At 38.2% G+C, this 144,179-nt stretch overlaps 2 protein-coding genes and 1 pseudogene across 6 annotated transcripts; 2 read left to right on the top strand and 1 right to left on the bottom strand.

The window, feature by feature from the left end:
* Positions 1 to 72,033: 72,033 nt before the first annotated feature.
* Positions 72,034 to 118,186, bottom strand: OSTF1 (osteoclast stimulating factor 1). The gene is made up of 10 exons (XM_019736664.2): positions 117,948 to 118,186; positions 97,067 to 97,113; positions 89,894 to 89,944; positions 87,150 to 87,213; positions 85,536 to 85,589; positions 84,005 to 84,112; positions 82,980 to 83,029; positions 80,315 to 80,393; positions 77,285 to 77,383; positions 72,034 to 72,629 (listed from the first exon to the last, which is right to left on the bottom strand). Exons 1-10 carry the CDS (start codon positions 117,979 to 117,981, stop codon positions 72,571 to 72,573), a joined length of 645 nt encoding a protein of 214 aa, XP_019592223.1. The 5' UTR covers positions 117,982 to 118,186; the 3' UTR covers positions 72,034 to 72,570.
* A 245-nt stretch (positions 118,187 to 118,431) lies between these two features.
* Positions 118,432 to 138,505, top strand: NMRK1 (nicotinamide riboside kinase 1). Of its 5 annotated transcripts, XR_012495806.1 has the most exons (12): positions 118,460 to 118,642; positions 121,573 to 121,670; positions 123,003 to 123,056; positions 123,309 to 123,399; positions 123,684 to 123,732; positions 128,611 to 128,758; positions 128,835 to 128,906; positions 129,489 to 129,595; positions 131,786 to 131,869; positions 135,432 to 135,593; positions 137,306 to 137,399; positions 137,719 to 138,505. XR_012495806.1 is itself a non-coding variant. In XM_019736670.2 (10 exons), the coding sequence occupies exons 3-10, from the start codon at positions 123,028 to 123,030 to the stop codon at positions 135,449 to 135,451; spliced, it is 600 nt and encodes a 199-aa protein (XP_019592229.1). In that variant the 5' UTR covers positions 118,460 to 118,642; positions 121,573 to 121,670; positions 123,003 to 123,027; the 3' UTR covers positions 135,452 to 136,455. The 5 variants fall into 5 exon arrangements, 3 of the variants coding, with proteins under 3 accessions (XP_074186672.1, XP_019592229.1, XP_019592232.2); XR_012495807.1 differs by lacking the exon at positions 137,306 to 137,399; XM_019736670.2 differs by lacking the exons at positions 137,306 to 137,399; positions 137,719 to 138,505 and having other exon boundaries at positions 135,432 to 136,455.
* Positions 138,506 to 138,614: 109 nt separating this feature from the next.
* On the top strand, positions 138,615 to 142,622 carry LOC141571132 (deoxyuridine 5'-triphosphate nucleotidohydrolase pseudogene; annotated as a pseudogene).
* The last annotated feature ends 1,557 nt before the right edge of the window (positions 142,623 to 144,179 follow it).

Genomic DNA, 144,179 nt, shown 5'->3' with positions numbered 1-144,179 from the left:
TTTCACATAGTAAGTGTATTCTAAATGATTGTTCAATTGTTGACCACATTTCTCCATGGTGACTCACAAAATGCATGTTTCCAACTGCCCAGATGGTGGTCTGGAAATGCAATATATATTAAACACTAAAGTTGGAAGAGTAGAAAAGTGATTTAATAAAATCATATGCATAATAGCCATGCCTTTAATATACAAGCTAATCAAAAGACAATTATAAAACATGTTTTAGGAAATGAAATGACCTTTTCTGACTTACTTCATTTCAAAATGAAAATACATGCTCCCTCACTTAGAAATAAAGTCCAGAAAACTTGTAAAGTTTTTGTGAACTTTTGTTTCCTATCTGTCTTGGTTTCGATTGTCCAAAGGCAGACCCTGAGGCAAGGTTTTAAGTGCAACTGGTTTATTGAGGGAGTAACAAGAAAACAGTAAGGAAGTTGGGAAGTATAGCCAGGAAGGAATGGAGAGCAGCTAATAAAGAGTGCAGAGTTGAGGCAGTTAGCTCATTGAGTGACTGATGTTTAATTCTGCTTCGGCAACAAGAAGAGGCAATGTGAAAATGCTTCAGAATCATCTCACCCAAGAAACAAGGGAGCTAGGGTACCTATACACCAACTCCAACCGGTCGGCGATGGAGGGCTGCTCCCAGGGATATGTTCATTTTCAGATAACTGCATGCAGGTACTAGCAGTTGAAGAGAGTTGGTGTGCCCTGCAGTGGCATGGCGAGGAAATATGAGCAGAGCATCAACATCATCTACTAATCTAACTTTGAGTATTTCATAAACACTCACTCATTCATTCATTCAACAACTAACTACTTTGGCCTCTGTTTGTGTCTCAGTCACAGGGTTGGATGCTGGGCAAGAGTGGTGAGCAAAAGCAGACTCATAGCCACGCTGATACAGCCTACATTCTACTGGAGAAAGCAGATAATAAACACATAAACTAACAAATAAGATAATTACAGACAGGGATGGATAATTTAACGGAAATAAACATATAATGAAGAATAACAAGGTAAGAACAAAGGTAGTATGGTCAGAAAAGACAGATTCCAAACTAAGGAGGTGATAATAAACTAAGTAAGGACTAATCTCCTTGTTCAAAAGAAAACTGGTGCAGATCCTTTCTCTTTGGATAAACAGGAGTTTACTGAGCATCAAACTCCCTGGCTGTTATCAGAAATGAGTCATGATGTCTTATCCATTAACAAAAAAATACCATACATTGGGTGGCTTGAACAACAAACATTTATTTCTTAAGTTATGGAGATTAGGAAGTCCAAGGTTAAGGCACTGGCAGATTCAGTGTCTGGTAAAAACCTGCTTCCTGGTTCATAGATGGCCATCTTCTCACTGTGTCCTCACATGGCAGAACGAGCAAGGGAGCTCTCTGGAGACTCTTTTATAAGGGCACTAATCCCATTGATGAGGGTTCAGTCCTCATGATCTAATTATCTCCCAAAGGCCCTGCCTCCAAATATCATTACATCAGGGATTAGGTTTCAACAAATGAATTATGGGGGAAGACAAACATTCAGTCTACACCCCTCTCATTTCTCTAACACCCAGTGAGGAGGAAAAACAGTCCCAATCAAAGATGAGAGCAGTAACACGGACACAGAAAAAGGAGATATTAAATGGCAAGATAACTCCAAAAAGCTCCAGTAAAAAGATACCATTATCTGTCCAGCACAAACAGTTTCCCAGTTTCCAACATCATATCTCTTCAAAAATCTTTTGAGCATCTCAGGAAAGATGGTGGAGTAAGTAAATGCTGTGCTCACCTCCTCTTAGGACCACATCGATTACAACAAAACTATAGAACAACCATCATTGAAAATCACCTGAAGTCTAGCTGAACCAAAGCCCTATAACTACAGACATACAGAAGAAGCCACCTCGAGACTGGTAGCAGGGGCAGAGATGCAGAACAGGCTGGTCTCACACTTGCATGTGACCATTAAAAATTGAGAAGGATATCTCAACTGCAGAGGTACCCCTTGGAGGAGTGACGGGTCCCAGCCCCCCAACCAGCTCCCCAACCCAAGATTCCAGTGCCGGGGAGAGAAGTCCACATAAATTCTGGTTGTGAAAACCAATGGAGATTGTGCCTGAGTGAGATGGACAGCGGATGGTGTCCCGGGCACTCCTTTTAAAGGGACCACATACAACTTACTCGGTAACAGACTCACTCACTCTGAGCTCCAGTACTGGGGCAGTGACTCGAAAAGTGACAGAGACATAAAAGGAGCAACTGAGTTGTCCCAAACAAGATGAACCCAAACAGGCCCACACCAAGACATCATAATTAAAATGCCAAAGGTTAAAGACAAAGAAAGAATCTTAAAAGCAGCAAGAGAAAAGCAGTTAATTACCTGCAAGGGAGCTCCTATAAGACTGTCAGCAGATTTCTCAACAGAAACTTTGCAGGCCAGAAGTGATCAGCACGAAATATTCAAAATGAGGGCTGCCGCGGGCTACTGTGTGCTGCCATGAGCAGCCAGTGGCCAGAGTGAGTGGCCGGCAGCCAGCGAGAGCCACCGTGAGCAGCTGTGAGCAGCTATGAGTGGCCGACCAACTGGCAACCAACTGCCTCAGCCAGAGGGGGTGCGGGGGGGCGGGGGGGCAGGGAGCTGTGTCCTACACAACTAGACTGAGAAACAACGGCTTGAACCGGAACGGGGTTGGGAGGCAGAAGAAGAGGGGGAGGAAGAAATTTAATATAAAGAATTGTTAACTTGGTATAAAGTTGTTAATTAGATGACTGAAAGGTTAAGAAGCACAAATGTATCAGAGGGCAGTAACTGCAGGAAGGAGTTTCCTCCTTTACGGCAAGGAGAATAATGAGAAGATGTTGGAATTACTAAGATTTAGAAATTATTAAAATGTGTTAAGGGCTCTGCTGAGCTGGAAGTCAGACCTTTGACATGGGGTCACTACTGAGGTCGTGCTGGGGTCTTTGAGTGCAAAAAAGGGCCCATGGGCTGGACCTCTGGGGGAAGCTGGTTCTGCAAGTATTTGAAAAACTGCAAACTGGATTCAACTGCTTCTAAAGGGAGGAACTTATGCTGCAGGGTTGAAAATGTATGGCTAGGGTGATATGCACAGGAAGAATAAGCAAACAGCTTTACAAGGGAAAAGAAAGAAAGAGCAAGCAAGCAAGTTCTTTCTTCCTCTTCCAGTCTTTCAATCTCTATCACCCCTTTCAGAAGATCACAGCAGGGAACAAGCTGGAAGAACAGAAATGTGGTATACAGAGTTTCACCCCCAGCATTACAAAACACGGTACAGAAGGCTAAGAGACAATAGCTTAACAACTGGACGCATCATGTAAATGTTTTATATATTTGAAAATTAAATTAAATCAAAAGAGAAAGGCAAACCGTAAAATTGAACACCAACAGAAATAAACGAACCTAACTATATAAAATCAATAACACCACAGAGAAAAGAATTGTTTCAAGTACAAGAAAGTGGCTGTTTATTCTTACTGTGATATATCACAAGGACAAAAAGAGCTGAAAAGATATAGAGACTTCACTCAGTATGTTTATTGTTTGTAGTAATATACTTTAGAAATTATTTTATGCATAGTACAAAATAGAGCACATAACTACATGAATGGTATTAAAAACTCAGTGTTATTGAAAGATATTCCAATATAAAATAATTTTTTAAACCCTATGTTAAATTTGTACTAGAAATAGTATGAATTTTTTAAAAGATTTTTCCTAGTTCTACTTATAGGAAGGGCCTAGAACCAATGATACCTAATAGCAATGAACAAACCTAGCACCCAGATATTAGTTTCTAAATACTAAAAGGAACCAGGGCTCCTTTGAGAAGTGGTTGGTTCCATACTTGGGACACAGAAGGTACTAGACAATATGGGACATGTTGTGTCAAAAAGTAAGAACGTGACCAAAGACCAATTGAGTCATGAGAAAAGGACACAGAGAGCTAGCTTGAATCAGCTGCCAGTGGTCAGATTCAGGACAATCTGGCTTTTGAAAAGAATAGAAATTATAATTGATTATAAATTTTAAATAAAAATTCCTTGAGTCTACAGTGAAACTCAAAATGAACAAGAAAGGAGATTTTTTTTTTAAGTTCTTCTTTGTAAAAGAATGTCTATTAATTAATGTACAAGGAATTACAGAAGTAGAAAAATCACCATTTTGCAACTTCAAATATACTAACTGGCTTAGATAAATATAATCTATCAATGCTAAAAACATCAGGTAGACTGAATGCCTTGCAGGAGTCAGTCAGCTAGAGTCAGGAAGCAAAGAGAGTAAAGGGTGGAAGCAGGAAAGGGAAGATGTGGAGGGACAATGGGAAGTGGATCATTGGGAAATGAAGGCAAGTGGTTGAAGACTTTGCTGGTCTGAGGAGTTGAAGCTTTTGGTAAGTAACGGGGAGCAACTGAAAGTATGTAAGAAGGACATCATAGGAATGGTGGCAGCGAGGAGGTCTTCTTGAGTTCTTCTCCAGAACTTACCACAAATGGAACATCTATAACCCATCAAAGGACTCTCTTCTCATCACACAGAACAGCTAAGACACTCATACAAGGATTACTTGAAGGTGGGCAAAACGGGTGAGCAGGGGAAGAGGGAAGAGAGCTGGGTGGAGACGCGGCCCGCATCTGCGGCTGCATCCCCAGCTGCTGAGACTCAGGGGCACAGAGATCACAAGAGCCAGGAGGTGGGCTCTTTCCCTGTGTCACACAGCTGATCTCTCCTGCCGAGAAAGCAGCATATCCAGTGTTTGAGACAATAATCTCAGCTGAGACCTCCAGCTGGACCCTAGGTCAGACAAAGAAGTAAACATCTCCAGCTGGACCCTAGGTCAGACAAAGAATTAAACACCAGAGCTTGCCCCCCCCCCCCAACTTTCCCAATTTTACTCCCACCCTTCCAGAGACTCAAAGTGGCCCCTGAACTGAGGATAGTATCAGATTACAGAGGAGCGGTAGAGCTCAGGATCTGGGAAGACCCAGTTTACAGCTGTGACCCAGGGAAGAGGCTGGGAAGAGTGTGACACTATTGAGCTGGAAGACAGAAGACCCCTCCATCCCCACTCCCCACCTTTTCTGGCCTGTCTAGGGCATGGCAATTACCACTGTGGAGACACAAGCAGGGGTCAGTAGCAGGTGGCAGAGGCAGCTCTGGGCTTTCAGCAGCTCAGAAATCTCACGCCTTCCACACGCCCCCTCCCCCCACCAACGGAAGAAGTGCCCTAACACTCAGGAGACCTGGGCACAGGGCTGGCTATGGTACTCTCAGCATGCGTCTATTCAAGTGAAAGCAGAAACTGCACTGACTTTGTAAAAACTACCATCCATACCCCATAGCCCCACTCATCTAGAACTGCAGTGATAGAGCTACTCTGGGCACCAGGTGGCCAGCTCTGCCTGCACAAGACACAGAGGACTCTTTGTACAGCAGAGGACAACCTGGAGATTGCTTGGTGGGCTTAAGCCAAGAGTGGTGTCAATTTTTTTATTTGTATTTTTCATATTTTTGCCTGTGTTGATTGTGGGTTATTGGTTGTTTTTACATGTGAATATATTGGGATTTTTCTTTGTTGCTGTTGTTGTTGTTGTTGTTGTTGTTGTGCTTGGTGATTCACTTTGTTCTGAAATTGCCCTACACCAGGGCCCAGCCCAAGAGGTACAAGATTCAATACACCCAGAGGCCAACTCCAGACCAAACCAGAATATTACCAGGTTTGACCTACAAATGAAACACCCAGAGGGAATTCTCTACAGGCACAAGAGCCCATAGGGGCCAAGCCTCATCTGAGTGGTCAACCCTCACATAGCAGATCATCCACAGTGGTCATAGCCAAGTCTCACAACTAGTCAGCCTAGGAGTCAATCCCACCTATGACAAGCCAAAAGCAATTAAAGCTCAACTTTAACAGGACAATATACACAACACAAGGGCCATCTTTGGAGCACACACACAGGAGTATAGGGAGGTGGTACAAGTCAAATATAAAGGACACATACTATGTATGATCACCCAGCCAAGATCAAGAACCCTAGGGGATCTACCTAATACATTGAAGAAAATGCAGAGAGTCAGCCAGAATGGGGAAACAAAGAAACATGTCCCAAATAAAAGAACAGAAGACACCTCCAGAATTGGAACCAAATGAAATAGAGGTAACCAACCTATCAGACAGAATTCAGAACACTGATGGTAAGAATGTTTAAGGAGCTTAGTGATGACATAGAGAAGGATAGAGAAATCATAATGAACAACCAGTTAGAAGAATACAATAACTGAAATAAAGAACACGCTTGAAGGAATTACCAGTAGGTTAAATGAGGCAGAAGATCGAATCTTCAACTTAGAAGACAAGTTAGCAAAGATCACCCAAGTGGAACAACAAAAAGAAAAAATAATAATAAAAACAATGAAGATGGTTTAAGAGACCTCAGGGATAACATCAAGCACAACAACATGCACATCATGGGAATACCAGAAGGTGAAGAGAGGGAGCAAGGGATCGAGAACATATTTGAAGTAATAATGACCAAAAACTTCCCTAACTGGTAAAGGAAACCGACCTACAAGCCCAGGAAGTGCAGAGAGTTCCAACCAGGATGAACCCAAACAGGTCCACACCAAGACCCATTATAGTTAAAATGGCAAAAGTTAAAGACAAAGAGAGAATCCTAAAAGCAGCAAGAGAAAGACAGCGGGTTACATACAAGTGAACTCCTATAAGACTATCAAATGACTTTTCTACAGAAACTTTGCAGGCCAGAAGGGAGTGGCAGGAGGTATTCAAAGTGATGTAAAACAAAGGCCTACAACCTAGATTGCTTTATCCAGGAAGGCTATCATTTAATATTGAAGGCGATATAAAGAGCTTCCCAGAAAAGAATAAGCTAAAGGAATTCATTACCACCAAGCCAGCACTGCAGGAAATATTAAAAGGGCTTCTGTAAGCAGAAGAAAGATGAAAACAATCTAACTACAAATAACAAAATGGCAATAACTATTTACCTATCAATAATCACTTTAAATGTAAATGGATTAAATGCTCCAATCAAAAGACAGAGGATGGCTGAGTAGATAAGTAAACAAGATCCTTGCATATGCTGTGTACAAGAGACTCACTTCAGATCAAAAGACACACACAGGCAGAAAGTGAAGGGTTGGAATAAGATATTTCATGCAAATGGAAATGAGAAAAAAAATCTGGAGTAGCAATACTTATATCTGACAAAATAGACTTTGAAATGAAGAATATATTAAAAGACAAAAATGGGCACCACATAATAATAAAGGGATCGATCCAACAAGAGCACATACCCTAGTAAACATCTATGCACCCAACATAGGAGCACCTAAATATATAAAACAGATATTGACTGACATAAAGACAGAGATCAACAATAACACTATCATAGTAGGGGACTTCAACACACATCTGACAACAAGGGACAGGTCTTCAAGGTGGAAAATAAATATGGAAACAGCAGCTTTAAATGACACATTGGACCAGTTGGATTTAATCAATATTTTCAAAGCATTTCACCCCAAAGCTGCAGAATACACATTCTTCTCAAACACACATGGAACATTTTCCAAGATAGACCACATGTTATGCCACAAAACAAGACTCAATAAATTTAAGAAAACTGAAATCATACCAATTGTCTTCTCTGACCACAGTGCTATGAAATTAGAAATCAACTTCAGGAAAAAAAAACTGGAAGACACACAAATACATGGAGGCTGAATAGCGTGTTACTAAATAATGGATGGGTCAACAATGAGATCAAGGAAGAAATCAAAAGATATCTTGAGACAAACGAAAATGAAAGCACAATGACCCAAAATCTATGGGATGCAATGAAAGCAGTCCTAAGAGGGAAATTCATAGCAATGCAGGCATACCTAAAGAAACAAGAAAAATCACAAATCAACTGCTTATCCTTACACTTAAGGGATCTGGAAAAAGAACAGCAAAATAAGCCTAAAGGGAGTACAAGGAAGGAGATAATAAAGATCAGAGTGGAAATAAATGAAATAAAGACCAAAAACACAATACAAAAGACCAATGAATTCAAGACCTAGTTTTTCGAGAAGATAAACAAAATCAACAAACCTTTAGCCAGACTCATCAAAAAAAAGAGAGGACAGAAATTAATAAAATCAGAAATGAAAGAGGAGAAGTGACAAAAGACACCACAGAAATATGAAAAAAATTTAAGAAATTACTATGAGCAACTATATGCCAACAAATTAGACAATCTGGAAGAAATGGACAATTTTCTAGAAGCATATAACCTTCCAAGGCTAACTCAAGAAGAAACAGAAAATCTGAATGGACTGATTACTACCAGGGAAATTGAATTTTTAATCAACAAGTTCCCAACAAATAAAAGCCCTGGACCAGATGGCTTTACAGGTGAATTTTACAAAACATTCAAAAAAGAATTATCACCTATTCTCCTCAAACTATTCCAAAAAATCCAGAAGGTGGGAAGACTCCCAAACACTTTTTACGAGGCCACTATCACCCTGATCCCAAAATCAGACAAACACATTACAAAAAAAAGAAAACTAAAGGCTGATATCCCTAATGAACATAGATGCAAAAATCCTCAACAAAATATTAGCGAACAGAATTCAGCAATATATTAAAAAGATCATACACCATGATCAAGTGGGATTCATTCCTGGTTTGCAAGTTTGGTTCAACATCTGCAAATCAATTAATGTGATACATCGCATTAACAAAATGAAAAATAAAAATCATACGATCATAGCAATAGATTCAGAAAAGCATGTGACAAAATCCAGCAGCCATTTATGATAAAAACTCTTAGCAAACTGGGAATAGGGGGACCATATCTCAACATAAAGGCCATATATGATAAACCTACAGCTAACATCATACTAAATGGGAAAAGCTAAAACCATTCCCCTTAAGATCAGGAACAAGGTAAGGTTGCCCACTTTCTCCACTTCTACTCAACATAGTTCTGGAAATTCTAGCCACAGCAATCAGACAAGAAAAAGCAATAAAAGGCATCCAAATTGGTAAGAAGGAAGTAAAATTGTCATTATATGCAGATGACTTGATACTCCACCAAAAAACTACTAGAACTGATAAATGAATTTAGTAAAGTAGCAGAATAAAAAATTAATATTCAGAAATCAATTGCATTTGTATATACCAATAATAAAATATCAGAAGGAGAAATTAAGAAAACAGTCCCATTTACAATTGCTTCAAAGACTATAAAATACTTAGGAATAAATTTAACCAAAGAAGTAAAAGAAAATTATAAGACACTGAAGAGAGAAATTAAAGAAGATACAAACAAATGGAAACACATACCATGCTCATGGATAAGAAGAATTAATATCATTAAAACTTCCATACTTCCTAAGGCAATATACAGATTCAACACAATTCCTATCAAACTACCAAAGACATTTTTCACAGAAATAGAACATATAATCCTAAAATTTATATGGAACCATAAAAAACCCCAGATAGCCTCAGCAATCTTGAGAAATAAGAACAAAGTAGGAGGAATCAAGATACCTGACATCAAACAATACTACAAGGCTACAGTAATAATCAAACCAGCACGGTACTGGCATAAAAACAGACACAGATCAATGGAGCGGAATATAGAGCCCAGAAATAAATCCATGCTTATATGGTCATTTAATCTATGACAATGGAAGCAAGAATTTACAGTGGGGGTAAAGACAGTCTATTCAATAAATGTTGCTAGGAAACCTGGACAGACACATGCAAAAAAAACGAAGTTGGACCACCTCCTTATACCATATACAAGAATAATTCAAAATGGATTAAAGACTTAAATGTAAGATCAGAAACCATAAAACTCCTAGAAAAAAAATATAGGTAGAAAGTTTACAGACATTACCCAGAGTAATATTTTTACTGATATATCCCCTTGGGAAAGAGAAGTAAGGGAAAAAATAAACATGGAATTACGTCAAACTAAAAAGTTTTTTCACAGCAGAGGAAACCATCAATAAAACAAAAAGGGATCCTACTGAATGGGAGAAGATATTTGTCAATGATATATCTGATAAGGGGTTCATATCCAAAATTCATAAAAAAACTCACTCAACTCCAAAAAAACAAACCCAATTAAAAAATGGGCAGAAGACATGAAGAGACATTTTTCTGAAGAGGACATACAGATGGCAAACAGACATGAAAAAATGCTCAACCTCACTATTCTTTAGAGAAATGCAAATAAAAAACACAATGAGATACCACCTCACCACAGTCAAAATGGCTATCATCAATAAATCAACAAACAACAAGTGCTGGCGAGGATGTGGAGAAAAGCGAACCCTTGTGTACTGTTGGTGGGATTGCAGATTGGTGCAGCCACTATGGAAATCAGTATGAAGGTATCTCAATAAACTGAAAATGGAACCACCTTATGACCCAGCAATTCCACTCCTGGATATCTATCCAGAGAAATCCAAAACTCTAATTTGAAAAAAATGTATGCACCCCTATGTTTATTGTGGCACTATACACAATAGCCAAGACATGGAAACAACAAAAATGTCCATCGGTAGACGACTGGATTAAGAAATTGTGGTATATTTATACAATGGGGTATTACACAGCCATAAACAAGAATGAAATCTTACCATTTGCAATGATATGGATGGACCTAGAGAATATTATGCTAAGTGAAATAAGTCAGACAGAAAAAGAAAAATACCATATGATGTCACTTATATGTGGAATCTAAAGAAAAGAATAAATGAACGAACTAATCAGAACAGTCTCAGTGATATAGAGGAAATTGTTTTGTACACCTGAAACTAATAACAAAATTTAAAAAAAAAAAACATCAGGTAAAAGATCTATGGAAAATCTAATCACTCAAAAATAACTTACTGATTGCAACGGGGAAAATGTACCATTTCGAAAGCGAGATCTGAACGGCATCACCTTAACAAAATTAGCAGATTTAGTAACACAATTACTGAAATAACCTGATATACTGTGCTTTCTTATTTGACACAATATGAAGTACACAACTAAACAAAATTTCCGTGGCAAAATATTTAATCTGAATGTAATCAATTCTCTGGATTCAATTTAGAGGGAATACAGAGATTGGGAAGCATGTTAAATGATAGCATGAGGATACAATCAGACAAATCCAGAATATGGGACACTCCACAAGAAAAAAAGTTGGTAGCAGTGTGGGGGTGGGGAAGTCAATATACTGTTGTAGGTTAAAAAGAGTCAATCATAACAACTAAGTGAAATGCAGGAATCTAGATTTTTTTTTAATGTGCAAAAGATTATTTAGACAATTGAGGAAATTGAATATGGGCTGAACATTATATGATGCTATTGAATAATTGTTAATTTTCTTAGTTGTGATAATGGTATTGTGATATTAGAAACAAATGTCTGTATTTTTAGGAGATGCATTCTAAAATATTTAGAGGTATTAATAAATGCGTATTATATCTTCAATTTACTTTCAAATGGTCCACAGCAAAAATATACATGTATTTATAAAGAGAGAGGGAAATGTGGCAAAAAGTTAACATTTTTTGAAAATAGGTAAAGGTTATTTGAATATTTATTAAATTATTCTTTCAACTTTTTTAAATGTTTAAAATTTTTTTAAACAAAATGTTAGAGTGGGCAAATGTATTATTACAGAAAAGAAACAGAGTTGCAAACAATTAAAAATACTGAAGTGTAAAAAGAATCCAGAAAATTAAAGGGGAATAAAGAAGGAAAATATAAAGACCAAGAGAATAGCATCTAACAAACACATACAGCAGAAATATAGAAATGAAAATTGTTGAGTAATAAATTATCAAAGAAATAATGGGAAATTTTTCACAAAGTTGAAAAATATATCTTCAAATTGAATGCTTCCAATCATTGCTAAGGAAGAAATGAAAAGAGACTAACATCTAGACTTATCCTGGTGGCGTTTCAGGCCTCCAAGGACCAACAGAAAAACCTAAAAGCTTCTGTATAAAGAAACAACAATCAGGGGAGGCTGGTTAGCTCAGTTACTTAGAGTGCAGTGCTCTTAACAACAAGGTTGCCAGTTCGATCCCCACATGGGCCACTGTGAGCTGCACCCTCCACAACTAGATTGAAATAACTACTTGACTTGGAGCTAATGGGTCCTGGAAAAACACACCTAAAAAAAAATTTAAAAAAAAACTAAAATCAGGATTTAAAGAAAAAAAGAAACAACAATCAGACTATCATCAGTCTTATCATGTGCAACAATGAGTGGAACATGTCTTCTAAGTCCAAAAAGAAAATAATTTTGAGTATTAAATTCCATAGCCCACCAAATTATCAATTTAAGTAATAATGCAAAGTAAAATCATTTTCAGATGTGCAACTATAACATTTATTGCCCATATCATCTTTCTTAGGAATTACTTGAAGATGTTCAACAGTAAAATAAGAATAATATCAAAACAAGAGGAAGATGTAGATATAAGAAATAGGGGGGACAGCCAGATAGCTCAGTTGGTTAGAGCACAAGCTCTTACCAACAAGGTTGCCGGTTTGATTCCCACATGGGCCAGTGAACTGCGCCCTCTACAACTAGATTGAAAACAATGGCTTGAGCTTGTAACTGAGCTGCCAGTGGGCAGCCGGTTGGTTCAGTGGTTAGCGCTCAGTGCTCATAACACCAAGATTGCCAGTTCTATTCCCACATTGGCCAGTGAGCTGTGCCCTCCACAACTAGATTGAAAACAACTTGACTTGGAGCTGAGCTGAGCCCCCCAGAACTAGATTGAAAAAAAAAGGGGAAAAGGGAAATCTCAGGTTGATTGCCATGAATTAAGCCCAGAAAGCAATCAGAAAACTAAAACAGGAAGTTATAGACATCCAAGATAATAAATGTATTTAAAAAGATGAATATAATAATTTTAAGCAATAAATAAATTAGTAAAAGATGGGAAGAGATATACAAAGATTAGTAAAAGAGAAAGGGATATGATAAGGACTGTATAGAACTTTTCTCCCACATAGAACAACCAAAAAATGAAATTGAGAATGTAATTTCTTTCACAATATCATCAAAAAGAACAAAGGATATAGAAATACTTTAAAAGTATAATATCTATACACTGAGAGCTATAAAACATTACTAATATATAAATGGAAAGATATTCCATGTTCATGGATTATAAGACACAATATTAAGATGGCAATTCTCCCCTAATTGATTTATAGATCAAAATCCCAGCAGGCTTCTTTGTAGAAATTGACAAGCTGATCCTAAAATTTATATGGTAATGCAAAGGCCCAAAACAGTTTTGAAAAAGAACAATGTTGGAGGAATTATAATACTTAATTTCAAAATGTACCATAAAGCTATAAAAATCAAAACAGCGTGGTATTGATATGGTAATAACTATGTATAGTGCCAAGTGGGTACTAGACTAGTCAGGGGAATCACTCCTTAAATTATATAAATGTCTAATCACGATGCTGTACATCTGAAATTAACATAAAATAATATTGAATGTCAAAATAAATAAAATGTAAAAATAACTGTGTGGTATTGGCATAAGAATAAACACATAGATCAATTGAACTGAACAGAAACTTCAGAAATAAACTCTTATATTTGTGGTCGACTGATATTTACAAAGGTACCAATACAATTCAATTGGAAAAAGATAATCTATTTTTAACAATCTATGCTGGTACAACTGGTATCTGGGGAGTAAAGGATTAACTCAGCAGACTTGGGTTTCCCATACCCTACATAGTCCAAAGGTCTTAAGACTGGCCCTTGACGAAGTGCTGCGAAATAAAATTTTAGGAAGTTCTTGGAATACCTTGCCTGAAGAGTATCTTTGTCTATCTGAAACCTTGGGCCATACCGGACATTTTCGGCTAACAGTGTGGTGTGGGGTGAACATCCGTTTTTGTATACCTAAGGCTTTGGGTTATGTGTGCCAGCTGACCTCTAGGGGACTGGAGACTGAGAACCTAAGTAAGATCAGTCATGGAGGTGGTCCATGCCTGTGTGAACTAACTCCCAGTAAAAACTCTGAACTTGGTAAGCTTCCCTGGTTGGCAACACTCCACATGTGCTGTCACACGTTGTTCCTGGGAGAATTAAGCACTATCCATGCAAAAGCAGGAGAGAACAACTGAAAGCTTCCACTTGGTTTGTCCTAAAATCTGTTCTAAGCATACTTTTTCCTTTGCTGATTTTAATTTATAATAAACCTTTCTATAATAAACTATAACCATGAGTATAACAACTTTTCTGAGTCCAATGTCTCCTTGAGCAAATCATTACAACTGAGGGTGGCCTTGAGGACATTTGAAAGGAAAAAGAATAAAAAAGACTTTAGACTGTGCCTTATACTCACAAAAAAATTAACTCAAAATTGATCATAAACTTAAATATAAAAGGTGAAAGTGTAAAACTTGTAGATGAACATTGGAGAAAATCTTAGTGACCCTGGTTTAGGCAAAGATTTCTTAAATGTAACACTAAAATAATGATCCAAAGTAGAAAAAAATTGATAAGTTGAACTTCATCAAATTTAAAAACTTCAGCTCTTCAAACATCACCATTAAGAAAATAGAAAACAATCTGTAGGTTGTTTTATATGAAGATATGAAAAAATATGAAAATATCTTCAAATCTAACAAAACAACTTGTTTCTAGAATATATATAAAAAAGAACCCTTACAGTTTAATAAGAAATCAAACCCAATTTAAAAGTGGGCAAAAGATTTGAATAGATATTTCACCAAAGAAGGTACACAAATGGCTAATAAGATGAAAAGATGCTCAACATCTTTTAGGCATATGCAAATTAAAACCATAACATGATACTAATCCATACCCACTAGAATGGCTTTAATCTAAAAGGACGACAATACCAAGTCTTGGTAAGAATATTGGGAAATAACAACTGTCATATATTGCTGATGGGAATATAAAATGTTACTACCACTTTTTGAAAACAGTTTGGCTGTTTCTTTCAAATGTTAAATATATACTTATCATATGACCTCATGATTCTACTTTCTGTTTCTACCAAAAGAAATGAAAACATATGTCTACACAAAGATTTGCATGCAACTATTACAGCAGTGTTACTCATGATAACCAAAAACTGGAAGTAATTTAAATGCCGCTCAACTAGTGATGAATGGATAAACAAAATACCGTATACCTATACAACAGAATACCACTCAGCAATAAAAAGGTTAAAACTACAATATGGATGAACATACTAAGTGAAAGAAGCCAGACACAAAAGACTACATATAATGTGATTCCATTTATACAAAGTATATAGAGAAGGCAAATCTACAGAAACAGAAAGCAGATTAGTCTTTGCTTGGAGCTGTGGGTGGGAACAATGATTGGGAAGAACCACAGGGGAACTTTTAGGGATAATGGAAATATTCTAAATCTAGACATGGTGATAGCATACAACTCTATAAATTTGCTTTAAAAATCATTGAATGTATGCTTACAATGGGTGAATTTTATGCTATGTAAGTGAGATCCCAATAAGGCTGTTTAAAACAAAACAAAACAAAAACTCCAGGGAAAACAAAATTCCATATGAGGATGTCATGGATCACATGTGAAGTAATTAAAATAAGGCATGAGGGGTGTTCATGGGCTCATCTTTAAAGAAAGGGATGTTGGGAGTTTGCAGATACAGTTGAAAGGTAACAGAGCCAGAAATAGTGGTTTAATACTAATATTGGAAATTACAGATATAACTAGTAAACTAAAAATAGTGAGTTTACCACCAAAAATTAGGAGAAATGTGTATGCTGGGATGATGTATGTAAACTATACCTTCATGTATCATTAGGAGATCCCAGAGAGTAACCAGTGCCTGGAGTTGCCTTAATTCCTGCCCTTTGTGAGCTAAAAGAGTGGGGTTCTTCTGGATTTCTGTGGACTCTTCTACTTCTTTACTATAACTGTCCTCTCTGTCACTGTTTAGCTTATACTAGTTTTTAAATCTTGTATTTCATTCAATCAAAGGGAAGCACAGTAAAACACTATGTAAGATGGACATGTTATGTCAAGTGATCTAATTAATTACATAAAGTCTATCTAATAATACACATAAGTCTCAGTGTTAGGAAGTCCCCCTGATGGCAGCCATAAACCACCCTCCAATCTTAGCAGTTTATCAGTAATTGATGTGATAGTTTGACCTCCGTTTGCATTAAACCTTTGTTGCTAATTCTCAATCAATTAAAAAATGGTGGGGAGGAGGGGTGTTATTTATTTAGTTCCCATAAAGTTACATACTGCCTATATTATGCTCCCACTTTTGAAAAATATGTGTGTATGACAGCACACACACACACACACGCATACGCATACAGACACACACAAAGACTGGAAACAGACATGTTAACATGCAATCAGTAATTATTGCTGAGTGATAGCATAGTAGGCGAGATTTATTTCCTTCTTTTACTCTCATGGGTTTCTTGAGTTATTTTCCAAAACAAAAATCTGCATTAATGAGAAATGAGAAAATAATATTTTTATTTCCATTTTGGAAATTCAAAAAGCGTGGGCTTCATATCAGGGAAAAGCATAATGGCCAAAGGAAGGACAGAGAGGAGGGGCATTTGCTCACCAGCAGCCAACTAAATTACAACTCTAAAGCATTCTTGTAAGTATTAGGTAAGACCTCATCGTGGGGCTGGCCAAAACCATCGTATATGCTCAACGTCCTCGTACCCAGCAACCCCTATGTCTGGATTAGTTTCACATACTTGTCTAGTGATGGTCAGAAACTTTCTGGTAACATTTTACTAGTAAAATCTTGAAAAACTTTAGAGAGGATTGTCATGCTTCAATTCATTATTTGGAGATCAATAAAGAGAGCTAGGAATAGAACATAATGTAATCCTAGTGTAGGCTACCCTGCTGCTAAGTAAAGTTGCTTTCTCTGACCAACAGTATGGCTTGCACCCAAACAGTCACTGTTTGGGGCTAGAGTTAGGAAATATTCTCTTCTTCATTTATGTTGCATTGACTTTTTATGGTGGTAGGCATTGATCTTGCTTTGTGCCATCCGATCAGATGCTGCGACCCAATTCAGGGCCAGGATCATGACTGCAGGTGATCAGCCTTTAATGTGCAGGAGAAACAGAGGTAGAAAAATGGTTTATTTTGCTTTTGTAGAGTCTTTTTTTTTTACAGACACAGATGTTGGAGGTTTTCCCAGCTAGAATCAGCCATAGAGTGGAGCAGGTGAGCTGCCCTGCTTTCCCGGAGTGCCACAACCATAAAACAAACCAAACATTCCAGGAATGACTCATTTCATTAAAGGAGCCAAAAACAGCACAGAGAGCAAAAGAAGAAAAGAACAAGATCATTTTTCAATAGGGTTACTGATGAACTCTAAGCATGGACCAAAAAATGGGGGCGGGATGGAGAAATGAGTCTCTGCTTGTTATATAAAATTAGATAAACTAAAAAATTATTAATATCTTTGTTCCAGAGCTGATAGCAAGAGTGGCTTGACTTGGCTTGGCTTTTGGCAATGTCCTTCTGTTATATATAATCTTTTATTGTTTTCCCCGAGTATTTTCTAAAGAGACTGACTTCATTGTTAGAGCAGAACCGTATACGTTATGTCAGATCCTACACACTGAGTTCCAAGACACTGACATTATTCTGTTGGGCTGGAATTCTGTTGCATCAGCTACACTGGCTATAGAAAGTATGTATATGCCACCTGAGCCCTGGAGGTCTTATAGTAACAGATAAGTTCTTGTCGTATTGGGATTTCTAGAACTCTCATTGTCTTGTTACACACATGTGGAAGCCAAAAGAAAGAACACGACATTTTAGTAACTGTATCCCTGAAGAACAGGAGTAATAAAGGAAACTTAAGTTTCTTTGATTTAATTTGTAACACGAGAAAGACAAATATGGAGAACACCAGTAATATTGGGTTAGGAATGTATGTGTCTTCATGTGCCTTAAAAGCTTTAAATGACTCTTTAAGTGATTCCATCGTGCAGCCAAAGCCGACAACCATGCAACCATGGCTCTAGGTCCATCCCTTCCAAGTGCTGTGAATTGTATAGAGCTGATGCTTCAAAGACAATGGTCATTAACATGTCAAACATTTAAATAGAAATATTTTGTTTCCCTAGAAAGAAAATAAGTTCTTGGAGAGCAAGGCCTGTTTTATCTTTCCTTCGGATAATTTATCAGCACCTGGTTAAATAAATAATAGGTCCTCCAGAAATATTTGTTGAAATAAATCACTAGTCTTTGAGAATGGGGTCACTCTGTGACTTACAATGTAAACAAGATTTTCTTAAATCACCGGTCCACATACTATGGAAGGTCCACTGCCTTTAGTAATATTTGTATAAATGTCCAGGAGCATCACATTCCCAAAATCACCCCTAATGTTAATTTCATGGCCCTGTTGAATTTTTATTTCCCCAACCCCAAAGCATCAAAGTACATAAGACCTTCAGCAGGAAGGGAGTCCAGTCTACATCACACAATGAACATAAAATTCCGTATTAGACTTCCCTGTTCTACAAGTCCCTTCTGTCATCCTGACACCAGAGTTTTCTCACTTGTTTTGCCACCCCAGGTAACTTGTCTTATCATCTCAACTGCTGATGGTTCTTCCCTCCACTTGTCCCCCCAATTTACCTCCTCAGCACTCACCTACTCCCAACTCCCAGGTCTTTTCACTCATAAGACAGAGCTGCTTTTCCACCGACTTCTAAATAGCCTCAAGCCCAACTTTACACCTACCCATTTACGTGATCTGCTTGACGTGATGCGTATCTGAAACCTTTTAGCAATACAAACTGGAAGAGATCCTGAGATTATCATTTTGAACAGTTCTCAATGGGGGGTAATGCTGCCCCCTTGCGGGAGGAGGCGGAAGTCTGGAGATGTATAGTGGAACTTCGGTTTCCCCATATATTACTCCTTCAGGTGTTAAATGCTATATCTAAAATACCTGAGACCCCAAACTTGGTTGGAAACTCCAGTACTATTCCACCTTTAATTCGGGACTTTACATGGATTGCTTCTAAACTTTGAGGCTAGCCCATTACACAAAAAGGAAACATTGGTCATGTGCTAATACTGATTATGTGGTAATTTACTTTCAAACAGACTGCGTGACATCAATTATAAAATAGACTGACTGTGTGATGACTAAATAGGCATCTGTTTAGTGTCTGAAATACACTTGTTGGGAATATCACCTTCCAGAAGATTTTAGTAAGAACTTCAAATATGGTTATTGGAATCAACACCAAACGGTTGGTTTATTAGCATAAGGACTGCTAGAAATTATTTTTCTCTGGTAAAATTAAGTCGAAATAAGTGTAATTCAGGATATAGCATGGGCTAGAAAGATTGTTTAGGCCTCACTAACCTTTCTTGAACCAGGAGAATAAAATCAACAACCCCAGTATCCTAATCCTTAGGGCAATCTAGAGCTCGGTCCCTCCCGATTCATAGAGAACTGCCATCTAACACAGAGTTAGCGTCTGGTCACCACAGTGTGTTGCATCAGCCTCACAGAGAACCTGTCATTTAAGAGTCTTGCAGAAATGCCAAAAGTCAGAGAACTACAGACCTTTCTGTGTTTACAAGAATAGGTAGTATGACCATGTTGGTATCTCCTTGCTAATAAAAATGAGAAGATTTGGCTGAATTTGGTCTAAGTCTGTTTTCAACATAAAATACCACCTAGTAGAAATATTGTGGGTGGGGGTGATGGACATATAAGGAATTTTGTGGAATTTGAACAAATGGACCTGAATATGGCTGAACAGTCAAATTAGTTAAGATCAGTTCACAATCTAGAGCTCTCCTGTCTCTAAACAGAGAAACTTGAGCAGCATTTTACAGGACAGAAGTGGCTCCCAATTTAAGAATCATTGACTGTTTGTGCCAACTCCACAACCTTCAGTGGGTTCAGAAACTTGTCCAGGCTCATACAACCAACTAGGGGTTTAGCTAGGCTGATAGCCTATGACATTCTAAACCTCAGGTTCCTGAAATTTGTAAGATCTTGGGCACTTCTTTTTCACCACTCCCCAGTGATTGTTTTGTTTTGTTTTGTTTTGGAGAAGGATACAGTTCTACATTCTTATAGCAGCTCATCTTGTAAGCTGTGAGCCTCAGTCTTTAGTATGCAGAAGAAGCAGTTTAAGAGCTTTATAAAAATGCACGTTCCATTCTCATACTTCACTGTATTTAAGGTAGAATCCACAAGCCTGCATTTTTTAAACTCCATTTTCAGACAACTTGGGTGTAAATGGTCTGGAACTGAGGCTGAGTAAATATCTTCCAGAATGTTCACTTGGGCTTCCATCGGGGTAAGAGGGTCATTCCAGTAGAGAAGTCTAATGAGTAAATGTCTAATGAGAATGCTTCTGTGCACCTACCCCTGAAAGGAGATTAGGTTTTAATTTTCAGAGAATGAAGTGACCATTCAATGCATGAAGCCCTTACAAGCATTTGTTAAATCTGGGATACATTACTTATTGAATATTATTTGTATCTGTTCTCCTCTTAGTATCTTATCTATTTACTGTTACATCGTCATTCTGCTTAGGATGTTGCTTTTCAAAATCTAAATACTAAAATCTATATATTCCTTCCTTATAGGCATTTGGTTCAGAGATTTTATAAAGGTTTAAATCGAATTGTGTCATTCCTTTCAAGAAGTGGTTCTCAAGTATTAGCTTACAAAGAAGTCATATAGGAAAAAGAGTGATACTTCCAGAATTGATGCCTAATCTGTGACAGCCACCAAAAAAAAAAAAAAATTGGGTAAGAAAATTGTGAGTGCAATTGTGCCCCAGGACAGCCAGTGGGAGTCAACATAACCCGATGCGGATCACAGGGTACTGGGCCCTGACCACACAGCGCCATATCCCACCCAAGGAGCCATTACATGACACCCTACAGCAGGAATGTTCTCTTGAATCAGAATCACCTAGGACTGTTGACAGATTCCTGGGAGACACCCAGTTCTACTGAATCAAAATCCCCAGAGCACAGGCACTTAATTAGTGTTTTAACAAACAAAACATATTTGGTGATTTTTATTAACACTAAAGTTTGAATACAATCCCTGAAGGAGACTTTTGCAATTACATTCATGCCATTCAAAAAAATCTCTCAACTGAGGGCTTGCAATTGTACCTAAATGCATTTTTTTTTTTAAGGGTTTCGGTACAGAGAAGTGACACTTAAGTGGAAAGAAATGAAACAAGAGTAAATAGATGTGATATTGTGGAGAAATGCAGATATACTACAGGAGGCTCTGAGTCAGGAAGATTTAAAGATAAACAAGTGATGTATCTAAGACAAGGTACTGTGGATAGAAGCACTACATTCTAACTAGCTATTTTTAAAAGATAACGATGGTGTTATCTTTTGTGCCAATGCAGTTCATTTTATTTATCATAATGTATATTTTTGAACATATAAATGATGCAATAAAAATATAGATCCATGACAAGTAAAAGGAGTCAATAAGGTGTCTGATGTGCAGAATCTAACTATGGGCTATTTAACAGAAACACAGTTGCTAATCGCCAAGTATAAAAAACAGAAAGATAAACACTCTGTTCTGCTGAGGACCATGAACAAGAGCATAGAAACCCTCTTTTCAATAATGCAAGATTTCCCATGAGGGAGGAGTTTGCAAGCACAGTTCAGGCTGGCACGACTGGAGAAAGAATATACTGATGAAAACCGGGAGTGCAGGAGCACGAATCACAGGCTGGTCTCTCCAGCTGAGTTCACCCACATGTATCATAAGCAGTAGTAAAATAGAAAAACACCATAGATCACAGATGCTTGTGGAATGCTCCAGTTGAAAGGGACCTTAGATCATTGAGTTGAACCTCCTCATTTTATAGATAGGAAACCCAGGCAAATAATTTAGCCTCTCTGGGCTTTGATGTCATACCAACTCATTTGTACCAAGTCAAGACTGCAGCCCAGATGATAAGACTTCTCTTTCAGTGTCTTCTCCTCTATACAATTTCCCGAAATGTGACTGCTCTGCTAAGTCATGATAGACATTTAATTTTATATACTGTTTGCCTCAAAATCTTAAAATCAGAATGTTATATAAATTATTCTTAATTTAAGCCTCAATTATTTGTTGAATAACTTCTATGTGTGAAATACTGTTAGATGTTGGAATTAATAATTTCCTAAAAAAAAAAAAAAACTAGCAAAAGCAGTAATCCATTGAGAAAACCAAAAAAAGAAAAGACATAAAAAAATTAAAAACCTAGTAAAGATGCCTCACGAAAGCATGGTTATTATGCAGTATCTTCTGTTTTGCATGTGTTGAACTATTATTGCATCTTAGAATGATAACAGATTCTGATACCACTACATTTATACTTTATACCTGTTGTCTACTGAGTTTGTCACAAGAACTGGAAACACATTTCTTAAGGATCTCCCCTTACCTACAATGCTAAAGATTAAACTAATGAAATGGTCACTTGAAACATATACAATTTTACTAACCAATGTCACCCCAGTTCATTTAATAAATTTTTCTTTAAAGATTTTACAAATAAAATGTTTTAAAATCAGGCTGATCTATCAACTATTACCACTGCTATGAAATAAAGAGAGTTCAGGGACCAAAGAGATGACTGAAAGTTTGCCTAGGTGTCTTTTCAGGGAAGACACAGGGTCCATTTTCACTCCCGACAATTCTTCTGTAAACTCTACTCAATAGTGAAATAGTTTTCAAACTATGTAGAGTGTAAGGTTTCCAGAAAGGTGCTTCTGCATGGATGGTATGTGGGGATAGAGACCTACAAAGTGGGAGAGTGGGAAGAGTAAACTCTGGACCAACTGAAAACAATTCTTCTTTTATGTACCTTATATATTGGGGTCACATATAAGGTTTCATTCTTCCCCTCCAAAAAAAATGTTTCTGCTGCAGCTAAAAATAAATAAATAAATCTGAAGACATCATACTAAGTCATCATATACACCAAAATTCTAATTTATTAGAATGGTGTATATATAACACCTGGCAACAATCAAAACGCTTGGTTTACAACTATATTTATTTCATAAATATTTGCCTTCCTTCTCTATATATGAATGTATCTTAGATCAGAAGAATTTATAGAACTCTTTCAAGAAACTCAAAATAAAAATAACACTCTTTAAATAATTGGTTTCTGTGGGGTATATATGTAAACATGAAAGTTCTAGATACCTGTCAGTCATCTCTTATTTCTCTTCTAAAGGAAAAAAAATCTCAATTTCCAGTGTCTTTTGACACTTATCTTAATTATACCCTCACTTGCAAGTTTTCTACACAATATTAATCACAAATGTCTATAATACTTATCTAGTGAAAATGTCAAAAGAAATTGTGTGATATCTATTAGCACCACATAATTAAAGGTCCTGATATATTCTGGGAGGGTCTCTGTGAGGATTTTAACCAGGGGCTCGCTGGGCATGCAGCTAGCTGAATAGATTGGCCCTTGCTAAAACTGAATACAACAACTTCATTACCGTTGGATGGATTAGGGAACGATAATCAGCAATAAAATGCTACTGGGGAATCCGAGAAGTTAAATACATAGTTAATAATCATCCCAATAAAACTGTTCTGACAATGACTAATGAATCACCGCAACTTAATAGGGTCTCCATCATGCTAGGAAAGCAACAGACATGTAGCCAATCTGCATATTAGAAGCTACTTGAAGCCTTTGTGAACTGGTGCCTTCTTAAGTTATATTAGGTAAATTCATCCAACAAATATTTACTGCATGTCTGCCAAGCGCCAGTCACTGAGGGAGGTGAGGCCCTCTCTCTGGCTCTGAAATGGTGAGTTTTATTTCTTTGCTTTGCTGCAATTAGTTCCCTCACCTTGCAGCTGATATTTGAGATCTTTCAAGGATCACTGAGGTCAGTCAAGGGATAGAGCTTGGCTCCAGAGTTCTCTCAACTCTCCAGCACTACTAACCACTTGGATTTAAAAAACCTTTGAAACATCAGTCCTCTTCCACTGCCACAACTGCTATCCACAAAGATCTCATTTAAATGTTAACTTTAAGAACCTAGGGAGGAAATGCTTTCAGCATCCAAATCCAGAAGTTAGGAGAGAGAGCAGAGGGACCGTTACAATCATTTACATACTGAAAAAACAAAAAAATATCTGTGAGCATCAATTATATAGAGGTACTGTGTTAGGTACAAAATCAAAGAAAAATGAGTGAGCGGGGCCCTTGAATGAGAGAACTTAATCTAACAGGGGAGAAAGAAGTGCTATAACTATGGCATTGCCTAAAAGAGGCAACAAAGCACTTGGGAAAGAGAGAGAAAGAAAACAATGCTCAACTTAGCTGAAGGGAAGAACAGGGATTCGCAAAAGAGGAGCAGTCTGCACTGGGGGGACATGAGGTACTGAAAGGATAACTGGGCCAGGGCTTGCCAGCCCCACTCTCCATTTCTTTGTGTACTAAGCAGATAGAAAGCCAGAGGAAGCATCCATGGGACATCCCCCGTCTCTGGCTTCATGTTTTTCCACAATACCTTCCAAATGGGAATCTTAAGCACAAGATCATGTTTCCTTTGTTTTTTTTCCAGATCCAGAGAGATTAGGACTGACCTGAACACTTGGGTGTGCATTTTCAGTCACCTTTATGAAAGGTAGAAAAGCCACTTTAAGAAAGCTGAGCTGTGGAGGCTGAATGACATCATATCCTCACCAAAGAGTCAAAATCCAAACATAGATCATTCCTGATCTGCTGCCTCTTATTCCCTCCAGCTTCCCTGTACTAAGAGGGTTTTGGTTTCTTACTTGACTGCAACATGATTATTTTGTATTGAAACCCGAAGTGTGTGATGGTCAAAGGCCCAGGAGGCCAGTGTGGACAAATGCTGAACTCCTACAGTGATCATTGTAACTCCTGCACAAACACCACAGGCTCCTCAGCTCAAGACTTGCTGTCACCACTGATTTTCCATTCCTGAGGTAGGTGGCAGGGAGCACAGAGACCCATTACCATATTTCCCCCAAAATAAGACCTAGCCAGACCATCAGCTCTGGTGCATCTTTTGGAATAAAAATTAATATAAGACGTGGTCGTAGTTTACTATAATATAAGACCAGGTATAATATAATGTAATATAATATAATATAATACAATATAATATATATAATACAATAATATAATAATTATAATATAATACTGGGTCTTATATTAATTTTTGCTCCAAAAGACACATTAGACCTGATTGTCCGGCTAGGTCTCATTTTCGGGGAAACACAGTACTTCCAAATTGCACTGAAGGAGCCTAACAGCAATGAGGAGAATGATATGGCCAGCAATGACATGGCCACGTGTTGATGGAGCACTAAACAACTTCTCTATGAGCACAGGCTCAAGTACAGCAAAGGACTTGCCCATGCCCGGCAAGTGGACCAGGACTTAATCACTTGAGCCCCGCGTGTGCAGGTGAGGTGCCTAGCACCCAGTAGCTTTCAATGCTATTCCAATTTCTGAATGCATCTGGGAACTTTTTTAAAATACCAAAGCCCCAGCTCCCCATTTGACCAGTTAAATAAGAATATTTGAGGGACGATGCCAAGGTGTCACTGTTTAAAAGCTTCCCAAGGTAGTCTCAGTGAACCACCATAAGCAGTGATCCAATATGAATAGTCACATAAGCGTCAGAGAGGGTCCTCAGGCTTGCGATGCTCTGCCTCCCTTTCTCGTTAATTTCTAACAACCCCACCCAATAACACATCACTGAAATGAAAGCCAGGAAGAGAGTGTGTGCAGCTGAAATCAAGAAGTCTTGCCTCTCTCTGAAGGCCACAATACCTAACTATGACAGTGGGAGTGTAGCAGAGCAGGCATAACTTTGGAAGTCAAGACTTATGATCCAACGAGAGAATAAAAGAGGATGGATCCCATCAAAAGATATTCCTTCTTCTATTCTTTTTCATTTTCTTTCCAGAGATTCTGATTTGGTTGTGTTGGGACGGCGCTTCCAGAATACATACTTTTTCAAAACTCTCATGGTAATTTTAATATTTGCCAGGTTTGAGAACCACTAGTCCAAGGTTATCAAACTTTGCTGCATATTATAATCCTCTGGGGAGCTTTCAAAAACCCCACTGGCCAGGCCACACTCCACACAAACTAAATCAGAACCTCTAGGGGTGGGATTCAGGCATCAGCATTTTTAACCTCCCAGGGTGTTTCCAACGTACGAGTCCAAATTGAAACCAGTGCTTAAAAGTCTTGCAGAGGAAAGAACACCAAAGAAGGAAAAATAACTAGATACTAGGCTCTGCCACTAATTTCCATGTGAACTTAGACAAGTCACTTTGCTTTTCTGGGCCTCAGTCTTCCCAGTTGTAAAATGACATCCAAGATTCACTCCAGCCTTAATGCCCAATCCTCTGTACATGTTAAAATGCTTTACTAAACAAATTCCCTCTACCACATGTGTTGCCCAACCACGGCTCTGACTATATCTACAGCTCTCTCTGCTGTTAGAAAGAAGTGGTCATCTGCCTGAAGGATTAACAATCCTGAGCGTTGTCTCCCGAGCTGGAGGGTATGAGTCTTTCCAATTCTTCCCTATCTCTCCAACCATCGTCCTGTATAGCCTAATGGCCACTAGTAAGTTTTACCAAGAGGCATGGTCAAAATGTACTCTGGGAGGGTTTGGCTGTCACACATGTAGAAAGAGCTGTACTTGATTGATTTGTAGTTTTCGTTCTTTCCCTGGAGCCCAGTGCATCAGGCATCTGCTCCCTGTTAACCTAGACGTACATCATCAGCTTTGAGTCACTGGGAATAACAAGCATTAGATCCAGGTCCTCCAGACTTGAAATATTCTGCCCACATTGCTTATTTCTAATAGCAGTATACATGCAACATCACTAAAATGAAAACCAAGGAAACAATTAGCAACCAAAAAACCTAGCTCCCTCTAGTTAACTCAGAAATGCCGTGTCATGGCACAGGCATTACTGAAGTTGTCAAAAGAGCAGGGTTCAAGCCCCAGTTGTCCCACATGCTAACCGTGTGACTCTGGGTAAATGAATCTCTGCTGATGAGGCCCCCAGTGTCATCTCTAAAATAGATATCACACCTGCTACTTCTCAGAAGGGCAATGATTGGATGAAGCAACGTAAAGGAAAGCATTTTGTAAAACATTTCTCTACTATTTTTCCCTTAAACTCCCTTGTCTCACAACACATAAAAATTCATTTTTAAAGATTTAAATTATTCCCTGCTGTGGTATAATTCCCCCACAGATGGGTCCTGTTTGATATCCCAGACACCAAGTTGCTGTAATCTAACACATAAGAAGGAAGTGGGCCGCATGGAGATGCTACCAATTAACCCAGGACTTAGGAGAAGGCAATAATGCAATTAATAAGGAAACAATCACCATTCTCATTTCCAGTTCTGTGTGAATGTTAGATTTTATCACAAGGGAAAGTGAAATCATGCAACTAAGGCAGAATTTAAATACAAGACAGAAAATAGAAGGGACCTGGTTGTTGAAAATAAATGAGAAACTATTCGATGAAGCAAAGGCAACAATAGGATGACAGAACAATGTTGTCCAGTGAGAAATAAAAATGTCTTTATCAATGTAACAAGGAGAGGCATGGTTCTTTGCTTATTCTTTGTTCCAGTTCTTCCAATATCAGAGAGAGCAAATGCATTCAGCTATTGAATAAATTCAGCTGCTGGTCTATAAACCAGCAGATTACAGAGAAGGGATCTTCTCCATATTATAAAAGAGGGCTACTTCTACATAGGTTATTGGAAAATGATGCAGAGGATAAGCATGATAAAAATAGTGACAGGGAGGAAGATTTGTCCTGAATTACATAAGAAGAAACTGAGATTTAGAGGTTAATCCTACACAAAGCCAGGACTTCTCACGGCAGACTCAGCTCTATCTCTCCCTACCACAAAGATGCTATGAAGAGGTATTTGCAGGCAAATAATACTTGCACCATTTATCTGAAAGTCAGACAACTGTCAACCTCAGTATAGTCCAAACAAAAAAGTAATAATAGTAGTAGTAATTAATTTATTCTAGTTTTTAGCTACTGGTGTAATTGTTCATTTAAGTTGCACTTCTATATTAAGAACTATCTCAGGAATAAGTTTTCTATGTTCATATAACCATAGCTTCCTTGGCCAGACTGTTTTTGGCATCTTATATTTCCCATTGTCAACTGAAAAAAACAAATCTCATAATTTAAAAAAAACACCAACTAACATCCTCAGTAAAGACAAACAGCTAGCAATTATATGAATTAAGTTTTTTATGCTTTTATTGTAAAGAATGATTTGAGAGGTGAATAAATACATTAAGAATGGCATTCTATGCCATTCTATGCTCTAAAATTAACCTTCAAATTATCAACATGAACAAGAAACAGAGAAGCACAATTTCCATCCCATAAAACCAGAAGACAGGGGCAGCCAGATGGCTCAGATGGTTAGAGTGCGTGCTTTCAACAACAAGGTTGCGGGTTCAATTCCTGCATGGGATGGTGGGCTGCAGTCCCCACAACTAAAGATTGAAAAACAGCAACTGGACTTGGAGCTGAGCTGCGCCCTCCACAACTAAGATTGAAAGGACAACAACTTGACTTGGAGCTGATGGGTCCTGGGAAAAACACACTGTTCCCCAATAGAGTCCTGTTCCCCTTCCACAATAAAAAATATATATATATAAAACCAAAATAGAAATTTCAATGAAATGGTAGGAAAGCAGTCAAGGAACTCTTTTGGAAAGTAAAAACAAAGAGACATAGAAAAATGAATAAAAATATGAAAATTAGTACATCAATGCAGGAGATCCACCATATCCATAATAGAACTTAAGTTGCAAAAAACGGACATTGCAAAAAAATTTCCCAGGGAAATCTGATGTAAAGTGTCCACCAAGTGCCCAGACTAATAAATAGAAAAGATCAATACCAAGACATATGACTATAGCATATATTCTGAAATTTCAGAATATCAGGAATAAGGAAAAAGCTAAAAATTTCCAGATGGAGGGGGAATTCACAAAGGATCAATAATCTGCATTGCACTGCATATCCCAACAACAGTTTTGGAAGCTAGAAAATTATGAAGCAATTCTGAAGAGAAAATTAAAATTTTCTGAAAATAAAATTCTATACCCAGGCAATCCATCAATTAAGTGTGAGAGAAGAATAAACAAATTATCAGATACACAAAATTTCAAGACTATTCCTTCTCTTTAATCTTTTCTAAGGAACTCCAAAAGGATGTGTTCCAAGAAAACAAGGGAATTACCAAGAAAAAAGTGACTCAGAGAAATGGCACATCCAACATAATAAAGCAAAGAGAGCTTCCAGGAAGATGGTAAAATGAAACGCAAAGATAATAGTTATGAATTAGACCAAGCAAACGACCAGTCCAAAAGGACAGAACAGAGTAGCAGTACAGAGCACTTGAGGAAAGAGGACTTGAGGACTATAGAGGATAATATAAAACTAAAGTTTTATCTGACAAGTTTGTGTGGAAATTTAATTAAGAGGCATTTCATAATAGTATTCGAGTATGAGAGAAACTAACCCATGGCTTCAAAAAAACATAAGTAAATGGGGGGGGGGGAGAGAGAGAGAGAGAGAGAGAGAGAATATGAATCATTATCTCCAGGAAAAAAAAAAGGTTGTGTTAGAAAAATAATGTAACCACTTGGCTCACTTGAATACAGACTTAACCAAACTATATGAAACAATGGATGAATAAAAAGAGGAAGTTGATAAAGAGCTAAAACTCTCATCTTCCATAATAGAAAGTCAATTAAGAATCTAAGATTGAAGACTAAAGAGACAGATGTAAACTATATTATTTGGAAACATGCAGATAAATAGAGGCTATAGCTTAAAAATTAAAGACGAATTGCCTATGGGAAGTAGATCAGCAATGGTCAGAGAATATAGATAGGAGTGGAAATAAAGATATAAAAATAAAATAAAATAGAAGTATTTTTAGATTTCGTAAGTTTTTAGCACTACTTGATATTTTAGCTATATACATGCATTCTTTTCATGAAAATACAAAAAAAAGTGTTTAAAGACAGCTAATTCCAGAACTTCAGCTTAAGTCCTTTGTGAGAAATGTAATAACATGAATAAAATCCAAACTCATAGTACTTGGAAAACTTAAACACATATTCCTTTAATTATGAGGACTTTCTTTTACTTGAAAGAAAACCAATGATTCCTCTTGAATAAGGGAAGTCATGAAATTGCAGCTTCTTTACCGCTGCAGTAGACATCAGCCAGCCTAATGATCAGCAAAGCACTTTATTAGTGTTATTATTTCAAAAAAAAATGGAACCATCTTTTAAGGAGCTTCTGAATGTTTTAGAAGACCTTTGGAGTTATCCTATGTTTAGAGAAATTACCAGGATATACTCTTTAGTTACATCGATGTATGGTAATTATCCAATCATCGCTTTTGGAGAAAAATGGGAGGCCACCTTATATATGAATGTAAAAAGTACTGATTGAGACGTTAACTGTTGAGTTTAATCAAGTAAAGTAAGGGTTTAACTGGACTATGCCCTTGAGTAGGTAAAAGAAAAAGATGCCCAGAAGAGAAATTATTATTATTATATACAAGGTTCTCCACTCTCCCCTTTTGAGACATACATACAATCACAGAGGTTACTTAAGGCTGGATGACTCACACTTTGAAAACTGCTGTGGACTACTGTGATGCTCAGGCTGGACCAGAAAGTCTACACTAGACCATAATTTGAGGCAGTTAAGGAAGATAGCTATGTTTGCATTTGGAGCAAATTGGAAGAGGGATGATTCTGGACACAAAAAAAGTTGATACAAAAACAGTTCCTGATCTAGCATCCCGATTCATGATTGCAGGACCAGAGTTATGGCAGATGGGACCTCAACCACCATGATGATTCCCGCCAAGGACAGAGTCTTACTCGTTATCCTGGATTACCTGATCTTGGAGGTTACACAGTGTCCTAGCAGAAACAGAAATAGCAGCAAAAAACCTGGACCGTTCAGCAGCCTGAACAAACATTTTATTGATGGTGTCCTTAACTGACCTATCATTTACAATAATTATTTGTCCATTGAATGAATGTATCATAACTTTTTAATCATTTCCATGTTAATGAACAATTTGAACATCTTTCATTTCAAAACATAATAAATGGCATTGTAGAGAACATCCATTATGTCCATTCCTTGTACCACTACCCTCATTATTTTGTCCAGAACTGTTGCAATGGCTTCATAAATAGTATCACGTTGTCTGATCTTGGCTCTTTCAAAAAGATCCTCGGGCTGGCCTGGTGGCTCAGGCAGTTAGAGCTCTGTGCTCCTAACTCCTAAGGCTGCCGGTTCGATTCCCACATGGGCCAGTGGGCTCTCAACCACAAGGTTGCCAGTTCAATTCCTTGAGTCCCGCAAGGGATGATGGGCAGTGCCCCCTGCAACTAAGATTGAACATGGCACCTTGAGCTGAGCTGCCGCTGAGCTCCCAAATGGCTCAGTTGGTTGGAGTGCATCCTCTCAACCACAAGGTTGTCGGTTCAACTCCCGCAAGGGATGGTGGGCTGTGCCCCCTGCAACTAAAAAATGGCAACTGGACCTGGAGCTGAGCTGCGCCCTCCACAACTAAAACTGAAAGGACAACAACTTGAAGCTGAACGGCACCCTCCACAACTAAGATTGAAAGGACAACAACTTGACTTGTAAATAAGTCCTGGAAGTACACACTGTTCCCCAATAAAGTCCTGTTCCCCTTCCCCAATAAAATCCAAAAAAAAAAATAAACCATTCTCTTAAAAAAAAAAAAAAAATCCTCTACTAAATAACAGCATCTCTAAACCAGTTTCACTATGAAATAGTGCCCAAGTTACAAAAAAGACATAGACTCTTTCATGACCTAGACTCTGCTGACATTACTTATAAATTGATTTGGAGTGCTGTCTTCTTTGTACAACCCAATATGAAGATCAATCTATGTTTGGACAGAACTACTTTCTCCATCATTTGAGAAACGATAGTCTTCAGTTATAGAAAGCGTCCATTAGTTATACAAGCCCACAGCATTGTTCACTATAGCCATCCTTAGGGCATGCAGGGCCCTGGGCAATGATTGATTTTAAAATGTATTGCAAAATGCATGGGTCAGTGTGAGGTATACTGAATATTAATCACAAATACTGAGTAGAGAAAGATACTTAGAATTAACTTTTTGTCCAATTGGTATATGTGAAGATTTTTCAGTGTATCCATGCACTGTTTCTTCCGTTTAGGTCCATCATTTCCTTTTTTCAATTGTCAAATATGCCATGACTAGAAAATGTCCTATCTCCCTCCATGAGGAAAAATAGCCACACACTTGTTCACAATGTCCTAGATCTTCAGAAGCCCTTTGTTTTGAAACAACGTAGGTCTTCTTGCCTTTGCAGGTCCCTAATGCCATTTATTTAGTGCTGGTTGTTTCATTATTCATGACACTGCATCATCAATCATACTGCCTAAGAAGTGGTTTCTAATGATTCTCTCAAAGGTTGTTATTGCACCTCATTGGCAAAAGCCATAAACACAAGATTTACCTAGAATTATAAGGGAAAAATGTAGACAATAATGTGCTTTCTGGCCATGTTAAATTTGTCTTTCAAATTTTGACAGCATAAACACAGAACACATCTTCCAAACAGGTCTTTCCTGTAATCATTGCATTCTTAGAATGTGAACTCTTTCCATGTTAACAATATACCTGCCTTCCACACATTGCTACCCATAAGGAGTACAGGTGGGGGCCCGTGGGTGCTGTAAGAGGGGCAGATCCATTCATGCAAGAAATGTTCATCCCTTATGACCAACCTGAGAGAGCAGTGTCACCATATTTATTGGAGGCAAAAGAGGACATGGATTAAAAGGGTCCACTGGTGTCACAAAGGTCTTCTAATCTCATGTAAGACATAAACACGTCATGCCTGGCGTAGAACCTGCAGAAAGATGGAGTGACCTCCCCAGTTGCTAATGGAGTAACGGACACATGGCCCACCCCTGCCATGATCACATGCTATAGACTAGAGGTGGCATTGTGGTCAAGACACATGGTTAAGCAAGAGAAGACACACACATAGCTCAAGCCCAAGGTAGACCATTGGAAGCCCAGACCCAAGTTCTCATCCTGAATGTGATGTGATGAGACTCATCCAAAGTCAGTCAGCACGTCAGCATCATTCTGGTGGCCCGATCTCATGTGATCTCAAAAAAAAAAAAAAAAGGCACTGCAGTGGGAGCAATCTGCTTCCCTCCTAGAACCAGCCCAGTCACAGGGCCCCAGGACAACCCCACAGGCAAGAGTTCAGTGGGGTATATAGTCAGTCCCATATATACTGCAACCCTGGCCAATTCCGGATCCTAAGGGAGTCTTACAAAAAAAATTTTTTAGGATGATTATTATTATTTTAACTTTTATTTATTTTAAGTGTGTTTTTCCAGGACCCACCAGCTCCAAGTTAAGTAGTTGTTTCAATCTAGCTGTAGAGGGCACAGCTCACAGTAGCCCATTAGGGGATCAAACTGGCAAACTTGGTGTTATAAGTAGCGCACTCTAACCAACTGAGCTAACCAGCCACCCCAAGTTGTACAAATTTTTGATGAAGGCACTCCAAAGCATGGGGGTCTCTGAGGCCTGGGACCCAGACAGGCGCCCTACTGCCCTGGTCTAAGGTGAGTACTATTGTTTACATTCTATTACACATCTCATTCCTTTCACAGTCTTTACTTAAGCATCTTTTCTTAAATTTGCTTACTGAGTCATCGGATGAATCAAGCCCAGCTAGTTTTCTAACTAGCATTAATGATATAAATATTTGCCCAAAATTTGAAGTAAAAATTCTGTTCCTAAAAAAATTAGAGAATTACCAATAATCCCACTCCTTAGTATATACCCAAAATTAATGAAAAGAGCTATTCAAACAAGTGCATGTATACGTTTGCTCATAACAGCATTATTCATATTCACAATGGCCAAAAGTTGGAAACAGTCCAAATGTGTATCAATGGATGAATGGATAAAATAATTGTGGTATATATATACAATGGCATATCATTCAGCCATAAGAAAAGAATGAAGCACTGATTCATGCTACAATGTGAATGAACCTCAAAAACATGATGCTAAATGAATGAAGCAAGACACAAATGGACAAATTATGATTCCATTTAGGTGAAATATTCACAATAGGTAAACCCATAGAGACAGAACTCAGACTGGTAGTTGCCAGGGCCAGGGAGGAGAAGAAATGGAATGTAACTGCATGTTATCATCACCCTTTTAGGCGATGAAAGTATTTTGGAACTAGATGAAGTAGTAGTTGCACAACATTGTGAAGGGACTAAATGCCACTGAATTACTTGCTTTAAAATGGCTAATTTTATGTTAAGTGAATTTTAACTCAATTTTAAAAATTTCTACCTTGAAAATGTTTACTCACAACATAGTTGATATTAAGTAGTTATACTCAAACATAAAATCAAGTTAATTGTGATAATTTGTGGTCATATTTATAATTATTATTTCTCATAGAACAACATATCACTAACAGTATATCCAGTTGGGATAATTTTCAGAGAAAATAATGTTGAGGGAAAAGAGGCTGAAAAGAACAAAAAAATCTATAGAAAAAAAAAGCCTTGAAAAGAAAGGAATTATATTAATTTCTTAAATAAGTAATCTTTTTATCAAAAACTTTCTTATATTCCGAGGAAAAGAATAACAGTCCAGGAGTTGGTCTTGGAAACTATACAACAAATCAGAAATGCATTTTATAACCAGAATCTTAAAAAATATTACCTTAGCATGGTGGTCCTCAATAAATATAATTGCTATCTGTTCAACCAACAAATATAGTACGACCAAAGATATAAAAGTAAGCATAACCTACAAATTTTCTGTGTTCTTTTGTATGCTATGCAAGAGAATTTTGCTGGAAAGATGAAGCAGCAATATGATTAATTCATGTACGAGTTTAATCTTATTACAGCCATTACCTTCTAAGTGGAGATATAATGCAAACAAGGCTGTATTTCTTTTCAGACTGCTCTTATCAATTCTAGATATTAAAATAATTATTTTAAGCTGTTATAGCCCACAGGCGAAATGAGATAACATAGGAACTATAAAGCTTTATAAAACAAAACATATAAGTAGTCAAACTAGGCTTATCACCCTCCTGCCAGATAAAGAAGCTGATACTCAGTCAAGAAACAAGCACATTAATCCTGAAGAGACATTTGCATTTCTATAATGCAAAATTACTCTTGCACTAAAAGATTGTGTTGGTGAAGAAATTTAATGTATCTCTCCCCAAAACAATTTTTGTAAGTACTTCAATCCTGGGATTTCTTTTGCACAAAAATGAAACAAAAATCATCTACTTTCCAGCATAATAGAATGTTAAGAGTGATTGTTCTTCAACAGCGATAAAAGCTCAACTATTAATGTGCATGATTTTCTAGATATTATTAAAAGCAGTGCAATTACTATTACAGTAATTGATATGGTTCTTACCTGATAATGATCAGGGGTCAAGAGTTGAAAACATAAAGCAGAACATACTTTGCACTTTTTAAAGTCAAGTAAGCAATTTGAAAGTTGGTTTTGCTATTGCAGACCCTGGATTCTCTCTGCCCATTAATGGAGGTAGGAATGGGAGAAAGTATTGCTAAGAAATTTCTTGTCCCTCTTCTTTCATTAACACTCTTATCTCCCCCAAACCAGAACTGTTCTTTCCTTAGAAAAAAGAGTGCAATTCTCAGTTATCTGGGCAAATGAGAGTCAGACATAACAAGGATAAACTAATTTCACAGTTAATCTCAAACCCCAGTTTCAACCCCATTTTATTAGTGTCCTGGGCTTACTTAATAGACTAAACAGAATCCATAAATTAAGATAAATGAACAAATAATCTTTTAATACATTCAGAGTGATGGCACCATATAAAATTGTGGAGCCCTCTCACAATTCCATGGTGCAGCTTGGAGCCTTTCATTTTGTCCCTGCTGCTAATGGATCCCCTGACTTGGAGCTTCATGCTACGCTTTCTGACAGGGCAAGCGGAATGAAGCACAATTTAATTAGACCATTTGGGTTTTCATTTGCTTTTGTATTTATGAACTAAATTCAATGGAGCTAGAGAATTTACCCAGGTGTAAGAAATGAGGAGAAAGATCATTACCTTTGATGTGACAGATAACAGGAAACTCTAAGGGGAAAAAAAGCTCAAGGGGAAGACAATTTTTCAATAACCTGGAGATCATAGTTTAATGTGCTTATGACAATACATCAAATTGCATTTGAGCCTTTAATGACGTAATATGATTCTTCCTATGAACCAGAAACAAAAATCTATGGCATTACCATATTAAAACATAGGCATATTTAAAAATCAGTGAGTATTCAGAAAAATGCTAACAATGTTGTTAATCAAAGTTATTTTGGGATGCTGAGATTATTGTATTTTCAGTACTTATCTGTATTTTTTATTTTTCCCCAAATATATATTGCTTTCATAATAAAACGGAAATCAATAATAATTTGTTACTTAAATTTAAAAATTGGTAGCATATACTCCCACTGAGCTGAAATTTGTCACTGGTTTTCAAACTGTCATTGCCAGGAGAAAGGCAGAGTATGCAGATGTCCAGGTTCCTTGTCCAAACTTCAGTTTTATTGTGTTTAATTAAGTTTTACTTACGATTTTTTAATGGTTCCACTGATTTTTAAAAAATAACCTATTTCAGAGAGATTTTCAAAATATACTATATACAAAGATCTGTTTTAAGAAAACAGAGTCACATAGAGGTTGTGGTTTTCCATTATTCTCCTACTCCCCTTCATCCCCCCACACATCCCTATGCATCCACTTTCCTTTAATCATTATTCTTTTTTTCTCCCTTGAGTAAACCTCAGCTCTTTCCTGTTGTTGTTTTTTTTTTTTTTTCAGTCCTTACTCACCTTGATTCAGCATCACAAAAGCCAAGAAACTGAGCAGGCAAAGACAGAACTTTCCTTAGAGCATGGGAGAGGAGGGAACACTATATATTTACTCCTTGATTAACTAGTCTCCATTGCGCCCTTGGGCATGTGGGGGTGGAGGGCAAGAATAGTTGGAAGTCGACTGAAACGTTTTTTTGGTTGTTAAAAAATGGGTGGGGAAAATAGAGAAGGTTTTAAGAAGTATGACTGTGGGTTATTTAAAAAAAATGATTCTTTTGGATGTTTTTGGAGGAACTCTTTTGATCGTAATAGGTTCCAGTTTTTGTTAGACTGTTATTTCTCTGAACTTATACTAAGTAAAAGCTGGTGCTCAATGAAGACATGGTGCTTCTGTTGTGTATAGGTTCCAACCATATGGGTGGTAGGAGCAAGACCCACAGCACATTAATTACATAAGGACTCCAAAAATGAAAGAAAATCTAGATGGATCTGAACATAAAACTATCTTGGTCCTCAGCATGAAAATTAATGGCAATGACAACTGGTAAGGCTTCTATCTAAGGAGACTGTGTGCCTTCGAATCTATGATGGTTACCCCAATATATAATACTCAGTACAGGACCTTTCTGTTACAAAATCTGAGGTGTGCTACTCATATTTGGTTAACTTCCAATGTTCCTTTTAGGACACTGATTTCTCATACAGATACACAGATGCAAACACTACACACACACACACACACACACACACAAATATACACTCACGTGAACTTTTTTTCTCATGTGCAGCAGGAAAGGTTTATCTCTGTATCTAACTAGTTTTTGCTTTTTTTTTTGTATTAGTTTCAAGTGTACAAAACAATGTAATAAACATTTATACCCCTCACAAAGTGATAACTCCCTCTCTCAGTCTACTACCCCTCTGACATCGTATATAGCTGTTACAATTCCATTGCCTCTATTCCCCATGCTGTACTCCACATCCCCTGACTATACAAGGGGACAAACAGTTGACCTAATCATTCATGAGACAAAGCATAGCAAGTTGGAGAGTCTGCATCTGGCATTTCAACAGGTTCAGGCCAAAGGGGAAAGGTCTGTGTTTGGCCTTATCACAGGTAAACAAAGGAGTCCTCTGTGCGTCTTATAGAAAGAGTGAAGAGTGGACAGCAAGTCTTATCTAAGTTCATAAGGAGAAGTGTGGTTCTTGGTGGCAAGCTGATTCCCAGACACAATAGGGTGAGGGGATATCTTAACTGCAGTGTTTTCAGTATTCAGTGGAATTAAACATTGTCAGGCTCAATAAACTTCTGAGGGGGGGGAAAAAACTGAGTACCTGAGACACATGAAAAAATATAACTTCACTTCTCACTAGTTACTGAGGCTGGTGTGACTAGTTAATCTCCGTAAGGAAAACTCGTCTGTATAATATTTGAGCATTTTACCACTTGTACAAGTTGAAAGAAGAAAACTTAGATGAATTCCTTTCTACTGCTCACGGATAGAACTAATGTGATGAAATCTGAGGCGAAAAGGCATGTTGGTGACCAAACTGTGTTATAAATGTCACGTAGTCAAAAAGCAAACTTTTTAGTCAAACAGCATGGTACACAGGAAAGAACACAGATGAACTTGGGGGTCAAATCCAAGGTCCATCATTTATTAGCAGTGTGACTTTGGGTGATTTAACCTCTCTAAGTCTGAAATGAAAAGAGGAATAATAAGACTTGCCTTGCAAGAGTCCCATGATTAGAGAGCATGTATGTGAAGGCCCCGGTAAAGCCTGCCTGGAATGTGGTAGGTACTCAGTGATGCAACCTCACTCCCTGGCCACGGCTGAGGGGTCCCATGCTAAATGAACAAACACCTTCACCAAATTTAGGGAGGGCTGTGTGTATGTGTCTTGTAACTAGTTGAGTCTATGCATGCGAAGTCAAACTCTCTCCAGTGAGTGAAATTAAAGATGTAAATCTTGGTAACTATCATTGGTCACATCTGCTGCCATATGGAAAAAGTCTGCGCTAAGAAAGAAGAATGAAGCTGACACCCAGAAAGAAGCTGCAAAGAGGGACTAAGAGAATCTTGACATTGTTCAAGTCCCTGCTTCCTCTTATCCTTCTGTCCAGCTTCACCCTTCCTATAGCTTGGCTATGCTGAAGGTTGAGTTTCTGTCACTTACATCCCACAGAGTTTTAATTAATACAGGCAGGAATTGTCATTCTTCTAATAATAGACAAGAGGTCACAAGTAAAAGAGGAAGAGCTGAAAATACATATTCTCTTCCCAACATCATCTCCTACTTAATAATTTATTTCATCACTAATTCTCTACTTTAGATTGTCTAACAGAAATCCAAGAATATCAAACACAGTTCACAAATTTTTTCCAAAGGATGCTTTTTGCCCACATATGTGCCTTTACTTTGTTGGAATTCCTCTTCAAAGAGTAAATTTCATCTTGATTCTAGTATTTATCTTCTCAGTGGAGCTTTTATAGTAAGCTAATGGTTTTTATGTATATCCCACTCAAGCTGCATAACATAGTATTATATAGGCTGTTCCATCTGGGAAACACTTAGAGATACAGGAAATAATCTGATTACCTGCTTCATACAAATTGCTGCTCTGAAAATTAGTTTTTTTTTTAATGCAGAAAATAATAGCATATTTAATACATCTTATCTGGCTTAGCCTTTTTAGATTTCAAGGGACTCCAACTGAATATTGACATGTAGCAAAACACTGCAGTGTATGTAACAGAGAAATTTCAGACTATGCAAACAAGAATATATTTATTTTACCATCCTGCATGCAGAGTTATCATTAAGAGTTGTTCTCAGGGACTTATTAAGAACCAAAAGAATCAAAGAGAAGAATGAGGCACCTTAGAACTTACTACATAGGAAACACTAAATTTATTTTGACTTCATATACTTTGGGTAGCAATAAACAGGTAATGACCAGACATACCTTCAGCAGTAATGCATTTCACGAAGAGGATGTACTGTGAGATAAACCTCTGTAAAAAAAAAAAAAAAAAATTGCAGCTTACATACAGGATACCACAAAGAACAAAAACAAAAACAGAGATTTATGCCACTGTATACCCCTGTCATGAAAGATGCTCCTGAAATGAGAATACTGCTATCAACAGTGAAGCTTAGTTTTAAGAGTTCAAAGTTGTCTGGGTTTGTACTTTTAATTACCTTTAGAAAATATTTAAGCAAAATTTTGTATAACTTTCAGAAGTTATTAGAATGTCCATCTGTTTCATAATTAAAATAAAATATGTAAAGCCAACAAGACTTTGCCGTCTTTGTCAAAAAGGAGTTACTGCTTTGATCCTTAGCCAGAAAAAATAAGCATATGTATACATATATCATCTCAAAGCCTTGTCCATACCCCCTCCACCTACCCAGAGGTCACTTGCAGATAGTTCCCATTTACCACCATGGCTTCCTGCAGCATCTTCCTTATTTGAGGGCATCCTCTGACCGACCACAAAGGAAGGAAAGGCACAGACTAGAAGTACAAAGAAGTAAGTGCTCCAGGAGAGACCCTTAAGCAAGGAGGGGAGGAGTTGGTGGATAACCTCACATTCCTCACCACTCAGGGTGACATTCAGAGGCTGGCTCCACCTCATCTCAAAGGATAGGACTGATCTGTCCTCCCTTCCCTGTCTCATTTCCTTACTCCCTCACAGCACCTACTGGGATAACCTCCCAAAGAAGCTATTATACTTTTGTCTCAGCATGTGTTTTGAGGGAACCTAAACAATGACCGCCTCCAAGCAGGTTGTTTTTACTCCGTATTGTTCCCTTTCCTTCTTACTACCTCCTTCCTACTTTCAACCCACAAATCATAAAGAGAGTTTATCTGTATAATTCATTTCTTTTGAAAAAAAAAAAAAAAAGCTGGTCTCTATTACACTGAGAAGAGAAAAACAGGAATAATGAACCATCTCCTTTACTATACAAGGATTTTATTTTTATCAATGCACCCAACACAAACACACACAAATCTGAAAGTCCCGTTATAAAATACAAGTACATTCTTCTCATAAATATATGAAGACTTCCCAGTTGTATGTGCAAAACTGAGTTAATGATAAAGGCATTCCTAGACAGAGATGCTTAATCAATACTTACTCATGGATGAACAGATAAGAGAACGATGAATGACTATCTCCAATGTGGAACTGAGCACATGAGTCATGAAAGCAAGATAAAAATTGGAAAGGCCATTAAATTGAATGTATGAGTCCAAGTAGAAGAGCCTAGCTCTAGCTCCCTCCCTTACAATGTGACATACACGATGTCACATTACCTCTGTGCCTCAATTTGAACCAAGAGTCTCAGACGTGCCAGCATTAAGAGCTTTGGCCTATAAGTCAGGGCAGTTAGACCGGAAATCAAGCTCACCAGTAACGAACACTACATTTGGCAAATCACAATCTCTACTGGAATAAATACTGGGCTGATAACTTGTGCCTTACAGATTATTATTACAATGACCTGGAAATTTGGCCCTGAAAATGTAGTTAATTAGTTTCCATACCCAATGTAATTACCTGAGGGCCTTCAGCTATATTTGGTGTCCTTAAAGAAAGAAAAGACTCCAAATTCATGGTCTGGGAACTTTCGGTTTTTTTAACAGTAGAAAGTTTTATTCAAAATGAACTCTTAGGTACAAACCCAATTTATATATCTTCATTTATTCAATCAAAACATATTTATTGTGTGCCCAGTATTGTTCAAGTACTATAGACATAGCAATGAACACAAAAGATATAAAACCTCAGACCTTGTAGAACTTCAATTTAGAAGTGCTATAGTTGATGGGTATATATGAACTGGGAGAGGAGGCAAGGGGAATGAATGGTCCCTGGGGGCTCTTCATTACGAGTAAGAATCATCTGTTGCACTCATGTAACTGCAGGTTCCCCCTTCCTTCCATTCCTCCAGCATCTGATGCTGTAGGTCTCAAGAAAGAAAATCAGAATTTTCTTTTTTTGTTTGTTTAATTTATTTTTTAAATTTATTGGGGTGACAATTGTTAGTAAAATTACATAGATTTCAGGTGTACAATTCTGTATTACATCATCTATAAATCCCATTGTGTGTTCACCACCCAGAGTCAGTTCTCCTTCCATCTCCTTCCATCACCATATATTTGATCCCCCTTACCCTCTTCTTCCACCCCCCTGGTAACCACTAAACTATTGTCTGTGTCTATGAGTTTCTGTTTCTCATTTGTTTGTCTTGTTCTTTTGTTGTTTTTGGTTTATATACCACATATCAGTGAAATCACATGGTTCTCTGCTTTTTCTGTCTGACTTATTTCGCTCAGCATTACACTCTCAAGATCTATCCATGTTGTCACAAATGTTCCTATATCATCTTCTCTTACCGCCGAGTAGTATTCCATTGTGTATATATACCACAACTTCTTTATCCATTCATCTATCGAAGGACATTTTGGTTGTTTCCATGTCTTGGCCACCATAAACAAAGCTGCAATGAACACTGGAGCACATGTGTCTTTATGTATAAATGTTTTCAGATTTTTTGGGTAGATACCCAGGAGAGGGATTGCTGGGTCATATGGCAATTCTACTCGTAATTTTTTGAGGACTCCAAAGCATCTGATGTAGGTACTACAGACCACAGTATGAGAAACACTAATCTAGAGTTTCCTAGGCACAGGCTGCAAACTCTGAGCTTAGATGATTTCTCTAGGAGCCAGCCTTTCTGTCCTGATTCTCAGAGGGTCATTGAAAAACATATTTGATGGATGCCCCCACTGAACTAGAACCTGAGAATTTTATGAAGTTTAATTAGAGGTATGCTTTGTGCCAAAGTCACAGTTAAATAAAACAAACTACTAAACCTCGCAGCGTAGGTCCTAAAAGTATTCACAACAGTAAACTGGACAAATGAATACTTGTTAGTTGCTCCTCAACTGAGTTCCCAGAGTGCTTAGCATACACCTCTGCACACACACTTACCCTAAGTATCCTAAGTATCTATTTCTGCCAGTGTTTCCTATTCTCAAGTAGTTGTTCATTAAAGATGAGAACCATGATTTATACTAGTTTTTGTGTCCATGGTGCCACTACAGTACTTGTCATTTCGTAGACAGACTCTAAATGCTTGTGAAATCCTTGAATAAATGGACAATGAATGAATAAATAAATGAATTAACAAGTAAATAAACCAGCTCTTCTTGCATTAATTTTCTCATCTGGCAAATGATCTTTCTACATGATGCCCTACTTCCCTTCCACCTTTCTTTTCCTAATATTGAAAGAAGGAAAAGCAGAAATAAAGAGAAAACCAGCCAAACAGTAATTGCTGTTTCTAAAAATCTGCCCCCCCAAAATTAGAGAATGTTCTTTACCACATGGCTTGTAAGTATTGGATTTGGGTACATTTAAAATCAAAGCTGCTTATTGTACAAGAATTTGCTTGTCCTCCAACCCCACAGCATCTTCTTTCCACTGAAAAAACTTTTAACCTTTAAAGTAATTCCAAGAATTTGATGATGACGACAATGATGGGACAGCAAAAGCCTCCCACTGTTTACTTAGGTATCAATGCCCTCTGCTGGATAGAATTAGAAGTTTCCGCATGAATGTACATCATTTTCCCAACTAGCTAGGAATCCAGGAAGGGACTTTTTAAACTATTCTTATCTAGTCAAACCCAGGGCTGAGACTAAAGATCACTATTTGATTTTTCCTGTTGCCTAAGGCTCCACAATGGCTTCCTACAGCATTGTTACTGATCCTGTCTTAATTCAAAATTGTGACATTTTGTTCACCTTGGATTATTATGCATTAATTTCAATTTTTTTAATATTGCATTCAAGTATTGTTTGCCTTGATTATCGCATCTTTTTGTGTCCCCCTTAAGCTTTGAACCTCAGATGAGTACTTCACTTGCCTTACCCCAGGCCTCGCTCTGATCAAACCACCAACCACCCCCTAAAGTACTTTCTGCAGATGTTGGCCAGCAACATTTGAGCAACACTTCAGGGATACCTTACCTCATCAGGTCAAGGTTCCTAAAACCAGGCTCCCACAAGGCCATGGACCTCTTCTTGCGTAACTGCTGGATAAACATCCATCTCCCACTCTAGACTCTGAGCTCTATGAAGGCAGGAACCACATCTGGTATTTGTTCTAAGCATGGGATTTCCAGCCCCTAGCTTAGACCCGGCTCCTCTGTAAGCCTCCATAAATATAAGTTGAATGAAAAAAATAAACAAATACCCCAGGGAAAGAAGGAGCTTTTCCATCTTTGGACAGCTCTATTATGGAGCAAGGTAAAAATAATCACAGCAACAACTGCCATTTATTGATAATTTGCTGCATGTCAAACTTTGTGCTAGTAAGTAATACATGATCTCATTTAATCCATATGACAACTTTATGAGACATGTATTCTTATCACCCACATTTCAGTATAAGAGGAATCTGAGGCTTAGAGAAATACGGAAACTAGAAACATTTCTTCCTGTAGCTTTCACATAGGTTCTAGAACTTTTCCTCAATAGCACTTTTATATTCATATAAAAATAATTCCAACTCCCACAATAAAACAATTATATATCTGTTATGTGAAAGTCACTATCATAAGCTCTCAAAGGGATAGAAAGAAAAAGTAGAACACATTTCTCTCTGGGATGCTCAGTTTCAGAATACGGAGAGGATTGTTTTTAAGTAGGCACATGATAATTTAAAAAATAAGGCTCAGCAGAGTCAAGGTCAAAAGAGGACTAAATGAAAGTTCAGGTGAAAGAATGATTATAATGGTTATAATCTGGTTGGAGGAATCAAGGATCCCTTCCTAGGAAGTGGCAACATGTCAAATATGCCCTGAAGGAGGGATAGAATATTAGAGGCAGCATTGAAAGGGAGGAGAGAGAGAGAACAATTCAGAAAGAGGCAACAATCCAAGTGCAATAAGAGATGCAGGAGCATGGGTGGGTGTGTGTGTGTGTGTGTGTGTGTGTGTGTGTGTGTGTGTGTGTGTGTAAGGATCCTCCAGTTTGCCTGGAACACAGAGCACATGTGAAAAACAGACATAGGGCAGTGAGGCAGACTGGAGCATGCTAACATGGGCCCCCACACTGAGGGATCTATACTTCAGTACATCCTACTGGAATGAAAGAAAGTCATGAGCAGATGAGAGCCATGATGCTGAGATCCTCCAACCCCGCGCTACCAAAAGCCATCGATTTGGGCTTCTGGTACTTCCTTGGGCCAACAGGGATACCTCATCCATTCAAGCCATGATTTTTGGCTGTGGTCTTTGTGGGCTGTGATACCTGCTGGGACCACAGAGGCAAGTGAAAGGATCTGGAAGTATTGGTAGGGTAGGTGAGGGCAGCCCCTGGTGGCAGCTCAGCCGACCAAAGCAATGCTGGAGGCAGGAGTGCTCCCTTCCTCCCCACTGCTCTACGTGGGTCTGGGTTGGAACAAAAGAGTAAGTAGCGGGCAGGCACTTTGGTGGGGGGCTCTCCAGGTCCCACCGTGTGGGAGGTGCTAGCAGTTGGATGCACACCCAACCCAGGCATTGTGGCTGCAGCACAGCTAATGAGAAAGTGCTTGGAAGACCTTGATGTACTTCCGTGCATAGAATCATGACTCAGGAAGGAATGTGATTTAGTCAGTGACAGCCAAAAAAGCAGTTTTTTTTCTAAAATCAACAAAGAATTTGGAAACTATTAGAATAGTTGGATAATTGATTTATACTAGAGTTTACAGCATTTATGTTATGCTATTAAGTTTAGTTAGAGAATACGAAATACAGTTTTCATTTTCTTATGCACTTATTTATGTATATAAATATAGCAGTTGTTGACTATTTTCACTATCACTCAGGTTTACAGGCATATATCCACATGGCGACAGAGAGCGGTCAGGGAGGGCCTGGGCAGCAAATGAGAGTATGCAAAGATAAACCTCCCTCCTACACAGTAGCTGACTGACCGGGGTTTATGCATGACCTTTACTTCCTAACCCACTGTGCTCTGTGCTACGATGTCTCCAGCCAACTCCCCTAAGACAGCACATTGATATAATGTGGATCTAGTTTGCTTTTTCCTTCAGAGGTGGAACCACAACACAACAGCTTTATCGACTAATTAACTTGCCTAAAGGTTAGGTGAGATGTATTCATTCATTTTTGAAAGTGTAATTATTGAAGGCTTGCTATGTGCTAGACTCTGGGGATGCAATAATGAGCGACAGGTAAGTAAAGAGCGAAGACACCAAACTTAGGGGTTAGGAAAAGCTTTCCAGAGAAAGTGGTGTCAATACTGAGGCCTGAGAGATGAATAAGAGTAAAATACCATTAGCGAGACTCTGGTATTGTTCGGGAGGAGAGAAGGGAGAAGAAAGGATAGGAAGGAGGGAAGAGGAAGAGAGCACAACTGCTCCAGCAGAAAGAAAAGTAAGTGAAAAGGCCTGAAAGAGAGAGAGGGAGCAAGTGTTGTCTTTTGGGGGAACTGTGGTTTTGTTTTGTTTTGTTTTAAGGCTGGATCATTGAGCACAAGATGAGGAGTAGAGAGAGGTAAAACTAAGGTGGCAAGTAAAGCCCCATTCACAACGGGCCTTGTGAGCCAATTAAGGGATCTGAGCTTCATCATGAGAACAATAAAGGGGCATCACAAAGATTTTAGAGAAGAGAGATGTGATCAGATTTGCCTTTGAGAAAGGCACCTAAGCCACAACATAGAGACTAGATGTGACAGGGGTAAACTGGAAACAGGGAGACAAGTAGGTGCTTGCTGGGGTCCAGAACTAAAGGACTACAGTTGCTGAGCGAAGGCAGTGTTTCAAACATTGTTTATTGGAAAGAATTTAAATACTTTGGTGGTTGATGGGTGGTGTCATGGACTGAATGCCTGTGTCCCCCTCAAAATTCATATGTTGAAGCCCTAACCCCAGTGTGGCTGGATTTGAAGACAGAGCTTCTACTGACGTAATTCACGTTAAATGAGGTCATAAGGTTGGGGCCCTGATCTGATGGGATGAGGGTCCTTACAAGAGACACCAGAACTCTATCGATCTATCTATCTATCTATCTATCTATCTATCTATCTATCTATCTATCTATCTATATCTATTTATCTCCCTCCCCCCAAACTCCCTACCATGTCAGGACACAGTGAGAAAACAGCCATCTACAAACCAGAAAGAGCCCTCACCAAAAACCGAATTTGCCAGCACCTTGATCTTGGACTTCCCAGCCTAAAGAAATGTGAGAAAATAAGTTACTGTTGTTTAAGCCACCAAAACTATGATATTTTGTTATAGAAGCCCATGCAAGCTAATACAGATGGGAATTCCAGGAGGAAAGGGGGTCAAATGGAACACCGAAGGCTCTAGTTTGGTCACTGAATGGCTTGGAGGACCAACCAGTGATAGAGAAGCAGAGAAGAAACAGGCTTGTGGGGAAAGATGTGCTCAGTTCTGGGCAGCTGGCTTTTGAGAGATTATGGGATATCCTTGTGGACATGCCCAGTAAGCAGTCAGACACATAAGTCTGGAGCCAATACTTAAGGACTTGTGAAAGAGAAAAAGAGCTCTTTAAAAAGCTTAAGAATGAAAGGGGATCAAATATATGGTGATGGAAGGAGAACTGACTCTGGGTGGTGAACACACAATGGGATTTATAGATGATGTATTACAGAATTGCACACCTGAAATCTATGTAACTTTACTAACAATTGTCACCCCAATAAACTTTAACTGAAGAAAAAAGAAAAAAAAAAAGAACGAAAGGAAAAATATCCAAGGAAGTATGGTAGACAAAGCAAAGGAGGAAAAATACCCAGGAGCAGGGCATGAGCAGTCGTGTCAGATGTTAATGGGAGATTCTGTTAGACAAGGACAGAGGAGGGATCCATGGGTTTAGCAGCAAGAAAGAGGCTGCTGACCCTGAAAAAGGACTGTCAGTGAAGCGGTGGGGGCGGCAGCCAGAGTGCAGAGGGTTAAGGCCAGAATTGGCAGAATAAACTCTTGAGAGAAATTGGAAGCAAAACAACACAAGAAATAAGGTCAATGTATATTTGCAATGTATATTTTTTTACCCAAGTTGCAAGTTTTTTAAATAGATGTAAATAGACGGAACCCATTACTAGAAGGCATAAAGAGATACTTCATTTACGCAATGCTGTTTTTTAAATTAGGTTGTTTGGCAGGTTTTTTAAATTAGGTTATGTGACTTAGAAATTAAGTCACATTTTAACCTCATGTGGAACTAGACTGGTATATTTTGCTCAGATGAAGTTTTAATAGAAACAAAGCCTAGTGAATCTCTGAACTTTCAAAACTATTACTTTTATTTATTTGTAAAGTGGCTTGAGAGTAACTATGAACATTCTGAAACCAGACAAATTTCAGGAAAGTTCTCCCTCTGGCTGTAATATTGGTTGTCATTATTGTTATTCAGAGATAATAATATTCTGTACATTATTGTAACCAAATGATCTGTGTAGCCCCAGAACTTTACTAATCTTTTGTTGAGATAGAAATCTCCGGATTGCAGTAAGAGTTTAGGAAGAAACTGACTCGTCTCTGGCCCTCTCCTTCTCCCTCTTTGTCTCCTTCAATAATCATCCAACGTGGAGAGCCCTAAATCAGCAGCTGGCAAGTTCATAGCCTGTGTTATTTTGAGGTGCCTCTGTTTACCCACGAGTTTTCAATCCTCTGCAAGAAGTCCTTTCCTGCTCTCAAATCCCCAAATGTACTGAAGAATTCTGTCACCCTCTTCCTCCTTTCAAATTCTAGAACTTGTCCCATTTAGAACTCATGACCTGCTCATTTTCCCTCTGATTTTCTTCTGCTCCCACCCCCAAGTCCAGGCAGACATTAGGCAATCTTTATGCATGAGAAACGGGTTCTAACTGCTTATATAGTCTTCCAAACTATCTGTCTTTGCCAGGTCTTGACTTCAAAAATGCAAAAGTTAAAAATCAACTCTTCTTTTATCTGCAGGTGGCTCTGTGTCGGCCCATTCCCATGGCATGCAGGTGAAATCCCATAATGCATCACATTGATCCAAAGGTACAAATCTACCGGACGGGAAGGAGGGGGGAGTTTATTTATATCTCAAAATATGATCTTGACACTTAAGCAAATAAAAGAAAAAATAAGGAAAGAATAGGGTAAAAAGCAGTTGCATATAATACGAAAAATTAAAGCATCCACCACTCAACACCATAATCACTAGGAACAATTTTGGTAATTATTTTTTCAATTCATTATCTATTTATATGTCTATGTATACATTTCTACTACGCTTATCTTTTGGCACCTGGAGATGAAAACTGGCTTTATTTAAATTAATAATTCACCTATTTCTGGTATAACAATATTATTCGATTCTAGAAAACCTTGCTAAGTGGAAAAAAAAAAGTAATTTTTAAATTTCCATTAATTTTAATGGGAAAAATTATGATATATTTCCTCCCAACCTATACACCTAAATAAGTTTCACATTTCTAACTGAGAAATGAAAAAATAAGTTATATAAACAAGACAACAATATTTGAAATGATCTGAATATGGTTGGTACATTGAAATATAATAAAGATTTATTATTCTCACAAAATGAGGACTAAGAATCTTGGTAGTGGGTGTTGGTTGGGAAACGTGTAAGGAAGTCATCCATTTGGAAGATGAATTCTCCATGCACTGTTTTCTTCACCAACTTTTCAAACTTTGGGGTATTCATGATGTTATTTTGTAGTGAATTTGGACTCAGAAATAAGTTCTAACACTGAAAATCACGTTTAGGGCTATAAAATAAGGCCAAAATTTGCCAGTCCATAGTAACATATGGAAAGAGCACACAGAGATGTTATATCTTTATCCCACTTGATTAGTGAATATACACAAAAAAATCATTTTGGAATCACCAAATATGGTGGCCAATATACTGTTTCATACTGTGTTATACGATTAGAAACTACTGGTTGAGAAAATTGGTGAGTAGTCATGAGTCTAAAACCACATGTTTCTTATAGATATTTATTTAGTATTTCTTTGGTGAAAAATAATTGCTTATTAAAGAGTTGCCTGAAAAGTGGTATAGCTGTTAAATAGTCATTATTCCACAAAAAATCATTAAATTAACAGTCACTATATATGAAAACATCATTCCGTGCCAGTAAATCTGATTCTACAACAATATTTTAAATGGCTGCATAAATTCCATTATTTAAATGGACCATAATTTATGTTAACAATTCCCAATTGTTGGCAATTTAGTGATTTTTCTTTCTTGGACTTCATTGTTATAAACAATACTATGGATGAACATTTTTGTGGTTAAGTCTCCTAGGAGATCCTTCATGTGCAAGTATTAGCTTTGACCTGTAGCTAGATCCCAATTCTCCTTATTCTCAAGTTAATATTTTTTTCTCTATGATAGACTGAGGAGATCATATTAGATTTGCTACACGTAGATTCTGCACAAATACAGAAAACAAAGATTCCCAGGAACACACACACCGAAGTGTATATTAACTGCCTAATTTAAATGAATGCAATTCTCACTCCAAAGTAGTTGCCTGACAGTTTATTAAATAATATGCCTTTTAAAATATACAGTTAAGAAAAAAATGTAGTTCTTGTTCAACTTACATTGTCCTAATGGCTTGGATTCAGAAACCCTTCTCAGTAATAACTCGATGCCAGTGGGCCGGAGCCTCTTTGAGTTTTCCAATTTTCCTTACTTAACAAAGTAGGGGGAAAACTGTGTCGTGCTCAAAAATAAAAAAGGCCTGGCTCTAACTCTTCTGCTTTTATCTGCATCTCTTTCTTGACTCAAACAGGTACCATGTTTCCCCGAAAATAAGACCTAGCTGGACAATCAGCTCTAAGGCATCTTTTGGAGCAAAAATTAATATAAGACCCAGTCTTATTTTACTATAAGACCAGGTCTAGTATAGCATAGTATAACATAATATAATACTGGGTCTTATATTAATTTTTGCTCCAAAAGACGCATTAGAGCTGATTGTCTGGCTAGGTCCTATTTTCAAGGAAACGTGGTAATTAGTATGGAGAAATTCTGGTGAACTATATGGCCAATATGCTCAGCATTCATCATGTTGTATAGTTAACACACACACACACATATTACTTGGGTGACTATTTGCACACAACAGCAGAAATGAACCTGGTGACAAATGTAACTGAAGCAAGACTCCATGGCCTTTGAAAGGTATAATCTAGTACGGATAGAAAAGTGAAACTGAATGTGTTTTCATACACAAAGAAATAAACGGCCTCAAATCCATATTTTCAACTCAGATGTGACATTTTCCTGATGAAGCGTAGGACCTGGCCAAGCAGAATGTTGTGGCATAAACAAGTTTTCTGTAGATGCTACCAATCTATTTCAAGCCCAACAAGTTTCCTTAGCTTCTCTCTCCAGTACTTCATGTAAAATATATAAAATATATAGCATATTAATGTAACTTACCTATCATATTCAAGAAGGATAGAGCAAAGTTTATATAAATTCTATCAACAGAGTACAGAATTGGTGAGATGAACTGATTGCCAATTTACTGTCATTGGAGCTGATTCCCTTAAAAAAGACGTTTTTGGATGTAACCTTCATAAAGAGCAAATCAATGGGGGAAAAGTAATGACAGATACATAGAAAGTGAAATATGTGGGGGGGGGAAACACAGCAATTATTAAAAACACAAAAAAGTTATAAAAGAAAGGACTGTAATCATATTATACTTTATGATAATGCTGTGAACAATATTTACATAAGCAAAATAATATGAACAGTGAATGTGAATTTCACCAAAAATGGTGAATATGACTATAGTAAGAGAATAGGAATAGAATTAGGATGGGGTTGGTGGGAGGATTGGTGTTGAAGGAGTACAAAAGAGATAAAACCTCAACTTCTCAAATGGAAAAATTAATAGAATACATTTATTAATAAAACTGAAAAACTAAGGAATATCATTTATGCATGAGGATCCATTTTACAGATAATAAAATGACTACCTTTAAATTGTAACAGGTTATACAGATAATATGGACAGTGGTGAGATGCGAATGCAAGTCTGTTATGCAAAATCTGTGCTTTTTCTGTACGTGCTGATTCTGCCTGCATGGCAATACCATCTTTTATACATCAGGTGTTTAAGCTCTAAATCCTACTCCACAAGATGTGCATTTCTAACACCATGGAGTGCCACATAATATCACGTTAGGGATGTCACTCAGAACTACTGCAGAGAAGAATTGTACCAAACCATATGTCAGCATAATATGTTAATACAAATAGTACTACATCCTTTGACCTGCATCCTCTGAGAATGAACTATAACACCGAGATCGTCTTACAATTTTAATATAGATTATTCTCACTCCTGACTTCTTAAAAATAAAAGTAATAATCAATGTTAACTTTTTATTAATGATTCAATGCCACTGCTTTTATAGCCTCTGCTTTATAGAGAAATGCCAGTTTTTCATATCATAGGCTACTTTGGAGGAATTTTAAAGTAAATGGTAAGTCTAAGTAGTAGTTCTTTGTACTATCTGTAAATTGCAATCACTTGGGAGTTTTAAAAATACTGACCCCTAAGGCCCACAGCAGACCAATTAAAAATCAGAATTTCTAGGTGTTTTTAAAGCATCCCAGCTGAGTTTATAATGTAAAGTCAATGTTGAAAACCATAGGTCTGGAAGAGTGATTCTCAAAGCGTGGTTCCCAAATCAGCAACACCAGCCTCCCCTGGGAACTTGTTAGAAATGCCAATTCTTGGCCCCTTCTCAGAACTCTTGAATCAGATACTCTGGGAATAGGGGCCAGGAATCTGTGCCTTAACAACCCCTCCAGGTGAGTCTGATGCACACTTATACTAGTTTCCTACAGCTGTCATAACAAATTACCAGACACTGGGTGGATTAAAACAACAGAAATTTATTTTCTCCCCGTTCTGGAGGTGTTGGCAGGACTGCACTCTCTCTGAAGGCCTCTTCTGTTCCTTGCCTCTTCCAGCTTGTGTTCGCTGTCTGCATTCCTTGTGGCTGCATCCCAGCAGTGTCTGCCTCCATCTTCACGTGGACTTCTCTGTGTGTCTGGGTCTTCTCCCCTCTGTCTCTTATAAGGACCCTTGCCATTGGATGTAGGGCCCACCTAGAGATCCTTAACTTAATTAAACCTGTAAAGACACCACTTCCCCTCACATTCACAGTTCTGGGGACATATCTTTTGGAGGGGCCACCATTCAACCTACTGCAATACTCAAGTTTTAGAAGCACTGGTAGAAGAATGAGGGGAAAAAAACTCCACATCAAAAGACATTCTCGTTTCATTTTCTCCTTTTCATAGTCTTGTTCATTCCCTTCTTTTATCCATTTGATTGTTGTGTTTTTCTGTTTCTTTTCCATCATTTAACCTTTTACTCTTTCCCACGTTCCCTGAGAAAGATTCTCTTCATTATTCCTTGACTCTTCTCCTTGCAGTCTTCTTCACTCTAGAAACTTTGCATTTCCTTTTTAGCAGACAATTCAGGGTATCCCTCAAATAAAGCTGCCTTTCTCAGATGAAATATCAGAAAAAATATTGCACCTGAAGTGTGATCAAAACTGATTTTATAATTAATAGCGCAGATGCAGTTAAATTCTGTATATAATTTTTAGGGATTCTCATTTTTTATCATTTCAACTAGTGCCCTCTCGTGGCCAATGTAGGAACTGATAATAAAAAATCCTTCTACTTGCTCACTGATTAAATACACATATATTGAGCATCCAATGTGTGTTAGACACTGTAGATGTCTATATGAGATATCTAGACAAATAAACTACATACTCTGTCCTTCAGTGATTCAACTTTTCCCCATATTTCAGAAATGCTAGAGTAATATTTGATTGAAATATTTATTTCACTAGAAATTCTATGAAACCTATGGCATTTATTCAGACTTTCTATAGAGCAAGATTTTTTTTGGCCAAAAGGATAATTCCAGAAACTTCATAATAAATGAAAATGAATGAAATTTAAAACTATAACTCAAATCAGAAACCCTGGGTGTGAATGAATCATGTATGTTTATATGGAAATTTTAAATCTTTGCAATTCCCTTACCTGTAATGTATTTATTATATATCTTTTTCCTTTGAAAACTAGCAGTTAGTTCAAGATAGCTAACTAAGAATATACACTTCCTCTCCTTTCTCTCCAAATCCCATTGAAATAATAAAAGAAATTTAAACAAGAGAATATATCTGTAGAGAGATGGGAAAGGTGGCATCATCAGACCAAAAGAAAAGTGCCATTTTGACCAATTGTACATACGGGGTAAGTGTATAGAAGATTTATGTCAGCTGTGTAAGCTTTTAGTTAATATAGGGTCTTCTAAGGGTTGTGTTGATATTCACAAGCAGAGATTCCTAGGGATGAAGAGGTCACAGCAGGAAAAAAACTAGGGAGATTCAGAAGATAATAAGCAAGGTCTGAGCAGAGATGGTTCAGAATTTCTAAACTAGGCGAGTTTCTGGAATAATCAGTGGTTTTTATCGTTAAAAGATGCAAGTCCTTATATAGTTACTATCAAGTCAATTTTGTGACTTATCTTGAGCAGAGGGGTCTGAATGAGCTGCTGTAGTAGGAGTCGTCAGAGCTTAGTTCGTCTCGCATGTCATCGTTTGGTAGTTATCTGTTTTGCAAGTTATGATATAGTTTTGCAAGTTGTGGTTTCTGTTTCATTTCTCACTACTTAGACCCTCTCTGCGCTTAAATACAAGTGATCTCAGATATGATCCAAAGAGCTGATATGGATAAGTGATGAGTGACTATGCTTACTTTCTTGGTGATTGTACAGTTCCTTATCTGTTTATAAAACAGTTATCCTCGGATTAAATTTATACCAGTAAAGTGGCATAAATAATAGCACTTTGTCCGCATAGAGTAATGGCGAGAATTAAATAAGTTACTGCATGTAGTCTCCTTACCTGTTGCTACATAACAAACAACTCAAACTTAGGGATTTAAAACAATTTTGCTCATGATTTTGTAAGTCAGGAATTTAGTAAGAGTATGGCTGGACATTCATCTGTTCTCCACAAAGCATCAGCTGAGTGATTCCACTGAGACTGGAGGATCCACTTCCACAATGGCTGTCACGTGGGAGATCACCCAGGGCTGCCAGAGGCCTCAGTTCCTCTCCGTTGGCCTCTCCACAGAGTTACTTGGGCTCCCTCACAGTCTGACAGCTGGGTTCCCAGAGTTCATGATCCAAGAGGCCTGAACAGAAGCTGGAAGGCTTTTTTTTTTTTTTTTTTTCCACATAGCCCTAAGTCCCAGAGGGTCAGTTCCACTGCATTCTGCTGGTGGAGCATGTCACAAAAGCCAGCATAGATTCCAGGGGAGGACAATTAAATCCCACCGATCACTGGGTGAAGTAGTAAATAATTTGTGCTCATCTTGAATCTATCACACATATGAAGTGATTATCGTAATAACTACCACACTCTGTGAGCTGTTACAATCTTTAATCATTACTGAACCAAACATAGGGCACAAGATAGCTTTAGTTTCCTAAAATCATCACAGGAACATAAAACAAATATATATTTTTGATTTCTTGATAGAACTTGTATCATTTTTATTAACTCTTTCTTGCCTAAGGCATGTTTTCCCAAGTCTCTTTAATAATCATAGCCACTATAGATGCTAATGATAGTTTTTCAGAGATGTGTGAATCCTAGCAAAGCTAGAATTTGTTGAAACATTTTTTTAAAAAATCAATTGTCTCCAGATTTCTCAAAAAGCATATTATGAAGCATTCTCTATACCAGCTATCTCTTGCAATGACTGTCAGACAGAAAATGTGGAAGAGCTTCCTCAAACATGAAGTTAAACCCTTTCCTCTCTTCCCAGCTCCTACTCAGCAGTCTCTGCTTCCATGGGATAAAGCTAAATAACTGGTAACTAAGTGCCTGAGAGAGGAGGAAGAGAGATGTCCAGCCTTGAGAGAGCAGGGATGACCTACTGGATTATTTTCCAGTCCCATTTTTGAAAAAGGAGAAGATTTGGGGTGGCAGTAAAAATTGTCTTCAAATATCTGGGAAAGCTGTCATATAAGAAAAGCAGACTTAATCCCCCCAAAAAATTGTTTTTTAATTTTAAATTAAAAACTTGAATTCGTATGTAAGAGTCATAGGAAAGTATTCCTTGGTTCAATAAAAACAAACCTTTGTCTCTTAGAGCTCTTCAAAACTGGAATAGGCTGCCTTCCACTCCCTGGAGGGCTGGTAGCAGCATTTGAGTAACTATTTGGTAGGGATGTTACAGACAGGATTCCTGAAACCTTGGTCAGGAACGGGTTGTTCATATTATGTCCACTATCCTCTAATTCTAGGATTATGTCATTTAAAGTCTAAATAAAATTCAATTCCTGCTTTTCTGACTTATTTTACAAGCTACAAATTCTATAACCTAAATGCAAAAACCACGTTAGTATGTAATCTATTAACCATTCCTTCCCAGGTAGGTAACAGGTTGGAAGATCAACAGACCCATCCAGCAGAGTTTGGAAGAGAAGCAACTCTTGCCAGCAATTGCAGTTTGTGCCCCTGAGGGCTAATTACTAGAAGAACCACCCTACAGTACCTCCATGTTTGTGTCAAGGTGAAAAGTTCTAAAGGTGTCATACAAAAAATGCAAATGGAGATATACAGGAATTGGACATGAAAAGATGTGACATCTAGTGGTTTGGGGGCCCAGAAAAGTTGATGCACAAGCCACAGTACTTTAAAGCAGAAGAAAGGTAGATGAGACTAGCAGGAATCTCAGTAGCCTTCAGGCAGCACCTACAAACTCTGCCTTGGGTGTGCCAGGACTAGGTAAGAGCCAGTCTTGGCATGTTGATTGATGGAAGTGCTTGTACCATCAGGCTGGAAAAGGGCTTTGGTGACTAAGGGGGCAGTTATCACAAGACTGAAGAGCACCAGAGATCCTTTGCACAGGAAAAGTGTCTTATTCTTGCAGGAGGAATAATTACAATCTTACCTGTAAAGTCACCAGTGACCTCTATGTTTCCAAAGCCAGTCACCACCCTCTGTCCTAATCTTATTCCTTCTTTCAGCTGTTTTTTACACAACCATTTTTCTCAATTTCTTTAAACATTGTTCTTTCTTGTTTTAAATGACTCCACGCTTTTCTTGTTTCCTCCTCTTTCTATCTACTCCTTCCAAGTTAGTTTCCTTTGTTGGCCCTTCTTCTTGACATCACCTCTAAAGGTTTGATGTCCTCAAACTCCAGTAATGGCGACCGTTCTTTTCTCATATCATTAAATACCATCTATACCACCTCTACACTTATCACCCCCAAATGTATATCTTGTGACTAGGACCTCTCCTTAGAGCTCCTCTATCATATATCCAAATGCCTACTTTACATCTCTACTTGTATATTTCACACATCTTAAATTTAACATGTAGAAAACACATTTGATTCTGCCCCTACTCATACTGCTCCCTGTGCTCCCAATGCACCCTCCCCCCAAATCCATTGTTTTCTGAGTTTTCTGTACCTGAGTAAATGATGAATCACCATATAACCCATTGTTCAGTCAGACACTTAAGTATTATTCTTGACTCCTACTTCACCCTCATTCTATCTTCACTACCAAGTTCTGTTGAGTACACATGCAAAATATATCTAAAATCTATCCACTACCTACCTTTTCACTGCCAGAACCCTAGTGCAAGCTACTCTGGACATTGCAATGGTCTTCCTAACAGTTCTCCCCATCTCCATCTTGACAACTCTCAATCCACTCACCACACAGCCACCACTGTAGCTCTTTTGGAAAATGCTTTCTTTTTCTTATACATGTATTTCCATTTTTCCTCCCCAAAGGGCTCTTACTCAACTGTAACAACAGCCTAGGTACCAATCCATACAACTTTTAAGAAGCAATGTTTGTTCTCGTTAATCTTCTCTTCTATTGATCTGGACTAAGAATAATCCTTTCTTTTCTTTAGCTAATAATTCACCTGTCACACCCTACTGCCTATAAAAACTTTTCATTTTGTAGACCCCTAAGAATGCCCTTCTAGGTGCTAGAGGGGATCCTGCCTGATTCATGAATTGCTTCATAAAACCAATTAGATCTTCAAATTTACTCAGTTGAATTTTATTCTTAACAGTGTCTACTATGAAATGGTGGATGTTAACTAAATATATTGTGATAATTATTAAACAATATATGTAAGTGAAATCATTAGGCTATATACCTTAAACTTATACAGTGCTGTATGTCACTTATATCTCAATAACACAGGAAAAAAAGATTAAGCGTAGCTCTTACTCTCTAGGAACATACAGTCTAATTAAAGAGTTTATGGATGAAAAAGAGACTGTAGTAAATCTAACCAAAAGTAACTTCAAAGGGTGATCTGATCATAAATTCCTAACTGGGCAGGTCATGCTCTGAAGTTATGCCTCAGATATATAACTTCCCTAGTAAAAGGTTATCTTTGCCTTAAGCAAGCCCTGTCCTTTTTTTCTTTTTTTTTTTTTTTTTTTTGTTGCATGTAGGTTAACAAACCTTTGAAATGCCTCAAGAGAATACATAACCTTGTTAACTATCGTGTAATCTAATCATAGAGATTTCCCTGCCTTGCTTTCTCCCCATTAATTAATCTTCCTTACACTCTCTCCTTAATTCCAAATGTATAAAAGAAACTGCAAACTGTCATTCTGGGAGCATTTGAGATCATGCTTCCCAGCATGTCATCAGCTCAAATAAACCTTTATAAAAATTCTCTACAGGTTGGGTGTTTCTTACATTGACAAGTCAAACATGAGCACTAAGTAGCATCAGCAAAATGGTGCAGTTGGCAGTTCCAAGCTCTCGTTTCCCACAGAAACACTTAAAAACAAGCAGAAACTGTCACACTACCTTTATCATAACTCTAGCAAAAAATTACCGAATCAAGAAAAAGGGACTTCAAAATGTTAGGTAAGTTTTCTGCCAATTTTACTTGCCCTTGTCTTATCTACCCAAGAAATATTAAAGGGAACCCTTCAGGGTGAAATGACAGGACACTGAACAGTAACTCAAAGCCGTATCAAAGAAAAAAGATCTCTAGTAAAGGTAAATACATGGGCAAATACAAAAGCAAGCATTATTGTATTTTTTATTTATAACTCAACTTTTTATCTCCTACAGGATCATCTGGCTGTTCCTGAATTATATCCTTTTATAATAAACTGGTGATCTAGTAAGTAAAATGTTTCTGAGTTCTAGTAAATTAATCAAAACTAACGAGGGGTTTACGGGAACCTATGATTTATACCCAGTCTGTCAGAAACAGAGGAAAATACCTAGGGCTATTAATCGGAGTCTGAAGTGGGGAGGAGTCTTGTAGGACCCAACCCTAATGTGTGGACGCTAATGCTATTTCCAGGTAAATAGTGTCAGAATTGAGTTGATTTCTAGACACCTCACTGCTGTCTGAAAATTGCTTGATGCTGTGTGTGCGTGTGCGTGTGTGTGTGTGTGTGTGTGTGTGTGTGTCTATAGTGTGTGGGGAGGGAGGGAGGCGCGCACACACACACACACACACACACACACAGAATTTGGGTCCAGGAACCCAATATAAATGTGAACAGGTGTATCTTCCAAGCACACAAATTTCTAGATCAGCAAGTCAGACAGAAAAAGTAGAGAACCATATGATGTCACTGATATGTGGTATACAAAACTGAAAACAACAAAGGAACAAGATAAACAAATGAAGAAACAAAAACTCATAGACACAGACAACAGTTTAGTGGTTACCAGAGGGTAAGGGGGGAGAGGGGTAGTAGATGAGGGTAAAGGGATCAAATATATGGTGATGGAAGGAGAACTGACTCTGGGTGGTGAACACACAATGTGATATATGGATGATGCATTACAGATTTACATACCTGAAACCTATGTAACTTTACTAACAATTGTCACCCCGATAAACTTTAATTTTTTAAAAAAGCAAGTAAAATATTATGGCCTACAACCTTTTTTATACTCCATTTTTACCCAAAGTAGACAACTGAAAATAAAAATTTAAAGAAAGTTCAAGTTCAGAGTAGGAAACATGGCAGGTACTTAACATTTATTGAATGAATATGACAAGAATTTTCCATGCATTATCTTTTAACATCTGCAGAACTATCCTGCTTGGTACCCTCACTTTAGAGACAAGGAAACAGAGGCTCAGAGAAGTTAAGTGATTTGCCTAAAGTCATTTGTGGGGGAGGAACAAACTTTCCTCTACTCTCAAGGTTCTTCTTGCTGGTCTAATAATCAAATACACAGGAGACAGACTAGAAAGAGAAAATAACCAAATTTTATATATATATACATATATATATACACATATACGCATATATATACATATATACATACATACATATATATACATATACATATATATATATATATATATATATATATATATATATATATGAACTCCACAGAGTAAGAGACCCACATTCACATTCACTCACAAGCGGTTCAGAGATAGAAAGGGGGATTGAGGAACATAAGAAATCCTGAACTAGGGGTAAAGTAATGCACCTTGGCAGTTTCAAGTTCGTTTAGGTAGTTAAATGGAGGGGCAGAAGTTTCTCTTGAGCCTGAAGTTAAAATTGCCTTTAGCTCAAAGTAATCTGCATACCACTGAGGCATATCTTTGGGTGGCTCTTTCTGAACCCCCCCAGAGTCAACCAGTTTGTAGCTAACCCAGGACTAAAACTCAGGTCTCCTTAAAAATGAACACATTTTTCTCTATGCCATACTTTATAAAACATACTGCTTTCTCTTGGTAAAAGGGGAAGTCAGAATATTTTGCACTATTTTGACTTTTTCTGGGAATGCTTTGCTCTATTTGAAATTTCTGAGAATGTTTACAGTGACAACTTCTTTAAAAATCTATTTTTAAAGTGTTTCGTATTTCTGAGTCATGGGGAATGATTCTGCCAAAGATATAAATTGACATTTTGGACCTCTTGCAAGCATTCAAAAATGATCAATTCTATATAAACCACACACACACAAAATCTTTATACAAGTTTATGTATTTCCTTGATTTGTAATGTCAAGCCTGTCTGAGAAGCAATTTGATTTCAGAATCCAAATAATATTGATTATACTTCAGTGACACCCACAACTAGCCAGAAGTAATCCTATCTTTTCCTGAAATCCAAAAGAATATTATATGTATATTTTAGAACTATTCGTTTTATATATTTTATACATAATTTGTATATATAATCTTTATGTATATAACATATACTAATATTATACATATAATACATAACAGGAAATGCACAAATGTTCTCCCTCCCTTTGATTCACGGTTCCTAAAATCCTAGGCATCTCTTGAGTGATGTGTCTTTTTGTATGCTAATGAATGACTGATTGCTGGGAGCTCCTGGAGACCCTCAGGATGGGGGCTTGTTGACAGGGGAACCAACCAGTGAAATTAGAAGGTTAAAACTTTGACCCCCACGGTTCACCTCTGGGGAATGGAGACTGCAGGTTGAATTAATCAATTAAGCCAATGGTTTAATCAATCATACTATGCAATGAAGCCTCCATAAAAAAATAAATAAAACAAGAAACCTTAACTGAAGAGGTTTGGAGAACTTCTGGGTTGATGAATACACGGAGGAGCTTAGAAAACAGCACACTCAGTGGCTGTAAAAGCTCCTTGCCCCTTACTCCATCCCTTGCCCTATGCAGCTCTTCCATCCGGCTTTTACACATAACTGTTTTCTTGAATTCTGCAAGCCATTATAGCAAATTATCAAGGAGGGAGTTATAAGCGCACCTAATTGCACGCCTGCGTAATAAACCAGCAGCTCAGGAAGCCCGGGTGACAACCAGGATTTGTGAGTGGCATCTCAAGTGGGCCCAGGAGGCTCTTGTAGGACTGAGCCCTTAACTTGTGGGCCTCCAGTGCTAACTCCAGGTAGATAGTGTCAGAATGGAACTGAATCACAGGGCACCCGGTTGGTGTCCAGAGAGTTGGAGAATTGCTTGGTGTGGAAACCCCACACGATGGGATGGTATCAGAAGTATGTACAATACAGTTTTCCTTTTCAGCCTCCAATGAGGCCTATCACAAATTTTGCTTACACATGATAGTCCATAAAGCCAAGTGGTTGAAACTATGCTGATCCCTTATTCACCTGTTCATTTAAAAAGCACTTACTTGGTAGCTGGCCTCCTCGCCAGCACTGGGTCTGGAGGCCTCGGATGCAGTCCCAAAGGGTGGGGACATGAAGGAGGAAGAAGCCTGTAGCCGGCGACTCGCCCCGGAAAATGTTGCAGCAGCAGCAGGGGTGCTCACTGCCCCTGCGGTAGGAGGTGTGCAGCATGCGACGCAAGATTTGGGGCGACATTGTGTTCCAGGTGCTGAAATAACAGCTGCCCCGCCACATCTCGACTGTGCTGCAAGTGGTGGAGCCGGATCTCATCAACCAGATACCGCGAGGTTTCCCGGCTCAGGCTGGAAGGGGCAGACTAACGCTGCGAGTGCTGGCCCGAGGGGCCTACGAAGATTCTGGTCCCCTTTCTGCGTGATAGGTGGGTATCCCGTGTGGAGCCCATGCTAATCCCTAGGGTGGGCCCTGCGTGGGGACCCCGGGGACGGCCCGTGCTGCACAATGCTTGCGAAATATCAGGGATTTACAGATACAACAAGGCTATCAGGCTATAGCAGAGATCCGTGCACCTGGACCCTGGGTGTGTTGCAGAAGAAATGAAGGTTTCCAGAATAAATGCCCAGGGGGAAAAAAAAAACATGTGAAAGGCAGGGAAGTCATGGGCACAGGAAAAAGTCCAAGCACGTGTGGGAGGTTAGACTCCAGGCACCTGGACCATTCCTGCTGCCTAACCTCCTGGAGAAGATGGAAATAAAGAGAAATCTGATTATCTGATTTATTCTCCGCTGAAAGGACGAGAAGGAAAGGAGGGAGAGAAGAGAGAAAGAAAAGTGTTTATTAAGCCTGCACATAAATGTTCATAGCTTTTCATGATTGCCAAAACCTGTATAAACAGCCCAAATGTTCAGCAACAAACTGTGTTACATGGAGTGGAATATTACTCAGCAACAAAAAAGAAGGAACTGTTGATACATGCAACAAACTTGGATAATCTCAAAGGCATTATGCTGAGTGAAAGAAGTCAGTCTCAAAAGATTCCATACTGTAGGATTCCATGTATGTGACATTCTGGACAAAACTATAACTATAGGGATGGAGAACAGATTAGTAATTGGTGGATAGATTGACCCGACAGAGTAGGGGGAGGATGTGATTATAAAGGGATAGCACAGAGCTTTTTGGGGTGACTGGAACTGTTCTGTGTCCTGATTGGAGTGGTTATACGAATCGATGTGTGTTAAATTCATAGAACTTTACACAGAATGAGGGGGCAGTCAATTTACTGTATATCTTTTTTAAAAAGTAAGCACTCTATGCCAGGCACTGTACTGAGGCAAAAGCAATGAGCTGGATGAGATAAGGCAAATGTTACAGGCAACTAAAGAAGAGATCATTTCCAGCTTAACTAAACAGAAAATACTTCAGAGCAGGGTTGCTTGGGATCTCAGTTTCAAAAGCAGGAGAAGGCAAATGATAATTCCATATGAAAGGTCATTTAGATTATCATGTCAATTCCCTGCAGGAAAAAATGGAACAGAAAGTTCCGGAGGACATAAAGTATGCCTGGTTAGACAGAGGATAAGGAATTTGGGGAGAGTCTGAGCTGGCGTGTTGGCCAGCTAGCACAGCAAGCCTTTCCAGGCAGCTGGACCCAGACCTGCAGGGTACCACAGAGGCCAGGAGAAGTTTGGCACGGTTGACTTCATTTTATTCCCACCAATTGAGTTTTTTGCCTTTTACAAAGGTGGGTCACATCATCATCTTCCTTGTTACAATTTTGGCTCTTCCTAATTATAATTATGCTGTCTTTTATCTGCAGCTTATCCTCAAATCTTCAAGAACACCCCTTCCCAGCCTATTTTATTTTCCAACAACCCCTACTCAGATGGTACCCCAAAAATAGGAACACAAACTGCTCTTGAGAATCTAGGCCATAGTAGTGGAAATTGAATGGAAAGCACGGACTTGAGCAACATTATTTTAGAGTTAGAATTGACAAGACTGGTTTGTAAGTTGGAGGTAAGGGGTAAAGGAACAGGGAAGAAAAAAGCAACCACAGCTTTAGAAGCAGAGTTCTAAAAGGATGAAATGTAGCTAGTGATTATTTTATTCCTGTCCAACAATTGTATTTAAATATTAGTTTGCTTTAATCAATGTAAGTGAAACCAATTTCTCTTTTTTAAAAAAGATACACACAGGGCAATAACAGTTGAGAACAGTTGAGGCCATCCCAACTTTAAAGTGAAAACTTAAAAGTATTTTAAGCAACAGCATGATGCAGTCCAATCTTTTAAAAGATAAAAAAACAGACAATCCCTCAAATCACAACTCAAAACTTCCTATTGGTGTGGAGATGAGGAAAGACTGTTCATGAATTTTATAAAATAGAGAACAAGAAAATAATGTATGATGGAAGAATTCTTTAAAAATGAATGCAGGGATACATACCTCATTTTGTGCTTGGCTTTATTGTGTTTCACAGCTGTTGCATTTTTTACAAATGGAAGGCAATATCCCCACTACCCCCATCAGTAAAAAGATTACAACTCGCTTTGTTGCAACATTCGCTTTGTTATGACATTCGCTTTGTTACAGTGGTTTGGAACCAAAATACCTATGAGGTATTCCTGTGTTGGTGGCTTTTCTCACAATGAAGAAATTATGTTGAAAGAGAAATAAAAATGACTTGTAGAGAATAAAGTTTGTTATAGAGCTTGCAGTAAAAATAAAATTTGATAGTACTGGGTTACAGTTTTGTTATTAAACCACAGTTGTATGCAACAGAAGAGACCCACAAACTAATTTGAACACAATGAGATTTTTCCTATTGGTATGAATGTATGTGACATCATTATTAACATTGCAATAAAAAATATATGCAAACCAGTAAAATAAGCAAGGCATATCAGTAAAGGTTGAGGAAATGAAACCAGACTTACATTCTTATTCATTTTAAGTCATTACAAAGTTTATAGGGCTCTTAGTTCGAAAGTAAACATAACAACCACAAGTTATCTACTGAACCATTACCTATTTACCATGGTTTCATTTTTAGGATTCCTCGGTGGGTCTGAATGACTGTGTTGCTAAACAAGTACAGAATAAAACTATTCAAAATATTTAGTTATTATTCTTCAGTTTAAAAAGGAAACACCTCAAACAACAAAATGTTCATGAACATTTGCTGAATATTCAGCAATATTCATTGCTGATAGATGAAATAAAGTACTGTGAATACTGGTACCCTGTCATTGAACATACGCCACAGAATTGAGTCATCTGATAGTAACTCAGACACCATAAAAATGAGGACCCAAGAGTTTCAACTCCTTTTCATATACTGTGTTTCCCTGAAAATAAGACCTAGCCAGACCATTAGCTCTAATGCGTCTTTTGGAGCAAAAATTAACATTTTATATTAAAATAAGACTGGGTCTTTAATATAATATAATACCAGGTCTTATATTAATTTTTGCTCCAAAAGACACATTAGAGCTGATGGTCTGGCTTGGTCTTATTTTTTGGGGAAACATAGTAGGATAGCTAAGAGGGGCCACACACAAAACATGAGTAATAAACTCAATCATTTCAGATTTCATTTTGACTAACATTTCAATTTGTTTCCATATTAACCTTTGTCAGAAGACAAAAGCAAATATATATATGACTAGTTTGTTCAATCAGGCCCTTCCCATTCCCCCTGTGTATAGCTAAAATGTAGTGCAGAAAAAGAAAAGGGAAGGTAGAGAGACAGAGCTGAATATAAAGGACCTAAAAAATCCACTAGGAAAAAAAACCTACAGTGGGAAAACAATCTCTCACACACAACTACACAATCTAGAAAGAAACATCCATGACAACTATCTCAAATCCCTTGCATCTGATTCCTCATTGGTGATCAGCTATGTCATTAACTTGCTCTGATAGGAAGTCACTTCTGGGCCTCAGGCTCCATCTATTAAAAAAGGGTGAGAGAGACCAGATATTTAACTGAATATATAACATCTAAGGACTGTCCAAAAACAAAATTTAGGGACAGTTCTCATATTAGCAGTTATAGTTTTCTTGCTAAAATTTCCTAGTGGGGAATAAAGGTTTAGTGGTTAGAGGTAGTAGTAGTATGAATTAATGAATTCATAGAATGGTACAGAAGAAACCACTGATAATATAATAGTGAAAAACAGAGAGAGATAAGACACAATTTCCAATTTTAAGAGAGAGAAGAAAGGCATATACAAATTTCATATAGTATCTGTAAGTAGTGATCAACAGATTAAAAATATGTGAAAAGCACATGCCTCATAGAAGAACAATACCCCCAACATTGATGAATGCAGATCTAAAGAAAACAGTAAAAACCACATACTACACCACATCACATTCACATCCTCACCTGGGTCAAAGTAGAAGACCCCCCGCCCAGTACCCTTTCAACCTGAGACCCACCATCTGAACTTTAGTTCTGAGAATAAGAACAGATGAGGGCTACTACACGATGGAAAGTTGACATAGCAACCACAGTGGGCAATGTTGTAATCTGAGGTTCTCAAAAATCAGGTCCTTGATCGAGGTCCTCTGAAAAATTGATGCAGTAATGACACTTTGAATTCAAATGCGGAGCCAATGTCACCTGATCCTCATTACAAGTGCATCAAGGGGACTAAGAAAGAGGACTGTCTGGCCAATGTCACAGGGCTCAGAAATGATGGGTGAGGGCTGCAGGCCAGATTGTCCCTGAGCTCTGGTTGTCATGGTGATGCCCTTTACCTGAAAGCTTTTCAGGGCTGTGGATTTCGCTGAAGCTACTTCTAGTTGACTGTTCCTTGGCTGATTCTTCACACAAATCTCTATCCAAACAGGCCTCACTTCTACATCTTAGACTTACTCCTTATATATAATAAGGCATTTTCTTGTGACCCCAGGAGTTCTGCTAGAATGGGGAATGACGAAATACCCAATTTAGTTCCTACTCTATTGCTTTCCTGTTCCAAGGTAATGAGGATTGTATGAGACTTAACTTTTAAGTGTCTTAGATTCTCTATTTCATTGACACTGGTTAAATAAATTCTTAAAGCTTCAATCTCGGGAAAAATGTATGAAGTTGCAAAGCTTCTATTCAAATGGATACATTTGAATAGATGGATTGTTTCTGTTTTGAAGACATGTAAGAGCAAGATGGCAATATCAAATTTGAAATAACCACAAAACAAATACTGGACCCATGGACTTCCAAGCCCATCAAATCACTCCAAAGCAACAATGGAAAACAGAAACAGTGACAGAGACATTCTCCTCACCTGACCTTTGAATTATTTTAATAATAATAATAGTAACCAGGTCTTTGCAAGTTACAGATCTCTTCTCTGTAACTCTCAGGAAGTAAATTTACATTGAAAACTGCTCCTTCCACATGTTAATACACCTAAACAATTGGAAGGAGACATCATTGTCCACTCATTTTTAAAGTACTTTAGAAAATCCCACTCTTCGCAATAGTGGTGACTTTGAAAAACACTGGTTGACACCTCCTTCATACACACACATTAATATGTTTTTAATGAAAACATCCTCCTTCAGGCATATGAGTACAGACAATATTTATTCAGCAATGACTCTGCCAGGCACTATCCTAAGTCATTTACACAGCTCATTTTATTTAGTTCTCTTGAGACAGTAGGTACTGTTACTTCCCCCACAGCTCACACTGGCTCATGCGGGGATTGAACCGGCAACCCTGGTGTTCCGAGCATCGTGTTCTAACCAACTGAGCTAACCAGCCGCCCCTCTTAGCCACTTCTTAAAGCATTCTTATGATGTCATATCAGAACTATGGGTAATTTTAAAAGGGTCACTGTTTCTCCTTTGCTATTTAGCCTCTTTCCTCCTTATCTATGCTTCCACTTTCCTTCCTGCTTCCTCTCAGGCTCTCTAACTCCTACCTTTGGACTTCCTCAGTTGCCTTTTCCCACCACAGCCAAGAACCAGGCTTCACTCCAGCTCCCAGTTGGCAACGGTGCAAGTAAGGCAGAGGCTGAGTCTGCTGGAAACCCCAGGCAGATGGCTGTTGGCAGAAAACAACAGAAGTACACGGGAAGTGTGAGGTTACCTACATGTCAGGATGAGCTCCCAGACCTGAGTAAGACAACATTCTCTGGCTCTTTCCAGGGATACGTTTATTTTCATGGTTATGTAGAAATATGTGGGGAGCACTCAGATTGCCTGAGGGAAATGCTGAATTTAGCAATGCAAACTCAGAGCAAGGTGAACAACTGCTAATTGAGGCTTCTGTCTTTAATATTTATTCCGTTTTATTTTCAGAGTTGGAAATTTGGGGAACTTGGGGGTACAACCTGCTTCATTAAACCATATTTCTGCAAGGTTACTAGGAACCTAAAAAGTTTTGCCAAAATTTTTCTGGGGGTGGGAGGAAGGAGATCCTTTATAAGAAAAAGCTCTTAGGGTTGGTTTAAATAACACATTTAATTAAATTAGTAGATATGCTGAATTTATTAGATGCTATATCCAGGAATTGAGATGGAAAAAGAGCTGGTCTATTTCTGCATATTTTTCTGGAAGAATGTGAATAGCGTTATGTGCCAGAAGTCATACGCAGCAGGTGTATTAGCTCAGGAGTCGGCCAGACCTGCACTCCACCTTCAAACATGGTGACCTTGAGCCAGTTACTGAACTTCTTCAAACCTCAGCTTCTCTGTGAAGCGATAGGGGAATTCATGTTCACCACCCGGGGTCACTGTAAAGATCCACTGACATCATCTCACTGAAAGTTTCTAGCACAGGAACTGGCAGAGTAAGGCATTTAATAAATGATAGTTTTATTTAATTTTATGTCATTATAAGGGAAGGGCTGATGTAAAGGCTTGTTATTAAGAAATAAGGAAACAGAAACCATAAATTTGTGGTCTGCAATTTTTCCTTCACTTAAGAAAACTGTTCACCGAGGCTGTATTTTTAGTTAGAGAAAGCAGAATCATTTGCAATGCTTCTCCCACCAAAACCTCAACTTTTAATATCAGACACTTCGAAGTTTGGCTGTTCAATGTATGGCTGCTCTCTATATTACTGCTACATATGTATATACAACATAAAATTTAAGACATCAAATGCAAAATCAAAGTCAACAGGGAAATGCTGATGAACAGATGTAAATGTTAGGCTTTACAGCCTACCGTGTTTCCCAGAAAATAAGACCTAGTCGGACAAGCAGCTCTAATGCGTCTTTTGGAGCAAAAATTAATATAAGACCCAGTCTTATTTTACTATAAGACCGAGTATAATATAATATAATATAATATAATATAATATAATATAATATAATATAATATATATAACATAATAAATATAATACCAGGTCTTATATTAATTTTTGCTCCAAAAGACGCATTAGAGATAATTGTCCAGCTAGGTCTTATTTTTGGGGAAACACAGTATCAGAAGAGAAATCACTATCTATAAAGATGAGAAATACAAGGCTCACAATAAGAAATAGCAGTAAATCAGAAATTCTATACAATAAAGGATATTCATGAAGAAGGTGTATATGGAAAAACTGTATTTTCCTTTACCTAAGATTACCTGAGATTTCATTTTCAGCATCATTTCTAATTTGTTAGAGATTAGATTAAAAATAAAATAGGGGCACCATTGCTTTACTCAACATTTCCCTTGGGGAACATGGCCAATCTATTGAAAAAAGAGGCTATTTGGGGGGCTCACAAAGGAAATACATAAACTGACAACTGTAATGCATGGCAGTCCAATGGTAATTTGCAATAAACCAGTCCCAGAAAGGAAACTCAAATGAGAAAAATGTTCTTTGCATGAGGTTACTGGGCTGGTAGCTATACAAGTATCTCACTGCCCAAGGGACTGAAAGGCATTTTCTATCTAAAGGATGCAACCGCCAGGAAGGTGTTCAGGTCACAGCAATGGTCAGAAAGCTCAGATTACAGCAAAACCTCCAAAGGCATTTCCAGAACATAATCAAATCTTTCCTCTGCAGAGAGTCAGAGCTGTAGCAAGTTCCTAGAACCAATTTTTGTTGCTGAGTTCAGCACTAAACAATGTCTGATGCTGAAAAAATAGGAAGCAAAAGTAAATTTTACCATGGAGTTTCCACCACAGCTAAATGTACTGTCCTATTTCACCAAAAATTCATGCATATGCCTTAGTCCGCCTTACACTCCAAAAAACTATAGTTGGCCAACTTTTTAGAACTTGCATGGGTTTGATAGTGTTAAAAAACAGTGACAGTGAAGTCCCCACTATTCTTTTCCTCAAATACATAAATAATATATGGGGCATCCAGTTAGCTCAGTTGGTTAGAGTGTAGTGTTCTTAACAACAAGGTTGCCAGTTCGATCCCCACATGGGCCACTGTGAGCTGCGCCCTCCACAACTAGATTGGAACAACAACTTGACTTGGAGCTGATGGGTCCTGGAAAAACATACTTAAATAAAAAAATAAAATTTTAAATGTTAAAAACAAATCTTAAAATAAATAAATAATAAATAAATAATATATCTACACTGAGCACAGAGTATTTTCATAAAAATTACCTATATTCATGCAAACTGTATTATCTCTACCCATGTTAAAAAATTAAGAGTGTTTAATTGGCATCTATTCTAATTACCCCAGGCCCACAGTATACTGGGACAAAAAACTAGAGATTTCCAAAAGCTTTCTGTTATGGCACAAATCCCATTTTAAAGAACAAATCCTTAAAAGTTCTGAGAGAACAGATATAATTTCAACAATTATTTCATATCTTCAAATTTATGCTTATGAAGAAATACAAATATTTAACGTACATTTAAAAACATATTTGTTTGGAGAATAAAATACCCTTTTTTATTAATTTCAGCTCTTGTGCTCATCCTTTGCTGTCGTTGCTTATACAGATTTCCTTCTACTAAAATTTAGTTGGGGTAATTTTGAAAGACCTAAAACAGGTTTCTCAGGGTATCCTTTCTCAAGGCACCCACAGAGAGAAAAGCCAAACAGTCACAGACAGAGGAAAATCTTATAGAGGCAGTTATTCATTTCCTGAGCTAACCCACTTCCTTCTTCAAACATTTCCTTCTCTTCATCAATGTGTTTTTTGAAATTAGTATCGAAGTCTTCTTGCAAAATATCCTCGTGGGCCTAGTGCCTGGAATCTGGACAAATGCCATTGGCCACAACATTATAAATATCATCACCATAGTGATACAAAATAAGAATCTCAAATGAAGTGTCACTTCAGTAGTACAGAAGGCTCCCTGCAATGTCAATTGATGTTTTAGCAAAAGAATCTGAATCATTATGAGCTAGAGCTATGCTTTGAAAAAACAAATGTTATCAAAGTGAAAAACTGAAGGCAAAAAATCCTGGCTACTCCATTATGGAAAACTATGGCACCTTCCATAATAAGGAAATCATTTTTTTTTAAATCTTTCAAACCTTAACCAAACTGTAATGAGTTGCTGGATTTCTTTACACTAAGTATAACCTTGGAGATAAAACTGAAAGTCTCATAATTACTGATGTTGTGTATTTTATTAGATATCTATCTTTTCAATGATTATTGTCTTGACTTTAATCAAAGCAGATAAGTTAAATGGAAATTTGGTTGTTATGATTCTTCTGTGCTAATAAATACAAAATATAATAAAAAATAAAATCAGTCTTTACCTAAATATAAACATACAAAGCTTTATTTATTTACCAGCAAAGAGTGATATCAGAAAAACAGACAAAAGGAATAAAGTCTCTTAAAATGTTTATTTTTGTCAGAATAGCTGACAAGTTTCTGTTAAGTCTTTTGGTTTATTATTATAATAATCATTTCCCCCCTTGAAAAATCCATTCAAAACATCTCGATCCTTGAGGTAAAGAACTTTAACTAAAAAAAAAAAAAAAAAAAAAAAAATCTTGATTTTTTTAAAGAAATAAATTCTTAAAATTATTTAAGCTTGATAAATAGAAATAATCTCTTCTTGTTCTACCCTAGTGAACAAAAATGTACTTTATACTGCAAAGTATCCAGTCACTTATTGGCAAAACAAAGGTGAAAACTACTCATTTACATGTTCTACTCAAACATAGTGCAATACTGCCACGTTCATACAGACTTCTTTTAAAAACAGTTACCAACACTCTTCTGGCAAAGACAAGGTTTTGGAATGGCAAAAGCAACAGAAGTTTTAGCTCTTAAAGCTCCGGAAGGGAATTAATCTGAATCATCTTCATCAAGATACTCTTCAGCATTGCTTAATGTTCGAACGGCATCTAAAAAAAATGGGGGAGAAAGCAAAAGAGAGAAATTACAAATTGCTTGGATTTTGCTTCACTTTCAAAGCTCCTGACAATTCACAAGTTGTCATCTTCCTTCAGACCCAGGGGTTGTCCTTTCCCAAAGGGTCTTTTTCAACTTCTGCTTTTCAGCCTAACTGTTCAGTATCTGCTACCACAGAGGCTGACAAATACATGTTCTTTAGACATGTAGAAAAGTGAAGTGTGTAGTACTAAGGTACCATTACTCTATCTCACACAAAATGCACAATGACCAATGTGGAACACACCAGAAGCCCCTCCACTCTGATAACTAAGCTTCCAATCTCCTCTCCCAATGACAAGTGCACACATAGTGGTCCATCAACAGTCTACAGCCTGACCTGAAGTCGAGGTCCCTGGGTAGAAAGATAATTAATAAGGGGAAAAAAGGAAAAGAGAATGAAAACACAGAAGCTTCAGTTTCATTTTAGAAAACACTAATAAATAAAGTATACCCAGAAGCAAAAGACTAAAATGAAAAATAAATAAAAGTTTTGAAATAGAAAGAGCTAAACCTCATCAAATGTAAAATCAATCTTGAACATGGTTCAAAAGAAAGACATCTGATCTTTAACTGTTCACCTACTCAACTCTCTAGTCAAATTTCTATAGTAGCAGGTTACACTAAGGTATAATTTTAGGGAAAATTGAAATGTAAGTATAAGCACATTGTTAGAGTATATTAAACATCTGTTACCACACCCAGATCATGGTCTCTAAATAGTGTATCTCCATAGCTCATTGGAGATATGACTAATTTCAAGTCTCAGACAGCAAATGTAAAAGATGGACCTGGAACCTCAGGGTTAAGGATCCAATCTAAAGAGGCCTCCACTACCCAAAGATGGGCTATCCATAAAGATAATCAGAAAGGACAAAACTCATCAAATATTTCAGCACACACCAAAGGGAATTCATTGGTTCCCTTTGGAGAATAATAGGGAACCAGCACATTTGAAAACTCTCAAATAAATGGCAAAAACCAAGCCTTTGTTCTGCTTCTGCTAAATTAACTATCTCTATGGGTAACCAAACAGTTGATGAGGAGAAATTTTTCTTTATAGAGTGTTTCAGCAGTAACAGAATTAGAATATCACCATTTTGCAACCCTTAGTGAAATAATAGATCTACATAATGGTCATCAATGGATGCTAATATCACAGGAAGAGTGATAACTAAATATTATGTGCCTCTAATGGAAGAACATGATTTTCTTTATGAATTAGTCTCCCCTAAGGTAGACAGACAAATTAATAAAATCTACATTTAATCAAACCTCTAGATCTAAAAAACACCAATTGACAAAAATATACAGAACAGCCGAACATAAGAAACAATACCATGGGGGTGCATACATGCAATGTCTACACTGGAAAATTCAGGTAACTTACCCAGTCTCGTTAACAAATAAATTACAAGGCTAAAAATGGGAGAAGAGGAAAGGGAAGGGAAACATTGATTTTTAAAAAAGCTAAGAGACATACCTATCAATTAGACACTGACTTGATTTGGACCCTGACTTAAAGAAACTGTAACTAAATATGTAGATAAATAAGTAAGCAAACAATAAACAAACAGGTATAAGAAAAATAGCAAATCTGGACTATGACAAGATATTTGATCATAGTTAGCCTTATTAATTTTAAGTGTGTTAATGATATTATAGTTTTTTTAAGAGTCTTTCCAAGTTCAGGAAAATGATTATTGAGAAAAAGGAAGGGACATGGGAGAGTTGGTACAAGTGAAGTAGAAACCAATTATCTTATACAAGAGAAAGAAAAAGAACAAGTGGATGTAAGCAGGACAGACTCAAACCTCAATGATTTCACTTCCAAACTATTAGAAGTCCCCAGATTGACTATATTCCACTCCATTCTTCTGAAAAGGAGTTCTGGAGACCTTGGAGAAACACATTTTGTTCTACACCATGAACTTCAGGACTGGCTGTCCACGTGGTAAAAGCAGCTTTTTAAGCTAAAGACAAAAGGAAACAGCAAAGCTATTTCCCCTTCTTCGTTACTACAATCCTGTGTTTGCGATATTTGAGCTTTGTCCTTCAATGGTTACTTCTGCACTTTGTTTTAACCTCATTTCTTCTGTCAGTAAGGGAAAGATGACTTGCCATGGTGCAAACTCTGACTGAATGGAAATCAAGAGCTGGAAATGAGCGAGGCAAACAGATTCCTTCTCCTTCCTTCCTTTCATGGACTGGTCGGAGGCACAGTGTCGCATACGGACAAATGCAGTGATGAGCTGTATCTCTTCACAGCCTGTGTTGGAGCATGACAGCACAGTAATGTATCTCCCAGCAGCGCTTCTCATCCTCCCCTAACCTTACTTTTTTTCCTCAATCTCACTGCCCTGGACTTACACATTCCAAATCAAGCACCAGCACTTAAAACACAGACAGACAATAAATAAATAAATGGTGGAAGGATAAACACAATAACATGGATAAATCTCATAGCAATAGTTAAGTGAAAGAAGTTAGACACAAAAAAGTACATACTGGTTGATTCCATTTATATCAAAGTTCAGGAACAGGAAAAGCTACTCTATTGTGAGAGAAGCAAGGATGGTGAGGGACGCTTCTGGAATATGGGAAATTTTCTCTATCTTGATCTGAGTTGTGGCAAATAAGTGTAAGAACAGTAAAAAAAAAAGAATAAGAAAATTCATCAAGCTGTACACTTTGGATTTATGCACTCAATGTAAATTATACCCTGATTTTTAAAAATTGGAAAAAAATTTAAGAGCTCAACCTTCAAATATGACCCTGAACCCATCCCTATACATTTTTCATGGTAAATACAACAAATGAATTATTTTGTCCCTCTAAGAAATCCACACTGTGCTTTTCAAAGGGGACAACAATACCAGAATATAACTTTTCTAGCTTAGAGTTCATGCTGGTAATTAGCTATCTGGCCCAATATTCAAATTCTCATTCCAACTAGGATCAAAACACAAATTAAAACTTTTTAAACTGGATGATTGGGAGAATAAAGCAAGAAAAAAACAGAGAAAAGGGTAACATGAAAATCGAAACACAAAAATTCATTTCTTGGCTCTGTGTGCCAGTCCCCAAGATAACCTCTTTAGTGAATCCATTATCTAATCAGTACAAATTTAGGAGGGCAGACTAACAACCCTTGAAGTGAAGAGACAAAAAGAGGAGCACCCAAACTCCTAGTGCCAATTTAAAAAGACCACGAAGGTGAGCGATAAAGAGAAGAATTTGCCACCTGCCTCTGCCAGCTCCAGCTGCTCATGTCGTGCCCTCTGGGTGCAGCTCTCAGTGGTCTGAGCAGGTGGGATATTTTCCTTGCCTATCACCATCAAGCTCATACTATGCACAAGATTCTGATAACCTTCAGCTCGTGAGAAACCTTCTTCCGCAGTCAGCACATTCTGAAGGTACCCATACAGCAACAGGAAGTCAGTGGCAGAAAAAGGAAGTTAGGCCACAGTTCAGCTTTGTGACCCAACTAAGACAGCAAGGAGCAGGAGGTGCACTTTAAGTAAAAGCGTCTCTCCCACATGGCTGCAAATATAGCTTCTCAGTCAAAATAGAGCTGGGGAGCAGCACTCAGATGGTAAGCACTTTCTCACTCAGTAGAATCTATTCCATGTATGTATACGTAATTAAAGAAAGATTTGCTCTGCCAGTGAGGAATCATGGCTTAAATAATTAAGGAGTCCCAAACTTCTTAATGGTTTACACTATATATCTGAACTGAAGTTATTAATAAAAGAAATAAGAAGCTGGAACAAATACATATCTGCAATAAAGGACTAAAAGGAAAAATAGATTCGTGCAGAGAGCTATGATGGGAATTTGATGATAGGTGAGGACGATATTTCTGAGACCTCCCTCGGCAAGAAGAGTTCAAGACACACCCTCCCAGCATTTCTTTCAGGAATCACTACCTTAGAATGATTCTGGGGGGACACAGTCAATAGGCTAATAAACATCCGGTCTCATGAATCATGAATAACGCAGGCGTGTTTAACACCTTTTCTTTAACACCTTTTCAAAACAAACACACACACTTTTCATTTTTTTCAAACCTATTCTCCCACATCAATAGCTATTTTTATCTTTAAGAATGTACACCTAAACTTCATCTTTAAACACCACCCCTAGTACTATAAATAAATGCCAAAATGTTTGCAAAGTCAAGGATAATTTAGATTATACTTTAGTGATACCCTCATTTAAAATAGAAACAAAATATAATCATGGAGCTGTTAAGTGCTTAATTTAAAACATGTTTAGAGATAACCACTCATGGAAAAACATATCTGAAAAGAGGCGATAGAGACCATGATTCTCTGATAAGGACTGTGTAATGGAAAGCAAGGTGATTAGAATCTGATTGTAAAAAACAAAGGAAATAAACAAAAATTTGTAAAAGATAAATGTGTCTTCAATTTTGTTTGCATGAGGGTATTCTTCTGTGTCAGAGGTTCTGATTTAGACCAAAGATATAAAATCTAACTTCAGAAACACCTGAAGAGTTTATTAAAAAAATTTCCCCCCCAATATTAAGTTGATAAATCTTAGTCATGATGGCATCATAGGAGAAAGATGGGTTAAATCCAAATACCTGTTCCCTGTTTCTTTTTCAGGAGAGTTGCACAGGCAGCATTAGTAGCCATGTCCAGGGCCAGCTTCTTCTCATTGTTTCTTAAGTCTGTCCTAGCACCTTCCCCAACACAACAAAAGTAAATTAGATGTTTTTGAAGACTATAGTAGCAGCCAATCCTCCTTCCACCAAAACTAATCACTTTTGGCAAAACTGGAGAACCTTTCTGGCCCAGAAGTAATAAGCTTTTTCAAAGCAGAAAATCTTTCTCAAAACCATAATAGTGTATTTGGCATCTTTAATCAGGGAGCTTGTTGCTGCACCTGTGATAATTATGCACAATCAAAATATAGCTTTCCCTTTGAGTCCCTATAGAATTTCATGTGAACTTTTCAGTGAGTTTACCATCTCTATGGTAAATCTTAAATCAGACCCCAATAGCTACATGTGCCTCAGCATGAGTATTTGGAGATTAAATTCAATATGCCCTTTGCCTCTTTTTCTGTTCAAGGTCTTTAGAAAAGACCATGGAGGATGAGCTCAAGGGGATTAATATTTTTATCTCTGTAAGTATACTCTCATGCAAATTAGCAGAATAGTAACATAATAAAACCCAGACGCAATTAATTCATAGTTCCTGTAGCCTATCTTCTACTTTTTTCCTTCTCTTTATTGTTAAGTCACATCATAAGTCATGAATTCATTCTCATCATTAAAGATTCAAACATACAGAAGTATGCTGAACAAAAGCATATGTACCATTTCATCCCCCAACAAACCCCATCCTTCCCCATTTTCAACCTTCTCCAAAGGTAACCATTCCCAACAAGTGGGCATCAGTTTCGTCTCCCTTACATGCATGAATGCATTCACAGACATATTACATACACACAAAATCATACTACATGTATTGATCTTGTAACTTGATTTTGTAATTGATGCACAATTGACAGATACTAGTTTCAAGTATACAACATAATGATTCGGTATTTGTATATAATGTGAAATGATCGTAAGTCTAGTTAACATCCTTCACCATACATACATACATAGTGACAAATTTTTTTTAATGTGAGAACTTTTAAGATCTAGTCTCTTTGCAACTTTCAAATATGAAATACAGTACTAACCCTAGTCACCATGCTATACATTACATCCCCAGGACTTATTTTATAACTGGAAGTTTGTACCTTTTGACCCCAAGATTTTTTTTCAACTTAACAATCTATAATGATACTCCTTAGTAGTACGCGTACTTATAATTCAATCTATTTAAATGTTTATTAGTATTCCATTTTGTGGATGTTCCAAATATTATTTAATCAATCCTCTATTGAGTGGCATTTAGGCTACTCCTATTTTTCATTATCACAAACAATACTGCCTCTTAGAACAATATCTCTATTTATATATATTTCTGAAGGATGGTTTCCTAGAAGTAGTGCTGAAATGTAAGAATATGTACATTTTTAATTCTGCTAGCTACTAAGAAGGCTTTACCAATTTAAACTTTCTGCCACAGTGTATGAGAATACCATTTTCTTTGCAACCATATCCTCTTCAACAAACACAAAATAAATGTCCTAAAACTTAAAGGAACAAAAATATTGAGTCGGAAAAAACAGTATGTTTAATTAGGAATATGGCAATCGTGTGTGAAAATCTTTCTCCTGAACAGAATTAGATCTATCCACAGTTAGGGTTATATGGAAAACCTCATTCTCTCATTGTGCTATAGTACAAAAATTTTGAGGGTTAATAGTTCTGGGACTAATTATATTTTACATTAAATTACACTTTTGAACTCGTAAACATGATTTCTGTTAGAACAGGAAATGTTCAGAGACGGTCATGCTAGAGAAGAAACAACCATTTCCTGTGTCCCTCTTAATCTCCGCTGCCCAGTAAGAATACAGTGTGAGCCATATATGTAATTTTCAATTTTCTAGTGTCCACATTTTCCAAAAGTAAAATTCATTTTAATATTTTATTTTACCCAGTATATCTGAAATGTTATCACTTTATCATGTAACCATTATAAAAATTATTATGACAGTTTATATTTTTTTTACTAAGTCTTCAAAATCTGGGGTGCATTTTACACTTACAGCACATCTCAGTTCAGAATAGTCTCATTTCAAGGGCTCAGGAGCACATGTGGCCAGTGGCTGCCATAGCAGACGGCATAGCTCTCAGCATAACCTTTGGGCGGCAGGGGGGCCAATACAGTGGTGCCCAGAGTATCTGATCTCTTAGACCTAAAGTTTACATTATCAACATACTTTAAATCAAAAATATTTCCTCTAATATATCCCACAACAATCCTCCGAGGAGCCCTAATAATTGTGAGTCCATATAACATGTGGCTCGGGGACTCAAGCATCTTATATTACAGCCTTCTGAACCAGGGTGTACTATGGGGTGATATGCCTGGCCCTCTGTAAGGGTTAAATATCTGTGGGACAAATGGATTGATAGATGGTCTGTCTATGATATCACTGTTCCCTCTGACTTATGTAAAAACAGGAATCAAGAGATTTTCTTTCATTCTCTGTACATCTAGCATCTGCTCAGTTCAAAGCAAGACACTGCAGTCACAGCAGTCTTTCTTCTATATCAAGGCTTTCCTGTGAGAGCAGGGGCCTTAGCAACTTTACCCATACAGCTTTCTCAGAGAGGATCTCTTCTATGTGTACATGTATGTACACACACACACACACACACACACACACACACACACACACACACCCCTTCCTTCTAAGGCCCTTTAGTTCTGCAGAAATGTACAGTAAGTTCTTACTAAAATTAATATATATAATTTTGAGGCTTGTCAAGGTTTTAATTTAAAATTAAAAACTTACACAAATCACCAGAATAGTTTCATCTTAGCATAATAACTCTGTGATACAGACAGAGTCGAGGTTAAAACCCCAGTTTTAATATAAGGAGCATAAAGAGACTATTATCTTTCTACTCTTTCAAATGGTATAATTGGATGTAGCCTATTTTTCAGGGTAAGCAAAGACCAGATAAACTCAGCACACACTTTACCTTTTCCCAGAAGCAACTCGACAATATCTGCATAACCCTTCCAGGCAGCAGCATGCAAAGCTGTGTCTCCCAACTTGTTCTATTGTGATAAAAAGAGAAAGTAGCATTTTTTTAAAAGAGAGGGCAGTCTGAAAATACACATGAATTTAGGCTTATTCTAAGTAAACCTAAAATGAGAACAAAGTTATAAAATCATGTAAAATTTCAATGAGGGATAGGAGACTCAAGAGATGAGAGAGGAGTCGTTCTGGGAGATGGAATGGGATGTTGGAGCAGAAACTGCCGTGGCAGATCACAAGTGGAAGTCCAGATGCCCGCAGAGGAAGACCCCAGGAGGAAGCAAGCACATTTGCCCCCACAGAAATCTAGCATGAATTGGGAACTGGAGATGCCAGGAGACACTCGAGCAGGAATGAGGCATGGGGGTGAAAACAAGGGTACTGGGTGAAAGTGTTTATAAGGAGTAATCCCAGAACCCCAGATCACCTGCTTCTCTCCCTGCTGCCAGATGAGCCAGTACAGGTGGTAGAATTACCCTGTCAAGAAATTAACCAGATAGTTTCCAAGCTCTAGGTACAAGAGAAGGTGCAATAAGGTCAGGAACTGAAAGCAGGGGGTAGGTGAAAAACCTACAAACTGAGCAGTAAGACCACTCTCCCAGAGGCCTTTACCTACCCTCCTGCTTCAGTGTGTACAGTCTAGCATGTACCCCCAAGCAGGAGGCTGGAGGTTACTTCTCTGGTGAAGCTGAACAGCCCCACATGCAGGAGAGGGAGTGGGTACTCATACTGGCATCTGGGGACAACCCAGAAAAACAGCCAAGACCTCACCACTTCACCCTGTGGAAAACCCACCAGCCAACAAGACCCACAAGGACACAGAGCTTCCAATAACACTTAAGTATGAATAGATAAACAAAGACACTAGGTATTTGGAGAAAGTCTCCCATATTGCGAAAAGACCAAAACAAACAAAATAAATGAATCTCTGAGGAAAAAGAGAATAGCAGAAAATGTTTTAAAAAGCTATAATTAACATATCAGCGATACAAGATTATATTGCATGATGAAATATGAGAAAGATGCTATTGAAAGATAAGAATCAGAGTAAAAGAAAGAGCTTGGGGTAAACAGAATTCTAAGATGGTCCCTAAGACCCCTGCCCCTGGCACACAACCCCTGTGTAATTCTCTCCCCTTGAGTATAGGTGAGACCAGTGACTATAACAGAATATCACTCCCACAGCTGGGTTTCTAATCAGTTGATGTTGAATTCATAAAAAAGGGAGATTATACTGGGTGGGCCTAACCTAATCAGGTGTGCCATTTCCAAAAAAAAGGTATAGTGTTAGAGACACAGTCTCCTGCTGCCCTTGAGGAGGAAAGCAAACAGCCATGTTGTGAACTGCCTAAGAAGAAGGGTGGTCTCTGAAAGCTGAGGGGCACATTAACAGGTACAAGAAACTCAATTCTCCTGGCAACCTGAATGAGCTTGGAATAGGATGTGCGCTCCAGATGAGAACTCTGCTCTAGCCAATACCTTGATTCCAGCCGGGGAGACCTGAGCAGAGAATCCATCTATGCCATGGCCAGACTTCTGGCCTACAGAAAGTGTAAGGTAAGTGGGTGCTATTTTAGGTTGCTATGTTTGTAGTAATTTGTTACATAGCAATAGAAAACTAACACGGAGCTCTGGAGAATTAAAAAGGTAACCAAAATAAAACAAAGATGAAGGTGAGAAAAATCTCAGAAAAACTAAGAAAATTTGAGATTCAACCTAAGAGGTCCAACATGGGCATTCAAAACCAAAGAACAAAGAAAATGGTCAAAAAACTGGTCATAAAGACTATAAAAGAAATAATACAAGATATTTTTCCGGGCTGAGAAAGCTCACCACAAAAAGATCCACACAAAAGCTCATCACTGTGAAATTTTAGAATGCCAAAGTTAAAGATTCCAATCAAAAGAAAAAGCAGATCACACACAAAAGAATGGGAATCAAAATGGCATCAAACCTGAGAATGGAGAGCTTCAAGAAGTAGGATTCCAGGGAGAAAAAGAAAGCAATTGATGATGTTACACATTTTGAGAAAATATGTCATGAGAATATAAAACAGTATAGGAGTTTTTGTGAGATACAAAAAAAAGAAGCTAATAAATGTCAGGAAGTACAAAAACATAAAAGTTCTACAATATAACCACAAATTATGACATGATACAATGGGAGGACCAGAGGAGGCAAGGTGGGGTGCTGGGTGCTGGAAGACGAGAGTTGGGCAGCTGACAAGCTTAAACCTTCGCCTATCAGATAGGATTTCAAAATACACATGGAGATGATAAATTATGAGACAGTTTCCTTAGTAACATCAGGTAAGAAGAAAGAGCTAAAAGCCGAAAGTGATAACATACGAGGAGCACAGTAGGCATTTTGGGCTTTATACAATTTGAACTTTAGAATAATAATAATTTTATACAATTTGAACTTTAGTATAATAATTATTATTTTTTAAACTATGTGCTTGTAACATTTTGATTAAAAATTTAAATGAAAGACAATAAATGGGAAAAGGTCAGTTCAAGACACTAAGATGTGATTTTTCATACCCACAAGTCACAGAGAGAGAACAAGGCATGAGTGTTAAATCACTTCCATGTAAGCAGTCTCACCTGTTGGTTCAGTTCGATGTTTGGTTGAGTAAATAGCATTTCTACTATATCTGAAATTCAAACAGAAAAGATATTTTTTAAGAATGCGAAGTAAAAGTCTAACAAGACTACAAATAATAAGTTTTAAAAGGAAGATTCTTAGAAGAATCTTCAAGAAAATCCTTACAACAAAATTTTTCAAATATTATGTAAATAAAAGACTTAAGACTCTAACAGTATTACTCAGGGATTTTTTTTCAAATAATTCAGTTTTTGCATTTTCACATGACATCTATTATTAAAAAAATTTACATTAGCTATGATACTTAATATTTATATTACTAATTTGTATTTATTAGCTAAAATAATATGGGTTTCTTTTGGGAGACAACCATAAATTTCCCTTCAGCTATGCTATTTAATTTGTTGGGTTCTTTGTTTCTCATTCTTGGAATTATTTTGCGTGTGTGTGTGTGTGTGTGTGTGTGTGTGTGTGTGTGTGTGTTATAGAGAGAGGCAGAAAGAGATTGGGTGTGGTGCATTTTTGGCCAGGCTGAAATACATCTAGAAAGTCCATTTGCCATTATTACAATTGATTATAACATAGAAAGTTATCAACTAAATCACTAACTCAAGCAAATGCTTTTTCCTGAATCTAACAGTTTGCATTAGACTTAAAATGTAAAACATAAAAGCATATCATGGGAAAAGCTAAGCTAGAGGAATCAATTCTGCCCCTTTCTTCTATAAGATTAGATAATCGGGTTTGTTTTTATATCACTGTTGTTCTCCTGTAACTTTTCCAGGTCTGATTGAGGAAAAGAAGCTTCCACTCTTTCAAGTGAAAGAAGTCCTGTAGCAAGGCTGACTGATCACATTCTACCTACTGTTTTACAAAGCTTCCAGGAACAAGGCTTTTGGCTGATGTTCCAAAGGATTTAAAAAGAAGAACCCATTTTTTATTTCACTTCTGTAAATCTGACCCCTTAGATGAAGCACATTTTTCAGTAGCACAGACATTTATGGTAACAAACAAAATGTAATACCTTTGTGACCCCCGTGACAAGCCCAGTATAAGGCAGTGCTTCCAGCTTTGTCTAAGCCATTAACACCGACTCGGTTGTCCAAACACTCTCTCAACCAGCTCAAGTTGCCTGAAAAAATTTTACATTTATGAAAACAGAAGAAAAAGGGTTTTGTTTTTTGTTTTGCTTTTCAATCGATTTCATCCTGCATAAATTTCCATTTGCAATGGATTAATCAGCAGATCTGAAATTAAGACCTGCCCAATAATGCATTTATTATGGTACATTTTTTACTTCCAGTTTATTAATGGAAAGCATTAACATCAATTTTTAATGGCAGGTTTATGGGAAGAGTTGACTAAATGGGTCTACTTAAGTTATTTTTACTCTGAAAAAATATATATATATATTTTTTTTCTCTGTGAATTCCTGGAACCTGGGGAAAAAACAGTCAAACCTAAGAACAAGCAGACACTACTCATATCTATATTTAAAATGCACTTTAAGGTCTTACAAGAAAAAAAATACTAAATAACCTATTCAAAGCTGCTGTTATTATATGTTAAAGTATAACTAGTGATTTAAAATCCTCTGGTTAATGCCCTAAATATCTAATTCACAAAAAATGTTTTAAATGTCAATTTCATAGTTCTACTTATGCACAATCCTAAACCAATAATTTCCTTTTGCATGTTCAGATTTCAAAAAGATCTAAAGCAGAATGAAGGAGACCTCACCGAGGTCTTGCAAAAACTCCCCATTATCTACTGCAGTTTCTCAACAGCAGCCCTATTGACATTTGGGGTTGGAGAATTCTCTGTTATAAGGGCTGTCCCATGCACTGTAGTATATTTAGCACGTCCCCAGCCTCTACCCAAATGGTGCCAGTCGCTTATCCCCAGTCATGACAGTCAAAATGTCTCCAGATACTGCCAAATGTCCAGGCGTGTGGAAGGAGGAATTACCCTCAGTGGAGAACCACTGACCTACAGGATAAAGGCCCAGGAAGGCCCATCCTGCTGCTCCCTCCCTCCCCAACTCTAGCCTTACATATACACTTGCACAGTATCAACACTCCTAAACGCTGTACTCCCAAGAAGGCCCCACCCTCCTGCCTTCCTGTTACTCATTCTAGCCTCTCTAGCCTGTTCATAGTAAACACACTTCACTGCTGTACTTATCACACCATCTTATTCTGTTACACGCATCTCTCCCGTTCCAGACTTTGAGCTCTGGGAATAACAGACCATGCCTTTCCACTCACCACTGAGCACGGGGGGAGGTAAAGTACCCAAAGTGTTTGTTGACTGACATTTTAAAATTAAAATTACATTTATCTCTCTTGGACTACAGAAAGCAGAACAGAGATTGCTTCTGGGGGAGGCAGGGATTTAACTAGGAAGGGAACTTTCTGGGATGATAACATGTTCTAGATCTTGATCTGGGTGCTGGTTACATGGGTGTCTCCATTTGTCAAAAGTCAACAAACTATATAATTAAAACCTGTGTGCTTCACTGTACTATCTCAATAAAAAAAAAGAATCACACCTACCTCTTTTTGCAGCTTCATGCAATGGATTGTCAATGGATTCTGCCTGCTCAGCCACTAGATTGAAAAGAAAAAGTGCAAACCCAATGTCACCAAATGATTCACTGAAGCCTTCACAGTCCCCCAGCTTCCATAGTGCCAGGGCCTTCCACAATTCAGCTTCCCTTATTTAATGTAGGGGGGAAAAATAGCAGAAAACCAAATTGATGCTTCCTGCTTTAAAAGAAGCTGAATTATGTGTTAAATGAAACCAAGCTAACACAATAACGCAGCAATGAGCTGGAAGTATAAACAAAAGAAAGAGATCCATGGCCTGCACACCAGTTTATTCAAGTATTTAATAAACAAATTTAATCACAAAAATGCAAAAGAAGGGGTGGCTGGTTAGCTCAGTTTGTTAGAGCATGGTGCTGGTAGGACCAAGGTTGCCGGTTCGATCCCCACATGGGCCACTTTGAGCTGTGCCCTCCACTAAAAAAAAAAAAAAAAAAAAAAAAATGCAAAAGAAAGCATTTGATGTTCATTTTTACATTCCATAAAAACACCATCCATGAAGAAAGACAGCTGAAAATAATTGTTGGCCTTGTGTGTGTGCATGTGAGGGGTGGGGTGCGAAGAAACTATTTTGCTTCCTGAATTCAGAAAGGGCAATCAGTATACCTACCAGCTTCCAAGGAAGGTGAGTTCACTGTTATACTAGAATTGGCAGGAGTGACCACATGAAAACTTCAGACCCACCCCCACCCTCTGTAACGGGCTGTAACTGGACACTCCTTTGGCTACAGGGGATCCAAAGCAACAGAGGAACATTTTATATCCTCAGTGTGTGTGACCATGTCACATCCTCAGAAATGGAGTACACGATAGAGGTATATTTGGGATTTCAAAGGTCTAAGGAGTTAAAAGTGTTTCAAGTCTGTAAATCCAGAATGGTATGGCCCTAAAACCAGGGAAAGCGATTTAACTCAAACCTTCACATTATACAGATGAAGAAACAGCCCTAGAGGTAGCAGTTCAGAGCCTTCACTAAGGTCCCTTATTATTAGGAAGTGGAAGAAAAAGGATTAGAACCCAGGGCCCTTGTTTATCAATCCTGTGCTCTTTTTCCTTTATTCTAATTTCTACGAAAATCTGTTTTATGGCCCTTCCAACCAGATGCAGTTCTGTAGCAGGGGCCACATCTCACTGCTCAAGCTCCCTAAACTGCCCTGATATGCAGTTAATGAACATCACTGTCCCAAACATGAATTAACAAGGCAGGGTTACTTCATCAGAAAAGAAAGGGCAAATTTTTAAGAACCATCCATGAGATTCAGTTTAATAGCAAAAACAAAAAAGGAAAAGAAAAATATTCTAAGAGCTGAATAAAGTAAAACCCTAAGTGTTTCCTTGGGTTCTTTCAAGGATACTACAATGCATTTTCTTAAGCTAAAGAGTCAAGGCTCAAGCCCCTCTGGTGTCTATGACCCTTCTATTAACAGGAGGCTCATGGAGGAGAAAACGTCCTAGATTGGCAACAACTCCAATGATTTCCCAGCCACAGCTGCGAGCAGAAAACCCCGGGAACCACATACTTGAAAGTGCAGAGTATAGTCCAGCCACTGCGGCCAAGCTTACCATAGTTGCTCGGGATTAGTCCAGTCCTGCCTTTGGAGGTGCCTTTCCACCAATTGGTATCAGTCTGGTGAAAGAAGAGTTAAATTAAGTGGCACCAAATCCAGTTTACATTCAATTGTTTTTTAAAAACCACTTGCTCTACAAAATGTCCACTGACCCTGGTCACAAAGATCAAGCTTCCTCATTCACTAGTTATAGATGTCCATTCCCCTTATCACTAAACTACAAATATTCACACAGCTGCCTGCAATAAATCAAATACCCTTCATCACAGAGCCTCAACAAACAAATCAAACAGAAATAATACAAATGAAAAAGAAAAAGATTATATTTAGTTTATAGACCATAGGAATTTTTTTCTTTTGTCCAGTCTAATTTCGTTTAGCTTCAAGATTTTTTGTTTTCTAAAGATCTCTTTATTTCATCTTTGTTTTGGGGGTGACTTTCTATTATAGAAAAAAAATCAAACCTATACAAATGTAGAATGAATAATATAATGAAGCTACACATAGCCATTTTCAACTACATGAATTATTCACTCATGGCCAATATTATTTCAGTATATACCCCCACCTACAACTTCCCTCCCCTTCAGATTATTTTGAAATGAATTCTAGACATCATATTATTTCATCTATAAATATTTCAGTATGTACCTCTAAGGACTTTTTCAAAGACATAATTATAATACCTTTATTACAGCTTCAAGTTTTTTCAACAATATTTTTAATATCTAATATGTAGATCAATACTCAAATTTTCCAGTTGTCCTATAATTTGGAATCCAAATAAGGGTCACACAATATGATTGATGGATTAGATCTTAAGTCTCTTTTAGTCTACAGGCTCCCCCTCCATTATTTTTTTCACTCCTTCACAATATACTTGAAAACACCAGTCTGCTCTGTAGGGTTTTGAACAATCTGGATTTTGCCTGTTTAATCCCTGTGCTATAAAAAAATGTGTCCCTCTGTTACCTGTATTGCCTATAAATTGGTCACTGGTTCTAGAGGCTTAATTAGATTCAGATTCAATTTTTTTGGCAAGATTACCTCATAGATGGTCTAGATTTCTTCCATCAAAAGACACATAATGTCTGGTGGTCTCTCTTTTTGTAAAGTTAGTACCCACTGATAAGCTTATTTGGATCCATTATTTTATAGGGGTTACAAAATGGGTAACAGTCTATCACTCATTCTTCATTTAAATAACTAGAGTATCTCTTTAAAGAGAAACTTTCCCTCATCAACTCCCAGGTTATCCAGAGATGAAGTTCATAGAGAAAAGGCAGAATACATGCTGATTATTTTCCTTAACAGTTGTCTGAATAAAAAGTTGGTTCCCTCACTTTCTCTCAGGGTGACCGATGATGTTTGTTCTGAAGTATCATTAGGAACTCATGAATTCAATCATATTAAATGTGTTTCGATCCTTGGGAATTGGTGCCCTAATTGACCGCTCAAATAGTGCTATCTTTGGCTAGTGAGAGCCTCTTCAACTTGGTCTTTCCAATGTGACCCTAAGTAGTCTTTGTTAGCTTCCCTAGCTTCCCTGCTTTCTAAAAACAAGCTGTTTGGGGAGTCTCTTGTACTTTAACTGCCCCCAACCTGGTACCAGACATTTCTCAAAGGAGCCTTGTTCCTTTTAATGGGAAATAACTTATTACTTAGTTGGTCATTTTTTTCTAGGCCCTTTCAAAGGGAAGAGCAGGAAATATTTTTGTTTTGTTTTATCTTAGATAAAATACAATATCCAATTCAAATACAGAGTTGTAGGGTTTTTACTTACCCTCATTGACCTTACATCTGTATATCCTTTCTTGCAGGCTGAAAATCCTAGCTTTCAACATCACTGATCTAATGACTCATTTGCTCTGAACCACAATACACATGTAACTAACTCAGAATAGCAATACCAATACTTCTCCAACAAGATTGTAGTTAATAACAGTTTACAATTTTGGGGGGCAGTTCTTTCTGTCCTTCATGTATAGTCTACTAGAGATGTTCAGTCGAACTGCTAAGTTTTAAATTTTAAAGTCACTTGGAATAGTTCCTTTATATGGTTATGACAATTACCTGGAGTACAATTAAGTTCATTTGATTTATTCTGCTTTTAATTTTCAGAGTTTGCTTTTTACCAATTTAATTTAATTGTATAACTATGCAAAAGTTTACATAAATTGAAACACATTTAATATGATTACAAGATTTACATGATTCCAAAGTCAACTCTCCAAAATAAGGTATAATTTTTTTTAAAGTCTATCTTCCAGCTATGTGTCTTCTACTCTATTTTCTTTCCTCACTGATTTCCTTTAAAAGGCAACTATCTTTTACATTTTACTTTATGACTTCTCTTTTGACTTTTTCTTTTAAATTGAAGTAAACAGGTATATGTATATCTTCTCACCCTTTCTTAGATAAGTGAAAGCATTACTATCCACATTTGCATCTTGCTTTTTATTCACTTAAATAACTCCACAATAGTATACAGAAATATTCCTCATTCTTTGTAGCTGCATAATACTCCAATATATCAAAGTTTATTCAACTATTTTGGTGGACATAAAGGCTATTTCTAATCTTATGCTATTACAAACTGTGCTAAAATCAATAGATTTGAGCATATGTATTTCTATATACATACATATTTAAATATACAATGTTACGGCTATACAAAATAGTCTTATATTATGCATCTTTAGTTCATACACAGTATTACAAAATTTTAGCTGGGCTTACCATGTCAGTAATGTAGATAATATCACCTTCCTCAAAGTACAATTCATCTGGCTAAAAGAAAAAATATATATTAAGTTTGACTCCATGTAATTTTTTTCATGAATTAAAATATAATTATGGTAATTATATAGATTTCAAATGGTAAAGTATCCTTATAGACATTGTGGTTTTAAAACAGCATATAAACCACTCAACAAAACATTGTTGATGAATTAACACACACACAGAAAGCTGAATTTTTCCCATGATGAACTTCAAAGACTTACATATATAACAACTACAGATTCCACCCCACACACACATCTTGTATTCATTTTTCCATGATGAAAGCAGGTGATTTTGTATCAAAATAGAATATTAATAAAACTTCTTTCTTGCAGAAATTTCAAAAGGTGCTATGTAGTTTTTCATAAAAGGATAAATGTCTAGAATTAAAACCATGAAAAATAACTAGAAACTTGGCTCTCTCCTAAATGATTCGGTGTCAATCCTTAAACACTTTTATATCAACATCTGCTATCTGCTTATTTTGAGAAAACCATTATCCTAGCTCTTCATGTTCAGAGAGAATGAGCATTTTATATGTGAGAATAGTTAATAAATAATTCAACCTTTAATAAGGCTATAGAGCTGAAAGATATAAAGCAGTAACTCGGACAGTCCGGACCATCAGCAGCTCTAAGGGGTCATTGATTACAGTCAGAATGTGCTCTGGCCTGGACCAGTGAAATGTCCAACAAACTCTCTGAATAAAGCCTGGCACTTTAAATAAACATCTTCTTTTCCCCATCAGTGGATAACACTTATCAGCATGACCTTGTAAATAAATAGGATGATGTAGTCGGAGTTTCAGATCATTGAGAGATGTCTACATTGTCATGTTGAGTGAAAAATGTAGGGCACAGAATTTCACATAGGATAAGGTCACAATAATGCATGAAATGTGTGCAGAAAGTTTTCCGAATTTTGTTACTTTTATTACTTTCATAATTTTACTTGAAAAAATACTTTTCAAATAAGAGGCTTTGCTATTTCTGATCATAGTTATTGTTCCATACAAATAAAAATTATGCTAGTGAAACAAATTATTTTATCCATTTATTTTTCCATTTATTTATCTCCTCTCTCAGTCACAGACTAGGATAGTAAATATGACTGAACTAGTAATTTATTTAGTTTCAAAGCTGATCTATATGATTATTATAATTATTTACCCCTGAATATAAATGAAGATTATATCCGCTATATCATGCTTTAAGCAACCACAATATATAAATATTTAAATGCATTATAAATTCAAATATAAAAATTAGCAAATGATTAATGATACCAAAAAATGGCTGAGTTCCTTTAAAAGGCAAATTCCTGAAGCATTTCTTGCATTTATATTTTGATTTACAGTAACTAGACATATAGATTAGCACAAGCTATGCAAAATTATTTGAACCTTGAAGACTTGCTGACATATGCTTTAATATCATTTGAAACAGAAGAAAAAAAGCAAAGCCCTCTAAGATTTTCTCTAATCATTCTCTAAAATGCTCTGATGATCTGTGATCAATATGTCTACCAATATGTGATGGATATAGAAAGTGATTAGGGAAACAAACTATTTCTTTCCGTATTTCCCTGTTGTAAACTGAATCACTCTCAGAGTCCAGAAAGGGGACTTGCTAACGACCACAGATAGCGTCCCAGCTATACACAGTGGTCATCCCCATAACAGGAAGGTTGGCCTTCACTGTCAATTTCACCACCATTTGACTCTCTCCTTTAGGTGACAGTAGTGATGGGAGGGGAGAATGAAGCAGGATGTAACAAAGGAAGGAAAAAAGAATGTATGTTCAAACTAAGTATTTTTCTAAAGTTGACTCTAAGTTTTCTGGAGTTTTGAAAGAGCTCAATGCCTTGAAGAGATTTTTCTGGTCTTAGAGCCGTCCTGGGCCACTCTTATTCTGTACTTCTCCAAGAGCTAACCCTGCCCACTATGTCTAACAATGAATCCTCCTAAAGTCACCTCTGCCTACAGTTTTGGTCTCCTTCTAAAATCACAAAAGTCAAGACTGCCTAAATGTTCTCATTTAATAAGATCATTCACCCTTGAAACCAAAAGACACATTTTGAAAAAGTATCAAACAAAACAAAGCACACACACACACACACACACACACACACACACACACAATTCCTGTGAATAGCCTTTCTCATTAAAAAAAAAAAAAAAGAAGGAATAAAGCCCAGAAGAATGGGAAGTAAGTTGTTAGTGGGCATGGGGTTTCTTTTGGGGTGATGAAAATGTTTGGGAACTAGATAGAGGTGGTAGCTGACAACATTGTGCAAGTACTAAATGCCACTGAATTGCTCACTTTAAAGTGGTCAATTTTATGTTATGTGACTTTTATCTCAAGGGCAATAAGAAGCCAAGAACAGTTAACACTCTTAATGTCTTTTAAATAATTCTTGTCCTGCGTGGTTTGGTAAAGTGCATCATTTGCAAAATGTCACTAAGTACGGTCATTTTGGTACTTCTCAGTGCTATTTTGGATTTTTAATTAATGTCTGCTGTTCAGTAATGGTGTCTGCCACAAGCCACCTATTAAATCAAACTTGTTTTTCAATTGCGGCAACAACAGGCAGTTGATTTCAGTCAGGTGAAAAAAGGTCTCACTATTTTTTCACCCTAAGAAAGGAGAGTGGACAGTTTATTCTCTTTTTATTCCACAGCTCCCAGACACACAATGCACTTACTACTGGTAAAATATTTCCTTCCCATGAATCTAGGGGCAGTTTTTCCTAACCTAGCTAAGGGGGTGGTCTACCGAGTTTTTTAGACCATTGGTGGCAGTATAGATAACAAGGTAATTTCATGACTTTAAAACATTCATTTTACCGACAATATTCACACTTTCCATTAAGAAACCACTTGCAGGACACTTGACGTAAATTGTTCGATGAGGATCTACTTTTAAATTCCTGGCATCCTATTCATGGAACAGAAATGGGAAAATAGTGACACAATCAAGTAAGCATTTCGCTATTTCCAGCTTATTCTTCGGTTTTTAACCACATTCCTCCTTTCCTCTCTCCTTGAAGAACCACAAGGTATCAGAACAAGTACATTGTCGGCCACTGGGATGTTATAGTGATGAGTACAAACTTGGTTAACGTATATTCTCATTCCTGTCCCATATATTCTTGGTAAGGTATAATTCCCAAGGCATTAATTTTGTTGGTTTCTACAAATATATACTTTATGGAAAAATTTTTAAAAACTGTGGGATACTTTTGAAATTTTTCATATTTGTCAATCTGGAGCCCCAAAAATTAATAAAAAGGAAAAAAAATCAAATTTTCCATATTGTTATTTAACACTTTTTAGATTTTTGTATTTAACACTTATTGTAGTATTAGTATGTCCCAGGCATTGGTCTAGACACTTACACATATTAACTAATTTAACCCTCACCAGCAACACTATGAGGTGGGCACTACTCTTAGCGGCACATTTATAGGTGAGCAACTTGTCTAAGCCATAGATCTAGTACGTGGTTGACCCCAGACTTGAACTACAACAGTCAGATTATAGAGTCCCTGTTCTTTACCATCACCTATGCCTTCTCTCACACGGAAGGGTCACGAATAGCTATTACTGGTCATCATAGTGTCATGACATGGATAAAAGATGGTAGCCAAGGAAAATACCTATTCTTTTCCCCACCCCACATAACGCATTACAACAAAACTAACAGCAGCACCTTATACCTGCAAAGTCTACTTTATTTCATTTGATCCTCACAACATCCCAGGGCTGGGTCATGGATATAATCTCCATCTCAACCAAGCTTAGAGAGTTGAAGAACTTGCCACAAATCACCCTGTTAGTGAGTGGCAGGGCTGGGCTCCTACTTCAGCTTTTAGAATCCCATTCTTGGGTTCCTTCCTCTACACCTTGTGCTATAAAACTAGAGATGCCCAGCAAACATTACATGACAGAGCAGAGTCCTGCTGGTTTCTTTTTAGAAATCAATACTAAACCCACTTAACCACACAGGAAATGCTGTTCTTTACACTGGCCTATCCAGTCTCGCAGGTCTATGATACGTGATTGGATTGGGGGTTGGGTGAGAAATAAGAACAATGCTGGGTGGGGCCAGGACTCACTTGCCTTTAAGTAAGACAGGAGAAATGGGTTGGCAGGAAGAACCAGGAGTCACAAGCTGCCCAATGTTCTACCTGTTCAGTAGATCACCAACAGTAGAATGGACATTGCTCTCCCTAACTTCTGAGGGTGGGGTAGTAGTGAAAAACTGGACTCAGGCCTCCCTGGGGTGCTGCACATGTGAGCAATGATCCCACCGAGTTCAGCTCAGCTTTTCCATCTTGCCTGGTCCCGATGACTTTATGGGGACCAGGTCACTTTCGGATGTACCCTGGTACATTTATCCTACTAGAGAAGATAGCTACTGGTCACGAGAGAGAAAGACTAAACTGAGCTTCCAGGATTGTCCAACAGAAATTCTCATTCAGAAAAAGAATATGAAACTAACCTAGTTCTGGGATGATATTCAAAATACAAGTACAGGCACTTAACCAGTCAGAAAGACCTACAGAACTAGAGGCTACCTTTAACATCTTTGAAGGGAGGTGGAAAAGGGCAGAGAGTGGGGACAGCAGGGTGTGGGGTAGTCTGGGTGAACCACTGAACACCCAGTACATACAGGATGAATTAGCAGCATTTCTCTGCAGAACTAGGATCCTTGGGACCAGGGATATTAAAAAATACAGAATATTTTAAAAACCTAATTAATAAGTGTCTATTTTCTCCTACGCATTCAATAATAACTACGATAAAAAGCAGTAGAGAGACTTAATTTGGAGCAGAACTGAAAGTGAATTAAAGTAATTAATATATCAATCAAACATATTTGCTAAAAGTCATGGGCAACCAAAGGAGGAGGTCAGTGAGAAAGGACAAGGATAACAAACACAATGGGGGTGGGGGGGGGGGACAAAACACAGTCAGAAGTCACTTCACATGTCAAGAGTACACACAGGTTCCTTTCTAGAATTAGGGAGGCAGCAAAGAATGGTCTATTCATTGACTGGCCCAGGAGGGCAGCTGATGACCACCTGCCTTCTCCCACTCCTGTTTACCTCAGGGGTCATGCAACCTAGGAAATAATTGATTTGGACAATCAGAGACACAAAGTGATAGCCCACCCTGTGATCAGGGGACAAAGACAACATTGTCTGGGCCTCATACTTCCTTACCTTTTTGTGTCCCCTCTCCCACACCAAATTCACCTCAAAATGTGACAGTATTTGGAGATAGGGTCTTTAAAGAATTAATTAAGTTAAAATAAGGTCATTAGAGTGGGCTCTAATACAATTTGACTAGTGTCCTTTCAAGAAGAAGAGATTAGGACACAGACAAGTACAGAGGACACAGGAAGAAAGACAGTCATCTCCAAGCCCAGGAGAAAGCCTCAGAAAAAACCAACCCTGTTGAAACCTTGGTCTCATACTTCTAGCCTCCAGAATTCTGAGAAAATAACTTTCTGTTGGTTAAGCTGAAAAAGCACCACAGTCTATGGTACTTTGTTATAGCAGCCCTCTCAGACTGTCACACTGCCCATTTCCCACCCTCACCAGCACAGGAGGGATGTCATTGGAACCTCTTGGCAACAGGAATAAGAAACTGAGAATCACCTCTACCCACCACCAAAGGCCTTTCTTGTCCCAGGAACATTCTATTTACAAAGTCTTGGGAGAACTAATCTGCACACGCACACATCCCACACTAACTGTATGACTTGCTGCCATTTAGTGGCATCATCTCATTTCACGCTCACAGCAATGTTCTACCACAGGATGCTTAATATCATTGCCATTTTCAAATACAGGGTAACGGTCATATAGTTAGGTAAATGCGCACAGTGGGTAAATGACAGACTTGAGGTTTGAAAGCAGGCCCCAGCCTGACGGCAGTGAATCACTGCTCAGTACCACCTGTTCTAGGAGCAGCAGGGCCCAGGGCAGGAAGCTGGCTGCCCATGGCAGGAAGGCTCTCATCTCTAGTTTACAGACATTACAAAGTCAATGATAACAGGTTTCCTTCTTGGTTTCTTTCTCCTCTGCCTCATACCTGCCTGGAATTCCTGCCTCCATCCTTATTCTCCTAGGTGGCTGTCTCCACCTCAGATAGAGTGATTCTTCTAAAACTTAGCTATCTAGTCACTCTTGTACTCAAAACCCTCCAATTGCTTTCCCTCTTACCCAGGACAAAACTCCAAATGAGACCCAAAAGGCCCCACATGACCCAACCTCCTTGAATTCATCTCCTGCCTCCCTCTGCCTTATCCACGAGCTTCCTAGCCCCTGTCGTCCCTGCTGTTTCTAGAAGTCACTAAGCAACCACCTTGCACTGGTTGTTTCTTCTGCACCCTCAGTTCTTTCAGGGCCCTACTCAAATGTCACTTTATAGCAAGGCCATCCATACACACCTTATCAAAAGAACACTCTTCCTCCCTTAGCCTTGCTGCCCCTTACCCTCCTTATTTTTCTTCCTAGGACTCAGGCCCTGAAGTCACAGTCATTTACCTACTTACTCTCCGTCTCTCTCCACTAGGATGTGAGCTCCGTGAGACCATCCTTTCTCTGGTTACTGCACTACCCCCAAGGCCTGCACCAGTGTCTGGCACACAGTAAGTGCTCACTAAACCATGGCTGGATGGGTGGATTTATGGATGGACACCAAAAACTCTAACAACAGAAAATACATACAGCAGAGACGTACAAAATTGTTCTGGGTGGTTGGTAGAAGGTGCCATCATAATGTAGTTTGAGGCAGCAGTTCAAGTGGAAGATCAGCAGAAAGATGACTAAGACAGGGTCACATACTTTATATGCAAGTAACTTTGTGATTTTAAAGCAGACGGTGTCACCGCATGGGGAGAAGCAGCACAGGACGGACAACATGACCTTCAGGCAGAAGGGCACGCACATCAACTGAGGGGCTTAGCTTTCACACTCTGGACTGCAGTGGGCAGTGACTGAACATCCATTCCTATGAATTATTTAGGGCTATTAAAGGCAGGCAGTTTAGGCCAGTATCTAAATGAAAGCACCGTAGGTTTTTATGCTAATTTTAATGTTAAAAAACTGAATACTTACAGTTCTGGGTTCAAACGTATAAAGAGCTCTGAACACTTTAACTTGCCCTAAAAGAGAGGAAAAATAACCCATGATCAGTTCATTTCCAAGTTTGCTCTAATACTATTATCCATTATAGTCTTCAGAATTCCCTAATTAAAAGCCCATGCGAGAAATTTATCTTGGAATTAAGTGCTTTTTCTATATAAAAGGAATTTTTAAAATACTTGTCAAATGAAAGCATGAATAAACACACACCGCTGAGATGATTTTGCTTTCTCCTCCCAAACAATGGAAGCTACCTAATTGCTTATACTTACCTTCTGTCCTATACAGAGCTCTCCCAACACTAAGATCTCAGTTTAAAAATGGAAATGTGAGCATTTAACATAGAGTCTTAGTGACAATTCACAGTGTTTTAATATTCTTAAATCAATGGTTTTAAGAATGGATTTTATATTTTCCCCCAGAAAAAGAAAATACCACTGAGAAAAATAGAACATGTTGGAGAAATCTGTGATCCCATTAAGTTTCAAAACAAAGTACAATAACTAAGCAAAGAGGTGCTTGTGTTCATGAATGGTGTCTTTCGTGCTGCCAAACAGTATCTCGCTTTCTGCCTCTTTGCTGCATTTCCACTACACCCTGTATTAGAATAACTGATTTGAAGACAGGCACCCTGATTTTCTCAATTTCCTGGCACCTACCTGGCATATATGTAGTATGAAGCTAATAAATGCTTGCTATGTGAATATGTAAGTAAAAGAATAAATTCAAACAGTGCAGGGAAAAGCCTATAAATAGCACACAAAAAAGGAGAAAAACTGTCTTTTTATGAAACAGATTTAAAAGGGATATCAAACTAGGACCACCTATTTAAAATATCGTGACAGTTCAGTTTCAGCCCTGGAAGAACTCCCTCATCCAAGAGCATCATGCAGAACAATGGGCTCTCACATGGAAACCAGGAAGACTACTTCAGAAATGCTGTACACTTTTATCTTACTCTTTTTCATTCCTAGTTGAGCATGTTTTATAATATAACAACAGAATAGAATACACATACAAGGTATAGATACACATACATTTTGGGGAGTGAGTACTCAAAACCTTTTGCTGATAGAATGTAGTAAGTAAGCATTGTAAGGACAGGTATTTTTGTTTTATGAATGAGACATCCAAGTAGATAGCACAGTGTCGGGAACATAGGAGCACTCAATAATTATTTGTGGAATGAATGAAGAATGGATGAACAATGGAATGGAAACATGCACTCAAAAGAGTCTGAAAGCCAGTAGTTTAGAACCACACCGTCCAATATGACTTTATGCAATGATGGAGAAAAGTTCCCCATCTGTGCTAGTCACATATAGCTACTGAGCACTTGAAATGTGACTGAGGAACTGATCTTTAAACATTATTTAATTCGAATTAAGTTAAAGTGCCATACATGACTGGTGGCTAGCATACCGAACGACACAGGTTTAGAACATCAGAAAATAGGAAATGACATAATGTCCATTAAGAGAGGACTATGTACATCAACTGACTCATCCACATGATAGAGTCATTAAAAAAGAATGCTGCAGACAAATCCGCAGACACTGACATAGCAAAGAGCCTACAAAACATTCAGTGGAAAAAAAACAGGTTATAGAACAGTATGCCAAGTACCACCCTGTTTACGTTGACAACACACACACCTTGAATGACAGCACCAATTATGGGAAACCTTCACATTCTGTTTTACATGTATTCTTATAGCCATTACACTGAGCATGTATTACTTTCAAAATCAATGACAACAGTAAAAATACTTTCATGGGAGGTGGTGGGTAGGAAGCATTCTTTGATCCCTAAATGCCCTAATATAGAAGGGAAGCTCGGATCCCTGTTGTTTAGTGTGTCTGCAAGAAAACACGATTCTTGCAATCTGAATTTTAGTGCCACTTCTCTCTTGCTCTGCTAGGGGGAGGTGAATAGGCAGAAGAAAAGGCGAAAACTTTTGTTTGGAATCTGTTTTTCACCCACACCCACAGGACTGAGAAAGGAAATATCAAATGGAAGGAGGAGTTGCCAGGAGAAATATTTTTTGCTGAGCTGTATGTTTTCTGAGGGGGGAGAGTAGTTATCTTGATTACTTCGAACTTTCCAAAGAGAAGTTACACAAGGAAGCAGTCTATTCGTGACCAAAATCAATAAAGACAGAACTTTCTTGTTCCTTTGAGGGAATGGCAGCATGGGATGTGCTATGGCTAATTTTGGAAACAAGATCCAATGTCAACTCAATGAGCATAGATAAAATTCAACATAAATTTAAAAACCTGGAAAAAAAATACTTGGAGTGTGACTAGACCCCTGGATTTTTATAATTGTATCTTTTGTGAGTGTCTTACTTAAAATGCTAACAACTAAAAGGAAGTGGGAGATTTATTTACATTTTGATTTACATGGAATGTTATAAACACTGAACATCAGGCAACTCTTTAGGCTGTTATGCAAGGGAACGTTCTGTGTGACACTGTAGAAATACTTCCACATACACAATCCTATTTATCAATTAATGTTGGGACATTATGTATTATAAAATTTCTGGGCTTTCATTTATTCCATTCTCAAACCTGAGTCAAGTAAAAATGAAAGAATACAAAAGAAACAGACAGAGGATAAGAAAGAATTGCATTCAAAAAAACAGACGACTTTTATGACTGCAGTACTATATCAACCTTGGATAGTCTCTCAAGAATATAATAATAATACTTAATATACCAATTATTTTTACATATTTAATTCAACTGTGAGCGATGTTCTATACAGGTTTAAACAGAGCATGCAAGGGAAGAAATCAGGGTTCTAACGGTACTGTCCTTACAGACATTTGAAAAATAATAGTGAACATCTTAATAAATCATCAAGAGCAGGCACTGATCAATTCCAAATGTATTTAAAGAAGGCAGAGTCACAAATGTAAACTAGTTGTGTTCTTTCATAAGCAGGGAGGCTAACTGAGTTGCCTGCTTAGGGCACCCTGCACCCTGACCATTTTCTCATGGAGGTCTCGTTACATATAACAAAGAGAGAAAGTGAAGCTGTGTAAAATACCTAAAGTCACCCTGGAATTCACCCTGATTTAAAATGGGAAACAGGCCCAATCTTCTGTTTGATGCTTTACATGGCTCTCACGTGAACTAGCTCGTGAATGGTATTAAGGATTTCAGTAGGGCTGGCTTCCTGATGTCAACAAGGTAAGTAAATTCCTAGCATGACACCTAGGCAACTGGCCCCTGCTGGCTTTTCCCTTTGCTGGCTCCTGACCTCGCCAGGCACGCCCTTTCCATTTCTCTACAACCCCACCCTGCCCCTACGGAGAAGGACTGAGCCCACCACTAGACATCAGCCAAACATTCTTTTCCCCTGGAGTTGGGCTGAGCCCAAACTTCAACAAACGAATCCTGTCCATAGCAGCTGAAGCAGGTGGAGGGAAGGGGGATGTGGGACAAGGCCGGGTACAGGCAAAGGTAAGAGAACTTTGTTTCTGAGGTTTGCAAATGGAGTGTGTACTGCTGCTCCTCTAAGGCCCTGAAATAGCACTGAGAAGGAACTGGGGCTTACAAACTCAAACCTAAAATTCCTAACCTACTTTATTCTCTGTTGGTGAAGGAAAGGAGAAGCTTCTACAGTGAGTCACTAAGACAGCATTAAAAAGGGACTGCTCACTATAATGGAGAGACATACAATAAACAGCAAGAGGAATGACTTTTCAAATATCAGGCCTTAGTTATCCATAACAGAGCAACTATTTCATTTGTGCTCAGCTTAAGAATTTGGGAAGCATGACACTTTTAAGACTTCATTTAAAATGACGATGGTAACTATTACATACCCACTATGATGGTTAAAATTCAAAACATTGACAATGCAAGTGTTAAGAAGAATATAGAACAACTGAAATTCTCTGACACCACCAGTGGGTGTGTAAACTTGTACAACCACTATAGAAAATTATTTGGCAGTAGCATTCATTCATTTTTTTATAAGTCTTAACATGTTTCTGAGATCTTACATTTCATTTTGGGGAGAAGGAACATAACTAGAAAATCTCCCTTGCATCTTTGGTAGGACTAAAATGCTGCATACAAAGTGCTGTGAGTCTCAACATTTTTACACTGCACATCATAAGCAGGTATATTGTCTAGCTAATTTAGTAGCTTTAAAAAATATTAACTAGAACAGAAGAGACCAAAGCACACTGCACATAATAGAATTATGCTTGTGAAATTTTTCTTTCATTGGGACTGGATAGATGGATGGAGAGATATTTATTTTAGAAATTTGCCAAATATACTTTTTGTTTGGCAGCATGTCAAATGGCCAAATACTAACATCAATATTTGCCAAAGCCAAACGATGCCTTTACAGAATGAACTACTGAGAAATAATAATAAATCTGAAATTTTATTCAAAAAATTATTATGATTACAATCTTAGTTTTAAAAATTCTGGTAGACCCATTTGAAAAGTCTGGTATAAAAGGACAGGAACCATAATTCCTTGGCACTGTCAACAGCAGCCTGATGAGAAGTGTGTAACACTAAATAAATGCTCTCTCTAAAATGAGATCTGTGGAAAAGCTAGATACTTTGGTACTAGCTCTGTCAGCTTAGCTATTGCTGGTGGTGATTTTGCCACCAAGTTGGTAAGCTTTCCTTCCTCCCTAATAGAAAATGGCTGAGGTCAAGACTTACCTCCTCTTCACCTCCTGGGCTTGAAGATTTGCTTAATGCTGATAACGCAATGTCACTGAAGGCAATCCCACAAAGGACATAATGGTTTCCCTGAAATTATTAGTAATTGTACGCTCTCACTATTCATATTCTCAATCCATAACTATAATTTTTGCTATAATTTTTTAACTATAATTATTTATAAAATAATTCTTGGACGTATAAAATTCACAGCCTCGCCATCATCATTAATTATAGCAATATTTTGCTCTCCAATAATAAATATACATTCAAACTTTCAATTGACTGAGGGAATTTTCATATATGAAGCACATTTGGAATAAGTTACATTTAGAGTACTTAACCTGTTTCTCAAAGTGAATATTAAGATAACAATAAATTCAAATGGCATGCCTTGCTTTCATTACTGGTGCCATTACACTGGTTTAGACAATCTGCCATCCTTGTTCTAGTATAAGTCTAGGTATGTCTGAAATGACAGTGAAGTAGGCATTCCACCATTTGGCCAGTCAGCCAAAGCTTAGGATTTAGGAAGAAATTTGAGGCTAAGGTAACTTCTGTGTACCCCTGTAATCGTGTGTGTGTGTATTTTTGTATGTACCAGGTCATTAAGGAAAACATGTCTCTTACTAAAGATCAAGGACAAAAAAAGTTTGAAATCCACTGCCCTAGACTATCTGATCAAAATGGGAATTTGCTATAGGACACTCTAAAGAATGAAAGTTACTATTTCCTCTACTTTGTGAATTTCAAAATTCAGCTAGCATATGAAAAATAATACTCTCCCATCTCCCCCAAAAGTAGATACTTTATAACCAATTTTAGAGCTTTTAAAAAGAAAGAATTATTTGAACACGGAAGAATCATGGAAAAATAAGAATTAACCCATACATCTAGTTCTCATACTTGTCCAAGAGAATGCAGGAAGTATTAACTTGCAGGAGGTATTAACTTCTTAATTTACATTCTGTGTGTATGAGAAAAAAAAAGTGTCACCACCTTTGAACATTGTCAAGGTAAGTAAAAGTATTAATGTTATTTCTACTAGGAATATTGAAATTATTCCATTAAACATGCATGATGAAACAGGATGTTTTCTGCTCAAAACCAAAACAGGAGGAGTCTATGTGATAATATCCAAGAGTCAAGGCTATCGTTTGATAGCTGGAGTGAAAGGAAACAGCTGTGCTCTGTTGGGCCCACACAGGGTTCCCCTGGGCTTTGTGGATTCCAACGCTCATAAATGCGGTGGTCAGCTCAGCACAGGCTTCTTGGTGAAGCTATCTTTATTCACGTCATTCCACAAAAGCCCACTGCTCTTGCAAATAAAACACATATAATCCTTGCAAAGACAATCATCATGTGAGTACAGCAATGTCCAAGAGTTTCCAACGTAAAGGATAAGTTTCTTCCCTCATCCTTATATTATTGGATTAATTAAATCCAATCCAAGGAATTCTATTTCATATATACCTTTAAAGGATATAATTAATAAAGAAGACTGTGAACAAAATATTTTCATCTCTCCTTACTCCAACACCACCTCTTTCCTGCTGCTTTCCCTTATCCAATCCAGAAAAAAAAAAAAAACTGAAGAATTTGAAACGTGTCTTGACTTCAGCTGCAGGCATGGCAGACTCGTTAGAAACAGTAGCCAGTGTGTTTTCTGACAAGAGGGTTCTATTTATTAACAGTGTGCCTTTCTTATCCATTTTTTTCCTTTGCTTACACTTTTCAGTGTCTTTCAGAAAACTTGGTTACTTTTACATCTTGAGGGGCCATAACTGCTGTCATTTTTATTTCTTCTCCACGATATACCAGAAAAGTCCCAAAGAACAGGGTTCAAAATTTCAAATGACATGTTCATTGCCAACTATGTCTTCACTGGCTAAAGATTAGAAAGGGGGCAATGGCTCTTAAAGACCCTTCATCCCAAGATGAACTGCTTCCAAAGTCAGTTTGAGGAAACCGCAGGGATGAATGGAAGACAATTATTTCAGTCCTTGGAATTTAACTGAAAAATCATGCCAACCTTCTGCAAAAGGCAAGATGAGTCCAAGGGCCAGCCCGTGACAGCAATACCTGCTTTTGCGCAACCTGAGAGCTAAGAATGGTTTGACATTTTTAAATGGTTAGGGTGGCATGGGTGCGGGGAATCAAATGAATATTTCAAGATATAAAAATTATCTGAAATTCAAATTGAAGGATCCATAAATATTTACTGGAACACAGACAACATCTGCATACTGTCTACATCGCACTACAATGGCAGAGTTGAGTAGTGGCAACAAAGACCACTTGCGATCCACAGATATGCTTATGTTTTAGTGTTATGTAGAAATGGTTGGTGGTAATACATACACAATCAACTACACAAAACAAAAATATGCACAGAAGAAAAACTGGAAGGAAACAACATCAAAATGTCAATAGTTATCTCTGGGTGATTTTCTAAATTGTCTATAAAGAATAGGAATTCCACGTATAAGCAGGAAAACATATTCATGTTTAATGCCCTATTGAAAGACAGCTTAAAAGTTATTTGTATGTTATGTATCAGCAGAGTTATTTTAATATGAGTCTTTTTTTGTCCTTGGTCTCCCTGAACTCATCACGGGGTGGGGGGGGGGGGGGGGGGTGGGATGGGGTAAGAATTGGTGAAGAGATAAGCAACTGCAATACCAAGTATGCTTACAAAAGTGACACTACAGGGGACACATACGTAACACAGACAGTGAGGAGACTCTTAGGGCAGTGCAGGCTGGACAGGAAGTGGCATCTACTTTGATTTTGGAAACAGCAGTTATCAACTCAAAGAGGGGCAGGGAGCAGGGTAAGACAGACCCAGAATACAAAGCCGTATATAGACAGAGGGGCTGGACGCCATGAAAAGTTGTCCAGGAATGTCAAGTAGATCAATGTACCTGGAGCCTGGCAGAAGAAATAGTGAGAGATTGGGCCAGGGACAAGAACACAAATAGGGTAGACGTTTCTCAGTTATTCTGAGACACACATTAAGAAATAATATTGCACATCAGGACCCAGGAAACATATAGACAGACATTCTCATAAAACTAAAAAATGTTCCACAGAAAATACTTTAAGTGACTCTGATATTTTCTGTTTTTATGTTGTATTCTACTTCTTTCTTTCTTTTCCTTCCTTCCTTCCTTCCTTCCTTCCTTCCTTCCTTCCTTCCTTCCTTCCTTCCGTGCTAGTCATGACTAACTATACTGACTTCATGATCTATTCCTGGGTCACCACTCAGAGCTTGAAAAACCACTAGGCCAGAGTGTTTAATACATGAATGTGTATAACCAGGGTTTAGAAACCAAATGAAAAATCATCAAATTTAGATATCTGGTACTCTTGGCAATAAAATCTTCTCAAAATATATTAAAAATGGTCTCTAAATTTTATTTCAAAAATTTTTTTTAAAATTTGAGCAAATAATAAATGGACAAGCTTAAACTTCAGGCTTCATGAATGCCCAATTTCTTGGAAAATTACCATTGTACTTAGGAAATAAAAATTTGCAACAACAGAAAAATGGCCTTGGTCTTAGCCCTTTTATGAAGACACATATTAGCAAGAAAACATGTTGATAAAAATGTCTCCATTATTTCAAACAAAACCCCGTTAAAACCAGATGTAGGGACAAAGATATACACTGTACCTAAGAAAAAGAAAAGTGAATCTCTAGACACATAACTGAGTTTAGGCTAGATTAAGGTGTTCACTTGAAGCTTACCTGATGGATAGAGGGGACAAAATCTGTAGTGGAGGGTATTTTACTATTTCTAGTTAATACTAGAACTCTCGCATGATAATACAAAATCTGGGTGTGTGAGTAATATTATCAAACACAACAGGAAGAGGTAGTTAGAGAGCAAAGAATAAGCAATAAACTGAGCCCCTCTCAGTTCAGAAAACAAAAGGATTCAGATTTTTTTCTGTAGCACATACCAGAGACTCCACAAAAGTCCTTATCAAAAATTATAACAGAACCAAACACAGAGAAGTGGAAACCAACAAGATGCCTAAGACATTCGTTTCTTCCAAGATCATCTACTCACTAAGACAACAGCCTTTAAACTAGAAATTGTTTCCTTAATTGCATCCTCTCTAAGTCACACAGCAGTACTCCTCCAAAAAGTTTACGAAGTGTTCCTAACGGTCTTGTTTCTGTTATGAAAGTGCTGAGCTTTGTCTGGGGGCCTTGGAAATGTTGGATATGACACCTCCAGTGGGAACTACGCCCATTGGACATTCCAGAGCCAGGCCTGGCATCTCGCGGAAGGCTCAGCCCAGGCAGTGCAGGCAGGAGGACACCCCAGGGCATGAGTTCCTCCTCCCAGCTTGCCTGATTCTGAAAGTTAAGATTGTTTATGGGAAGGAGAGCTAGACAGAAGTCTAGAAGGTCTGGGAAAACCCAAGGAGTCCAAGAGACTCCCAGAAAAGGTCAAATAATGTTCAGGTAATTTCCCCAAACCAGATCAGATTTGGGGAGAAGGTAGAGGGGCCCAAGAGAATCAAGTCCATAAAGAATGACAGAGAAGGCCCTAGAATTTCCCTAGAGAATGATAAAGGTCAGCAAACGAAAAGCTATGGTTTTTCTGCAGTTGTAATTAAAATAGGGTAATTACAGGGCCATTCTTACAAAAATGTCCCCTCTACTCAAGGCCTACTCAGGAGCTGAGGGTCACACACTTAAACTGGGTGACTAACTTCAGCTACTCCAAGGCCCACGTCACCTTTCACGCCCATTTCTGAGGTGGCAAGTTGCTCATGAATTTTAACTCTTTTTTATTAATGGGCACCCAGAAGATCATTTGTCTTTTTGTGAACATCGGGTCATGCGTGGGGGAAGGCAAGAGATTGACATTGAAATTTGCCCTTAAACTTCTAGGAATATTCCAGGTTCCCTCCCAAACCCTTGAGCCTGCTGTTAGAGAACTATTGAGAACTATTTGTTGTTTATGACAGTAAAAATAACCTCTGCCCACACAGGAACAGAAGAGGGAAAACTCAGCACTGTCTACGGCAGTGGCTTTCTACCAATATGCAGCAGTCATCTAAAATTGCAGGTTTTCATAATAATTACTAGGAATTTGCCCTCCTTTGGTACCCACTGTCCAGCTGTAGAAGGAACCCATCTTTTCTTGTCATCTGTCCTAACAAATTACAGTTCTTTAAACTATGGTTTTAAAGAGAGTCTGTGGAAAATTAATATTCAAGAGCACCATAATAGTTTTTAACTACGAACAGAATTTTTTTGTTTCAATTCTAAAGTTTTAGCAATAAAACTTATACCCATCAGTACAATTCTATGTTATTAAAATTGTAATTATATCAGAATCCGTATAAGTATATAAATGGTTTCTTTAAAAAAAAAGAGGCTTTTGTTTTCTTGTGAGAACTACATTAACTGACAGCGATGAGTGGGCTGAGAACCAATTTCTTGCAGGAAGAATCATCCCTCTTCCAGAGAGAAGCACTGAAACTGAAAACCTTCCTTCCTGGAATAAAATAATTTGTAAAACACTGGGTCTCAATTTGAACTCATGGCTTAAAACTGTTACCTCTAAAAAAGACAGGAAAAAAATGTCAAAGAAAGGAGGATTCTGGACAATATTTTGCACAGAGTTCATTTCTAAAAACTAGCTAAAGATATATTCTTAGATCTCAAATCTGTGGAGTTAATGTTGCCAAGTTACAATTAGCCATACTAAGTAAAATAAGTCAGACGGAAAAAGTTGAGAACCATATGATTTCACTCATATGTAGGATATAAAACTGAAAGCAACAAATGAACAAGACAAGCAAACAAACAAAAATTCATAGACACAAACAACAGTTTAATGGTTACCAGAGGGAAAGGGAAGGTGGCAGGAAAGGGTAAAGGGGGGTCAAATGTATGGTGACAGAAGATTTGACTTTAGCTGGTAAATACACAATGAAATGTACAGATGATGTATTATGTAAGTGTACACTTGAAACCTATGTAATTTTATTAACCAGTGCCACCCCAATAAATTTAATAAAAAAATAAAGACAAACATATACAATAAATCATTTAAAAAACACTTATTTCTACTAAAATAAAGTTATAATTAGCTTTTTTCAAACTTAAAATCCTCAACATCTCAAAGGCCACTCATGAATGACCACATTTTGCAAGGGTCTCCTAGTCCGTGCATGTAGGGTCCAGACACATTTCGACATGGCCACCCCAATGTTCTCTTCCTCTAAGCAGCTGCAAAAACAAAACAAAACAAAAAACAACAACAAAAACAAAACAACTCCGCTGCTCTGTGTAGCTAGAGCCTAAGTAAAATCAGATCAGACCTAATTATGATTATGTCCCGACCCTAAAACTCTTCGCATCCTTTCCTCTCTCTCCCTATTTGTCATAGAAATCTGGGCTTATGAAAGCCTTTAAAGTATTTAATTCCTCCATACGTTGGCCTTCACATGGCACTGAGCATTGAAAATGTTCCAGGATTCTATGGGGTGGCCGGTTGGCTCAGTTGGTTAGAGCACCGTTCTCATAACACCAAGGTCTCCGGTTTGATTCCCACATGGGCCAGTAAGCTACGCCAGCCACAATTAGATTGAAAACAACGACTTGACTTGGAGCTGATGGGTCCTGGAAAAACACACTGTTCCCCAATATTTCCCAATAAAAATAAAAAACAAAAAAACGTATTAAAAAAAGAAAAAAAAGAAAATGTTCCAGGATTCTATAAGAAGAAGAATTATTGAAAAGTCAGTCTAAGGTAATAAAAATTTGGAATCAGATTTAGAATCAAGTGAAGAAACAGGCCCAGAGAGGTCTAGGGACTGACTTATCAAAGTGATCTAGCAAGTTAACAAAAAAAAAATTGCGGCCAGAACTTCACCCCGAAGGTAACGTTCATTACCCATTAGTATTTGTATATTCTGCCTCCTCCTCCCAATCACAGCTTAGTCCTAGAATATCAGCCCGTCTTTATGCCTAAAGTCCTATCGTTAAGAGTACAGTAGTCCCCTTATCTATGGGGGGATATGTTTCAAGACCCCCAGTGGATGCCTGAAACCACAGATAGTACTGAACCCTATATACACCATGTTACGTTTTTTCCTACAAATGCAAACCTTTTCACTTAAAGGAAGCACTTCTCTTAGGCATATCCAAACTGCCAGCATCACTACTCTTGTGCTTTGGGGCCATTATTAAGTAAAATGAAGGTTATCAAACAGGAACACTGTGATACCAAGGCAGCCGATCTGATAACCGAGAAGGCGCCTCACAGGTGGGTAGCATATACAGCGTGGACACCATGGAAAAAGGGATGATTCACATCCCAGGCAGGACAGTGTAAGATTTCATCACATTACTCAGAACTGTGCACAATCAATAACTTATGAATTATTTCGGTAATTTTCCATTTAATGTTATCAGACTGTGGGTAACTGAAATCATGAAAAGTCAAATCATGGAGAAGGGGGAACTGTAGTTCATTTGTAAAGAGCATCCCTTGAAGGAAATGGAGCTTGTTTTGGCTTATCTCATTTTTCACTGTAAGCACCTTTGGCAAAGGGATTATGATAAATCAATGATTGGTTTAACACGGACGGTGAATGTGTTCATCAGATGTGAAGCAGTGAGTGAGTTTGTCCTCAGAGACCTATGGAATTGAGATCAGAGGAAACCAAGTTCCAGGTGATGTCAGAGAAGAATGAGATGGTCTGTGGCATGGTCCTGACTGAGATGTTGTTGCAAGGCTCTCTGGGCACATGGCGCTGATCACCTGCGGTGCCATAATCAAAGCTCAAACAACAAGTGGCTCTGGTATTCAGGTCTGCCTAAGGTGAGATGTGAGGAAGGAAGGGCACCCAGGGGTAAATCCATCCAACAGCTGCCACAGACCCAGGCCAATCTTAGAGTCATAGTACATCTGAAAGGCACAGGAGTGAGCAAAAGGTCTAAAAGATATGGGGCATGCGTCCCAGCAGGAAAAAGCAGGCCAATGGCAAGGGTTCGGGCAGACCAAGAAGCAGATATCTCAGTCCAGTCAATAAGAGTGTGTCAGAAGAGATGTGAAGACATCAGAGAGAGCCAGTACCAACCAAGAATTGGAAAATGGGCAGGAACCCATTATAGAGAACAGAGCTTCTACCAAGCCAGTGGCAAGTCCTAGGAACCCGTTAGAGCCCCAATATTTAGGTATTAGCCCCAGAATTGGTTTTTGAGAGTGGGAAGGCGTTAGGCAAGGATCAGAAGCAGCCCTGTGAATGGGACAGGCTAGGCTCCTTGAAAGAGGAAGTGGGCAGTCACCGGAAGTGGCGACTCCTCCTTCACATTTCACCTTAACATAGGCCCAGGTTCTCGCTGGCAGTTCTTGGACGACTCAGATTTAGAACCTGAGTGCAGAGGAATGAAAAAGAATGATTGATTCTCCAAAAGAAAAATAAAGTTGAAAACAGTTTCAAGTTTGGCACAACATTCAGAAAATGAAATTTGGAGGGAACAGTTTCTGTTGCAACATTTCACAGCCAGCTTCCTTGCAACATTTCACAGCCAGTTTCCAAAACCAGTGAAAATACCTTCAGTTTAGGTCCTCCCAGGGTTCCTGTTGACAAACTTGCACTGACTCATCGAAACAAGAGGCCCCCCAAAGCAGCCAGAAAACCCTGCAAACCTGGGTAGACAACATTTTAGATAGAGTCATAAGAGTCTGGTTTTCAAGCAAGGAAATATGAGACTGCGGAATCTTCCAAATCTGGGGTCTGAGATACCTGCCAACTGTGCCAGCAGGCTAGAGGGGCTTCTCTGAGCCTAGGTGCTCTCACCATGCTCAGAGAGCTTGAATTTGGAGGTGTCCTCCCCACAAACATGGACTGGGTTAGGAGGTCCCTAGAAGATAGAGTCACTCCAGAATATTCTCCAGTGAAAGTCATTTATTTGTCTCACGCAAGTAAGTTGATTCAAGTCTTTCCTCCACGATCAGGGAGGGAATCCGGGAATACAACCCATGAGCTTCTCAGAACCAAGCAAAATCTCTAAAATGCAGGGCTGCCAGAAAGACTCCCGAGGCCCTTCTAGCAGGAAAAAACTGAGTTAATCCCTAGGTTCTTCCACAATTTGAATTCAAATTGAAAGAACCACACTGAGTATATTCTTTGGTCCCACGAATACAAAACCGAAGTAACTTACCAAATTCTAAAGAATGTTAACAAGTTTTAAAATCCCACGTTAATCAAAATGCACAAATACAAAACTCCCCCAACTTTTGCCCCAAGAGTAAGTTAAGTAATTTGCCTTGTGACTTTCTAAAAATTCTACAGATGCACAAACATCAAGTGGGAAATGACCGGCAAGAATGAATAAAAAGGAGGTGGCTACAGCTGTCCCACCAGCGACTTGTGTAAGTGACTCGAAGCTGTGACCCTCTTTAACCCATGGCTGCAAACTAAACGCCCACAGCTACTGTTAACACTCTGACAAACGGATGTGCAGATATGTAAAGGAATGTTAGGCAGACATTTAAATTCTCGATTTCTGTGTGAAGCAGTACTGTGTTCCACCGACTGCTACACTAAAACGGCTCTCGCTTTCATTTGGAACAAATTTCTCTGGCCCCGTAGTTCCATGCATGCACACCAGTCCCCCTAGCTTCTCTTACAGAAGCTCAGCCCTATACAGTCAGGTGAACATGGTGGATAGGAGGATATATCAAGCTATTTCTGCTCGAGTCAAATGACTTTTCCCCCTTTGCTGCCTACCAAATTCTTACTCAGCATTCAAGATCCTGCTTAAATTTTCCCTCTTCCGTGACACCTTCTCAAGCTCCCTGCCTTGCACTTCCCAGCTCTCTCTGATCTCACTTTGAGAACATCTCCTATCACGTGCTTTGTAATTTTTCTGTTTAAAGCAAGTTCACACTTTTGGTAGGAAGGTAAACTGGTTGAACCTCTTTGGAGAGTATTTTGGGAATGTCTATGAAAATGACAAGGCACATACCCTCTAACAATACAACAATCCCACCAGGACTTTCCCCTGTGGATTTACTCACACAGGTAAGCAACAAGGCTGTTATAACACTATTTGTTGTAACAAAAGAGTGGAAACAACCTAAATGCTTATTAATATGGGTTTGGTTAAATAAACACAGTAGAGTACCATGTGGTTGTTCAAAAGAACCAGGAAACTCTCTCAATACTGATATCTGAAATTTTTTCCCCAAACTCCTTTAATTTGTTTGACAGAGAATTTTTTTTTCTAGCTTTGTGGTATGGTTGACAAATTGATAGAGAATCTTGACTTAACTAACATCAGGCCACTGAAAGGAGGTTTCTCTGTCTGATTCTCTGTCTCTCTCTGATATATTTTGTTTTCCCCTGGGCATCAAGCAAAGGGGGACAACTTTGGCAGTGGTTTTCATCAGACATGAGGTATGAGGTAAAGGGGATCAAAATCTGCTACCCCAAAATATGCCACTTTGGCATAAGAATTTTGAGCTGAAGGCAACTGAGAAAAAGCAGACACAGGAAGAACTCTTTGCCCTCTCCCTATCTGCCTAAAAGCAGGGCATAAACTCCCCTTGGGAAGGTATACCTCCTAACATGCCTGCCCCCCTATATAAGAAAGAGGACAACAACTCTTACTCCTGGAGATGAAAATGGTACCTAGATAAGTCTATATAAACAAACCTTACTAAAATAACTCTTACCTTCTATTAGTTTCACCATACATTTACCTTCCCACAATTCACTCCCCCTAGAAGCCCATTTCCTTTGTCTGGTCCCTTCTCCACAACATATCACCCTTTGTTAAAATGATATATAAGCTTTCAAGTCTAACCACTTCTTTGGGTTTTCACTTCTTTTCTGTATATCCCTTGTACACATAAAATTAAAAACATCAATTAAATTTGTATGACTTTTTCTCCTGTCAATCTGGGTCTGTTGTTTGTTTTGGTTTGGTTTGGGTTTTGGTTAGTTTAATTCACAGGACCCAGACAGAACCTAAAAGGGTAGATAAAAAGTCTCTGTCTCCCTTACAGAGATGTGTCAGAAAAGCTAGTCACTAGTCACAATGAAGTCAAGCAGTGGTAACGGTGAAAACGCAAAAGGGAAGGACCTCATTATTTCCAAAAGGAATGCTGATGGGCACTGACTGCCTCCTGCCTTTGCTACTTCATAACGAAGCTACAAGATGTGCCCAACCAGTCCTCCCCACCTTCTTCCAGACAAAGACTTTACTATGTATCAAGACTTTTTATGTATCTGTCATACACAAAAAGTTTAGTTGCTAAGCAGTTACAAAGAAATAAATGATTATGCTACTCTCAAAAAGTGTCTAATAGTCAATACAGATCTAATGAAAGAGGAGAGTTATGCAAAGTACATGCAAAAACTACAACTGCTTAAGTTAATGAAGGTGACTGCCCCAACAAAGCTCGTCCAACCTAATAGAATCCTCACAGGTTTCTCTGCGCAAAACACAGACTCTAGTTAAGGCTCGTTTTCCATTCCCAGGTTATACCAACCACTTTCTACATTTGAGACCTCAAGTAGTTTTCTTAACCTTACCAAGTCCTACTTCATCCATAAAAATGGGGATATTAGGATCCACCTTTTAAGGCAGTTAGAGTAATCAAATGAGATACAGCATTTAAAGTTCTTGGCTCAGTGCCTGACACTTACTTAGGGTCAAATAAACGCCAACTAGTACTATCATCATCATTCTGTAATTTTCAAGATGTTTTTCAAACTTTATAAATGGAGCCCCTCTGATTAATTCATTTATTCAGAGGAAAAAATTACACAAAAATTCAGATCGTCTCAGATGAAGACCGTTTTCTTCTCAAAGGTGTTACATAAGCAGCGTATGTGTGACATCTTTGAAGTTTATGATGTTTTTACCGTGTATACAAAGGAACACAAAACACTGACATTTGCTTCTTCAAAGTCCCATGAATTTATTTTCACAAGAATTTATATTTCACAAGAAATATTTATGCTGTTTTACTTTCATCACCAAAATCAATAAGCTGTTTAAAAGAATTGGTCCAGGTCAGACACCAGGCTTCCAACTACAGTGGAGGGTTATCAAATCTGCTTAGAATGCAATAATTCTAACCCAAATCTCATTCAGTATCATTTGGTGACTCTTATATCAAGTCTCAGAATAAAGCCACTTTTAAAAAAGGATTTGTGAGAACATAATTTGTTTTCTACACCCCAACAGACCAGGTGGGTTCACCCTAATTGAACTGCAAGGCTTTTGAGGGTGGCTGAAAGGAACAGAAGGGCTTATGTGTATAGAGCTGAGAGGCTGGACTAGTTCAGCAGAAGGTAAGGAGGGTCCCATAAAGAATGAGCTAAAGACCACAAAATTGTGACACAACCGACAGAGTACCATAGTGACATATCTAACAATAAGAGGGCAGAATTTCAATGACCAACCTTGAATGGCCAGAAATGACCCTACAGAAGAAAAAAAAAAGTCAGTAACCAAGGAAAGGTTAAAATATGATAGAATTGATTTTTCAAGCTGAGCACAGGCAATACTACACAGACTATAGGAAACATATGCCAACCAACAGCAACGAACTTAAAATGGAAACTAAGACACCACTCTGAAGATAATTCAATGAAATTCAATAGATTTTTTTTTGAATAAAATGGATTTGAAGAAGGAAAAAAAAACATCCTGAGGAAACAGTGGTTATCACTAGATGATAAGTAGGAATGATTTTTTTATATATTTTCTATATATTTATTATTTTTCTATACGGTACTTCCTAAATTTTCAATAATAAAAATATTATTTTCATTTTTAATTATAATGCAAGATTTTTTTCAATGGGTAAGATCAGCCATCCAATTGTAGAAATAGGACAATCTAAAGTATTTTCTGTAGATACATAAATTCCCCCCCCCCATTAGACTGAAGACACTCATGAATGAGACCTTACTTTGGTGTTGCTTGGAACCCCAGTGTCTAACACAGGGCCTAAACTACAAGGGGCATGTATTAAGAAGTGTTCAGCAAGCAAATTTTGATTGTGACCAGAATCCCAAACAAGGTGACCCCTGGTATAACCTCAGGAAGGAAATTAAGAAAATGCAAAGGAAATTAGGTTGGCAGAGCTTTCCCTCAAGCATCTGACCGGGGCGTACCTAGGTAGCCTCCTTTCCAAAAAGGTCCCCTTGTGGGGTGCATGCCAATCATCCCGATAGCTACATTAGCCCACATTATAGCTTACTGTCTCTTGCTATTAAAATCTTCCAATAAGTCCTTTGTCCTGCCTAGCTCCCCTCCTTTTAGTGCTGCCTATGAATTGAGTCATTGCTATTCTGCCCAGATCTTGCTTTGCAGGAAGCTATAGGGACGACCGCTATGATGTCCCATTTGTGTTCTTTGTAGAGATGACCAGTCCACTCCAACACTTTAAAGAGAACCATGGGAGAATCTCATCTCAGGTCTCAGTGGCATTGAAATAAGTCTTCTCCCAGCAAGTAATACTATATAATTTTATGAACACTGGGAATTTTGTAATTGAGCTTTTATCTCTCTGCTTAAAGCTGAGAGCCAAAACTACAGCCCTCCTTTAAGAATTCTGTAGGACCTTACCACACATGTATCTGAAAGCTAACTTTTCCTCTGGCTTCCTCTTACTATTCTTCCCTCCCTCTACACAAGCCTGCTTTCTTTATCTGTTTTTACTCTCATTTGGGATGAGGCAGGGTATAAATAAATGAAAAAACCAAAAATTAAATAAACCTCCCTACCCCCAATTCCAAGCTTGCTTCAGACATTTTTACCCATGTAGCCTGCAGGACAAGAGAGTAAAGCTCAGTACCACTCTCCTTGCTGCTACCAACCAGGCAGTGACTTTTATGTGCTTTTGTGACCATAAAGTCTGACTGAAGGCCAGACGCACTTTCCTTTCTACTTCCTGCCCACCCGCTCTAAAATACACAAGACCATGGGAATGGTACACTGTGGGGAAAGGCTTTGTAGTTAAGAATCCAAATTCCGGAGCCAGACTACCTGGGTTCTAATAATCCTGCCCGCTCCTCCCCATCCAGCTGCTGACCTTGGGCAAGTTATTCAATCTTTCTGTGCCTTGCCTTCATTTCCCGATCTGTACAATGGGAACAATAATGGTACTCACCTCACAGGGTTGTTGTAAGAAGTAAATGAGTTAATGAATTTAAAATGATTAGACCAGGACCTGGCACACAGTAAATGTGGGCCAGAACTATAATAGGACAGTTCTGTTTTCAGTTAAACCAGACCACACAAAGTTTCAAGTCTGACTGAAAGCAGTATTTCACACTGTAAATTAGTACATTGACAAACCGATTTCTATGGTGACCTTATTTGAGTTTGGATGTCATGTACAAATGAGGTGGACTCACAGCTCTCTCTAAAAAGCAGTCATTTTCAACCATTTGCTTTCTGATTTGCTGAAAAGACGGAGAAAGCCGTAGTGTCAGACAACAAAAATGGTTCCTGGGAGTTTATACCCAACTGGTAACACCATGATCTTTAACCACACCTGTGTGTGCATGAGTACTCATATACACGAGTACTATATACACTCATGTACACACTCGTGCACACACACATACACATCACTGTCAATGCCCCTCCAGCCGCAGCACAGACACCACTTAATGTCTAGAAAGATGAAAAAACTCATGACATGCTTACTCTGTTTGGCTATCAAAGAACAACTCTGCTTTGCTGGATGCTTGAGGTTCTGATTTACATCTGAGTTTTGAAAGGGACCGCCTCCTACATATTTACTTAAAACGCAAATTCCTCATCAGATTCCACATGTAAAGAAGCACAGAGCCCAACTCTAACCACGCCCCATCTTTGCTTACAGCAGAGCCAAAATCCCAGCAATTTCCTCCACACCCCGCCCACCCAAATTGAAGTCCTCAATGAATCACTGTTCCATATATGTGAGTATGTACATAATTTTCAAATAAAATGACTTGAAACTGAGAATGTATGAAGGCAAAAAAAGAAAACTGAAGAATCATGAGAGTTGTAGTATTTGACTAAAGTTTAGAAAAATCGAGAAAAAAAATCACTGAAACTATGCCTTGCAACCAAGGTTACTTCGAAATTTGATGTAAATGGATAAATTTCAGCCTTGCTGTACTCTGTACTAAAGTTACATGAGATTGGAAGAAAAAACCTGAGAGTATGTCAGGGCTATTTATTTTCCATTCCCTACGTTTCCCCTAATTACCTACTAAAAGAACGCAAGAGTTTGTTACAGTATTTCATTGAAATACGTCAGTCCCCTTTAAGTTTTCGTGTTTCATTGAAATACGTCAGTCCCCTTTAAGTTTTCGTGTCTCCCTATCACAGAAAATACTCTAAGAATAGAGTCACAAATGAACCAAGACTATCGGCCAAGAAAATGGCTTTGAGGAACTTAGGAATCGCACCGTCTCCAGTTTAGCAGGCGAAATCCACTAGAAGAGTGGAGGCGCAGGACTGCGTAATAAAGTGACACTTCCCAATAGAAATAACCGAGATTACTCTGCCGTAGCCTAGATTCTTCTCGCCACTAAGCCCAGTACAGAATTTTCTAAACGCTTTTCCCAAGATCCTGAGGTCAATTTCAAACGCTGTTCCTCTCAAAAGTCCCAAAGGAGACTCGCTCACCCACCCCGCCCTGCAAGCAGCGCACTTCCCGTTTGCTCTGGCCGGTCAAGAACTCTAACTTGACAGATACACACTTGGAAAAAAAAAAAAAAGAGGAAGTGGCTAAAAGACAATTTCAAGGCATTTATTTAATTTCTTTTTTAAAGGGAGATCAATGGCCCTGTCTTCCAGGAAAGCTTCAATGGGACGTAGCCATGACACCGGCTTGAAAGTTGCAGCGAATGTCAGCGTTGCAAAACTGAAGGCGACTCCTCTTTAAAAATAAACTTTTTAAAAAATCCTCGAAATCCTCTTGCTATCCAAAACGATCCCTTCCCTTTCGTGAACGCAACAAAGCTAACGACTCCCATTCTGGGGGGTCGGATCTCGACAGCGAGGCTCCGGGGCTGGGTACGTGCCTGGTCTGCACTGCCAAGTGGCATAGGAAGCGCAGGGCACCGAGACGGTCAGGGGACCCGGCGAGCACCTCCCTTACCTGGTTTGACCGGTTTGGGTGGCGGCTTCGACATCTCGCTTCCTGGAGCAGCTGATCCTACGGACCACGCACGAAAAGTCAACCGAACGCCCCGCCAACCGGCACCCCAAGTTTCTTTTTGTTTAATTTGCAGTGGTGCGCCTTCAAGGACCTGCGCCCACCCTTGGCCGTCGCACCAGTGGACGCAGGCAGAGAGGCTCGGCGCAGTCCCCGCCCCACCCCGCAGCCTCCCGAGTTGTCTAGAGCGCGCGACCGGGCCCACGAGGAAGTAGCCGCCGCTTTGCCCAGCGCTAATTGGTTCCCTGGCTGGCAGCTGCGGCGCGGCGGGAGCGCGGGCGGCGCGCACGCCGGCGCGCGAGGTGGCGGAACCAGCGGGAGCCGAACCAGGACGCCGCGGGCTCGCGCCGGGGCCGGCCGGCCGCGCGCGCCCCCGACAAAAAAGGGCCAGACCCTGCCGTGGCGCGCGCGGGGCCACGCTCACCGAAGCCCCGCCCGCCCAACTGGGGCTGGAGCTGGTCGTCGCGTCCGGCCCAGATGAACCGATTTTGCGACTTCTACGTAGACCGCCTCTGACCTGGGAGGGACGCAGGGGAAGGGACTGTGGGCCTCTAGGATAGCGAGCTGCGGGGTTGCGGCGGGTTAGTGACAGGCGCGCGCTTGGCCATCGCCTCTGCTGCTTTGCTTGGGAGGACGCGGTGAGTACCTGCTGAGCCCGCCGCGCAGCCTCGCTGGGGCTTGGAGGTGTATCCCGAGGGTTTGCGGCGCTGGATCCCGGACCTGGTTGCATCTTGCAAGGCGGTTTGGGACTCTTATAACCCTACTTGGGCTGATACGGGCCTGCCAAGGAGGGCGTGTACGCGTGACTGCTTAGTGCTTTACCGTCCCGCGATAATCCCTAAAATGGGAGTCTGCCTCGAAAAGATTGTACAGGTTGTGGGGAGAAGTCACCAGGGGCAGGGGCAGGTCTTGATCCCCACGAGAAAGGTCTTTATTCCTCTAATATTGGGGTTGACTAACTATGGCCTCCCTGCCTCCTGTTGTACGGCCTGCTAACCAAGAATGATTTTTACATTTTTATATGGCTGAAAATAAAAGAATATCTGGTGGCATGTGAAAAATTATATAAAATTCAAATTTCAGTGTCCGCAAACACAGCCACACTCATTTGCTTATGTATTGTCTGTGGCTGCTTTCACGTCACAACAGCAGAGTCAAACCGCTGCTGGCAAAATGGAAAACATTTTCTACCTGGCACTTGACAGAAGTTTGCTATCCCCTGACCTAGCAGATTGAATCTCTAATGGGAGGCAACGGCTGGAGTATACTAGAAATGCAAAGTTCATAAGTTCGAAATAGCACAGTCAATATTATAAACCAGTTGTATGTTTTGGGGAAGAAAAATTGAAATGAAAAAACTTTATACATTAGAGTCTACATAAAATGAAGCTTCAGAAGTTTCTACTAGGGGTTAGTGAAAGATGGAGTGATTCCAAGGGAAAGGGACATGGTTTGCATATTCAGAAACTTTAACTTTGGGAAAGTTCCGTTTACCAAAAAGGAGCAAAGGTTAAACAATAGTAGGAAAAGACTTCCCTGTCACGTGGAAGAAGATAATCAGAATATCCACTGAATAAAATAAATGAGTGAGAAGTCCTGAAAACATTTCACTCTGAAAAATATCAAACTGCTCTTTAATGCGTTGAAAAGCAGAACATTTCATTAGTATGTTGTCCTCTGTCTTTGAGAACATTTGTATTAGGGACTTGCTGTTTCCTTATAATCTGCTGATTCTGCACATGCCACCTTGGCCATTTTGCAATTTAGAATCCAAAATATGCCAAGTTTAGTGGTGAAATAAAAGAAATGTAATAAACACATACCAGCTGTAAAAAAAAAAAAAGACTGCATATTTTATTTAGGGGTAAAAAAGTATTTAAAATCATTAAAATTACTCATTTGGGGTTTGCTCTTGGATATCTTAGTCTGTTCTCCCCCTATGAAGTGTTTTGTGCTGTTTAGGAAAGATTTGCACTAATTGGGAGAAGAAAATACATAAATATCCCACAAGATTGGGAGTGGTATGTATTCCTAGTAACTGGATGCCCTGGATTGATGAGGCTGGAATGTCCAAATGATTGTCTGTCTGGAGACATTCAGTGATTAAAGTATGTGGTTGTTCAAACTTGAGTTTGCTTCAGGGAGTGTGCTGCTGCTTGTATTTGGAGCCTGGCAACTCTTGATTACAAGTTTTTTAAATGTGATTTTAAAATTGTTCTTAAAGAGGGCAGCAGGCAGTGAAATAACAGAACGTGTGAAGGTGGACAATGCCAGGCCTGAACTGAGTGTTCACCTGATGCTGACCCATGCATCCAACACTGTTTTTTAAATAAATGGCCTCTGGGATTGCTACACCCACTCCTACCCCAGCCACTCATCCCAGCCACAGTTCTTGCTTCTGCTTCTTCCAGTTCCCCACCCCTCCCACTACACTGTCACCTGTTCATTGCTAATGGACTGTGCCCCACATTTACTCAAACACTGTCTTGGACAGGCTAAGACTGCTAACTAATATAGAACTAAGGGTGCCTGTTTTGGTTAAAAAAAAAAACTTGTATTTCACTGTGGGAGTTCCTTCCTGAGCCCAAGGGATTGTGTAAGTACGTTCTTGACTCTCCGTGACTCCTGGTTTCTGAGTTGCTAGGTTTTCCACCCAAATAATCCCCTCAAGCGTATTTCCAGTGCCACAACCACACTCGTTATTTACATGCTATGTAATTGATACAATATCCTCACGTGTTTGCACAGATGTGACGAGAAACACAGGGGAACAGTAGTCTTTGCCATTCAGTGTGCACAGGAAATATACACCCATCAATAATACATCACTAAAAGGATATCAATTACACAGGAGAACCTCACAAGCCAGCGCATGTGCAACATCCGTTCTTTGCTTTGGTAATGAAGTGCTTTTGAATGGCTTGGGAAGAGGAGGTTGATTTGCTTGGTCTAGTTTCATTCCTGGCTTTTCCAAAAACTTACTAGCTATGTGACCTTGGGTAAGTCACTCCATTTTCTGGGCCAGTTTCAACTTCTGCAAAATGAAGGGGTGGACTAAGTGACCTCTAAGGCTATACTTCCCTGGGTTTGAGAGTTTAATACTCTGACAAACTATCCAAAAATAATCAAGGTGGAGGCAAGGAACGACACAGTTTTATGTTTTGTGTTTTGTGTTTGTTTGTTTGTTTGTTTTGCAAAGTTATGACATCAGCCTACTACTATGTACTGCCAACATGACTTCACAGGAGAAAGGACATTTATCACCCTAAAAATAAGAAAGATACCATCTCAGGATAAATGGCAGTCTTTCTCGTCCCAAAAGAGGATAGTTGGCAGCTTTGCACTGAGTTACTAAAAATAATAGGGTAAAATAAAATTCAAAAATAGAAAAATTACAACTTAAAATTTTATTTTATTCATTGTATGCAATTGTTCCCGTGATAAACTTTGGCAATTTGGGTGGAGACACAGATTTTCAAAAATGCAACTCCAGGTGAAACTCAGATGTCTAACTTGTTCTGTTACTTTATTTTTATCATAGTGATTATTGAATTCTTGTCTCATATAGGCTTGTTAATGAAAGTGGAACTGAACCTTAACAGTTGCACTTAATTTGGAATATTCTGGATAAAAGGAAGCCCAGGAACAACAGCTCTCTCTCCACAGGTGCTTCCCCCTCCCGCCCCCACTTTCCCCAGGAGGAGCCTGGACAGAGGTCAGGGATAAGAACTGGGAGGGCTGTTGGGAGCCTCCAGTTCAAGGAGCCACTCACCCCACGCAGGCACACAACTTAGGTCCCTGGTCACCCAACTAGAGCAGCTGAATCAGAGGCAACTCTCAGGAACCACTGTTCTAAGTTTCCCTCCAGCTGAGCTTCTCCTTTTCATTTAAAGAGGTGAAAATGGTCTATTGGAATATCCACAGGAACTGCTTTGTTGAACCTTAGAGGGCCATGTGTGAAACTGCCCGCTACCCGTTATACCAGGGGTCAACAGACAATAGCCTGTGGCGAAACCTGGCCCTCTGCCTGAACTCCAGGCAATCACTTTCCTGATAGGGAACACTAACTTTGAAATCCACTTAGAGAAATGTTATCCCAATAAAAAAGGAATTCCATTCTTCTCATTAGTAGATATGTATTGCCAAAAAAAAAAGACTAAATTATTATTATTATGTTTTGACTTTCATCAAAAAAATTGTGAAAATTTGTTTCTCTTGTTATATAAATATCTGCTTAATAACCTTGATTTTGCCTCTTGGCCCACAAAGCCTCCAATATTTACTACCTGTTTCATTTCTGAAAAAGTCTGTTTACCCTGGCCCTAGACCTAGGCTTCGGGATGAGGAAATAGCACCCTTAAAGGGATGCTGACTTCCTTTTGCCTATGACCAGCAGTTACTTCCTCCCCATTTCAGAAGGGAGAGAGTAGCTCTATCTACAGTTTCCCTCCATAGGGGTAATGGGTCGTCTCCAAGTGATTGAATTGTGCAGGTGACAGATGACCTGGCTGAGTGCAGTATGAAACTCTGTAGTGTGCTGTGCGATGTAGCAACTCTTCCACGACCTTGAAACCAGACCTTCAAGGGTATATGCTTTGCCAAGGTACACTTTCAGTTCACTTGATTTGGGCTTACAGGCCCTGAGCACGCACCATCTGTTGGTACTTAGCAGGAGAGCGGGGCAGAGAGAAGCCAGTACAGGCATACCTCGTTTTATTGTGCTTCACAGAGACCGCGATTTTTACAAACTATGCAGGACCCTCCACCAGCAAAAAGATTATGACTCCCTTTATTGCGGGGTGGCCTGGAACCGAACCCACAATATTTCCAAGGTATTCCTGCACAATATGAAACTCTTCCATGGAATACGGATAATCCAGGGGTGGGGTAACCCAGAAATCACAGCCATCCTCCTCCTCAGCTGGCCCTTCTAATTTAGGACTCTTACCTCTTTCAACATCTGAATGACAAGCATTTGATTTTTCTTTTTCATTTTAGGAAGACGTGATTTTTGAGGCTAATTATGAACACATTTGTCATTGGAATTGGTGGGTGAGTAATTTTGCTACAAATAGCTGATCAAGACACTCAGGATGTCCAGACTGTGTTTTCAAGTGGACATGTATGCCTATGATTTTACCAACAGAAAAAAAAAAAAACATTATCTATAAAAGAAATAATTTATTCCTATTGTTTTAAAGAATATTCCATATTGTTTTAAATACCCTTTTCTAAGATCATTTTTATATTTTTTTAATGCGTCTTTCTGTATTTTCAATTTTTTTTTTCTTTTTTTTGGTTCAGTGTGACAAATGGTGGGAAGACAACACTGGCTAAGAATTTGCAGAAACACCTCCCAAACTGCAGTGTCATATCTCAGGATGATTTCTTTAAGGTATCTATAAAACTTCTTAGATCACTTATTTAACACAAAAATGTTTTAATAGTAAAGTTAATTGAATTACATACAAAAAGCCTTTGCTGATAAAGCTTTTGCAGTGAAGCTCGACTCAATGCAGTAGTGTTACGTGTCCAGTAGATGGCACCACTTATCGGTCTTGTTCTTTGAATTAATTATTCTCATTCAAAGCATTTATTAAAGGTTTATTGCCTCTTCGTTCTGTAATTGTATTATATTTGCACTGCACAGGTTTGATGGGTACTTTATTATTTTTTCAGCCAGAGTCTGAGATAGAGACAGATAAAAATGGATTTTTGCAGTATGATGGTAAGTAGGTGAGCTTGTGTAACACTGTGCACTAATGTTCTTTTTTTTTCCAAACCCAAATAACTTTGCTATCTATGAAGACAGTGTCAAAGTGTGTTTAAATATATTACTATACTTTAAGGCTGCCTTTGTAAAGGTTTCTGATTTTTGTTCAGATATCTAAAAAAATGAAATCATTTTCCCAGTTTTATGTTTGAAACTGAAAACACTGGAATAATACAGATTTTTCTTATGAAGCTTGGACAAGGTGGGTTCACTGGTACTCTAGTAATCCCTGCCTGGGGAATACATGACTAATTATACTCCCCTTCCTGACCCCCCAGCTTTACCTGGAGCAAACTCGAAGCACTCACCTTCTGAGCTTTCCTTCCCAGTAACCAAAGTGATACTGGGAAGCTGTTTTGGTTTTTTTTTTTCTTTTCTTTTCATTGCTCAAAAAGGATAGTGAATATTTTTCAGCTGGATTCACCTCACTTCCTTACCCAGTACTATGTTTAATGATCTTACCAACTTTTATAATTAACAAGATGATCATTGAGATCTTATACAAAACAGCAACCAAGACAATTCTCTTGAGGAACCAGAAAATATGTTCTGTATTTTTAACTTTGATAACCTTGGAAGAAAAATGTTGTGCTGTCAGTTCTTACAGACACTTCATAGTCTTAACAGAGGCAAAGTCCTTGACCCACTGTCTGTTCTTGTGTCTTGAGCTGCAGCCAGGATTTTTTTTATTCTCTTCCCTTCCTCTAAAGGTTAGTAAAGAAGACTAATACATGTAAAGCATGCACTGTACCACTGAACTACATACCCCAGCTGGGGAGATTATTACAAAGTAAGAGTTAAGCAAGGAAAAATTGTTTTCAACAATTAACAAAATTATTCCTAATTTAAATGAGTTCTTACAGACTGATAAGAAAAACACCAATATTCCAATTAAAAAATGCCCAAGGATGTGAACAAGCTATTCACAGAAGCAAACAGTTATTTGATAATGTGCAATAAAAAGTCAACCTCAAAGGTAGTCAAAGAATCTTAACTTACTTTTGTCCCCACTTACCGAGTAAACAGATTTTTAAAGCAAGAGTAATTATCTAATAATGGCACTGCCTCAACAAAACAAAAACTGTCACAGATGGGAGTATAATAGGTTGGTACAATCTTTCTAGAAAGGAGATTGAGCATATGTCCCAAAGACCTTAAACATTCATGCCATGTGTTCAAGTGTCCTCTTCCAGGAATTTGTGTTAAAGAAAAATTTGAACTTTTTACATAAATGTGCAAATTTAAGGTAAGTCAAGTTAATGTTGAAATCTTGATGATAACCACCAAAACAATAGTTTTAAAATATATAGCTATGAAGTTTGTAAGTAGATGGCCTCATTAAATATAGTTGATAAGTCAAAAGAAGTAAAAAACAGAGAACAAATAAAAAAATGCTGGGAAAATAGAAAACAATAGTAAGTTGATAGATTTAAACCAAATATATCAGTAGCTACATTAAGTTAAATGAACTAAAATACTCCAAATATTGTCATACTGGATTTTTTTTTTAAAAAGCCAACTACAAGCTCCTTACAAGAGATATATTTAAGTATTAGTACACAGAAAAGTAGACAGCAAACGGCTAGAAAAAGACAGTATGCCATGCAAACACCTAATGAAAGAACACTGGTATAGCTATACTAATATCAAACAAAGTAAACTTTAAGACAAAGAGTATTACTAGAGATAAAGAGAGATAAGTGGATCAGTTCAACAGGAAGATAAACAATCTAAAATTTGTACACACCTAATAACATAACTTCAAAATACAATAAGCAAAGATCAACAACACAAAGAGGACAAATAGGAAAAAATCTATAATTATTTTGGGAGATTTTAATACTACTTCCTAAATAATTAATGGAATAAACAGGAAAAAATTATAGGGGTCTAACAGATTTGAACAACACAATCAACAAAGTTGACCAAACTCCCAACAAGAGCAGAATATATATTTTCCCCCCTCAGGAATACGTGGAACATTGACCAAAAGACAAGGTACATAAAAGGCATGCAGCAAGTACTAACTAATACATTTCAATGGATTCAAGTAATACAAAGACATCTTCCCATCACAGAGAACTGAATTAGAAATCACTAACTAAAGAGGAAATAGAAAAGTCCCAAGTGTTTGAAAAATAATCGGTACCTTTTATTCTGAGTTTTAAAAAATTGTTCTTATGGAAAATTTTAAATATACAAAAGATGACAGAAAAGTATAATGAATTCTCGTGAGTCACCATCCAGCTTTAAAAATGATGAACTCTTGACCAATTATATTTCATCTATACCCTCACTCAGTTTCTCCTTCTATATTATTTTGAAGCAAATCCCAGACATCAGTGCATTTTATTTAAAGCAAAACACTTCTGTATATCCCATGGGTTAAAGAATAAATCGCAATGAAAATTAGAAAATATTTTTAACTAAATAATAATGAAAATATATTAAAACTAATGGCATTTCTGGTTCCAGCCAAATGGATTGACTCTATTCCTTGCTATTCTTCCCTCTTACAACTGAAAAACCTAGGTGGAATACAACAAACAGAGGAAGATTCTGAAAGATGAAAGGAGGAGAGCAAATTAACTAGGGACTTCAAGACTTGAGGAGTAACATGGCGGCAAGTTCCCTGAGTTTTCTTTTTCCTCTCATATATCCTGGAAGGAGTGCTGGAAAAGTGTGTAACATGGAACCATCAATAGGTACGAAGAAACAAACAAACAAACAACAACAAAAAACAAGGAACCTGTTCTCTAGTCAAAGGACCAGAAAAGGGTAACCTAGAAGAATAGAAAATTATTTTGATAATATTACCCTACTCAAGCCAAGCACAAAAGGAAGAACCATCTTCCACTCATGGTGTTAGCAGGGCCAAGTGGGGAGCAACACTTCTGGACACATCAACACTAGCAGGGCAGGGTGAGTTGGCCCTGCATGCCATCCACAGAGGTCATGTCAAACAGTGAACTGAACTTCCACCTAGCAGCAAACAGGCAGAATGAGGCAGTGTGGGACGGTGCTGGTTGGCACTCCACGCTCTTCTCACGCCGGTAGTGTCAGCTACTATCAGCAGGACTCAGTGGAGAGCTGAACTTCTCTCTTCACTGAACAGCAGTGACGCCACACCAGCATTCTGCTTTCCCCATTTCCCCGGATTCTAACCCCCCCCCCCTCCCCAGTATCAGTGAGGCCCAGCAGGGAGCTGAACATCCCCTCCACCCCTGGACCTGCACATGATACCTAAACAGGGTCACTGCTTGCAAAAAAGATTAAGTAGGATCTAGAACCTCATGTAATAATGCTCCAAATTTCCAGAAAAGACTGAATATCACTTGTCATATCGAGAACCAGGCAACTCTCAACTTAAGCAAGAAAAGACAATCAACAGATACCAACTCCGTGATGACACAGAGGTTGGAATCATCTGACATGAAGTTGAAACGAGTGTTCATTAAAAGGCTTAAGTGAGCAATTGTGAATATTCTTGAGTTAAGTGAAAAATTAGAAAGCTTTAGTAAAAAAAAAATCAAAGATATAAAAAAGAACAAAATAGAAATTGTAGAACTGAAAACGTACAATAACTGAAATTTTTAAATTCACTGGATGCGTTCAACCGAATAAATATGACAAAGGAAAAACTCAGTGAGCTACGAGACAGAACAATAGAAATTAATCTCAACAACAAAGAGAAAATAGACTGAAAAAAAATTTAAGAGAAATGCAGGACAAAAGATCTAACATATCATCGGAATCTCAGAAGGAGAGGATAAAGTATGGTGCTGAAAAAGTATTTAAAGAAGAAATGGTGTAACACATCTCAAATTTGGCATGGGACATAAACCTACCAATACAAGAATCTGAGTGATCTCCAAAAAGGTTAAACAAGACTGATCAAAAAAATAAATAATAGGGAAGGCACACATTACAAATATCAAAAACTAAAAAGATAATAGCATTACAGATCCTACAGATGTGAAAAACATAAGAGGATTTTATAAACAATTTATGCAAATAAATTAGAAAACTTAAATAAAATTGACAATTTCCCAGAAAAATGTAACTTACCAAGACTAATACCAGAACAAAGAGAAAATCCTAACAGCCCTATATTTATTAAATAAATTAATTCACTAATAACCCGCCACTCCCAGATGACTCAATTCAGTAGTTCTGGAGTGGAGCTCAGAATGTGCATTTCTAGTAAGTTTCCAGGTGATCTAGGAACCACATTTTGAGAATTACGGTTATAGGTTACTTTTTTAGAGTTACAATTATAAGTTCAAAAAGTGTGCTCATTTTAGAGTTTGAAAATGATATATTTGTGTCCTTTGTAAAAAGAAAATTATAATGATTTTTCTCTTATTTGTCTGTAAGAGCTCTTTATATTTAAAGATATTTGGCTCTTTGCCAGATACACTGCAGACATTTTCCTCAGTGTGTCATATGTCTTTCAAACTAATTTATAAATACTTTGTCATCCAACAATGTTAAACTTTTATGTAGTCGGGAGTGTAGAAGTTATAAATAAATAAAGATTAGCCATGAATTTATATTATCAAAGCTGATAATGGGGACTTGGGACTTCATTGTACTCTACTCTCTACTTTTGTATATGTTTGAAATTTTCTATAATAAAAATGTTTCAAACATACCAATTTATCAATATTAGAGTTTGAATTTATCTAAAATATTTGTTGTTAGGTATTCTGAAGGATAAGTAAAATAGTCTTGTTTTATATCTTTATAGAGCCCTAGATATACTCATCATAAAAAGCTACATTATAAAACTTTTGTCATATTGATTTCATATTTTTTTATGTTTGCTTTAAGTGCTTGAAGCGCTTAACATGGAAAAAATGATGTCCACTATTTCTGGCTGGATGGAAAGCCCAAGGCACTCTCTGGTATCAACAGATGGGGAAAATGCTGAGGAAATTCCCATACTAATCATCGAAGGTTTTCTTCTCTTTAACTATAAGTAAGCATCCTTACTCTAATACTGACTCTGAATGAATGGGGACTAAACCTGAAAACTAAATATGCTGTTATTTTAGGCCTCTTGACACTATATGGAATAGAAGCTACTTTCTGACTGTTCCGTATGAAGAATGTAAGAGGAGGAGGAGGTGGGTTTTGAAATTGCCTTTGTGGATTCAAAAGATAAAATTGAGGAAAGCAACATTATTGAGCAATGTGTATATGTCATTTTCAAAGAAGGGAAGCCTCAACTCTTTATGTAATGAGTAAAACCTTTTTTTCCCCCATAGTTATCCAGTTGGAGTAATGCATATTACTGTTCTAAGAAAAGGCCCTTATAAGCTATTTGGCTCATTTCTCCTAAATTTTCAAATGAAAATTGATTATGATTTTAAATTAGTTGGCCTATATTCTGCTACAAGCCACAACGAACACCAATTAGTTTAAAGTTTAATCCAACATATCAGTATTTCTGTCATTATTTACATTGATATTTGTCTCTTAAATCTTTTATAAAGCACTAGAGGGGGGAAAGATAATTATGAATAATAGTGAATTACAAAGTTAATTTTTGGATCAAGGAACTAAACCCATTTTGTGGTCTTTGTAATTGGCATTGAGTCTTAATCCTGTTTAGATTCAACCTGTAATTTTCCCATTATTCTGATCATTATTATTTTACTTTATCAACATGTTTCTATCAAAATAAAGTTTCCTACATGTTTTGATAGTACAAGGGTCTACAAGCCTCCAGATCCCCCAGGGTACTTTGATGGCCACGTGTGGCCCATGTACCTAAAGCACAGAAGAGAAATGGAGGACATCACATGGGAAATTGGTAAGTGCCTTTTCTCCCTCCACAGAAGGCCTTCTACTTGTCATTGCCTCAAAGTACACAAAAGGAAGGACTTTAGGAATCATTTTTCTCGTGTATTATGTTATGAAGGGACACTTTAAACCAGAACACTTCTGGGCTCCCCATTTTCTACACGTGCTCTCCTGGTTTCTGTTTGTTTCCGTATGTCTCTTGTCAAAAGCTTGTCAACTTCCAGATGATCATTTATTCACTAAATATTAATGGAATGGTTTCCATGTACAAGGTACTGCCATGATGATATCAATGGAAATAAGGCAGACCCAGCCCCTACTCTCACGAGCCAACATTCTATTAGGGAAACAGATGTTAAACACACTAGCAGCATGAGCATGTCCTTTGCAGCTGTGCAGAGTACTAGGACACTGAGTACCTGGGGAACTGCCTAAATCCCCCTGATCAGCAAAGGCTTCCTTTAGGAAGCCACATTTCAATCACACTCTGACAGATTTAACTGGACAAAGAGAAGAGGGTTGAAGGGATGGAAGATCACCCCAGACAGTGGGTCTGGTACATGAAAAGGCCAGGAAGGGGCAGAAAGGAATGATTAGCACTGAAAGAAGGTTGATATATTTATGGTAAAGAAAAACCAAGGGTGAGAGGTGATGTTGGTGATACAGGAAAGGTCCAAATCCTACAAGGCTATAATCCAATTAAGGACTGGGATCATTATACCAAGAGAAGTGAGAAGTCGTCCACAGAGATTTTGAATGATAGATATCAAATTCTTGTTTCAGTAAGTTCCCTCCAGCTATGTGGAGGATGAATGTAGAGGGTGTGATGTTGGATGTATGTACCCAGTAGAACTGGGCGATCCTGTAGATATGAACGGTGTAGAAAACTGAGGTGTCAAGAACAACACCTCACAAACTGGCAGGTGCTAGTTCAGAAAACAGAAAAAAGTGGAGAAGTTGCAGGTTTGTAAGGGAGAAATGCAAGTCTGTTTTGCACATAATGAGTTTGAGATGCCTGAGAGCCATAAAGCAGCGATTTAACCATCTGGATCTATGGGCCCAGGCTAAGAAAAGACCATAGTGATGCAGAGCTCAAGATGGAGAAGATACAGGAGGCTGGAGAAAGAAGGCTGTTGGATGGGGTGGAGGAATCAGAACTGAAGTATACTTTTCAGAATAAAGGGAGTTGCCCTTATGGTGAGAAGTCTCATGGCTTCCAGGATGGCTATGTCAGAGCCATGCAGAAAGTACATGGGGCTTGCTCACAGTCTGGAGGCCATTATGATCTCTTTTTCAGTCAAGTTCAACCCCACTTCCCCATCCCTGGAGCCACTGCTGAGGTTCTGGCCTCACCACTTCCAGTTTGGACCATGGTTGCAGGTCATTCTCTTACTGCCCATCTCTCCCTCGCCAGCTAAAAGCAAATCTTTTGCCTTGCTAAATAGCTTCAGGATGAAACCCACACAGCTCTCAGGATAAAACCCACACAGCTCTCAGGATAAAACCCACACAGCCAGACATCAAAGCTTCTAAAGACAAAGGCATATCCTTGCTCTATAACCTCATCTCTCCACTGTTCCTGCCTCCCCACATTCTAGCTTTTCCAAACTGTGCATCTCTTGCTCAACAAGCAAAATTAATTCTCTCCTACCTCCCTACCTCTACAGTTTTCCGACTAGAAGATCCCTTCCTTCCTTTAACATACATAGCTTCTACTTTCTCTCTAAAACTGACTACGCCAATTTTATTAAAAATACCTATCTTCTGAGCCTTGAGAATTCTGATTCAGTATATACGTATGTGTCAGAGCCCAGACCACGCATGGTTTAAGAAGCTATACAGGTAATCTCGATGCACAAGTAAGTTGGAGAACTGCTCCTTTAAATGATTCTTTTGGGGAGACACCTCTTCAGTCCTCCTAAAGTGCCATATTCAAATTGCCACTTTATTTCTTTTAAAAAATAATAATTTTCACATCAGCTAGTGTACATTTCTCTGTAATAAATCAAAATTTTTTACCTGTTATTTCTGGTTATAATCTATTTCTCTCTCTAGTGGCTATTGATTTCTTTTTACATTCTGGTCCTGGGTTCTATGATTAAACCTATTGGTATTTTCAAGAGCTAGCAGGTGCATCCTATAAGCATCCTACATTAATAAAACTGTTAGCATTCAAATTGCTTGCTTTTCCCCTTTTAAGTCTACCTAGATGGAACAAAATCTGAAGAGGACCTCTTTTCACAAGTATATGAAGATCTAAGACAAGAACTAGCAAAGCAAAAATGTAAGTATTGTCCTATCGAAGTGGATGGTGAAGGAATAACTAAAAATATAGTTCATTACATACCCAAGAATGGCATACCAGAATGCTAATGTAGGAGCGATTATATCCATTCACTCATTGCTTTGAAGATAATTCAGAATCAGAATCTCTGAATGAGTTTGGGGACTTGATTATTTTTTTAAGGGTAAAAATACTCACCCTTTGTTTTATCTCTTAATGATATGTATGTTGTTTAGTTTAAATATTTTAGTAGATGGCTGTTATTTCAATGAGACTGAAATTACCTTTGGGGCAAGTGAAGTTAAAATGCTGGTGATCTTGTTTTAATATGTCTAGAGCTCCCCTTCTCCTTTATTCCTTTTAAAGATGTTTCAGGAATTGTATTTCCCAAATACCTCAAAAGTAAACACAAGATTTAAAAAATTATGTAAGTGTGTTTTTAAGGCTTTCATATTAGATAACACATTTTGCAAGTGACAGAGATCAGCCTAAATCTGGCTTAAGCAGAAAGAATGTATAGGGGCAGCAATCACTGACAGACATCATGTCTGTTGGAAGCACCATCCTTCTATGTCAGATAGCCCCAGTGGAAAAAGACAGTTTATCCTTTTTCAAGATTGTCCATGAGTTGATAAATGTTGAAGTTGGGTGTTGTACACAAAGGGTTTATATATTATTCTCACTGCTTTTGCATATGTTTAAAATTCTTTATTTTAAATCGTTTTTAGAAAGCGTTTTCCATTTTAGCCCAACTGAAAAGTCCCAGGGAAGACTCTGATTGGTCCTTCTTGGGCCACATGACTTTTGCTAAACCAATCACTATGACCAGGGAGGTAGCACACTCTGACTAGCTAGGATTGGATCATGTACTGATCTTGTAATTGATTACATCTCCTAAGGCCTCCAGACTTAAGGGGAGAAATTCTCCAAAGGGAAAGCAGGGCAGGAGGCAAAACGCAAAAGAAGAAGGATGACAAAGCATGCTGGGAGAACAAAACTGTAGATCTAGCTGCTGTTGTATTTTAACTACAAGGGTTTTCATGGCTAACACATGCAAAATGCTATCATCAACTGATTCAAGAAAAGACAGTATTAGTCACTTCAGCAGTGAAGAACATTACATGTTTTTTGGTGAGACCCAACTGCCTAGTTCAAATATCATCATGTCTCAATAAGAATTAGATTTCCTATGTCCTCAGTAAATTCCTATTTGCCTAGGAGACTGAGCCCAGCCAAGCAACGCATTGATTCTACATATTCCTAATTTCAGCATCAGCCCTTCATGTAGGCATGAACCCATTTGAAATTTCAAGACCATTTGAAAATGTCTTCTTAGTGGTACTTAATATCCTTGTCAGTTATGCCTGCCCACCCCTGCCATCTATTACTTTGATGAAAGGCAGGCCTCCCACAGTGAAGCTCAGGGCACCAGCATGAGTGGATATAGAGAGTATAGGGGGAAGGGAGGGGCTCTGCCTTCATAATTGATAGCGCCTGAGCCAGACCCATGTTATGGGTTATTGACTCACTTTCTAATCCTAAAGAGATACTTCTTGGGGTGTTTCAGCTGTTGGATGCCTAGACTTTTCCATCCTCTCGATAATGGCAAGTGCTCAGGTCCAATTCTCCTTTAGTGATTAAGACATATACTAGAGTTTGGCCTTATGATCTACCTGCTGATAAAAATGAAAGGAGCCTTGATCGTGTAGCTCAGGCAAATTGCACCTAGTTCCATACCAAATGCCAGCTTTTACCATCTGGCCCAAAGCCCAAGAATGTTGGCATGTTTTGATGGGCCCTGAAAGCCCACAAGAAAGTGCATGTCCGTGTGTGATACCCCCCTCTTCCCTTGCCTACATCCTAGAGGCTTGTAAGGAAACATTCAACTATACCTTTTAAGGCTGTCTTGCTTATGTTCTAGATATTTGATAAAATTTAAAAAGAAAAAAATATGTAACAGGTATATTAGAAGAGACATAAAATTCAAAGCAGATGAGCTTTTCCTATCTCCGAGATCTATATTTTTGTTGTTGTTTTTCCAGTTGCATAAATAAGTTCCTGTGTTGTATTATTAACCCACCGCCTTTCCCATTTCTTCCAACCATGGTATCGTGGCAAAGCCAGCCTGGATGTATCCTCAGCATAGCCTCCTTTAACCGGCAGTTTGGGAAGGAGGTAGTGGGGAGTCCTTTCAGGAGTTTCGGTTGACTGCTCTCCCGGCTTCTCAGAACGTCTCATAACCCTGCTTAACTAATTTTCCATTCCAAGCATATAAAATCATAATTGTGACTAAGTAATAATGAAAGGGATATAAAGATTGAATTTAATTATTAATGAAACAGTAAATGACCTAGGAGTGTAAAGATATGAAGTGATATATTTAACTCAATCCTAACTTAAATCCAGATTTTGAGACAAAATTGAATCACTACCTATTCTCACGAAAACAAGGCAGTCTAGCCACCAGGAATGTTCAAACTTCTTTAAAAATGTTTATTTTCATCTCATTATAAAAGTACCTTAATAAAAAAGTTTTAATGTAAAAGCAAAAGAGAAAAAAATAATCATCTATATTTCTAGCAAGGCAATGTTAACATTTTAATGAGCATACATCCAATGTTTTCACTGTTCACATCAGTCTCTCTTTTATATGGTTATATGAATTGTAAGACTTGACACAGATATCTTAGTGCAGAAGATGTCACATGTCTAGTTTCAAATCATAGGAATAAAAAATTACAAAATAAAATTTGAATCAAATGTTTATATTTTTCCTTTTGGTATTTTTCTGTATTGAATTTAAGATATAATTTCCAATTATGAAGTAATTGTATAATTATCTAGTATAATAGTCCAAATTGACATAAGATTGAGTCATTTTCCAGTTGTTGGAAATTTAGTATTCTATAATACAAGTTTCTCACATTGGCAAATAACATGCTATAAAAATCTCTGCATACATTGCTGGTTTCTTTCTTTTTCAATTATATTAAGAATTTTCCAAAGTAGCACTTGCTTGGTCAAAGAGTATAAACATTTTAAGTTTTATATACTTGAAAGATTAAATACTATACTAAAAAAAAAATGTGTGTTTTTCCAACATAAGCTGTGTAATAAGAATGCAGTAGATTTATCATTGGGTTTCTAAGCCAAAGTCACTAAATATTCAGCTAGGCTTCCTTGGATAAAGACAAAAAAGTTAAAGGTTACAATACCTCTTTCCCCAAGTAAGGATAACGCTCCAATTCTACTGCAGCCAGCCACCCTTTGTGATATTCTTCTAGTTCTCAGACTATTTCATTCCTTGAAGTCAAGAATTATTATACCAATTGCAAATGATATTGTATATCTGATATCTTAAGATAGGCTTATTAAATGTAATGCAAGGATTAAAAGAATGAGACTTGGGCTCTATTTAGTTCTTTATGACAAAGCAGCATTTCTGGCTCCAGAATCCCTGTAACCTTAACATCCTTAGAATACTGTTGTAAGTGTGAAGATTTAATAAAAATGAGAATTAGAATTCTGCATTAATTTTTTTTCTATTATGCTTATTCCCAAGGTCTGCAAGTAACAGCGTAAAGATGGAATGCACTGAATCCTTCCTGGGGTAAATTAGGAAACTCGAAGGAATATATTCAAGAATCTTAACCAAGATATAATATGTACTTTGGTACACTGGCAGCTGTTATTTTGTTTGTTCTATCACACATAATTTTCCCAGGTAAATAATTATCTATGACAATGGATAGGAATTTACCTTAGTGAGTTGTTTTCACTCAAAGAAGTGTATGGATATAACACAGAAAGTTAGTTCCTCTAGACCAATGATTGTCAGATTTTTCTGAATGGGACCCAGAGTAAGAAATAAGATTTACATCACAATCCAAGTTAGATTTACATCACAGTTACAATATATGTAATCTGGTGTGTGTATGTGTTTTTGTATATGTGTCTGTGTGTATGTGTGTGTCTCATGTGTGTGTCTGTGTACGTGTATGTATAGATATGTGTATACATACATATATCAAGTATCATAAAACATTTACCTTATATACAATGTACTCTGGTATTTTTCTATTTTTAATTTTTTTTAAATTTTGGTTACCATCCCATACCAATGCCCACTTACTGCAAATAATCGCATTACTATGAGTAGCAGTTGCACTAAATACATCAACAATTCCCTGTAGTATCTTTTGTGCAAGTGTTTTGTCATTGTTCATTCTGTCACTGTTCTTGGCAGGTGTCTAAAACCACTGAATCATTGTGTCACTTTTATTGGGAAGATGTTACAAATAGGGGATTTTTCCTTGTGTTTAACAATTTTGTTTTTTTTCAAACCAATGTTCTAAAATCACAGAAATAAGTTATAGTTACTTCAATGACCTAATACAGGAGACCTTTCATTGAAAAGTACAGACAGGAGATCTGAATTATGTGATTTTTTTTTTTGTGAGACCCCTTTCAATGTTGGAATTTAAATTACTATTTTAATCAATTTTTTGTTTATAAATAACAAACAGATTTCTCACAACCCTCTCAGTGCTTACAAATATAAACTATATTGTTACATTAACTTTAAACTTTCTCTACAGACTCATTTGATCATTGTTTCTATATTTTAACTAGCTTGCACTCGGTGATAATTAGGGGTTTTTTTTTTGGTCACACACTCTACAAAAAACAAAACAACGTGGGCTCAAATTATAGTTCATCTACTTAATAGCTATATGACTTTGATCAAGCTATTTAAAGTCTTTATTTCCTCTTTTTAAGATGGGCATATCAACATTACTTATTAGGGTATAGTGTAGAATAAGGATAAAGTTCAAAATCCTTAATATGGCCTCCACGGTGTTCCCTGATCTAGCCTCTGTAGCTCTCTACACTCATTTCCCATCACGCAACCCAGTACTGTTCAGCCAGAGGGACCTCCTCACCCCAGCCTTACCAGAACCCTTCCTGCCTCACGGCTGGCACACATGCTGCCCCCAGTGCTTAGAGCAAACTTCTGTAGCCCTCACCTCTCAGCAGCTTGCTGACTCCTACTCCTCCTTCATATCACCCTTTAAATCCCACTTCAGGGAGGCCTTCCTGATCCCTGCTCCTCTACATGGGTGCTTTCAAAGCTCTCCTACTTTTTCTTCAAATCATGAATGATAATTATACTGCCACTCACAGAAGCACACGTTTAGTGGCTGTCTCTCCATCTAACCTTCAAGCTCAATGAAGGCAGGACCTACCTCTGTCCCTTAGTTATAAACACACTCCTAACAAGCAAAGTGTGTGGTACATGATGAACACACAAAAAACGCTGCATATTTTTTTATAAATTATGGTGTCAGGAATGAGTTCACAGGCAACCAGTATATTACTTGACTAATAGCTTGAACTCACTGGGGTGTTTTTTGTTGTTGTTTTTTTACATAACAGGAAAATCCAAGGCAGGCACTCCTGGGTTTGTGCATAGAGTTGTCAGATCTAGGGGGAAACGTATGGAGGACACACAGTTCAATTTGCACTTCAGGTAAACTATGAATAACTTTGTAGTATAAGTAAGTCCCAAATATTGCATATTTAAGGCTGTTGCTATTTTCCAAAATTAGAATTTAATCTGGTGTCTTGTATTTTATGTAGCACCTCTACTTTAGACACAACTCAAAAATATCATGAAAAAGCCAGGGTCTTTCATTATTGGCTTGTGGACTTATCATCTTGGGGAGGTCAAAAGAAGGCAGCAGAAGCTCCCTGAATAGTGACAGCTTTCAAGGAAGGAAGATAGGTATGGGGAGGTACAGACAGCCACCCAACAGTGTCTCCAGCAGAGTTCCCTGTGTGTCTTTCAGCCCAAAACTGACTCACATGGCCACTTCTTACTGCAAGGAAGGCTGGGAAGAGGATGTTATGACAGGTTTGGACCAATTATGATTCACTGCCTAGGGCTGTTGCCACAGGAACAAAATCAAGCCTCTTTTAGGAAGGAAGGAGGAGGAAACAGGTAAGCAGCTAGAAGTGTTGGCCATGATTTTATCAAGCTTGGATTGCTGTAATTCCAAATTACTGTTATCAAAACAGTAGGATTTCCTTTTTTTAGAATAAAAGCCTAGATATGATCTTTCAAACTTGATTTCCAAGAATTTCTGACCTCCCCCACATAGACGTACTGTGTTTCCCCAAAAATAAGACCTAGCCGGACAGTCAGCTCCAATGCATCTTTTGGAGCAAAAATTAATGTAAGACCCGATATTATATTACGTTTATTGTTTATATTATATTATATTATATTATATTATATTATATTATATTATATTATAGACCCTGTCTTATAGTAAAATAAGACCAAGTCTTATATTAATTTTTGCTCCAAAAAATGCATTAGAGCTGATTGTCCGGCTAGGTCTTATTTTCAGGGAAACACGGTGTGTCCCTACTGATGGAGAATCATTACATTTGATTTTTCTCCCTTTTCAGCTTGTGAAACTAGGTCAGAGAAAGAGTATCTTGAAGAGAAACAAAACCTTAACAGACATTAAAAATGGAAATATTCAAATCATTTCTGAAAGAAATATATTTGTTTACTATTATCAGTGAAAAACAAATCAGGAATTTGAAATAAAGACTATCAATGCTTCATTTCTGGATGTGCAGTTTCATGTTATAATTACCCTTATCAAAGCAATTAATGGGATATTGTATCTTTTTCAAAACACAGTAAATCTGAAATTTTTACTTTCTATGCATAAATAACCTCAATCCCTTTAGATTAGATCTGCGGTAGGAAAGCTTCATTGTGCTTAATATCCAACAGAGTAGGGAGTTTATAGGTTACCTTTTAAGAATATGCTTGTGGTAGAACATCGAATCATAAAATGTTGGACCAGTATCAACTAGTCCAATGCTGTATATTTCAGTATAGAAATTAAAACGAGAGTGGTGAACTTCTCAACCCCATGCAGCTAGTTAGCGGTGGGACCAGGGCCAAGCCACAATCCTTCATCACTCAAACACACACACACACACACACACACACACACACACACACACACACACACTTAATTTTAAAGCAAAGAATAGCAGAAAAATCACCTGTTAGAATACATTATCTCTCCCTCTCTCCTTTGAATAAAGCACATTGAGAAACCTGGAAGGATAAGGGCTACTTGTATTTTGGGGGAAATGAAGCTTTTTGTTCTGGGCTATTGGAGCCTAGTCAAGGAGGCAACTCATGCGGTTATCCCTGGGGCAGGGAGAAGTGGGAGCTAATGTGCTGACCTTAGACTTGTGGCTCCAGCTGTTCCTTCAATACTCCATTCATGGTGGAGAGTTAGGAAGAAGCAAGGATGTGGAAAAGATAGAATAAGCATTACTCTCCCCTTGTATACACACATAGAAGTAGATGAAAATTGCAAGAGAAGCTTTGGGGCCCTAATCAAGGTAGCATGACCTGCAGATAAGAGAACATCAAAAAGAATTTCTTACCAAAGTGAGCATATCCAGTGAAGTTATGCCCACAAGGCCTGAAACATGTCATCAATATAGCAAAAGTAGAGATACAATAATATCCCTGCTAGCTTCCAGATCCCAGAGAAGTTAGGTTGTCTTCTTCAAGTTTACAAATTGAAACTAGAACTAAAACTCTTGCCTTCAAGCCTGCACAACAAGTTCCTAGAACAGCAGTGGTTCTCAAATAGCATGTGTCGAAATTACTTAGAGGGCTTGTTAAGACACAGATTGCTGGGCTCCAACCCCAGAGTTTCTGATTCAATAGGTTTGTTACCCTGCAATTTGTATTTCTAACAAGTTCCCAGGTAATATTGGTATCGCTGACCCAGGGATTACACTTAGAGAATTATTGCTCTATAGTGGACAAATAGCAGCCTGCAGGTTTGGACACTACCAGTATGAAATTATGTGTTTTCAGCTCCTAAAGATATTACAGAATCACTCTTGTGCTAGTTACTGACTTTATTCACTCTGAGCTCCAAATTCTTCATTTTTGCCTCACCTGTATAAATGAAGCTGGGCCCTTAAAATACAGAGGGTGCCAAAAAAATGTATACAAATTTTAAGAAAGGAAAAAAACTATTAAAATTGTAATAATATATACCGATAACAAAAGACGAATACAAGTCACACTTCACTTCTGCAATGACAAGAGGTGCTCAAAGTGGTTACCATCAGCATAATTTTAACAGGTTTTTGTTCCTTTCTTAAAATGTGTATACATTTTTTTTGGCACCCTGTGTATTTTTCCTTTGCCAGGTGGAACGATATTAAGCTTTATCAACAGAGGGCGCTGGAGACACATTGAAGGAGAAAAGGATTTTGCTTTTTGGCTCCTGTAGGTCCACAACTGTAGCCAAGTTCCTCTGGTGACACACCTCCCCATGACTGGCTTTCCCGTAGCACCCTACATGGGAGATTTCCCAAAAATTCCAGACGATGGATTTCCAGCAAGTTTTGGTGGCATGGCACAACGCCTACTTCCCTGCCATTCAGTGAGAAATAGCAGTGCCTTCTCTAGCAAGGTGTGGCTCTCATTCCTGGCTCATCTCTTCCTTCAGTGTTTCATCTCAGTCATAGGGGATGACTATGAACCAATCAGAGTAGCCTTCTAACTTTGGAACATTCTGTGCTGACTTTATCACTGTGCTTACTATATCACGGAAGTCAACACAATAGGCGGCGAACAGAGGAAGGAGTACCTGGAATCTGTTGCGACTCAGTTCAAGATGCCGTGTTCATTCAACACATTCCTTGAACTTTGTGAGTGAGTTGCTGCTCTTTCTATCTCGCCAGGCAAAAGATCGACCCAGCAGACTCTGTTGGAACTTGTTTATCCTGCTATTCACTCTTTTTCCCTCTTCCTGTTTTACAAATGGGGGATGTAGTAGATGAAGGCACAAAGGCATTAAGGAGTGGTCTGTGCTGATCTTCATGTTGTCTCTGTCTCGTCTAATACTAATCACAGTAGGCAGCATATACATCATTGCATTCTGTGATTCAACAATCATCTTCCAGAGTCTTGAAGTTCTTAGACAGTAACCTAGCTTTATGAAAAATAAATGCAAGAACCTAGTGTGTTCATGGTGGCTGGGCTCCTCCTGCATCCTGATGTTCCCTCTGCTCCCGCCTGCCCTCACATTTTGCTCTACAATGCCCTGCTCTGAAGAAACACCAGCCATCTCCCCCAGCAAGCCAGTGGCCTGCGGAGGAGGGCTACGTGAGGCCCCGCCTGGCCCGCTCTTGCAGCATGCCTGGGCTCTGAGTAAGAGGGCCACATGGAAGGTGGGGCTACAATCTGTATAGGGCCTACGATTATGCAGCACTGTCCATGGAGAAAGCCATGGTGAAACCATTCAGATAGCTTTCTTCTGGGTGTTACAAAAGAATAGCTCCACATTGTGGTTTGGCTGCAAAACACTTCATAGGTGCAGGAGCTGGTGTCATAAATGAAGAGGAAATGCTGGTTTTGTGGTGTTCAACTTGAGCAAAAAAAGTTTAAAGTCAAAAAGGGTGATCGAATCGCACAGCTCATTTGTGAAGGGATTGTTTTTAAATGCAGAAATAGAGGAAGTTCAAGTTTTGGATGACACTGAAAGGGATTCAGGAGATTGGGTCCACTGGAAAGAATTAAAATGTATATGTCAAGAACAGAAAATGGTAAAATGTACTTTTTTCTTAAAAAGAGTTTGACTTAAAAAAAAAAAAGAAAGAAAAATATATGCAATGATAAAAATAGCTCTCATTTGTAGAATGCTTACCCCAGACCAGCCAGCATTCTAAGCTTCTACATGTATCTTATTTAATATTCATTAAACTCTGTTAGAAGATACAATAATTTTTCAGATGAAGTCACTGGAGCACAAATAGGTTAAGTAAATTGCCCAAGGCCACAGAAGTAGTGGCAGAGCCAAATTCATGGTTGATTTCTGTGTTTATGCTCTTAACAACTATACTGTAATAACAGGTGTGACTGACCATCCAATTGATGGGAGTGGAATGATGGTTAAGGGATAAGACTTCACTGAGGTTCTGACTGGCTGTTCTGGAGGCCATGATATGTGGAGCGTGTAAGATGAGAAACCGTCTAGACCTTTATTTTGAGGCCCTCCTGACGTATATTTATTTCCTTACTGAAGCAGAGGTGGTATAGGGCTGGGAAAAGGAGTCCCCTCCTACCATCACCCTGACAATACTGGATGAGGATCAGTTCTCTAACTGGTCCACAGCTGCTGTCATTTCTATAACAGTTTTATTTGGTGGGAGAGTTGACATCTATATTGGAGAATCACAAGTATTTGTATTCTTAGTAAACCACAAATAACATGGAGAAGTAATGTTTACTTCTTACAATTAGAAACCTTGACTCAATTCACATTTAGGCAAATTTGTAAATTGTAAGAGCGAGTAAAAAGTTTGAGGCCATTAGTAATAGAGATGATGTTACCTGAAAATCATTCATTTTACCCAAACACATACAGCAACACAAAAAGCTTCCCATCTTTCATGCTACCTATCCTTCCACCTCCATGAAAGTTAGGCCATCCTTAAGAAGCATTAACCCCACTTGACAACAAAGGAAAATGAGGTGCCAAGATATTATTTGGGGCCACTCAAGTAGTCCGCATTGGAGCCAGATTTTTAATAAAAATCATACAAAGGTAGATGTTTCTAGAGAACTGAATTTATTTCAGTAAAAATGGTAAACAAGGTCTCTTTTCCAATCTGGTATACTTTCCTTTGTTCTCTTTTTTCTCTCCATTAGGCTTGTAATGAAGTGATCACAAAAGAAAAACAGAAACAAAAAAACATACATTTTTAGGATACAATAAGCCTGAGCCCACAATTATAGGGTCCTCTGTTTTTGGGGAGTCCCATGCTGCCAGAAAAGGAAGATTAAATCAAGGCTGTAGCACGTGGAGGGGGGCAGCCATGGTTGGTCATGCTGAGACGTGAAGCAGCCACGTGGAAAGCACATGGACTGTGAGTAGGAAAACCTGGGTTCTCATTCCAGTTCTGATGCTTGACCATGAGCATAGCATTGAACTTTTTTGAGTCCAAGGAATCTAAGCCCTCTTCAAAACTGAAATAATTAAAATCAACCTAATGGTATTTGGTTAAAAGGGTTAATGAACATACAGCCCTCAGTCAAATGCTTGGCACCTGCTAAGTGTTCACTGTTACTAGCTGTCTTTCTGCCCCAACCATCTTGACTCCATCTTTCAAACCTAAGATTGTTCTTAAGATCAAATAAAATGTTATGAAATCATCTATAAGACTCTAAAGGGCTCTGCAAATATTAAGGATATTAAAGGGTTATTAAGACTGATCTAAGCCTATTACCACAGCTAGAAGTGAGTCACAGAACCCTGGGGTTTTTTTTTAATTAGTATTCTTTCCCCTTCCAGCCTTCCCTTGATACTCATTTTACTCATTTTAACCCTATGAAAAAAAATGAATGAGTATGGTGAAACATATGGTATATTGGCTCTAGGACCTAAAATTCTGTGTAAGAATGATCCTTAGCCTTTGCAACAATAAATCATCTGACCACCCCCTCTTCCTACTCAAAGACACCTTCATCCCAGCCATAAATTGTATCAAGCTGCTTCTGCCTTGCTGTCTTGGATTGCTTGATCTGTTGGCTTAAAAACCAGCTTGATACATCCCAAGCCAGCCAACATATTGTGAGGACACTCCAGCAGCCCTGTGCACAAACCCTTGTGGCAAAATAATAAGACCACATACCAATAGCCAGCCCCAGCTTGTCAACCGTGTAACTAAGCCACCTCGGAAATAAGTCCTTCAACCCCAGACAAGCCTTTAGATGACTGAAGCCTAGTTGACACTTTGATTTCAACTTCTTGAGAGTCTCTGAGGCAGAACCACCAGATAAGTCACTCCCAATATCCTGATTCACAGGAACTGTACAAGGTAATTTTGTTTTAAGATGCTAAATTTGGGGTAAATTGTTATGCAGTAGGAGATAACTAATACACAATCTACTCCAAACCTACTCCAAATTGTTGGCTAAGGCTGATTTGAGTTGCATTTCTGCCACTGCCAACCAAAGAAATTCTGAATAATACAACTACTGTTTCAGAATCACTTGGGATGGGTCCTCGGCATCTCTTATGTTTTGAAAGCTCTACAGATGATTCTGATGTACAGCACACAAAAACCTTTGTTTTATTGTGGAATATTGATATTACACATATATAATTATAACCCTAAGGCTTCAAATCAGCTTAACTCCCGTCTTCCCTCCATGATGCATTGTGATAGTTAGGACCAGCTTTTAGGT

Source organism: Rhinolophus sinicus, linkage group LG04, assembly GCF_036562045.2.
Source record: "Rhinolophus sinicus isolate RSC01 linkage group LG04, ASM3656204v1, whole genome shotgun sequence".
Lineage (NCBI taxonomy): Eukaryota > Metazoa > Chordata > Mammalia > Chiroptera > Rhinolophidae > Rhinolophus > Rhinolophus sinicus.
This window is presented reverse-complemented; position numbering and strand designations above follow the sequence as displayed.

What these genes read in the sequence shown, in the direction of transcription:
- OSTF1 (XM_019736664.2), bottom strand. Translation starts at nt 117,981, where the DNA reads ATGTCGAAGCCGCCACCCAAACCGGTCAAACCAG. An exon ending in TTATCTACATTACTGACATG is followed by an intron (nt 87,214 to 89,893) that starts GTAAGCCCAGCT and finishes TTCTTTCACCAG; the next exon opens with ACTGATACCAATTGGTGGAA. An exon ending in GCATGAAGCTGCAAAAAGAG is followed by an intron (nt 84,113 to 85,535) that starts GTAGGTGTGATT and finishes AAATTTTTTCAG; the next exon opens with GCAACTTGAGCTGGTTGAGA.
- NMRK1 (XM_074330571.1), top strand. Translation starts at nt 123,028, where the DNA reads ATGAACACATTTGTCATTGGAATTGGTGG. An exon ending in TTTGTCATTGGAATTGGTGG is followed by an intron (nt 123,057 to 123,308) that starts GTGAGTAATTTT and finishes TTTTTGGTTCAG; the next exon opens with TGTGACAAATGGTGGGAAGA. An exon ending in GAATGTAAGAGGAGGAGGAG is followed by an intron (nt 128,907 to 129,488) that starts GTGGGTTTTGAA and finishes ATGTTTTGATAG; the next exon opens with TACAAGGGTCTACAAGCCTC.